Here is a 144,179-nt window from a genome sequence, read left to right as displayed (position 1 = left end):
GTTTGAAACCAAATCACGGCACTAAGTGTTCTATCCGATGTCTTTTTTGTGACACATGCTAAGAAATTAATTGTATTACCTTCAAATTCCGCTCTCTTACATCTCTGCGTTTCATATATCAGGATTCAAACACACCCGTTGTCAGAGATTCCGGTCCTTCCCATGATCATTAAACCTCCTTTCTGTCCCTCCTCCCATTTCTATGAGGCAATGCACAACATATCACCCTCTTTCACATTCATACTGTTCTGTCTGTGCTGCTGCTCCGGTTCCTGTTGTTGGGTGAATGTGCCCCAATCCCACCATCGGGACCTTCAAACAAGTCGATCCATTTGGATACCGCAGCTGTGAAATCAATCCCAATGTCGCAGCTTTTACTGACTTAGTTCAGAGACAATTGGAGCGTCAGGCTCATGGAAAATACCCAGGGCAGTTTGGGGGAAAAGACATTTTATTGGAAAAGATCAGCTTTTGTGGCTTTCTGCGTTGGTCTTGTGATAATTTCATAGGACAGATAGTCCAGAGACCCAGGTAATAGTCTGGGTACTCGGGCTTGAATCCTACCATGCCATGATCGTCAAATTTGGATTCAACAAATATCTGCAATGAAGAATCTAATGACAACTATAGATCCATTGACAATTGTTGAAAAAAGTCTGTTTCATTGATGTCATTTCGGGATGGAATTTGCTATCCTTACTTGGTCTGGGCTGCATGTGACTTCAGACTCATAGCAATATGGTTGAGTCTCAACTGCCCTCTGGGCAATTCGAAATGGGTCATAAATTCTGCTTAGCCAGGATCGCCCTCATACTAATTCAGAAATTTAAAACAAATGCTCATTAGACTCTAGCAAGAGAGTTGTGTGCAGTTTTGCAAGTCACATTATAGCAGGGATGTGATCACACTGAGAAAATTGCAGGAGATATTTACTGGGATATTGTTGGGGCTGAGAAGTTTCAGTTAGGAAGAAAGACAGGACAGTGTGGAGTGTTTCTCGCATGGCAAAAGAGATGTAGAGAAGACACGATTGAGTTAGGGTATGGACAGGATTGACTGAACGAGTTTCCCATTGATGGAGTGATCGATCAGCAGAGGCCAGAGATTTAAGGAGAAAGGGCTGAATAGTTTGAGAAGATGTGCGGAAAAGCTTAATCAGGGTGGTTGGAATTTGGAATACACTATCTGTATTGTTCAGTAAGGCAGAAACCCTATTGACATGAATAAATATTCAGATGTGAATTTGTGATGCCAAAAACATATAAGGCTGTGGGATAAACATAGTGAAATGGGATTCAGTTCATTCGGCAGTTGTTTCTGACAAGTGTTGCCACATATGGTTGAAGGGCCTCCTTTGACACTCTTGTCGTAGGTAGTATAATGTTTAGTGTCCCCATCTGTCCCAGGGCTCAATTCTCCGCTGGGTCCAGTGTAAATATTTTAAAACTGTCGCTCCATTCCCAAGTGCGGGTATTGATACCTGTCCTTCGATTCTCGATGGGGCATGTCACAGGAAGGACATTGCTGCCTGAATCAAGGTGGGGAAGGGCTGAAGCTCTCAGGGAGGCAGAGTGTCAGTGAACGTGCAAACATGTGACTTCTGTAAGCTGCATCTTGTGACTGTGTTGAATGAAAATCATTTGACAGACTTGTTCTGCATTGAAGTGTTTACTGGAAGCACGAAGGTGAGGAATAAACAGGGTAAAAGCATTCAAATATGAGTGCAGAAACACTTCCCGCAGCACGAATGAAATTGTAAAGTAGAGGGTAGTGTTTCGATACATTGAATTTGGGTTGATTTGCATTGATGAGGCTGAGTTACCCGGGTATAAAGCCATTAAAAAAATGATACAGCATTTGCTCACTATGATGGAACATTGACTCAGTAATTCGCACTGCAGTTCGCTCGTAGGGTTAGGTTGATTGGCAAAGTTAAATTGCCCTCTCGTGTCCAGGGACTGAATGAAGCATGTTAAGAGTGAATTAACAATGGGTTACGCGGGGACAAGGTCAGAAGTCACAGAACGCCAGGTTATAGTCCAATAGGTTTATTTGAAATCGTAAGGGAGACGGCTGCCCCTTCTTCAGGTGAAATATGCGGGAATAGGGAGGAGAACAAGGTCTGGGTGAGATGCTCTTCAGAAAGTCGACACTGGCTCGATTGACTTAAATGCCCTTTCTGCACTGTAGGATTCTGTGATTCTATCGGAAAGGGCAATGGCAGTGATTACTGGGTGGTAAAGCCATTAGAGACGATGCTAACGGGGTGTACCAAGGATGAGATTTTATTTACTTGTTGCCTTGGAAAATTTGCAACAGTTATCCCTGTACTAAGGAAGACGTAATGGGGCCTTTTCAGGTTATGAAATGTTTGGACAGAGTAGATAGGTGGAAAATTCCCTCTTTCAAGTAAGTAAATATCTCGACGTCAGGCATTCAAAGAATTTGATAAAATCTTTGAAGGACAAAGAAATGATGAGAACAGAATCGCTGTCACTCCGATAATCTGTTTTTGAAAATATTTGGAAAGGCACATTTGGTGACATACAAGGAATAAATTTCACAAGGACAGAGACAGGGTGTGGCTAGATAAAGGTGTTGGGGTGGGATGTAGACGGTCGGAAGTTGCAGGGAAATAATGCCGAAGTTGGTTGACTTTAAATGTAAAGACATTTCATGAACGCGTGCAGCTGAATATGATGCGGTTCCAAAAACTCTGAATTTTGAAAGATTTGTCATAATACTCCACCTAAACCATTGTAAATGGAACTGAGTGGAATTTTCTTATTGTGAAGGGAAGATATTACATAATGAATAGGAAATGATCAGTTGCTTGGAGATCTACTTCCTGCTTTAATTATATGCGTTAACGATGTGAGGACAAACACCATGATGTTTGGTCCATTTTATACTCGGTGAAATCTGCCAAAGCAACGAGCAACAAAACTGGTGGGTTTTCTTTTGCATTTTAACCCTCTGTTTTTCTAAGCAGTATTTTCCTTAAGCTGAAATAAAGTCAGACCAAATTTCAATACAACATTTATCATTCCAATGAGATAAATCTAATTCACTTCCGATTATTACAATGAACATTGTGAGGTTGCAGCAAAATTAAAATTAAACTAACAAAACAGTGTTTCTTGCGATTTAATTTAATTCAGGGTCAGCCATATCAGAAAGGCCATTGAGCGACAAGATCACCTTTATTTCCCTCTCCATGGCTGCTTCTTCAAGTGAGAGAGAAAGAGACTGAAGAAATTATGAGTCAAATGTAGATGTAAATATGACGGAAAATTCTTGTTCTACGTTTCACTCTGACACAGTTCTGACTCAGAATATACCAATGACAGCTATTCCTACTGTGAACATGGCTATTTATTGGTATTTGTTCTTATTATAATTCTGGTGAAAGCAGAAACACAATGACGGTGATGGAGTAGGTGAGAGGGGATCAGGGTGAAGATGATGGAGTGAGTGAGAGTTGCTCAGGGTGAGAGTGATGGAGTGAATGTGAGGAGGATCAGGGTGACGGTGATGAAGGGAGTGTGAGGGGGTCAGTGTGATGGTGATTGAGTGAGTGAGAGGGGATCAGGGTGAAGATGATGGAGTGAGTGTGAATTGCTCAGGGTGAGAGTGATGGAGTGAATGTGAGGGGGGTCAGGGTGACGGTGATGATTTGAGTGTGAGGGGGTCAGTGTGATAGTGATGGAGTGAGTGTGAGGGTATCAGGGTGACGGTGATGGAGTGTGTGTGAAGGGTTCAGGGTGACTGTGATGGAGTGAGTGTCAGGGGGTCAATGTGATGGTGATGGAGTGAGTGACAGGGGATCAGGGTGTTGGTGATAGTGTGTGTGAGGGGTTCAGGGTGAATGTGATTGAGCGAGTGTGAGGGGTTTAGGGTGAGGGTGATGGAATGAGTGTGAGGGTTCAGGAGGACAGTGATGGAGTAAGTGTGGGCGTTCAGGGTGAATGTGACAGAGCGAGTGTGAGGGGTTCAGGGTGAGGGTGATGGAGTGAGTGTGAGGGTTCAGGGTGAATGTTATTGAGCGAGTGTGAGGGGTTCAGGGTGAGGGTGATGGAGTGAGTGTGTGGGTTCAGGAGGACGGTGATGGAGTGAGTGTGAGGGTTCAGGGTGAATGTGATTGAGCGAGTGTGAGGGGGTCAGGGTGATGGTAATGGAGTGAATGTGAGTGTATCAGTGTGACTGCGATGAAGTGAGTGAGAGGGAGTCACTGTGACGGTGATGGAGTGAGTGTGAGAGAGTCAGGGTGACAGTGATGGAGCAAGTGTGAATGGATCAGTGTGACTGTGAGGGAGTGAGTGTGAGGGGGTCATGGATAGGGTGATGGAGTGAGTGGGGGGTTAGGATGACGGTGATGGAGTGAGTGTGAGGGTGTCAGTGTGTCTGTGATGGAGTGAGTGTGACGTGTTCAGGGGACAGTGATTTAGCGAGTGTGAGGATGTCACGAAGAGGGTGAGGGAGGGAGTGTGTGGGTGTCAGGGTGACGGTGAAGGAGTGAATGTGAGGGTGTCAGGGAGACTGTGATGGAGTGCGTGGGAGGGGTCAGTGTGAATGTGATGGAGTGAGTGTGAGGGGGTCAGTGTGACGGTGATGGCGTGAATGTGAGGGTGTCAGGGAGACTGTGATGGAGTGAGTATGAGCTGGTCAGTGTGACCGTGATGGAGTGAGTGTGAGGGGGTCGCTGTGACGGTGATAGAGTGATTGTGAGCTGGTTAGGATGCCAGTGATTGTGTGATTGTGAGAGGGTCAGTGTGACAGTGATGGAGTGAGTGTGAGGGTGATCAGGTGACGGTGATGGAGTTTGTGTGAGGGGGTCAGTGTGATTATGACGGTTTGAGTGTGAGGGAGTAAGAGTGATAGTGATGGAGTGAGTGTGACGGGGTCAGCGTGACAGAAATGAAGTGAGAGCCAGGGGGTCAGTGTGATAGTGATGGTGTGAGTGTGAAGGGGTTAGGATGGCAGTGATGGAGTCAGTGTGAGGCGTCAGCGTGACAGTGTTGGAGTGAGTGTGAGGGGGTCAGTGTGATGGTCATGGAGTGAGTGTCAGGGGGTCAGTGTGATGGTGATGGAGTGAGTGACAAGGGATCAGGGTGTTGGTGATAGTGTGTGTGAGGGGTTCAGGGTGAATATGATTGAGCGAGTGTGAGGGGTTAAGGGTGAGTGTGATGGAGTGAATGTGAGGGGGGGTCAGTGTGTCTGTGATGAAGTGAGTGTGAGTAGATCAGGGTGACAGTGATGGAGGGAGTGTGTGGGTGTCAGGGTGACGGTGAAGGAGTGAGATTGAGGGGATCAGGGTGAAAGTGATGGAGAGAGTGTGAGGTTGTCAGGGTGACGGTGACGGAGTGAGTGTGAGGGATCCAGGGTGACGGTGAAGGAGTGAATTGAGGGGTTCAGGGTGATGGGGATGGAGTGAGTGTGAGGGGGTCAGGTTGATTGTGATGGAGTGAATGTGAGGGGGGGTCAGTGTGTCTGTGATGGAGTGAATGTGAGGAGGGTCAGTGTGTCTGTGATGAATTGAGTGTGAGTAGATCAGGGTGACAGTGACGGAGTGAGAGTGAGGGGGTCAGGGTGATGGTGATGGAGTGAGTGTGAAGTGTTCAGTGTGACTCTGATAGAGAGAGTGGGAGTGGATCAGGGTGATTGTGATGGAGTGAGTGTAAGCGGGTCGGGGCGACAGTGATGGTGTGAGTGGGAGGGGGTCAGTGTGAATGTGATGGGGTGAGTGTAAAGGGGTCAGTGTGACCGTTATGGAGTGAATGTGAGGGGGTCAGGGAGACTGTGATGGAGTGAGTGTGAGGGGGTCGCTGTGATGGTGATAGAGTGATTGTGAGGGGGTAAGGATGCCAGTGATGGAGTGAGTGTGATGGTGATGGAGTTAGTGAGAGGGGATCAGGGTGACAGTGATAGTGTGTGTGAGGGGTTCAGGGTGAATGTGATTGAGCGAGTGTGAGGGGTTCAGGGTGAGGGTGATGGAGTGAGTGTGAGGGTTCAGGGTGAAAGTGATTGAAAAGTGTGAGGGGGTCAGAGTGATGGTAAAGGAGTGAATGTGAGTGGATCAGTGTGACTGCGATGAAGTGAGTGAGAGGGAGTCACTGTGACGGTGATGGAGTGAGTGTGAGGGAGTCAGGGTGACGGTGATGGAGTGAGTGTGAGGGAGTCAGGGTGACGGTGATGGAGCAAGTGTGAATGGATCAGTGTGACTGTGAGGGAGTGAGTGTGAGGGGGTCATGGAGAGGGTGATGGAGCAAGTGTGAATGGATCAGTGTGACTGTGATGGAGTGAGTGTGACGTGTTCAGGGGACAGTGATTTAGCGAGTGTGAGGATGTCACGATGAGGGTGAGGGAGGGAGTGTGTGGGTGTCAGTGTGGCGGTAAAGGAGTGAGTGTGAGTGAGTCAGTGTGACGGTGATGGAGTGAGATTGAGGGGATCAGGGTGAAAGTGATGGAGTGAGTGTGAGGTTGTCAGGGTGACGGTGACGGAGTGAGTGTGAGGGATCCAGGGTGATGGTGAAGGAGTGAGTTGAGGGGTTCAGGGTGATGGGGATGGAGTGAGTGTGAGGGGGTCAGGTTGATTGTGATGGAGTGAATGTGAGGGGGGGTCAGTGTGTCTGTGATGGAGTGAATGTGAGGGGGGTCAGTGTGTCTGTGATGAAGTGAGTGTGAGTAGATCAGGGTGACAGTGACGGAGTGAGAGTGAGGGGGTCAGGGTGATGGTGATGGAGTGAGTGTGAATGGATCAGTGTGACTATGATAGAGAGAGTGGGAGTGGATCAGGGTGATTGTGATGGAGTGAGTGTAAGCGGGTCAGGGCGACAGTGATGGTGTGAGTGGGAGGGGGTCAGTGTGAATGTGATGGGGTGAGTGTAAAGGGGTCAGTATGACGGTGATGGAGTGAATGTGAGGGGGTCAGGGAGACTGTGATGGAGTGAGTGTGAGGGGGTCGCTGTGATGGTGATAGAGTGAGTGTGAGGGTGTTAGGATGCCAGTGATGGAGTGAGTGTGATGGTGATGGAGTTAGTGAGAGGGGATCAGGGTGACAGTGATAGTGTGTGTGAGGGGTTCAGGGTGAATGTGATTGAGCGAGTGTGAGGGGTTCAGGGTGAGGGTGATGGAGTGAGTGTGAGGGTTCAGGGTGACGGTGATGGAGTGAGTGTGAGGGAGTCAGGGTGACGGTGATGGAGCAAGTGTGAATGGATCAGTGTGACTGTGAGGGAGTGAGTGTGAGGGGGTCATGGAGAGGGTGATGGAGTGAGTGAGGGGGTTAGAATGACGGTGATGGAGTGAGTGTGAGGGTGTCAATGTGTCTGTGATGGAGTGACTGTGACGTGTTCAGGGGTGACAGTGATTTAGCGAGTGTGAGGTTGTCAGGATGAGGGTGAGGGAAGGAGTGTGTGGGTGTCAGGGTGACGGTGATGGAGTGCGTGTGAGTGCGTCAGTGTGACGGTGAAGGAGTGAGTGTGAGTGAGTCAGTGTGACGGTGATGGAGTGAGATTGAGGGGATCAGGGTGAAAGTGATGGAGTGAATGTGAGGTTGTCAGGGTGACGGTGGCGGAGTGGATGTGAGGGAGCCAGGGTGACGGTAATGGAGAGAGTGTGAGGGGATTAGGATGACAGTGATGGAATGAGTGTGAGGGAACCAGGGTGACGATGAAGCAGTGAATGTGAGGGGGGTCAGTGTGTCTATGATGAAGCGAGTGTGAGTAGATCAGGGTGACAGTGACGGAGTGAGAGTGAGGGGGTCAGTGTGACGATGATGGAGTGAGTGTGAAGTGTTCAGTGTGACTGTGATAGAGAGAGTGGGAGTGGATCAGGGTGATTGTGATGGAGTGAGTGTAAGCGGGTCGGGGCGACAGTGATGTTGTGAGTGGGAGGGGGTCAGTGTGAATGTGATGGAGTGAGTGTGAGTGGGTCAGTATGATGGTGATGGAGTGAATGTGACGGGTTCAGGGAGACTGTGATGGAGTGGGTATGAGTTGTTCAGTGTGACGGTGATAGAGTGATTGTGAGGGGGTTAGGATGCCAGTGATTGTGTGAATGTGAGAGGGTCAGTGTGACAGTGATGGAGTGAGTGTGAGGGTGTTCAGTTGACGGTGATGGAGTTTGTGTGAGGGGGTCACTGTGATTATGACGGTTTGAGTGTGAGGGGGTAAGAGTGATATTGATGGAGTGAGTTTGACGGGGTCAGCGTGACAGTAATGAAGTGAGAGCGAGGGGGTCAGTGTGATGGTGATGGTGTGAGTGTGAAGGGGTTAGGATGGCAGTGATGGAGTCAGTGTGAGGCGTCAGTGTGACAGTGTTGGAGTGAGTGTGAGGGGGTCAGGCTGACAGTGATGGAGTGAGTGTGAGGGGGTCAGTGTGATGGTCATGGAGTGAGTGTGAGGGGGTCAGGGTGACAGTGATGGAGTGAGTGTGAGGGGGTCGGTGTGATGGTGATGGAGTGTTTGTGAGGTGTTCAGTGTGACGATAAATGGGTGAGTGTGAGGGTTCAGTGTGACAGTGATGGAGTGAGTGTGAGGGGAGCAGGTTGTGGGCATTGGAGTGAGTGTGTGGGCGTCAGGGTGACAGTGATGGAGTGAGTGTGAGGGGGTCAGTGTGATGGTCATGGAGTGAGTGTGAGGGGGTCAGGGTGAACGTGATGGAGTGAGTGTGAGTGGGTCACTGTGACAGTGATGGAGTGAGTGTGAGGGGGTGAGTGTGACGGCGATGAATTCCGTGTGAGGGGGTCAGGGTGACAATGATGGAGTTAGTGGGAGGGGGACAAGGTAACAGTGATGGAGTGAATGTGAGGGGGTCAGGCTGATAGTGATGGAGTGTGTGAGGGGGTCAGTGTGACGGTGTTGTAGTGAGTGTGAGGGGGCCATTGTGAGTGTGAAGGAGTGAGTGTGAGGGGGTTAGTGTGAGTGTGAATGAGTAAGTATGAGGGCGACAGGGCGACGCTGATGGAGTGAATTTAAGTATTTTAAGGTGACAGTGATGGAGTGAGCGAGAGGGGGTCAGTGTGATGGTGATGGGGTCCATATGAGGGGTTCAGGGTTACGGTGATGGAGTGAATTTAAGTGTTTTAAGGTGACAGTGATGGAGTGAGCGAGAGGGGGTCAGTATGATGGTGATGGAGTCCATGCGAGGGAGTCAGGGTGACGGTGATGGAGTGCGTGTGAGTGCGTCAGTTTGACGGTGAAGGAATGAGTGTGAGTGAGTCAGTGTGACGGTGATGGAGTGAGATGGCGGGGATCAGGGTGAAAGTGATGGAGTGAGTGTGAGGTTGTGGGTGACGGTGACGGAGTGGATGTGAGGGAGCCAGGGTGACAGTGATGGAGCGAGTGTGAGAGGATTAGGATGACAGTGATGGAGTGAGTTTGAGGATGTTCAGGTGACGGTGATGGAGTTTGTGTGAGGGGATCAGTGTGATTGTGATGGTTTGAGTGTGAGGGGGTAAGAGTGATAGTGATGCAGTGAGTGTAACGGGGTCAGCGTGACAGTAATGAAGTGAGAGCGAGGGGGTCAGTGTGATGGTGATGGTGTGACTGTGCAGGGGTTAGGATGGCAGTGATGGAGTCAGTGTGAGGCGTCAGCGTGACAGTGATGGAGTGAGTGTGAGGGCGTTAGGGTGTCAGTGATGGAGTGAGTGTGAGGGGATCAGTCTGATGGTCATGGAGTGTTTGTGAGGTGTTCAGTGTGATGATAAATGGGTGAGTGTGAGGGGTCAGTGTGACAGTGATGGAGTGAGTGTGAGGGGAGCAGGTTGTGGGCATTGGAGTGAGTGTGTGGGCGTCAGGGTGACAGTGATGGAGTGAATGCGAGGGGGTCAGGGTGAACGTTTGGAGTGAGTGCGAGTGGGTCACTGTGACAGTGATGGAGTGAGTGTGAGGGGGTGAGTGTGACGGCGAAGGATTCAGTGTGAGGGGGTCAGGGTGACAATCATGGAGTTAGTGGGAGGGGGACAAGGTAACAGTGATGGAGTGAATATGAGGGGGTCAGTGTGACGGTGTTGTAGTGAGTGTGAGGGGGTCATTGTGAGTGTGAAGGTGTGAGTGTGAGGGGGTTAGTGTGAGCGTGAAACAGTAAGTGTGAGGGGGACAGGGCGACGCTGATGGAGTGAATTTAAGTGTTTCAAGGTGACAGTGATGGAGTGACCGAGAGGGGGTCAGTGTGATGGTGATGGGGTCCATACGAGGGGTTCAGGGTGATGGTGATGGAGTAAGTGTGAGGGGGTTAAGGTGATGATGAAGGAGTAAGTGTGAGGGGCTCAGTGTCAAGGTGATGGAGTGAGTGTAAGGGTGTCAGTGTGATGGTGAAGGAGTGAGTGTGAGGGGGTCATCGTGAGTGAAGGAGTGAGTGTGAGGGGTTAGTGTGAGTGTGAAGGAGTATGTGTGAGGGGGTCAGGGCGACGATGATGCAGTGAATTTAAATGTGTTAAGGTGACAGTGATGGAGTGAGTGTGAGGGGGTCAGTGTGACGGTGATGGAGTGAGTGTGAGGTGGTCAGGGTGACGGTGATGGAGAGAGTGTGAGGGGTTCAGCGTGATGGTGATGGAGTGAGTGTAAGCGTGTTCGGTTGATGTGGATGGAGTGAGTGTGAGGGGGTCAGAGTGACGTTGATGGACTGAGTGTGAGTGGGGTCACTGTGACAGTGATGGAGTGAGTGCAAGGGAGTCAGGGTGATGGTGATTGAGTGAGTGTGAGGGTGTCAGTGTGATGGTGATGGAGTGAGTGTGAGGGGTTGAATGTGACGGTGATGCAGTCATTGAGAGGGGGTCAGTGTGATGGTGATGGAGTGAGTGGGAGGGTGGTGAGTGTGACGGTGATGGAGTAAGTGTTAAAGGGTCAGCGTGACGGTGATGGAGTGAGTGTGAATGGGTCAGGGTGATGGTGATGGAGAGCGTGTGAGGGGTCAGGTGGAGAGTGATGGATTGAGTGTGAGGGGTTCAGGGTAATGGTTATGGGGTGAGTGTGAGGGGTTCAAGGTGATGATGATGATGGAGAGAGTGTGAGGGGTTCAGGGTGCAGTGATGTAGTGAGTGTGAGGGGCAGTGTGACCGTGATGAACTGAGTGTGAGGGGGTCAGAGTGACAGTGATGGAGTGATTGTGAGGGGTTCAGGATGACAGTGATGGAGTGAGTGTGAGGGGGTCAGAGTGACAGTGATGGAGTGAGTGTGAGGGTGTTCGGGTGACGGTGATGGAGTGATTGTGAGGGGTTCAATGTGATTGTGACAGTTTGAGTGTGAGGGGGTAAGAGTGATAGTGACGGAGTGAGTGTGACGGGGTCAGCGTGACAGTAATAAAGTGAGAGCGAGGGTGTCAATGTGATGGTGATGGTGTGAATATGAAGGAGTTAGGAAGGCAGTAATGGAGTCAGTGTGAGGGGTCAGGGTGACAGTGATGGAGTGAGTGTGAGGGGGTCAGTGTGATGGTCATGGAGTGTTTGTGAGGTCTTCAGTGTGAGGATAAATGGGTGAGTGTGAGGGGTCAGTGTGACAGTGATGGAGTGAGTGTGAGGGGAGCAGGTTGAGGGCATTGGAGTAAGTGTGTGGGTGTCAGGGTGACAGTGATGGAGTGAGTGTGAGGGGGTCAGTCTGATGGTCATGGAGTGTTTGTGAGGTGTTCAGTGTGAGGATAAATGGGTGAGTGTGAGGGGTCAGTGTGACAGTGATGGAGTGAGTGTGAGGGGAGCAGGTTGAGGGCATTGGAGTAAGTGTGTGGGTGTCAGGGTGACAGTGATGGAGTGAGTGTGAGGGGGTCAGTCTGATGGTCATGGAGTGTTTGTGAGGTGTTCAGTGTGAGGATAAATGGGTGAGTGTGAGGGGTCAGTGTGACAGTGATGGAGTGAGTGTGAGGGGAGCAGGTTGAGGGCATTGGAGTAAGTGTGTGGGTGTCAGGGTGACAGTGATGGAGTGAATGCGAGGGGCGCATGGTGCAGTGATGGAGTGAGTGTGAGGGGGTCAGGGTGAACGTGATGGAGTGAGTGCGAGTGGGTCACTGTGACAGTGATGGAGTGAGTATGAGGGGGTGAGTGTGACGGCGATGGATTCAGTGTGAGGGGGTCAGGGTGCCGGTGATGGAGTGACTGTGAGGGGTTCAGCATGACAATGATGGAGTTAGTGGGAGGAGGACAAGGTAACAGTTATGGAGTGAGTGTGAGGGGGTCAGGGTGATGGTGATGGAGTGTGTGAGGGGGTCAGTGTGACGGTCCTGTAGTGAGTGTGGGGGGGTCATCATGAGTGTGAAGGAGTGAGTGTGAGGGGGGTTAGTGTGAGTGTGAAGGGGTAAGTGTGAGGGGGTCAGGGCGACGCTGATCGAATGAATTTAAGTGTGTTAAGGTGACAGTGATGGAGTGAGCGAGAGGGGATCAGTGTGATGGTGATGGAGTCCATATGAGGGGTTCAGGGTGATGGTGATGGAGTAAGTGTGAGGGGGTTAAGGTGATGATGAAGGAATAAGTGTGAGGGGATCAGTGTCAAGGTGATGGAGTGAGTGTAAGGGTGTCAGTGTGATGGTGATGGAGTGAGTGTGAGGGGGTCATCGTGAGTGAAGGAGTGAGTGTGAGGGGATTAGTGTGAGTGTGAAGGAGCATGAGTGAGGGGGTCAGGGTGACGCTGATGGAGTGATTTTAAGTGTGTTAAGGTGGCAGTGATGGAGTGAGTGTAAGGGGGTCAGTGTGACGGTGATGGAGTGAGTGTAAGCGTGTTCGGGTGACGTGGATGGAGTGAGTGCGAAGTGGTCAGGGTGACGTTGATGGTCTGAGTGTGAGGGGGGTCTTTGTGACAGTGATGGAGTGAGTGCGAGGGTGTCAGGGTGATGGTGATGGGGTGAGTGTGAGGGGGTCAGTGTGATGGTGATGGAGTGAGTGTGAGGGTGGTGAGTGTGACGGTGATGGAGTAAGTGTGAGGGGGTCAGTGTGATGGTAATGGAGTGAGTGTCAATGGGTCAGGGTGATGGTGATGGAGAGCGTGTGAGGGGTCAGGCTGAGAGTGATGGATTGAGTGTAAGGGGTTCAGGGTGATGGTTATGGGGTGAGTGTGAGGGGTTCAAGGTGATGATGATGGAGAGAGTGTGAGGGGGTCAGGGTGCAGTGATGCACTGAGTCTGAGGCGGCAGTGTGAGTGTGATGAACTGAGTGTGAGTGGATCAGTGTGACAGTGATGGAGTGTTTGTGAGGGGTTCAGGATGACAGTGATGGAGTGAGTGTGAGGTGGTCAGAGTGACAGTGATGGAGTGAGTGTGAGGGTGTTCGGGTGACGGTGATGGAGTGAGTGTGAGGGTGTTTGGGTGATGGTGATGGAGTGATTGTGAGGGGTTCAGGATGACAGTGATGGAGTGAGTGTGAGGGGGTCAGAGTGACAGTGATGGAGTGAGTGTGAGGGGGTTAGGGTGATGGTGAAGGAGTGAGCGGGAGGGGATCAGTGTGATGGTGATGGAGTCCATGCGAGGGGTTCAGGGTGATAGTGATGGAGTAAGTGTGAGGGGGTTAAGGTGATAATGAAGGAGTAAGTGTGCGGGGGTCAGTGTCAAGGTGATGGAGTGAGTGTAAGGGTGTCAGTGTGATGGTGATTGAGTGATTGTAAGGGTGTCAGTGTGATGGTGATGGAGTGTGTGTGGGGGGTCCAGGTGACGGTGATGGTGGGAGTGTGAGTGGGACAGGGTGCTGTGATGGAATGAGTGTGAGGGGTTCAGGATGACAGTGATGGAGTGAGTGTGAGGGGGTCAGGGTGACAGTGATTGAGTGAGTATGAGGGGTTCAGGATGACAGTGATGGAGTGTGTGTGAAGGGGTCAGGGTGACACTGATGGAGTGAATGTGAGGGAGTCAGGGTGAGGGAGATGGAGTGAGTGTGAGGGGGTCAGTGTGTCGCTGATGGAGTGAGTGTGAGGGTGTTCAGGTGACGGTGATAGAGAGAGTGTGAGGAGGTTGGGGTGACAGTGATGGAGTTACCGTGAGGGGGTCAGTGTGATGGTTATGGAGTGAGTGTGAGGGGGTCACTGTGATGGTTATGGAGTGAGTGTGAGGGGGTCAGTGTGATGGTTATGGAGTCAGTGTGGGGGTCAGTGTGATGGTGATGGAGTGAGTGTGAGGGGGACAAGGTGACAGTGATGGAGTGAGTGTGAGTGGGTCAGGGTGACGGTGATGGAGTGTGTGAGAGGCGGTCAGTGTGATGGTGATGGACTGAGTGTGAGGGGGTCAGTGTGACGGTTATGGAGTGAGTGTGAGAGTGTGAGTGTGACAGTGATGGAGTCAGTGTGAGGGGGTCAGAGTGACAATGATGGAATTAGTGTGAGGGGGTCAGTGTGACAGAGATGGAGTGTTAGCGAGGGGTTCAGTGTGACGGTGATGGGTTGAGTGTGAGGGTGTTCGGGTGACGGTGATGGAGTGAGTGTGAGGGGTTCAGTATAACAGTGATGGAGATAGTGTGAGGGCGTCAGGGTGATGGTGATGGAGTGAGTGTGAGGGGGTCAGGGTGACGTTGATGGAGAAAGTGTGAGCGGGTCAGTGAAACGGTAATGAAGTCGGTGAGAGAGGTTCAGTGAGAGTGTGGTGGAGTGAGTGTGAGGGGTCAGTGTAACAGTGATGCAGTGAGTGTGAGGGGGTCAGTTTGATGGTAATGGAGTGAGTGTGAAGGGGTTAGAGTGGCAGGGATGGAGTGAGTGTGAGGAGTCAGGGTGAGGATGATGGAGTGAGTGTGAGAGGGTCAGGGTGACCTTGATGGAGTGACTGAGGGGGTCAGGGTGACAGTGATGGAGTGAGTGTGAAGGGGCTAGGGTGGCAATGATGGAGTGAGTGTGAGGGGTCTGGGTGAGGTTGATGGATTGAGTGTGAGGGGGTCAGGGTGACGGTGATGGAGTGAGTGTGAGGGGGTCAGGGTGAAAGGGATGGAGTTAGTGTGAGCGGGTCAATGAAACGGTAATGAAGTCGGTGAGAGGGGGTCAGTGTGTCGTTCATGGATTTAGTGTGAGGGGACAGTGTGACAGTGATGGAGTGAATGTGAGGGGCCAGATTGACGTTGATGGCATGAGTGAGAGGGCGTCAGTGTGACCGTGATTGAGGGAGTGTGAGGGGCTCTGTGTGATGGTGATTGGGGCGAGTGTGATGGTGTCAGGATGATACTGAAGGAGTGAGTGTGAGGATGTTCGGGTGACGGTGATGGTGTTAGTGTGAGGGGGTCAGTGTGATGGTAATAGAGTGACTGTGAGGGGGTGAGTGTGACGGTGATGGAGTCAGTGCGAGGAGACCAGCATAATAGTGATGAATAGAGTATGAGGGGTTCTCTGTGATGGTGATGGAGTGGTTGTGAGGGGGTCAGTGTGAGTGTGATGGAGTGAGTGTGAGGCGGTCAGTGTGATAGTGATGGAGTGAGTGTGTGGGGGTCAGTGCGATGGTGATAGAGTGAGTGACAGGTGATCAGGGTGATGGTGTTGGAGTGATTATGAGTGGATAAGTGTGACTGTGATGTAGTGAGTGTGAGGCGGACAGGGTGACAGTGATGGAGTGAGTGTGACGGGTCAGTGTGACAGTGATGGAGTGAGTGTGCAGGGGTCAGTGCGATGGTGATGGAGTGAGTGTCAGGTGGTCAGGGTGATGGTGTTGGAGTGAGTAAGAGTGGATAAGTGTGACTGTGATGGAGTGAGTGTGAGGTGGTCAGGGTGATGGTGATGGAGTGAGTATGAGTGGATAAGTGTGACTGTGATGGAGTGAGTGTGAGGGGGTCAGGGTGACGGTGATGGAGTGAGTGTGAGGGCTCAGCAGAACGGTGACGGATAGGGTGTGAAGGGATTATGGTGACAATGATGGAGTGAGTGTGAGGTGGTCCGGGTGAGGGTGATTGAGTGAATGTGAGGGGGTCAGTGTGATGGTGATGTAGTGAGTGTGAGGGGATCAGTGTGAGTGTGAAGGAGTGAGTGTGAGGGGGTCAGTGTGATGGTGGTGGAGTGAGTGTGAGGTGTCAGGATGACAGTGATGGAGTGAGTGTGAGAGAATCAGGGTGAGGGTGATGGAGTGAGGGTGAGTGGGTGGGGGAGACAATGACGGAGAGATATTGAGTGAGCCAGTGTGACCATGATGGAGTGAGTGTGAGGGGGTCACTGTGATGTTGTTAGAGTGAGGGGGTCAGGATGGCTGCGATACAATGAGTGTGAGAGGGTAGTGTGACATTGATTGAGAGAGTGTGAGGGGGTCAGTGTGGCGGTGATGGAGTGACTGTGATGGGGTCAGTGTGATGATGATGGAGTGCGTGTGAGAGGGTCAGTGTGAGTGTGATGGAGTGAGTGTGAGGTGAGTGAGTGTGACGGACATGGAGTGAATGTGAAGGGTTCAGTGTTACAGTGATGATGTGAGTGTGAGGGGATCAGTATGACGGTAATGGAGAGAGTGTGCAGGTGCTAGAGGGGCAGTGTTGGAGTGAGTGTGAGGAGTCTGGGAGAGGGTGATGGAGTGAGAGTGAGCAGGTCAGGGTGACGGTGATCTGGTGACTGTGAGGGGGGTCCGGGTGAAAGTGATGGAGTGAGTGTGACGGTGTCAGGGTGACCATGATTGAGGGAGTGTGAGGAATTCAGTGTGATGGTGATTGGGGTGAGTGTGATGGTGTCAGGATGATGCTGATGGAGTGACTGTCAGGGTGGTTGGGTGACGGTGATGTAGTGAGTGTGAGGGGGTCAGTGTGACAGAGATGGAGTGAGTGCGAGGGAGTCAGTGTCACGGTGGTGGAGTGAGTGTGAGGGGGTCAGTGTGACCGTGATTGAGGGAGTGTAAGGAATTCAGTGTGACGGTGATTGTGGTGAGTGTGATGGTGTCAGGGTGATGCTGATGGAGTGAGTGTGAGGGTGTGAGGGTGACGGTGACAGAGTGAGTATGAGGGGGTCAGGGTGACAGTGATGGAGTTAATGTGAGGGCGTCAGGGTGATGGTGATGGAGTGAGTGTGAGGTTGTCAGTGTGATGGTGATGGAGTGAGTGTGAGGGGGTGAGTGTGACGGTGACGGAGTCATTGCGAGGGGATCAGTGTGATGGTGATTGAGTGAGTGTGAGGGGGCCTGTGTGATGGTGATTGAGTGGGTCTGAGGGGATCAGTGTGAGTGTGATGGAATGAGTATGAGGTGGTCAGGATGACGGTGATGGGGGAGTGAGTGTGAGGGGTCAGTGTGACAGTGATGGAGTAAGTGTGAGGGGGTCAGTGTGATGATGATGGGGTGAGTGTGAGGTGGTCAGGGTGACGGTGTTGGAGTGAGTATGAGTGGATAAGTGTGACAGTGATGGAGTGAGTGTGAGGGGGTCAGGGTGAGGGTGATGGAGTGAATGTGATGGGGTCAGTGTGATGGTGATGTAGTGAGTGTGAGGGAATCAGTGTAAGTGTGATGGAGTGAGTGTCAGCGGGTCAGTGTGACGGAGATGGAGTGAGTGTGATGGGGTCAGGCTGATGGTGATGCAGTGGGTATGAGAGGGTCAGTGTGAGTGTGATGGACTGAGTGTGAGGGGTTAGTGTGTTGTTCATGGAGTTAGTGTGAGGGGACAGTGTGACAATGATGGAGCGAATGTGAGGGGTTCAGTGTTACAGTGATGGAGTGAGAGTGAGGGTGTCAGTGTGACGGTAATTGAGAGAGTGTGAAGGTGTTCGAGTGGCAGTGTTGGAGTGAGTGTGAGGAGTCAGGGTGAGGGTGTTGGAGTGAGTGTGAGTGGGTCAGGGTGATGGTGATGGAGTGAGTGTGAGGAGGTCAGGGTAAAAGTGATGGAGTGCGTGTGAGGGGTTAAGTGTGACGGTGATGATGTGAGTGTGAGGTAGTCAAGGTGATAGTGATTAAGTGAGTGTGAGGGCGTCAGTGTGATTGTGGTGGAGGGAGTGCGAGGGGGTCAGTGTGATGGTGATGGAGTGAGTGTGAGGGGGCCTGTGTGATATTCATGGAGTGGGTGTGAGGGAGTCAGTGTGAGTGTGATGGAGTGAGTGTCAGGCGGTCAGTGTGGCTGTAATACAGTGAGTATGAGGGGCTCGCTGTGATGTAGTTAGAGTGAGCGTGAGGGGTCAGGGTGAAAGGGATGGAGTTAGTTTGAGTGGGTCAATGAAACGGTAATGAAGCCGGTGAGAGGGGGTCATTGTGTCGTTCATGGATTTAGTGTGAGGGGACAGTGTGACAGTGATGGAGTGAATGTGAGGGGGTCAGTGTGACAGTGATGGAGTGAGTGTGAGGGGGTCAGTGTGATGGTCATGGAGTGAGTGTAAGGGGGTCAGTGTTAGAGTGATGGAGTGAGTGTGAGGAGGTCAGTGTGACGGTGATGGAGTGAGTGTAAGGGGGTCAGTGTTAGAGTGATGGAGTGAGTGTGAGGAGGTCAGTGTGACGGTGATGGAGTGAGTGTGAGGGGGTCAGGGTGATGATGATGGACTAAGTGTGAGGGAGACAGGGTGAAGATGGTGGGGTGTGTGTGAGTGGGCCAGGGTGATGATGATGGAGTGAGTGTGATGGAGTCAAGGTGACCGTGATGGAGTGAGTGTGAATGGGACAGCGTGACAGTGATGGAGTGAGTGTGAGTGGCCAGATTGATGTTGATAGCATGAGTGAGAGGGCGTCAGTGTGACCGTGATTGAGGGATTGTGAGGGGCTCTGTGTGATGGTGATTGGGGCGAGTGTGATGGTGTCAGGATGATACTGAAGGAGTGAGTGTGAGGATGTTCGGGTGACGGTGATGGAGTTAGTGTGAGGGGGTCAGTGTGATCGTAATAGAGTGACTGTGAGGGGGTGAGTGTGACGGCGACGGTGTCAGTGCGAGGAGACCAGCATAATCGTGATGAATAGAGTATGAGGGGGTCTCTGTGATGGTGATGGAGTGGGTGTGAGGGGGTCAGTGTGAGTGTGATGGAGTGAGTGTGAGGCAGTCAGGGTGACAGTGATGGAGTGAGTGTGAGGTGGTCAGGATGATGGTGTTGGAGTGAGTATGAGTGGATAAGTGTGACTGTGCTGGAGTGAGTGTGAGGGGGTCAGGGTGATGGTGATGGAGTGAGTGTGAGGGGGTCAGGGTGACAGTGATGGAGTGAGTGTGAGGGCTCAGCAGAACGGTGATGGAGAGGGTGTGAAGGGATTATGGTGACAGTGATGGAGTGAGTGTGAGGTGGTCCGGGTGAGGGTGATTGAGTGAATGTGAGGGGTCAGTGTGATGGTGATGTAGTGAGTGTGAGGGGATCAGTGTGAGTGTGACGGAGTGAGTGTGAGGGGGTCAGTGTGATGGTGGTGGAGTGAGTGTGAGGTGTCAGGATGACAGTGATGGAGTGAGTGTGAGAGAATCAGGGTGAGGGTGATGGAGTGAATGTGAGTGGGTCAGGGAGACAATGACGGAGATATATTGAGTGAGCCAGTGTGACCATGATGGAGTGAGTGTGAGGGGGTCGCTGTGATGTTGTTAGAGTGAGGGGGTCAGGGTGGCTGCGATACAGTGAGTGTGAGAGGGTAGTGTGACATTAATTGAGAGAGTGTGAGGGGGTCAGTGTGGCGGTGATGGAGTGACTGTGATGGGGTCAGTGTGATGATGATGGAGTGGGTGTGAGAGGGTCAGTGTGAGTGTGATGGAGTGAGTGTGAGGTGAGTGAGTGTGACGGACATGGAGTGAATGTGAAGGGTTCAGTGTTACAGTGATGATGTGAATGTGAGAGGATCAGTATGACGGTAACGGAGAGAGTGTGCAGGTGTTAGAGGGGCAGTGTTGGAGTGAGTGTGAGGAGTCTGGGAGAGGGTGATGGAGTGAGAGTGAGCAGGTCAGGGTGACGGTGATCTGGTGAGTGTGAGGTGCGTCCGGGTGAAAGTGATGGAGTGAGTGTGAGGGTGTCAGGGTGACAGTGATGGAGTGAGTGTGAGGCTGTTGTGGTTCTGTTCGCCGAGTTGGGAATTTGTCTTGCAAACGTTTCGTCCCCTGTCTAGGTGACATCCTCAGTGCTTGGGAGCCTCCTGTGAAGCGCTTCTGTGCTGTTTTCTCCGGTATTTATAGTGGCCTGTCTCTGCCGCTTCCGGTTGTCAGTTCGAGCTGTCCACTGCTATTCGAACTGACAACCGGAAGCGGCAGAGACAGGCCACTATAAATACCGGAGAAAACAGCACAGACGCGCTTCACAGGAGGCTCCCAAGCACTGAGGATGTCACCTAGACAGGGGACGAAACGTTTGCAAGACAAATTCCCAGCTCGGCGAACAGAATCCCAACAACGAGCACCCGAGCTAGAAATCTTCTACCAAACTTTGAGTGTGAGGCTGTCAGGGTGACTGACGGAGTGAGTGTGAGTGGGTCACGATGACGGTGATGGATTGAGAGTGAGGGGTCAGGTTGACGGTGATGGAGTGAGTGTGAGGGGGTCAGTGTCACGGTGATGGAGTGAGTGTGAGTGGGTCAGTGTGACCGTGATTGAGGGTGTGTGAGGAATTCAGTGTGATGGTGATTGGGGTGAATGTGATGGTGTCAGGATGATGCTGATGGAGTGAGTGTGAGGGTGTTTGGGTGACGATGATATAGTGAGTGTGAGGGTGGTTGCGTGACAGTGATGTAGTGAGTGTGAGGGGGTCAGAGTGACAGTGATGGAGTGAGTGTGAATGGGACAGCGTGACAGTGATGCAGTGAGCATGAGGGGGGCAGGGTGACGAGGATGGAGTAAGTGTGAGTGGGTCAGTGTGACAGAGATGGAGTGAGTGCGAGGGGGTCAGTGTGACCGTGATTGAGGGAGTGTGAGGAATTCAGTGTGACGGTGATTGGGGTGAGTGTGATGGTGTCAGGGTGACCGTGATGGAGTTAATGTGAGGGTGTCAGGGTGATGGTGATGGAGTGAGTGTGAGGGGGTGAGTGTGAAGGTGACGGAGTCATTGCGAGGGGATCAGTGTGATGGTGATTGAGTGAGTATGAGGGGGTCTGTGTGATGGTGATTGAGTGGGTCTGAGGGGATCAGTGTGAGTGTGATGGAATGAGTATGAGGTGGTGAGGGTGACGGTGATGGGGGAGTGAGTGTGAGGGGTCAGTGTGACAGTGATGGAGTGAGTGTGAGGGGGTCGGTATGATGGTGATGGGGTGAGTGTGAGGCGGTCAGGGTGACGGTGTTGGAGTGAGTATGAGTGGATAAGTGTGACAGTGATGGAGTGAGTGTGAGGGGGTCAGGGTGAGGGTGATGGAGTGAATGTGATGGGGTCAGTGTGATGGTGATGTAGTGAGTGTGAGGGAATCAGTGTAAGTGTGATGGAGTGAGTGTCAGCGGGTCAGTGTGACGGAGATGGAGTGAGTGTGATGGGGTCAGGGTGATGGTGATGAAGTGTGTATGAGAGGGTCAGAGTGAGTGTGATGGACTGAGTGTGAGGGGTTAGTGTGTCGTTCATGGAGTTCGTGTGAGGGGACAGTGTGACAGTGTTGGAGAGAATGTGAGGGGTTCAGTGTTACAGTGATGGAGTGAGAGTGAGGGTGTCAGTGTGACGGTAATTGAGAGAGTGTGAAGGTGTTCGGGTGGCAGTGTTGGAGTGAGTGTGAGGAGTCAGGGTGAGGGTGTTGGAGTGAGTGTGAGTGGGTCAGGGTAAAAGTGATGGAGAGTGTGTGAGGGGTTAAGTGTGACGGTGATGGTGTGAGTGTGAGGTAGTCAGGGTGATAGTGATTAAGTGAGTGTGAGGGCGTCAGTGTGATTGTGGTGGAGGGAGTGTGAGGGTGTCAGGGTGACTGATGGAGTGAGTGTGAGGGGGTCTTGATGACGGTGATGAATTGAGAGTGAGGGGGATAGGGTGACAGTGACAGAGTGAGTGTGAGGGGACAGTGTCACAGTGATGGAGTGAGTGTGAGGGGGTCAGAGTGAACGTGATTGAGGGAGTGTGAGTGGTCATGGTAACAGTGATTGGTTTGAGTGTGATTGTGTCAGGATGTTGCTGATGGAGTGAGTGTGAGGGTGTTCGTGTGATGGAGAAGGAGTGAGTGCGAGGGGGTCAGTGTGATGGTGATGGAGTGAGTGTGAGGGGTGTGTGACAATGACGGAGTCAGTGCGAGGGGATCAGCGTAATAGTGATGGAGTGTGTGTGAGGGGGCCTGTGTGATATTGATGGAGTGGGTGTGAGGAAGTCAGTGTGAGTGTGATGGAGTGAGTGTGAGGCGGTAGGTGTGGCTGTAATACAGTGAGTATGAGGGGGTCGCTGTGATGGAGTTAGAGCGAGTGTGAGGGGGCCAGTGTGGCTGTGATACAGTGAGTGTGAGGGGGTCAGTATGAAGGTGATGGAGTGTGTGAGAGGCGGTCAGTGTGATAGTAATGTGGTGAGATTAAGGGGACAAGGTGACGTTGATGGAGTGAGTGTGATGGATCTGTGTGACTATGATGGAGTGAGTGTGAGGTGGTCAGGCTGAGGGTGATAGAGTGAATGGGAGTGGATCAGGGTGACGGTGATGGGGTGAGTGTGAAGGGATTAGGGTGACAGTGATGGAATAAGTGTGAGGTGGTCAGAGTGAGGGTGAGGGAGTAAATGTGACTGGGTCAGTGTGACGGTGATGGAGTGTGTGCGAGGGGGTCAGTGTAACGTTCATGGAATGGTTGTGATGGGGTCAGCTTGGCGGTGATAGAGTGAGTGTAAGAGGGTGAGGGTATTGGTGATGGAGTGAGAGTGAGGGCGTCGGGGTGACGGTCATGGAGTGTGTGTGAGTAGTCAGTGTGACAGTGATGGAGTGAGTGTGAGGGTGTCAGGCTGACGGTGATGGAGTGAGTGTGAGGGGTCAAGGTAACAGTGATGGCTGAAGTGTGAGGGGTCAGGGAGACGGTGATATCATGAGTGTGAGGGGTGAGAGTGTTGGTGATGGAGTGAGTGTAAGGGGGATCACTGTGACAGTGATGTAGTGAGTGCGATGTGTCATAATGGTGGTGACGGTGTGAGTGTGAGGGGTGAGGGTGTCGGTAATTGAATGAGTGTGAGTGGTTCAGTGTGATGGTGATGGAGTGATTGTGAGGGGGGTCAGTGTGATGGTGATGGAGTGAGGGCGAGGGGGTGAGGGTGACGATGATGGAGTGTGTCTGAGGGTATCAGGTTGACGGTGATGGAGTGAGTGTGAAGGGATTAGGGTGACAGTGATGGAGTGAGTGTGAGGTGGTCAGGGTGAGGTTGAGGGAGTGAATGTGACTGGGTCAGGGTGACGGTGATGGAGTGTGTGCGAAGGGGTGAGTGTGACCGTGATTGAGGGAGTATGAGGAATTCAGAGTGACGGTGATTGGGGTCAGGATGATGCTGGTGAAGTAGGTGTGAGGGTGTTTGGGTGACAGTGATGGAGTGAGTGTGAGGGGGCCAGGGTGACGTTGTTCGACTGTGTGTGATGGAGTCAGAGTGACAGTGATGGAGTGAGTGTGAATGGGACAGCGTGACAGTGATGCAGTGAGCGTGAGGGGTCAGGGTGACAGTGAAGGAGTGAGTGTGAGCGGGTCAGGGTGACGGTGATGGAGTGAGTGTGAGGGGGGTCAGTGTGACGCTGATGGAGTGCGTGTGAGGGGTGAGACTGATGGTGATGTAGTGATTGTGAGGTGGTGAGGGTGACGCTGATGGAGTGAGTGTGAGGGGGTCAGAGTGACGGTGATGGAGTGAGTGTGATGGGATCAGTGTGACGGTGATTGAGTGAGTGTGGGGGGGTCGGTGTGACGGTGATGGAGTGAGCGTGAGGGGGTCCGGGTGACGGTGATGGAGTGTGTGTGAGGGGGTCGGAGTGACGGTGATGGAGTGAGTGTAAGGGGGTGAGGGTATCGGTGATGGAGTGAGAGTGAGTGGGTCGCGGTGACGGTGATGGAGTGTGTGTGAGTAGTCAGTGTGACAGTGATGGAGTGAGTGTGAGGGTGTCAGTGTGACGGTGATGGAGTGTGTGTGAGTTGGTGAGGGTGACGGTGATTGATTGAGTGTGGTGGGGTCAGTGTGACGGTGATGGAGTGAGTGTGAGGGGGTCAGGTTGGCGGCGATAGTGTGAGCGTAAGGGGGTGAGGGTGTCGTGATGGAGTGAGAGTGAGGGGGTCCGGGTGATGGTGATGGAGTGTGTGTGAGTAGTCAGTGTGACAGTGATGGAGTGAGTGTGAGGAGGTCGGGGTGATGGTGTTGGAGCGTGTGTGTGGGGGTCAGTGTGAAAATGATGGAATGAGTGTGAGTGTGTCAGGCTGACGGTGATGGAGTGAGTGTGTGGGGGTCAGGCTGACATGAATGGAGTGCGTGTGAGGGGGTCAGAATGACAGTGATGCAGTGTGTGTGAATGGGTCAGGTTGACAGCGATGGAGTGAGTGTGAGCGGGTCAGGTTGACGGTGATGGAGTGAGTGTGAGGAGGTGAGAGTGACGATGATGTAGTGATTGTGAGGGGTCCAGGGTGACGGTGATGGAGTGAGTGTGAGGGGGCCAGGGTGACGGCGATGGAGTGACTGCGAGTGGCCCAGTGTAACGTTCATGGAATGAGTGTGATGGGGTCAGGTTGGCGGTGATAGAGTGAGTGTAAGTGGGTGAGGGTATCGGTGATGAAGTGAGAGTGAGGGGGTCGGGGTGACGGTGATGGAGTGAGTGTAAGCGGGTGAGGGTATCGGTGATGGAGTGAGAGTGAGTGGGTCGCGGTGACGGTGATGGAGTGTGTGTGAGTAGTCAGTGTGACAGTGATGGAGTGAGTGTGAGGGTGTCAGTGTGACGGTGATGGAGTGTGTGTGAGGGTGTCAGGGTGACGGTGATGGAGTGTGTGTGAGTAGTCAGTCTGACAGTGATGGAGTGAGTGTCAGGGTGTCAGGCTGACGGTGATGGAGTGAGTGTGAGGGGGTGGCGGTGACGGTGATGGAGTGTGTGTGAGTAGTCAGTGTGACAGTGATGGAGTGAGTGTGAGGGTGTCAGGCTGACGGTGATGGAGTGAGTGTGAGGCGCAGGGTGGCAGTGATGGAGTGAGTGTGAGGGGTCAAGGTAACAGTGATGGCTGAAGTGTGATGGGGGTCAGGGAGACGGTCATATCGTGAATGTGAGGTGTGAGAGTGTCAGTGATGGACTGAGTGTGAGGGGGTAAGTGTGACGGTGATGGGGTGAGTGTAAGGGGGGCCACTGTGACAGCGATGAGGTGAGTGTGATGTGTCATAATGATGGTGATGGTGTGAGTGTGAGGGGTGAGGATGTCGGTAATTGAATGATTGTGAGGGGTTCAGTATGATGGTGATGGAGTGATTGTGAGGGGGGTCAGTGTGACAGTGATGGAGTGAGTGCGAGGGGGAGAGGCTGACGATGATAGAGTGATTGTGAGGGGGTCACGGAGATGGTGATGGAGTGATTGTGAAGGGGTCAGAGTGACCATGATGGAGTGAGTGTGAGGTGGTGAGGGTGATGATGATGGAGTGAGTGTGAGGGTATCAGGTTGACGTTGATGGAGTGAGTGGGAGAGGATCAGTGTGACTATGATGGAGTGAGTGTGAGGTGGTCAGGCTGAGGGTGATTGACTGAATTGGAGTGGATCAGGGTGACGGTGATGGAGTGAGTGTGAAGGGATTAGGGTGACAGTGATGGAGTAAGTGTGAGGTCGTCAGGGTGAGGGTGAGGGAGTGAATGTGACTAGGTCAGTGTGATGGTGATGGAGTGTGCGCTAGGGGGTCAGTGAGACCATGATTAAGGGAGTGTGAGGAATTCAGTGTGACGGTGATTGGGGTCAGGATGATGCTGGTAGAGTGAGTGTGAGGGTGTTTGGGTGACAGTGATGGAGTGAGTGTGAGGGGGCCAGGGTGACGGTGATGGAGTATGTGTGATGGAGTCAGAGTGACAGTTATGGAGTAAGTGTGAATGGGACAGCGTGACAGTGATGGAGTGAGCGTGAGGGGAGTCAGTGTGACGGTGATGGAGTGAGTGTGAGGAGGTGAGAGTGACGATGATGTAGTGATTGTGAGGGGGCCAGGGTGACGGTGATGGAGTGAGTGTGAGGGGGCCAGGGTGGCGGTGATGGAGTGACTGCGAGTGGCCCAGTGTAACGTTCATGGAATGAGTGTGATGGGGTCAGGTTGGCGGTGATAGAGTGAGTGTAAGTGGGTGAGGGTATCGGTGATGAAGTGAGAGTGAGGGGGTCGGGGTGACGGTGATGGAGTGAGTGTAAGCGGGTGAGGGTATCGGTGATGGAGTGAGAGTGAGTGGGTCGCGGTGACGATGATGGAGTGTGTGTGAGTAGTCAGTGTGACAGTGATGGAGTGAGTGTGAGGGTGTCAGTGTGACGGTGATGGAGTGTGTGTGAGGGGGTCAGGGTGACGGTGATGGAGTGTGTGTGAGTAGTCAGTCTGACAGTGGTGGAGTGAGTGTGAGGGTGTCAGTCTGACGGTGATGGAGTGAGTGTGAGGGGGTTGTGGTGACGGTGATGGAGTGTGTGTGAGTAGTCAGTGTGACAGTGATGGAGTGAGTGTGAGGGTGTCAGGCTGACGGTGATGGAGTGAGTGTGAGGCGCAGGGTGGCAGTGATGGAGTGAGTGTGAGGGGTCAAGGTAACAGTGATGGCTGAAGTGTGATGGGGGTCAGGGAGACGGTCATATCGTGAATGTGAGGTGTGAGAGTGTCAGTGATGGACTGAGTGTGAGGGGGTAAGTGTGACGGTGATGGGGTGAGTGTAAGGGGGGCCACTGTGACAGCGATGAGGTGAGTGTGATGTGTCATAATGATGGTGATGGTGTGAGTGTGAGGGGTGAGGGTGTCGGTAATTGAATGATTGTGAGGGGTTCAGTATGACGGTGATGGAGTGATTGTGAGTGGGGTCAGTGTGACAGTGATGGAGTGAGTGCGAGGGGGAGAGGCTGACGATGATAGAGTGATTGTGAGGGGGTCACGGAGACGGTGATGGAGTGATTGTGAAGGGGTCAGAGTGACCATGATGGAGTGAGTGTGAGGGGGTGAGGGTGATGATGATGGAGTGAGTGTGAGGGTATCAGGTTGACGTTGATGGAGTGAGTGGGAGAGGATCAGTGTGACTATGATGGAGTGAGTGTGAGGTGGTCAGGCTGAGGGTGATAGAGTGAATTGGAGTGGATCAGGGTGACGGTGATGGAGTGAGTGTGAAGGGATTAGGGTGACAGTGATGGAGTAAGTGTGAGGTGGTCAGGGTGAGGGTGAGGGAGTGAATGTGACTAAGTCAGTGTGACGGTGATGGAGTGTGCGCTAGTGGGTCAGTGAGACGATGATTGAGGGAGTGTGAGGAATTCAGTGTGACGGTGATTGGGGTCAGGATGATGCTGGTGGAGTGAGTGTGAGGGTGTTTGGGTGACAGTGATGGAGTGAGTGTGAGGGGGCCAGGGTGACGGTGATGGAGTATGTGTGAATGGGACAGCGTGACAGTGATGGAGTGAGCGTGAGGGGGGCTGGGTGACAATGATGGAGTAAGTGCGAGGGGGTCAGGGTGACAGTGATGGAATGAGTGTGAGGGGTCAGGGTGACAGTGAAGGAGCGAGTGTGAGTGGGTCAGGGTGATGGTGATGGAGGGAGTGTGAGGGGGGTCAGTGTGACGGTGATGGAGTGCGTGTGAGGGGGTGAAACTGATGGTGATGTAGTTATTGTGATGTGGTGAGGGTGACGCTGATGGAGTGAGTGTGAGGGAGTCAGAGTGACGGTGATGGAGTGAGTGTGACGGTGTCAGGTTGGTGGCGATAGTGTGAGTGTAAGGGGGTGAGGGTGTCGGTGATGGAGTGAGAGTGAGGGGGTCCGGGTGATGGTGATGGAGTGTGTGTGAGTAGTCAGTGTGACAGTGATGGAGTGAGTGTGAGGGTGTCAGGCTGACGGTGATGGAGTGAGTGTGTGAGGGTCCGGGTTACGGTGCTGGAGTGAGTGTGAGGGGGTCAGTTTGATGTTGATGGAGTGAGTGTGAGGCGGAAAGTGATGGTGATGGAGTGATTGTGAGTTGGTCAAGTTTACGCTGATGGAGTGATTGTGAGAGGGTCAGTGTGACGGTGATGGAGTGAGTGTGAGGGGGTCAGAGTGACTGTGATGGAGTGAGAGTGAGGGGATCAGTGTGACGGTGATGGTGTGTGTCTGAGGGAGTCAATGTGACGGTGATGGAGTGAGAGTGAGGGGGTGAGGGTGACGGTGATGGAGTGAGTGTGAGGGTGACGGTGATAGCGTCAGTGTGAGGGTGTCAGGGTTTCGGTAATGGAGTGAAAGTGAGGGGGTCATTTTTACGGTGATGGAGTGAGTGTGGCGGGGTCACTGTGACAGCGATGAAGTGAGTGTGATGTGTCATAATGATGGTGACAGTGTGAGTGTGAGGGGTGAGGGTAATGCAATGAGTATGAGGGGGGTCAGTGCGACAGTGATGGAGTGAGTTTGAGGGGGTCAGGTTGACGGTGATATAGTGAGTGTGAGTGGTTCAGTGTGATGGTGATGGAGTGAGTGCAAGTGGTAGAGGGTGATGGTGACAGAGTGATTGTGAGGGGGTCACGGAGTCGGTGATGGAGTGATTGTGAAGGGGTCAGAGTAACGGTGATGGAGTGAGTGTGAGGGGGTGAGGGTGACGGTGATGGAGTGAGCATGAGAGCGTCAGGGTGACATGAATGGAGTGCGTGTGAGGTGGTCAGGATGACAGTTATGGAGTGAGTGTGAGGGGATCAGGTTGACGTTGCTGGAGTGAGTGTGAGAGGGTCAGGGTTACGATGATGGAGTGAGAGTCAGGGGGTCAGGGTGACTGTGATGGAGTGAGTGTGATGTGGTCAGTGTGACTCGTGATGAAGTGATTGTGAGGGGGCCAGTGTGACGGTCATGGAGTGAGAGTGAGTGTTTCAGGGTGACGGCGATGGTGTGAGTCTGAGGGGGTCAATGTGACGGTGATGAAGTGAGTGTGAGGGTGTAAGAGTGACGGTGATTTTTTGAGTGTGGGGGGTGAGGGTGAAGGTGATGGAGTGCGTGTGAGGAGGTCAGGGTGACAGGGATGGAGTGAGTGTGAGGGGGCAAGTTGATGGTGATATCGTGAGTGTGAGGGGTGAGGGTGTCAGTGATGGAGTGAGTGTGAGGGGGTCAGTGTGACAGTGATGGAGTGATTGTGAGGGCGGTCAGTGTGACAGTGATGGAGTGAGTGCACGTGGGTGATGGTGACGGTGATGGAGTGAGTGTTAGGGGGTCAGGGTGACATGAATGGAGTGCGTGCGAGGTGGTCAGGATGACAGTTATGGAGTGAGTGTGAAGGGATCAGGTTGACGTTGCTGGAGTGAGTGTGAGATGGTCAGGGTTACGGGGATGGAGTGAGTGTGAAGGGGTCAGAGCGACTGTGATGGAGTGAGTGTGAGGTGGTCAGTGTGACCCGTGATGGAGTCATTGGGAGGGGGCCAGTGTGATGGTCATTGTGTGAGTCTGAGGGGGTCAATGTGACAGTGATGGAGTGAGTGTGAGGGTGTAAGCGTGACGGTGATGGTGTGAGTGTGAGGGGTTCAGGCTGACAGGGATGGAGTGAGTGTGAGGGGACAGTTTGACGGTGATATAGTGAGTGTGAGGGGGTGAGGGAGTCGGTGATGGAGTGAGTGTGAGGGGGTGGCGGTGACGGTGATGGAGTGTGTGTGAGTAGTCAGTGTGACAGTAATGGAGTGAGTGTGAGGGTGTCAGGCTGATGGTGATGGAGTGAGATTGAGTCACAGGGTGACAGTGATGGAGTGAGTGTGAGGGGTCAAGGTAACAGTGATGGATGAAATGTGAGGGGGTCAGGGAGACGGTGATCTCGTGAGTGTGAGGTGTGAGAGTGTCGGTGATGGAGTGAGAGTGAGGGGGTAAGTGTGACGGTGATGAAGTGAGTGTGATGTGTAATAATGATGGTGACAGTGTGAATGTGATGGGTGAGAGTGTTGGTAATGAATGATTGTGAGGGGTTCAGTGTGATGGTGATGGAGTGATTGTGAGGGGGGTCAGTGTGACAGTGATGGAGTGAGTGCGAGGGGGAGAGGCTGACAATGATAGAGTGATTGTGAGGGGGTCACGGAGACGGTGATGGAGTGATTGTGAAGGGGTCAGAGTGACAGTGATGGAGTGAGTGTGAGGGGGTGAGGGTGATGGTGATGGAGTGAGTGTGAGGGGGTCAGGGTGAAATGAATGGAGTGCATGTGAGGTGGTCAGGATGACAGTTATGGAGTGAGTGTGAGGGGATCAGGTTGATGTTGATGGAGTGAGTGTGAGAGGGTCAGGGTTACGATGATGGAGTGAGTGAGAGGGGGTCAGTGTGACATTGATTGAGTGAGGGTGAGGGGGGAAAGTGACGGTGATGGAGTGATTGTGAGTTGGTCAAGGTCACGCTGATGGAGTGATTGTGAGAGGGTCAGTGTGATGGTGATGGAGTGAGTGTGAGGGGGTCAGTGTGACGGTGATGGAGTGAGTGTGAGGGGTCAGGGTGACTTTGATGGAGTGAGTGTGATGTGGTCAGTGTGACCCGTGATGGAGTGATTGTGAGGGGGCCAGTGTGACGGTGATGGTGTGAGTCTGAGGGGATCAGTGTGACGGTCATGGAGTGAGAGTGAGGGGGTCAGTGTGATGGTGATGGAGTGAGTGTGATGGTTTCAGGGTGACGGCGATGGTGTGAGTCTGAGGGGGTCAGGGTTACAGTGGTGGTGTGAGTGTGACGGGGTAAGTGTGACGTTGATGGAGTGAGTGTGAGGGGGAAGAGTGACGGTGATGGAGTGATTGTGAGTTGGTCAGGGTCACGCTGATGGAGTGATTGTGAGGGGGTTGGTGTGACGGTGATGGAGTGATTGTGAGGTCGCCAGTGTGACGGTCATGGATTGAGTGTGAGGGTTTCAGGGTGACGGCGATGGTGTGAGTCTGAGGGGGTCCGGGATACAGTGATGGTGTGAGTGTGAGTGGGTCAATGTGACGGTGATGGAGTGAGTGTGAGGGTGTAAGAGTGACAGTGATGGTGTGAGTGTGAGGGGATGAGGGTGAAGGTGATAGAGTGTGTGTGAGGGGGTCAGGGTGACATGAATGGAGTGCGTGTGAGGTGGTCAGCATGACAGTTATGGAGTAAGTGTGAGGGGGTGAGGTTGACGATGGAGTGAGTGTGAGAGTGTCAGGGTAATGATGATGGAGTGAGTGTGAGGGGGTCAGGGTGACGGTGATGGAGTGAGTGTGAGGGTGTCAGTGTGATGGTAATGGAGTGAGTGCGAGGGGGTCAGAGTGATGGTGATGGAGTGAGTGTGAGGAGTTGAGGGTGACGGTGATGGGGTGAGAGTGAGGGGGTCGGGGTGACTGGGATGGAGTGCGTGTGAGGGTGTCAGGGTGACAGTGATGGTGTGTGTGTGAGGAGGTCAGGTTAACGGTTATGGAGTGAGTGTGATGGGGGTCAGTGTGACGGAAAGGGAGTGATTGTGAGGGGGTGAGGGTGACGGTGATGGAGTGAGTGTGAGGGGGTCAGGGTGACGGTGATGGTGTGAGTATGAGGGGGTCAGGATGACAGGGAAGGAGAGTGTGTGGGCGGTCAGTTTGACTGTGATGGAGTGATTGTGAGGAGTTGAGGGTGATGGTGATAGAGTACGTGTGAGGGGGTCAGGGTTACTGGAATGGAGTGAGTGTCAGGGGGTCAGGGTGACGATGATGGAATGTGTGTGAGGGTGTCTGGGTGACAATCATGGAGTGTGTGTAAGGGGGTCAGCGTGACAGCGATGGAGTGAGTGTGAGGGGGTCAGGGTGACGGTGATGGAGTGAGTGTGAGGGGGTCAGGGTGACGATGATGTAGTGAGTGTGAGGAGGTCAGTGTGACAGTGATGAAGTGAGTGTGATGTGTCATGGTGATGGTGATGGTGTGAGTGTGAGGGGGTGAGGGTGACGGTAATTGGAATGAGTGTGAGGGGTCCAGTGTGATGGTGGTGGAGTGAGTGTGAGGGTGTCATGGTGACAGTGATGGAGTGAGTTTGAGGGGGTTGGGCAAGTGTGATGGCGTGTGTGTGAGTGTCACGGTGAGGGTGATGGTTTGAGTGTGAGAAGGCAGGTTGACAGTGATGGAAGGATTGTGAGGTGTCACGGTGATGGTGACGGAGTGAATGTGTTTGGGTCAGGATGAGGGTGATGGAGTGAGTGTGAAGGTATTAGGGTGATGGTGATGGAGTGAGTGTGAGGGTGTCAGTGTGAGGGTGGTGGAGTAAGTGTGAGGGTGTCAGGGAGACAGTGATGGAGTGACAGTGAGGGGGTCAGGATGACGTTGATGGAGTGTGTGAGGGGGCAGGCTGACAGTGATGGAGTGAGTGTGAAGGGGTCAGGATGACGGTGAAGTAGTGTATGTGAGCGCGTCAGGGTGGCGGTGATGGAGTGAGTGTGAGGTGGTCAGGGTGACGGTGATGGAGTGAGCGTGAGTGGTCAGTGTGACAGTGATGGAGTGAGTGTGAGGGGGTGAGGGTGACAGTGATGGAGTGAATGTGAGGGGGTTAGTGTGACTGTAATGGAGTGAGTGTGAGTGGGACAGAGTGATGGTGATGGAGTGCATGTGCGAGGGTCAGGGTAACTGTGATGTAGTGAGTGTGAGGGGCTCAGGGTGACAGTCATGAAGTGAGTGTGAGGGGGTCCGGTGACGGAGATGGTGTGAGAGTTAGGGGGTCAAAGTTACAGTGATGGTGTGTGTGTGAGAGGGTCAGTGTGACGGTGATGGATTGAGTGTGAGGGGGTCAGTGTGACGGTGATGGACTGATTGTGAGAGGGTGAGGGCGACGGTGATGGAGTGATTGTGAGGGGGTCAGGGTGACAGTGATGGAGTGAGTGTGAGGGGGTCAGTGTGACGGTGATGGAATGATTGTGAGAGGGTGAGGGTGACGGTGATGGATTGATTGTGAAAGTGTGCGGGTGACGGTGATGGAGTGTTTGTGAGGGGTGAGGGTGACAGTGATGGAGTGAGTGTGAGGGGTGAGGGTGACGGTGATGGAGTGAGTGTGAGGGGGTCAGTGTGACAGTGATGGAGTGATTGTGAGAGGGTGAGGGTGACGGTGATGGAGTGATTGTGACGGGGTCAGGGTGATAGTGATGGAGTGAGTGTGAGTGTGTCAGGGTGAAGATGATGGAATGTGTGTGAGTGTGTCAGGGTGACGATGATGGAGTGATTGTTAGGAGTTCAATGTGATGGAGAATGTGTGTGTGTGAGGTGGTCAGTGTGACGGTGATAGTGACTGTGAAGGCGACAGGGTGAGTGTGATGGAGTGTGTGTGAGTGTAACGGTGAGGGTGATGGCTTGAGTGTGAGAGGGCCAGGTTGACAGTGATGGCATGAGTGTGAGGTGTCACGGTGATAGCGACGTTGTGAATGTGATGGGGTCAGGATGAGGATGGAGAGAGTGTGAAGGGGTTAGAGTGACGGCGATGGAGTGAGTGTGATGGGTTCAGGGAGACGGTGATGGAGTGAGAGTGAGGGGGGTCAGTGTGACGGTGATGGAGTGAGAGTGAGGGGGGGTCAGTGTGACGGTGATGGAGTGACAGTGAGGGGGTCAGGGTGACGTTGACGGAGTGAGAGTGAGGGGGGTGAGGGTGACGGTGATGGAGTGACAGTGAGGGGGTCAGGGTGATGGTGATGGAGTGACAGTGAGGGGGTCATGGTGACGTTGATAGAGTGAGAGTGAGGGGAGTCAGTGTGACGGTGATGGAGTGAGAGAGAGGGGGGTCAGTGTGAAGGTGAAGGAGTGAGTATGAGGGGGGTCAGTGTGACGGTGATGAAGTGAGTGTGAGGGTGTTAGGGTGACTGTGATGGAGTGAGTGTGAGGGGATCAAGGTGATGTTGATGGAGTGAGTGTGAGGGGGTCAGGGTGACGGTGATGGTGTGAGTGTGAGGGGGTCAGGTTGACAGGGAAGGAGTGTGTGTGAGGATGATGGAGTGACTGTGAAGGTGTCAGGGTGAGTGTGATGGAGTGTGTGTGAGTGTCGCGGTGAGGGTGATGGCTTGAGTGTGAGAGGGCCAGGTTGACAGTGATGGAATGAGTATGAGGTGTCACGGTGATGGTGACGGAGTGAATGTGATGGCGTCAGGATGAGGGTGTTCGAGAGATTGTGAAGGAGTTAGGGTGATGGTGATGGAGTGAGTGTGATGGGTTCAGGGAGTTGATGATGGAGTGACAGTGAGGGGGTCAGATTGACGTTGAAGGAGTGTGTGAGGGTGTCAGGGTGTCTGTGATGGAGTGAGTGTGAGGGGGTCAGGATGACAGTGAAGGAGTGTGTGTGAGTGGGTCAGAGTGACGGTGATGGAGTGAGTGTGAGGGGGCCAGTGTGACGGTGAGGGAGTGAGTGTGAGGGCGTGAGGGTGACTGTGATGGAGTGGGTATTAGGGGGTCAGATTGATGGTGATGGAGTGAGTGTAAGTGGTCAGGGTGACAGTGATGGAGTGAGTGTGAGTGGTCAGTGTGAGAGTGATGGAGTGAGTGTGAGGCAGTGAGGATGACAGTCATTGAGTGAATGTGAGGGGGTCAGTGTGACCATAATGGTGTGAGTGTGTGGAGGTCAGTGTGATGGTGATGGAGTGAGTATGAGGGGGTCAGGGAGACAGTGATGGCGTGAGTGTGATGGGGTCAGTGTGACGTTGATGGAGTATGTGAGTGGGCAGGGTGACATTTATGGAGTGTGGGTGAGGGGCTCTGGATGCCGGTGATGGAGTGTGTGTGAGAGCGTCAGGGTGGCGGTGATGGAGTGAGTGTGAGGTGGGCAGGGTGACGGTGATGCAGTGCGTGTTAGTGGTCAGTGTGTTAGTGATGGAGTGAGTGTGACGTTGTGAGGGTGACAGTGATGGAGTGAATGTGAGGGGGACAGTGTGATGGTGATGGTGTGACTATGAGGGGGTGATGGTGACGGTGATGGAGTGAGTGTGAGGGGTCAGGGTGACTGTGATGGAGTGAGTGTGAAATGGTCAGGATGACAGTGATGGAGTGTGTGTGAGTAGGTCAGGTTGACGGTGATGGAGTGAGTGTGGAGAAGTCAGTGTGACGGTAATGTATTGAGTGTGAGGGGGTGAGGGTGACAGTGATGGAGTGTGTGAGAGGGGGTCAGTTTTATGGTGATGGTGTGATTGTGAGTGGTTCAGTTGGACGGCGATGGAGTGATTGTTAGGAGTTCAATGTGATGGAGAGTGTGTGTGTGTGAGGGGGTCAGTGTGACGGTGATAGTGACTGTGAAGGCGACAGGGTGAGTGTGATGGAGTGTGTGTGAGTGTAACGGTGAGGGTGATGGCTTGAGTGTGAGAGGGCCAGGTTGACAGTGATGGCATGAGTGTGAGGTGTCACGGTGATGGCGACGTTGTGAATGTGATGGGGTCAGGATGAGGATGGAGAGAGTGTGAAGGGGTTAGAGTGACGGCGATGGAGTGAGTGTGATGGGTTCAGGGAGACGGTGATGGAGTGAGAGTGAGGGGGGTCAGTGTGACGGTGATGGAGTGAGAGTGAGGGGGGTCAGTGTGACGGTGATGGAGTGACAGTGAGGGGGTCAGGGTGACGTTGACGGAGTGAGAGTGATGGGGGTGAGGGTGACGGTGATGGAGTGACAGTGAGGGGGTCAGGGTGATGGTGATGGAGTGACAGTGAGGGGGTCATGGTGACGTTGATAGAGTGAGAGTGAGGGGGGTCAGTGTGACGGTGATGGAGTGAGAGAGAGGGGGGTCAGTGTGAAGGTGAAGGAGTGAGTGTGAGGGTGTTAGGGTGACTGTGATGGAGTGAGTGTGAGGGGATCAAGGTGATGTTGATGGAGTGAGTGTGAGGGGGTCAGGGTGACGGTGATGGTGTGAGTGTGAGGGGGTCAGGTTGACAGGGAAGGAGTGTGTGTGAGGATGATGGAGTGACTGTGAAGGTGTCAGGGTGAGTGTGATGGAGTGTGTGTGAGTGTCACGGTGAGGGTAATGGCTTGAGTGTGAGAGGGCCAGGTTGACAGTGATGGAATGAGTATGAGGTGTCACGGTGATGGTGACGGAGTGAATGTGATGGCGTCAGGATGAGGGTGTTCGAGAGATTGTGAAGGGGTTAGGGTGATGGTGATGGAGTGAGTGTGATGGGTTCAGGGAGTTGATGATGGAGTGACAGTGAGGGGGTCAGATTGACGTTGAAGGAGTGTGTGAGGGTGTCAGGGTGTCTGTGATGGAGTGAGTGTGAGGGGGTCAGGATGACAGTGAAGGAGTGTGTGTGAGTGGGTCAGAGTGACGGTGATGGAGTGAGTGTGAGGGGGCCAGTGTGACGGTGAGGGAGTGAGTGTGAGGGCGTGAGGGTGACTGTGATGGAGTGGGTATTGGGGGGTCAGATTGATGGTGATAGAGTGAGTGTAAGTGGTCAGGGTGACAGTGATGGAGTGAGTGTGAGTGGTCAGTGTGAGAGTGATGGAGTGAGTGTGAGGCAGTGAGGATGACAGTCATTGAGTGAATGTGAGGGGGTCAGTGTGACCATAATGGTGTGAGTGTGTGGAGGTCAATGTGATGGTGATGGAGTGAGTATGAGGGGGTCAGGGAGACAGTGATGGCGTGAGTGTGATGGGGTCAGTGTGACGTTGATGTAGTATGTGAGTGGGCAGGGTGACATTTATGGAGTGTGTGTGAGGGGCTCTGGATGCCGATGATGGAGTGTGTGTGAGAGCGTCAGGGTGGCGGTGATGGAGTGAGTGTGAGGTGGGCAGGGTGACGGTGATGCAGTGCGTGTTAGTGGTCAGTGTGTTAGTGATGGAGTGAGTGTGACGTTGTGAGGGTGACAGTGATGGAGTGAATGTGAGGGGGACAGTGTGATGGTGATGGTGTGACTATGAGGGGGTGATGGTGACGGTGATGGAGTGAGTGTGAGGGGTCAGGGTGACTGTGATGGAGTGAGTGTGAAATTGTCAGGATGACAGTGATGGAGTGTGTGTGAGTAGGTCAGGTTGACGGTGATGGAGTGAGTGTGGAGAGGTCAGTGTGACGGTAATATAGTGAGTGTGAGGGGGTGAGGGTGACAGTGATGGAGTGTGTGAGAGGGGGTCAGTTTTATGGTGATGGTGTGATTGTGAGTGGTTCAGTTGGACGGCGATGGAGTGATTGTTAGGAGTTCAATGTGATGGAGAGTGTGTGTGTGTGAGGGGGTCAGTGTGACGGTGATAGTGACTGTGAAGGCGACAGGGTGAGTGTGATGGAGTGTGTGTGAGTGTAACGGTGAGGGTGATGGCTTGAGTGTGAGAGGGCCAGGTTGACAGTGATGGCATGAGTGTGAGGTGTCACGGTGATGGCGACATTGTGAATGTGATGGGGTCAGGATGAGGATGGAGAGAGTGTGAAGGGGTTAGAGTGACGGCGATGGAGTGAGTGTGATGGGTTCAGGGAGACGGTGATGGAGTGAGAGTGAGGGGGGTCAGTGTGACGGTGATGGAGTGAGAGTGAGGGGGGTCAGTGTGACGGTGATGGAGTGACAGTGAGGGGGTCAGGGTGACGTTGACGGAGTGAGAGTGATGGGGGTGAGGGTGACGGTGATGGAGTGACAGTGAGGGGGTCAGGGTGATGGTGATGGAGTGACAGTGAGGGGGTCATGGTGACGTTGATAGAGTGAGAGTGAGGGGGGTCAGTGTGACGGTGATGGAGTGAGAGAGAGGGGGGTCAGTGTGAAGGTGAAGGAGTGAGTGTGAGGGTGTTAGGGTGACTGTGATGGAGTGAGTGTGAGGGGATCAAGGTGATGTTGATGGAGTGAGTGTGAGGGGGTCAGGGTGACGGTGATGGTGTGAGTGTGAGGGGGTCAGGTTGACAGGGAAGGAGTGTGTGTGAGGATGATGGAGTGACTGTGAAGGTGTCAGGGTGAGTGTGATGGAGTGTGTGTGAGTGTCACGGTGAGGGTAATGGCTTGAGTGTGAGAGGGCCAGGTTGACAGTGATGGAATGAGTATGAGGTGTCACGGTGATGGTGACGGAGTGAATGTGATGGCGTCAGGATGAGGGTGTTCGAGAGATTGTGAAGGGGTTAGGGTGATGGTGATGGAGTGAGTGTGATGGGTTCAGGGAGTTGATGATGGAGTGACAGTGAGGGGGTCAGATTGACGTTGAAGGAGTGTGTGAGGGTGTCAGGGTGTCTGTGATGGAGTGAGTGTGAGGGGGTCAGGATGACAGTGAAGGAGTGTGTGTGAGTGGGTCAGAGTGACGGTGATGGAGTGAGTGTGAGGGGGCCAGTGTGACGGTGAGGGAGTGAGTGTGAGGGCGTGAGGGTGACTGTGATGGAGTGGGTATTAGGGGGGTCAGATTGATGGTGATAGAGTGAGTGTAAGTGGTCAGGGTGACAGTGATGGAGTGAGTGTGAGTGGTCAGTGTGAGAGTGATGGAGTGAGTGTGAGGCAGTGAGGATGACAGTCATTGAGTGAATGTGAGGGGGTCAGTGTGACCATAATGGTGTGAGTGTGTGGAGGTCAGTGTGATGGTGATGGAGTGAGTATGAGGGGGTCAGGGAGACAGTGATGGCGTGAGTGTGATGGGGTCAGTGTGACGTTGATGTAGTATGTGAGTGGGCAGGGTGACATTTATGGAGTGTGTGTGAGGGGCTCTGGATGCCGATGATGGAGTGTGTGTGAGAGCGTCAGGGTGGCGGTGATGGAGTGAGTGTGAGGTGGGCAGGGTGACGGTGATGCAGTGCGTGTTAGTGGTCAGTGTGTTAGTGATGGAGTGAGTGTGACGTTGTGAGGGTGACAGTGATGGAGTGAATGTGAGGGGGATAGTGTGATGGTGATGGTGTGACTATGAGGGGGTGATGGTGACGGTGATGGAGTGAGTGTGAGGGGTCAGGGTGACTGTGATGGAGTGAGTGTGAAATGGTCAGGATGACAGTGATGGAGTGTGTGTGAGTAGGTCAGGTTGACGGTGATGGAGTGAGTGTGGAGAGGTCAGTGTGACGGTAATATAGTGAGTGTGAGGGGGTGAGGGTGACAATGATGGAGTGTGTGAGAGGGGGTCAGTTTTATGGTGATGGTGTGATTGTGAGTGGTTCAGTTGGACGGCGATGGAGTGATTGTTAGGAGTTCAATGTGATGGAGAGTGTGTGTGTGTGAGGGGGTCAGTGTGACGGTGATAGTGACTGTGAAGGCGACAGGGTGAGTGTGATGGAGTGTGTGTGAGTGTAACGGTGAGGGTGATGGCTTGAGTGTGAGAGGGCCAGGTTGACAGTGATGGCATGAGTGTGAGGTGTCACGGTGATGGCGACGTTGTGAATGTGATGGGGTCAGGATGAGGATGGAGAGAGTGTGAAGGGGTTAGAGTGACGGCGATGGAGTGAGTGTGATGGGTTCAGGGAGACGGTGATGGAGTGAGAGTGAGGGGGGTCAGTGTGACGGTGATGGAGTGAGAGTGAGGGGGGTCAGTGTGACGGTGATAGAGTGACAGTGAGGGGGTCAGGGTGACGTTGACGGAGTGAGAGTGATGGGGGTGAGGGTGACGGTGATGGAGTGACAGTGAGGGGGTCAGGGTGATGGTGATGGAGTGACAGTGAGGGGGTCATGGTGACGTTGATAGAGTGAGAGTGAGGGGGGTCAGTGTGACGGTGATGGAGTGAGAGAGAGGGGGGTCAGTGTGAAGGTGAAGGAGTGAGTGTGAGGGTGTTAGGGTGACTGTGATGGAGTGAGTGTGAGGGGATCAAGGTGATGTTGATGGAGTGAGTGTGAGGGGGTCAGGGTGACGGTGATGGTGTGAGTGTGAGGGGGTCAGGTTGACAGGGAAGGAGTGTGTGTGAGGATGATGGAGTGACTGTGAAGGTGTCAGGGTGAGTGTGATGGAGTGTGTGTGAATGTCACGGTGAGGGTGATGGCTTGAGTGTGAGAGGGCCAGGTTGACAGTGATGGAATGAGTATGAGGTGTCACGGTGATGGTGACGGAGTGAATGTGATGGCGTCAGGATGAGGGTGTTCGAGAGATTGTGAAGGGGTTAGGGTGATGGTGATGGAGTGAGTGTGATGGGTTCAGGGAGTTGATGATGGAGTGACAGTGAGGGGGTCAGATTGACGTTGAAGGAGTGTGTGAGGGTGTCAGGGTGTCTGTGATGGAGTGAGTGTGAGGGGGTCAGGATGACAGTGAAGGAGTGTGTGTGAGTGGGTCAGAGTGACGGTGATGGAGTGAGTGTGAGGGGGCCAGTGTGACGGTGAGGGAGTGAGTGTGAGGGCGTGAGGGTGACTGTGATGGAGTGGGTATTAGGGGGTCAGATTGATGGTGATGGAGTGAGTGTAAGTGGTCAGGGTGACAGTGATGGAGTGAGTGTGAGTGGTCAGTGTGAGAGTGATGGAGTGAGTGTGAGGCAGTGAGGATGACAGTCATTGAGTGAATGTGAGGGGGTCAGTGTGACCATAATGGTGTGAGTGTGTGGAGGTCAGTGTGATGGTGATGGAGTGAGTATGAGGGGGTCAGGGAGACAGTGATGACGTGAGTGTGATGGGGTCAGTGTGACGTTGATGTAGTATGTGAGTGGGCAGGGTGACATTTATGGAGTGTGTGTGAGGGGCTCTGGATGCCGATGATGGAGTGTGTGTGAGAGCGTCAGGGTGGCGGTGATGGAGTGAGTGTGATGTGGGCAGGGTGACGGTGATGCAGTGCGTGTTAGTGGTCAGTGTGTTAGTGATGGAGTGAGTGTGACGTTGTGAGGGTGACAGTGATGGAGTGAATGTGAGGGGGACAGTGTGATGGTGATGGTGTGACTATGAGGGGGTGATGGTGACGGTGATGGAGTGAGTGTGAGGGGTCAGGGTGACTGTGATGGAGTGAGTGTGAAATGGTCAGGATGACAGTGATGGAGTGTGTGTGAGTAGGTCAGGTTGACAGTGATGGAGTGAGTGTGGAGAGGTCAGTGTGACGGTAATGTAGTGAGTGTGAGGGGGTGAGGGTGACAGTGATGGAGTGTGTGAGAGTGGGTCAGTTTTATGGTGATGGTGTGAGTGTGAGGGGGTGAGGGTGACAGTGATGGAGTGTGTGTGAGGGGGTGAGGGTGACGGTGATGGCGTGAGTGTGAGGGGCTGAGGGTGACAATGATGGAGTGTGTGTGAGTGGGTGAGGGTGACGGTGATGGCGTGAGTGTGAGGGGTTCAGGTTGACGGTGATGGAGTGAGTGTGAGGGGGTCTGGGTTACAGTGATGAAGTGTGTGAGGGGGGGTCATCATGACAGTGATGGACTGAGTTTGAGGGGTGCAGGGTGATGGTGATGGAGTGAGTGTGAGGGAGTCAGAGTGACGGTGATGGATTGAGTGTGAGAGGGTCAGGGTGACGGTGATGGAGTGTGTGTGAGGGGGTCAGAGTGACAGTGATGGAGTGAGTGTGAGAGGGTCAGGGTGCCGGTGATGGAGTGAGTGTGAGGGGGTCAAGGTGACTGATGGAGTGAGTGTGAGGGGGTCAGAGTGACAGTGATGGAGTGAGTGTGAGAGGGTCAGGGTGACAGTCATGGAGTGAGTGTGAGGGGTCCGGGTGATGGAGATGTTGTGAGTGTGAGGGTGTCCGGATGACAGTGATGGAGTGTGTGTGAGGGGGTCAGGTTGACGGTGATGGAGTGAGTGTGAGGGGGGTTATTTTGACGATGATGGAATGAGTGTGAGGGGGTGAGGGTGACAGTGATAGAGTGATTCTGAGGTGGTCAGGGTGACGGTGATGGAGTGATTGTGAGGGGGTCAGGTGACGGTGATGGAGTGAGTGTGAGGGGGTCAGTGTGACGGTGATGGAGGGAATGTGAGGGAGTCAGTGTGACACTGATGGAGTAATTGTGTGGGGGTCAGTGTGACGGAGATTGTGTGTGTATGTGAGGGCGTCAGTGTGACGGTGATGAATTGACTGTGAAGGGGTCAGGGTGAGTGTGATGGAGTGTGTGTGAGTATCACAGTGAGGGTGATGGTTTGAGTGTGAGAGGGCCAGGTTGACAGAAATGGAATCAGTGTGAGGTGTCACGGTGTTGGTGACGGAGTGAATGTGATGGGGTTCAGATGAGAGTGATGGAGTGAGTGTGAAGGGGTTAGGGTGATGGTGCTGGAGTGAGTATGAGGGGTTAGGGTGACGGTGATGGAGTGACTGTGAACGGGACAGGGTGTCAGTGACAGATTGAGTGTGAGGTGTCACGGTGATGGTGACAGAGTGAGTGTGAGGGGGTCAGGATCATGGTGATGGAGTGAGTTTGTGGTGGTCAGGGAGAATTTGATGGAGTGAGTGTGAGGGGGTCAGAGTGAAGATGATGGAGTGATTGTTAGGGGTTCAGAGTGACGTTGAGGGATTTGGTGTGAGGCGTCACTGTGATAGTAATGGAGTGAATGTGAGGGGGTCAGGATGAGGGTGATAGAGTGCGTGCATGGTGTTCAGGGTGAGTTTCATGGATTGAGTGAGAGGGGATCAGAGTGAGGATGATGGATTGATTGTGAGGGAGTCAGGGTGAAGATGATGGAGTGATTGTGTGGGGGTCAGAGCGATCGTGATGGAGTGAGTGTAATGTGTCATGGTGATGGTGACAGAGTGAGTGTGAGGGAGTCGGCGTGAGTTTGATGGAGTGAGTGGGGGTTCAGGGTGACGGTGATGGAGTCAGTGTGAGGGGGTCTGGTTGATGATGATCGAGTGAGTGTGAGGGAAACGGTGACAGTGATGGAGTGAGTGTGAGGGGGTCAGGTTGACGGTGATGGACTGAGTGTCAGGGGGTCAGTGTGATGGTGAAGGAGTGAGTGTCAGTGGGTGATTGTAATGGTGATGGCGTGAGCGTGCGTTTGTCAGGGTAGTTTGATGGAGTGTGAGGGTTCAGGGTGACGGTGATGGAGTGAGTGTGAAGGTGTCGGGGTGACGGTGATGGAGTGATTGTGAGGGTGTCGGGGTGACGGTGATGGAGTGAGTGTGAGGGTGTCGGGGTGACGGTGATGGAGTGAATGTGAGGGTGTCGGGGTGACGGTGATGGAGTGAGTGTGAGGGTGTCGGGGTGACGGTGATGGAGTGAGTGTGAGGGTGTCGGGGTGATGGAGATGGAGTGAGATGGTCAGAGTGACAGTGACGGAGTGAGAGTGAGCGGCACAGGTGATGGAGGGAGAGTGAGGGGGACAGGTTGATGTTGATGGGGTTAGTGTGACAGCATCAGGGTGACGGTGATGGAGTGAGTGGGTGGGGATCAGGGTGACGGTGATGGAGTGAGTGTGAGGGGGTCAATGTGACAGGGATGGAGTGAGTGTGAGGGGGGTCAATGTGACAGGGATGGAGTGAGTGTGAGGGGGTGAGGGTGACGTTGATGGAGTGAGTGTGAGGGGGTGAGGGTGACGTTGATGGAGTGCGTGTGAGGGGGTCATGATGACAGTGATGGAGTGAGTGTGAGGGGGTGAGGGTAACGGTGATGGAGTGAGTGTGAGTGGGTCGGGGTGATGGGGACGGAGTGAGTGTGAGGGGTTCAGGTGATGTAGATGTAGTGAATGGGTCAGGGTGATAGTGATGGAGGGAGTGTAAGAGTAAGTGTGTGGGTGATGGAGTGAGTGTGAGGGAGTCAGCGTGATGGTGACGGGGTGAATGTGAGGTGATCAGTGTGATGGTGAAGGAGTAAAACTGAGGGTGTCAGGGTGTGGATGATGGAGTGAGTGTGATGGGGTCAGGTTCAGTGTGTTGGACTGAGTGTGAGGAGTCAGGGTGACAGTGATGGAGTGAGTGTGAGGGGATCAGGTTGACGGTGATGGAGTGATTATGAGGCGGTCAGGGTGAGGGTGATGGAGTGAGTGTGAGGGGGTTAGGGTGACAGTAATGGAGTGGCGTGAGCGGTTCAGGGTGACAGTGATGGAGTGAGAGTGAGAGTGTCAAAGTGATGGTGACAGAGTGAGTGTGAGGCAGTCAGGGTGAGGGTGACAGAGTTAGTGGGTCAGTGTGACGGTGATGGAGTGAGTATGAGGGAGTCAGGGTGATAGTGACGGAGTGAGAGTGAGGGGTACAGGGTGACGGTGACGGAGTGTGCATGATGGGGTCAGGGTGATAGTGATGGTGTGAGTGTGAGGGGGTCAGTGTGACTGTGATGGTGTGAGTGAGTGGGTCAGAGTGACTGCGATGGAGTAATTGTGAGGGTGTCAGGGTGACAGTGATGGAGTGAGTGCTAGGGGTTCAGGGTTATGGTGATGGAGTGAGTGTGCAGGGGCTCAGGGTGACAGTGATGGAGTGAGTGTGAGGGGTTCAAGCTGATGGTGTTGTAGTGAGTGTGAGGGGCTCAGGATGACAATGTTGTAGTGAGTGTGAGGGGGTCAGGGTGACAATGATGGAGTGAGTGTGAGGGGGCCAGGATGAGGGTGATGGAGTGCGTGCGTGGTGTTCAGGGTGAATTTGATGGATTGATTGAGAGGGGAGTCAGGGTGAAGATGATGGAGTGATTGTGAGGGGTCAGAGTAATGGTGATGGAGTGAGTGTAATGTGTCACGGTGATGGACACAGAATGATGTGAGGGGTCAGGGTGATGGTGACAGTTTGAGTGTGAGGGAGTCGGGGTGAGTTTGATGGAGTGAGTGAGGAGGGTGAGGGTGACGGTGATGGAGTCAGTGTGAGGGGGTCTGTTTGACGATGATGGAGTGAGTGTGAGAGAAACAGGGTGACGGTGATGGAGTGAATGTGAGGGGGTCAGGTTGACAGTGATGGACTGAGTGTCAGGGGGTCAGTGTAATGGTAAAGGAGTGAATGTAAGCGGGTCATTGTAATAGTGATGATGTGAGTGTGAATGTGTCAGGGTGAGTTTGATGGAGTGTGAGGGTTCAGGGTGACAGTGATCGAGTGAGTGTAAGGGTGTCAGGGTGACGGTGATGGAGTGAGTGTGAGGGTGTCGGGGTAATGGAGATGGAGTGAGTTGGTCAGGGTGACAGTGATGGAGTGAGAGTGAGCGGTACAGGGTGACAGCGATGGAGGGAGAGTGAGGGGGACAGGTTGATGTTGACGGGGTGAGTGTGACAGCATCAGGGTAAGGGTGATGGAGTGAGTGGTTGGGGATCAGGGTGACGGTGATGGAGTGAGTGTGAGGGGGTCAATGTGACAGGGATGGAGTGCGTGTGAGTGGGTCAGGATGACAGTGACGTAATGAATGCGAGGGGGTGAGGGTGACGGTGATGGAGTGAGTGTGAGGGTAAGTGTGGGTGAGAGAGTGAGTGTGAGGGAGTCAGGGTGAGTGTGAGGGAGTGAGTGTGAGGAGTCAGGGTGACAGTGATGGAGTGAGTGTGAGGGGATCAGGGTGACGGTGATGGAGTGAGTGTGAGGGGGTCAATGTGACAGGGATTGAGTGCGTGTGAGTGGGTCAGGATGACAGTGACGGAATGAATGCGAGGGGGTGAGGGTGACGGTGATGGAGTGAGTGTGAGGGTAAGTGTGGGTGAGGGAGTGAGTGTGAGGGAGTCAGGGTGAGTGTGAGGGAGTGAGTGTGAGGAGTCAGGGTGACAGTGATGGAGTGAGTGTGAGGGGATCAGGGTGAGGGTGATGGGGTGAGTGTGAGGCAGTTAGGGTGAGGGTGATGGAGTGAGTGGGTCAGTGTGACGGTGATGGAGTGAGTATGAGGGAGTCAGGGTGACGGTGACGGTGTGTGCATGATGGGGTCAGGGTGATAGTGATGGTGTGAGTGTGAGGGGGTCAGGGTGACTGTGATGGAGTAATTGTGAGAGTGTAGGGGTGACAGTGATGGAGTGAGTGCGAGGGGTTCAGGGTGATGGTGATGGGGTGATTGTGCAGGGGCTCAGGGTGACAGTGATGGAGTGTGAGGGGCTCAGGGTGATGGTGATCGAGTGAGTGAGAGGGGGTCAGGGTGAGGGTGATCTAGTGATTGTTAGGGGGTCAGGGTGACAGTGATGGAGTGACTGTGAGGGGTTCAGCATGACGGCGATGTAATGAGTATTAGGGGTTCCGGGTGATGGTAATGTAGTGAGTGTGAGGGGGTCAGCGTGACTGTGATGGAGTGAGTGTGAGTGGACAGAGTGATGGTAACGGAGTGAGTGCGAGTGGGTGAGGGTGACAGTGACGGTGTGAGTGTGAGGGGGTCAGGGTGTCTGTGATGGAGTGAGTGTGAGGTGGTCAGTGTGATGCTGATGGAGTGAGCGTGAGTGTGTCAGAGTTACTGTGATGGAGTGAGTGAGAGAGGATCAGGAGTGATGGAGGGAGTGTGAGGGGGTAAGTGTGAGTGTCATTGAGTGAGTGGGTAAGTGTGACTGTGATGGAGTGAGTGTGAGGGGGTCAGGGTGACGGTGATGTAGTGAGTGTGATTGGGTCAGGGTGATGGTGATGGGGTGAGTGTGAGTGGGTTATGGTGACTGTGATGGAGTCAGTGTGAGGGGGTCAGGATGACTGCGATGGAGTGAACGTGAGGTGTCAGGGTGACAGTGATTTAATGAGTGTGAGGGGGTCAGCGTGACAGTGTTGGAGTGAGTGTGATGGGGTCAGGGTGACTGTGACAGTTTGAGTATGAGGGAGTCAGTGTGACGTTGATGTAGTGGGTCTGAGGGGGTCAGGGTGACGGAGATGGAGTGAGTGAGATGGGGTAAGCGTGACAGTGACGGAGTGAGTCTGAGAGGGTCAGGGTGACGGTGATGTTGTGAGTGTGACAGGGTCAGGGTCATGGTGATGGAGTGAGTGTGCGGGGTTCAGTGTGACGGTGATGGAGTGAGTGTGAGGAGGTCAGGGTAACGGAGATGGAGTGAGTTTGAGGGGGTCATTGTGACTGTAATGGAGAGCGTGAGTGGGTCAGTGTGACAACGATGGATTGATTGTGAGGGCCTCAGTGTGATGGTGATGGGGGTGAGTGTGTGGGGGCAGGGTAATGGTGATGGAGTGATTGTGAGGGGGTCAGCGTGATGATGTTGGAGTACGTGTGAGGGGATCAGGGTATCTGTGATGGAGTGAGTGTGAGGTGGTCAGTGTGAGGATGATGGAGTGAGTGTGAGGGGGTCAGAGTGATGCTGATAGAGTGAGCGTGAGTGTGTTAGAGTGACTGTGATGGAGTGAGTGAGAGAGGATCAGGAGTGATGGAGTGAGTGTGAGACGGTCAGGATCAGGGTGATGGAGTGAGTGTGATGGGTTCAGGGTGATGGTGATGGAGTGAGTGTGAGGGGGTCAGCGTGATGGTGTTGGAGTGAGTGTGATGTGTTCAGGGTGACTGTGATGGAGCGAGTGTGAGGGGCTCAGTGTGACTGTGATGAAGTGAGTTTGAGGGGATCAGGGTGATGGTGAGATGGTGATGGAGTGAGTTTGAGGGGGTCAGGATGACGGTGAAGGTGTGAGCGTGAGGGGGTCAGGATGCTGGTGATGGAGTGAGTGTGGTGGGCTCAGGGTGACGGTGATGGTGAGAGTGTGGTGGGCTCAGGGTGATGGTGATGGAGTGAATGTGGGCCACTCAGAGTGACAATAATGGGGTGAGTGTGAGGTGGTCTGGGTAACGGTGACGGTGTGAATGCAAGGGGGTCAGTGTGACGGCAATAGTGTGTGTGGGGGCAGTTCGGGATGACGGTGATGGAGTGAGTGTGAGGGGGTCAGGTTGACCGTGATGGAATGAGTGTGAGGGGGTCAGGGTGACGGTTATGGAGTGAATATGAGGGGGTCAGGATGACGGTGATGGAGTTAATGTGATGGGTTCAGGGTGACAGCGACGGAGTGAGTGTGAGGGTGTCTGGGTCAGAGTGACACATCAATGTCAGGGGGTCAGGCTGATCGTGAAGGGGGATCAAGGTGATAGTGACAGATTAATTGTGTGGGGGTCAGGGTGACAGTGATGCAGTAAGTGTGAGGGTTTCACGGTGACAGTGACACAGTAGGTGTAAGAGGGAAAGGCTGATAGTGACACAGCAAGTACGATTATGTTCAGGGTGGCAGTGACGCAGTAAGTGTGAGGGTGTCAGGGTGACAGTGATGCTGTAAGTGTGAGGGGGTCAGGGTGACAGTGACGCAAAGTGTGAGTGGGTCCAGATCATAGTGACATAATAAGTATGAGTGGGTCAGGGTGGTACTGACGGAATAATTGTGAGGGGTCAGGACAATGACACGGTTATTGTGTGGGAGTCTGGCTCATAGTGATGCAGAAATATAAGGGGGTCAGGCTGATCGTGAAGGGGGATCAAGGTGATAGTGACAGATTAATTGCGCAGTGTTCAGGCTGACAGTGACGCAGTTAATGTGAGGGGGTCAAGGTGACAGTGACACAGTAAGTGGAAGGTGGCCACGGTGACAGGGACGCAGTTATGGTGTGAGTGTCAGGGTGACAATGACACAGTAACTGGGAGGGTATCACGGTGATTGTGACGCAGTACATGTGAAGGGTCACAGTGACAGTAACACAGCAAGTGTGAGAGGGAGAGGCTGGTGGTGAAGCAGTAAGTACGATGGGGTCATGATGGGAGCGATGCAGTAAGTGTGAGGGGATCAGGGTGATAGTGATGCAGTAAGTGTGATGGGGTCCAGCTGGCAGTGATGCAGTAAGTGTGAGGGGGTCAGGGTGATATTAATGCTGTAAGTGTGATGGGGTCAGGGTGATAATGACGCAGTAAGTGTGATGGTGTCAAGGTGATATTAACACAGTTAGTGTGGGGGGTCAGGATGATAATGACGCAGTAAGTGTGAGAAGGTCAGGGTGATAGTGATGCAGTAGATTTGAGGGGGTCAGGGTGATAGTAATGCAACATGAGTGAGGGGTTCAGGGTGATAGTGACGCAGTAAGTGTGATGGGGTCAGGATGGCAGTGACGCAGTAAGTGTGAGGGGGTCAGCGTGACAGTGATGCAGTAAGTGTGAGGTGGTCAGGGTGATAGTGATGCAGTAAGTGTGAGTGGGTTAGGGTGATGTTGTCGGGATAATTGTGAGGGATCAGGTTGACAGTGATGCAGTAAGTGTGAGGGTGTCACAGTGACAGTGACGCAGTAAGTGTAAGAGAGAGAGGCTGGTAGTGACACAGCAATTATGATTGGGTTCAGGGTGTCAATGATGCAGTAAGTGTGAGGGGGTCAGGGTGACAGTAACGCAGTATGTGTGAGGGGGTCCGGCTCATAGTGACATAATAAGTGAGCGGGTCAGGGTGCTATTGACGGAATAATTGTGAGGGTTCAGGGTGACAATAACACGGTTATTGTGAGGGAGTCTGGCTCATAGTGACGCAGCAATATAAGGGGGATCAAGGTGATAGTGACAGATTAATTGTGGAGGGTTCAGGGTGACAGTGATGCAGTAACTGTGAAGATGTCACAGTGACAGTGACGCATTAAGTTTGAGGGGGTCAGGGTGACAGTGATAAAGTAAGTGGGAGGGGATCACGGTGACAGGGACGCAGTTATGTTGAGAGTGTCAGGGTGACATGACACAGTAACTGGGAGGGTATCACGGTGATAGTGACGCAGTACGTGTGAGGGGTCACAGTGACAGTAACACAGTACGTGTGAGAGGGAGAGGCTGGTAGTGACACAGTAAGTACGATGGGGTCAGGGTGACAGTGACGCAGTAAGTGTGAGTGGGTCAGGGTGATAGTGATGCAGTAAGTGTGAGGGGGTCAGGGTGATGGTGATGCAGTAAGCGTGAGGGGGTCAGGGTGACAGTGATGCAGAAATTGTGAGTGGGTCTGGGTGATGGTGTAATTGTGATGGGGTCAGTCTGACAGTGACACAGTAAGTGTGAGGCGGTCAGGGTGACAGTGACATAATAAGTGTGAGGGGTTGAGGATGATAGTGTCGCGGGAACTGTGAGGGGGTCACGGTGACATTGTCGCAGAACGTCTGAGGGGTACAGGGTGATTGTGATGCATTAACTAGGGTCAGGGTGATAGTGACGCAGTAAGTGTGAGGGGGTCAGTGTAACAGTGACACAGTAAGTCTGAGGGGTAAGGGTGACAGAGACACAGTGAGTTTGAGGGAGTCAGGCTGGTGGTGATGCAATAAGTGTGAATGTGCCAGGGTGATAGCTTCGCACTGAATGTGAGGGGTTCAGGGTGATTGCAATTCAGTAAGTGTGAGGTGAAGAGGCTAGTAGTGACACAGTAAGTGTGATGAGGCCAGGGTGATAGAGATGTAGTAAGTGTGAGGAGGTCAGGGTGATAGTGATGCAGCAAGTGTGAGGGAGTCAGGGTGATAGTGACGTAGAAATTGTGAGGGGTCAGGGTGATAGTGACGCAGTGAATGTGAGGCGGTCAGGATGACTGTGATGCAGTCAGTGTGAGTGGGTCAGGGTGACAGTGATGCAGTAAGCGTGAGTGGGTCAGGGTAACAGTGACACAGTCAGTGTGAGGGGGTCATGGTGACAGTGACGCAGTCAATGTGAGGGGAGTCTGGGTAACAGTAATGCAGTAATTGTGAGGGGGTCAGTCGATAGTGACACAGTAAGAGTGAATGGGTCAGGGTGATAGTGATGCAGTAAGTGTGAGGGGGTCGGGGTGATGGTGAGGCAGTAATTGTGAGGAGGTCAGGGTGACAGTGATGCAGAAATTGTGAGTGGGTCAGGGTGAAATTAATGCTGTAATTGTGAGGGGGTCAGGGTGACAGTGACATAATAAGTGTGAGGGGTTGAGGATGATAGTGACGCTGGAACTGTGAGGGGGTCATGGTGATAGTGTCGCAGAAAGTCTGAGGGGTTCAGGGTGATTGTCACGCATTAACTAGTGTCAGGGTGATAGCGACGCAGTAAGTGTGAGGGGGTCAGTGTGACAGTGACACAGTAAGTCTGAGGGGTAAGGGTGACAGAGACACAGTGAGTTTGAGGTTGTCAGGTTGGTAGTGATGCAATAAGTGTGAATGTGCCAGGGTGATAGCGTCGCACTGAATGTGAGGGGGGTCAGTGTGACAGTGATTTAGTAAGCGTGAGGGGGTCAGGGTGACTGTAATTCAGTAAGTGTGAGGTGAAGAGGCTAGTAGTGACACAGTAAGTGTGATGGGGTCAGGGTGATAGAGATGCAGTAAGTGTGAGAGGGTCAGAGTGATAGTGAGCAGTAAGTATGAGGGGTCATGGTGACAGTGACGTAGTAATTGTGAGGGTTCAGGGTGATAGTGACGCAGTGAATGTGAGTGTGTCAGGGTGACAGTGACGCAGTAAGTGTGAGGGGATCAGGGTGATAGTGATGCAATAAGTGCGAGGGGGTCAGGGTGACAGTGATGCAGAAAGTGAGAGACGGTGAGGGTGACAGTGAAGCAGTAAGTGTGAGGGGGTCAGAGTAATTGTGATGCTGGAAGTGTGAGGGTGACAGTGACGTAGTAAGTGTGAGGTTGTCAGGGTGAGAGCGACACGGTAAGTGTGAGGGGGTCAGGTTGCCAGGGACACAGTAAGTTTGAGGGAGTTAGGCTGTTAGTGACAAAGTAAGTGTGATTGTGCCAGGAGGATAGTGACACAGTGAATGTGAGGGGGTCGGGGTGACAGTGACGCAGTAAGTGTGAGTGGGTCAGGGTGATAGTGATGCAGTAACTGTGAGGGGTTCAGGGTGACAGTGAGACAGTAAGTGTGAGGTGGTCAGCGTGACAGTGATGCAGTCAGTGTGAGGGGGTCAGTGTGACAGTGACACAGTAGGTGTGATTGGGTCAGCGTGACAGTGAAACAGTAAGTGTAAGGGTGTCAGGATGATTGTGATGCAGTAAGTGTGACAGGTTCAGGGTGGCAGTGACACAGTAAGTGTGAGGGGCTCAGGGTGATAGTGATGCAGTAAGTGTGAGGGGGTCAGGGTGACAGTGACACAATAAGTGTGAGGGGTTGAGGATGATAGTGACGCCGGAACTGTGAGGGTGTCAGAGTGATAGTGTGGCAGAAAGTGTGAGGGGTTCAGGGTTATTGTGACGCATTATCTGGGGTCAGGGTGATAGCAATACACTAAGTGTGAGGGGTTCATGGTGTCAGTGACACAGTACGTCTGAGGGGTAAGGGTGACAAGAATTTGAAGGAGTCAGGCTAGTAGTGATGCAGTCAGTGTGAATTTGCCAGGGTGATAGCGTCGCACTGAATGTGAGGGGGTCAGTGTCGCAGTGATGCAGTAAGCATGAGGGGGTCAGCGTGATTGTGATTCAGTAAGTGTGCGTTGAAGAGGCTAGTAGTGACACAGTAAGTGTGATCGGGCCAGGGTGATAGTGATGCAGTAAGTATGAGGGGGTCAGGCTGGTATTGACACAGTAAATGTGAGCGGATCAGGATGATAGTGATGCAGTAAGTGTGAGGGGGTCAGGGTGACAGTGACGCAATAAGTGTGAGGGGGTCAGTGTGACAGTGTCGCAGTAAGTGTCGGGATGTTACGGCGACAGTTATGCAGAAGGAGTGAGGGGGTCGGGGGACAGTGACACAGTAAGTGTGATTGTGCCAGAATGATAGTGACACAGTAAGCGTGAGGGGGTCAGAGTGATAGTGATGCAGTAATTGTGATGAGGTCAGGGTGACAATGATGCAGTAAGTGTGAGGGAACGAGGCTAGTAGTGATGCAGTAGGTGTAAGGGGCTCAGTCTGATAGTGACGCAGTAAGTGTGAGTGTATCCAGCTCATATTGAAGCTGTATGTGTGAGGGGTCATTAAAGATAGTGATGCAGTAACTCTGAGGTTTCAGGCTGACAATGATGCAATTGAGAGTCAGTCAGTATGATAGTGTCGCAGGAACTGTGAGGGGGTCAGAATGATAGTGACGCAGGAACTGTGAGGGGGTCAGGATGACAGTGATGCAGTAAGTGTGACAGGGTCAGGGTGACAGTGACACAGTAATTGTGAGGGGGTCAGGGTGAAAGCGACACAGTAAGTTTGAGGGAGTCAGGCTGTTTGTGACAAAGTAAGTATGATTGTGCCTGGATGATAGTGACGCAGTGAATGTGAGGTGGTCAGGGTGACAGTGTCGCAGTAAGTGTGAGGGGGTCAGGGTGGTAGTGATGCAGTAAGTGTGAGGGGGTCAGGGTGATAATGATGCAATAAGTGTGAGGGGGTCAGGGTGACAGTGGCAAAGTAAGTGTGAGGGGGTCAGGGTGACAGTGATGCAGTCAATGTGAGTGGGTCAGTGTGACAGTGACACAGTAGGTGTGATTGGGTCAGGGTGACAGTGAAACAGTAAGTGTGAAGGGGGTCAGGATGATAGTGATGCAGGAACCATAGAGGGGGTCAGGATGATGGTGACTCAGGAACAGTGAGCGGGTCAGGATGATAGTAATGCAGTAAGTGTGACAGGGTCAGGGTGACAGTGACAAAGTAATTGGGAGGGGGTCAGAGTGATAGTGTCGCAGTAACTGTGAGGGGCTAAGTGTGATAGTGACGCAGTAAGGGTGAGGGGTTCAGGGTGATAGTGACACAGTAAGTGATGGGGCGAGCGTGATAGTGATACAGTAAGTGTGAGGAGGTCAGGCTGGTATTGACACAGTAAGTGTGAGTGTGTCAGGGTGTGAGAGACGCAGTAAGTGTGAGTGGGTCAGGGTGACAGTGACAAAGTAATGGTGGGGGGTCAGGATGATAGTGATGTAGTAATTGTGAGGGAGTCAGGGTTATAGTGATGCAGGAGGTGTGAGGGGGTCAGTGTGATAGTGAGCAGTAAGTGTGAGGGGTCATGGTGACAGTGACGTAGTAATTGTGAGGGTTCAGAGTGATAGTGACGCAGTGAATTTGAGGGGTTCAGGGTGACAGTGACGCAGTAAGTGTGAGGGGATCAGGGTGATAGTGACGCAATAAGTGCGAGGTGGTCAGAGTAATTGTGATGCAGGAAGTGTGAGGGTGACAGTGACGCAGTAAGTGTGAGGTTGTCAGGGTGAGAGCGACACAGTAAGTGTGAGGGGGTCAGGTTGCCAGGGACAAAGTAAGTTTGAGGAGGTCAGGCTGGTAGTGACAAAGTAAGTGTGATTGTGCCAGCATGATAGTGACACAGTGAATGTGAGGGTCTAAGTATGATAGCGACGCAGTGATTTTGAGGGGGTCAGAGTGACAGTGACGCAGTAACTGTGAGGGGCTCAGGGTGATAGTGACGCCGTAAGTGTGAGTGGCTCTTGGTGATAGTGACGCCGTAAGTGTGAGGGGGTCAGGCTGGTTTTGACACAGTAAGTGTTAGTGTGTCAGGGTGACAGTGATATACTAATGGTGAGGGGGTCAGGATGATAGTGACGTAGTAATTGTGAGGGAGTCAGGATGATAGTGATGCAGTAAGTGTGAGGATGTCAGGGTGATGTTGAGCAGTAAGTGTGAGGGGCCATGGTGACAGTGTCGTAGTAATTGTGAGGGTTCAGGATGATAGTGACGCAATGAATGTGGGGGGGGGGGTCAGGGTGACAGTGATGCAGTAAGTGTGAGTGGGCCAGTGTGACAGTGACGCAGTAAGTGTGAGTGGGTCAGGGTGACAGTGAATCAGCAAGTGCGAGGGGGTCAGGGTGACATTGACGCAGTAAATGTGATGGGATCAGGTTGACAGTGAAACTGGAAGTGCGAGGGGGTCAGGATGACAGTGACGCAGTCAGTGTGAGTGGCTCAGGGTGGCAGTGACACAGTAAGTGTGAAGGGCTCAGGGGGACAGTGACGCAGTAAGTGTTGGGGGTTCAGGCTGGTATTGACACAGTAAGTCTGAGGGGGTTAGGGTGACAGTGACATAGTTAGTGTGAGGTGTTCAGGGTGACAGTGACGCAGTCAGTGTGATTGTGCCAGGTTGATAGTGATGCAATATGTGTTGGTGGAGGGGCTGGTAGTGATGCAGTAAGTGTAATGGGCTCTATCTGATAGTGACGCAGTAGGTGTGAGTGTGTCCAGTTCATAGTGAAGCTGTAAGTGTGAGGTGGTCAGGGTGATAATGATGCAGCAAGTGTGAGGGGGCCAGAATGACAGTGACGCAGTAAGTGTGAGGGGGTCAGGGTGACAGTGGCACAGTAAGTGTGAGGGGTTCAGACTGGTTTTGACACAGTAAGTGTGAGGGGGTCAGGGTGACAGTGATGTAGTTTGTGTGAGGGGGTCAGAGTAACAGTGACGCGGTCAGTGTGATTGTGCCAGGATGATAGTGAAGCAGTAAGTGTGAGGGGTAGAGGCTGGTAGTGATACAGTAAGTGTAAGGGGCTCTATCTGATAATGATGCAGTAGGTGTGAGTGTGTCCAGCATGTAGTGAAGCTCGAACTATGAGGAGGTCAGTGTGACAGTTACGCAGTAAGTGTGATGGGGGCCAGGGTGACAGTGGCGCAGTAAGTGTGAGGGGTTCAGGGTGATAGTGACGCAGTAAGTGTGAGGGGGTCAGGGTGACAGTGACGTAGTTTGTGTGAGGGGATCAGGGTGACAGTGACACAATCAGTGTAATTGTGCCAGCGTAATAGTGATGCAGTAAGTGTGAAGGGGAGAGGCTGGTAATGATGTAGTATGTGTAAGGGGCTCTATATGATCGTGATACAGTAGGTGCGAGTGTGTCCAGCTTGTAGTGAAGTTGTAGGTGTGAGGGAGTCAGGGTGATATTGTTGCAGACAGTGTGGGTGTGTAAGGGGACAGTGACGTAGTAATTGTGAGGAGGCAGAATGATGTTGGTGCAGTAAGTGTGAGGGTGTATGGGTGATAGTGATGCAGGAACTCAGGGATCAGGCTGATGGTGACACAATAAGTGTGATAGTGTCAGGGTGATAGTGGCCCAATAAGTGTGAGGGGGTCCTATTGATAGTAAAGCTGTAAGTCTTAGGTTTCTCTCTGACTGAATATCTCTCCCTCCTGTCCCTCCCTACCTCTCTGACACACTCTGTCTCCCTGGTCCTTCCATCTCCCTCTGACCCAGAGACTGGGGGTGGGGTTCATGGTGAGGCTGCATGTGGGGGGGTTGGGGTGAGATGTGGGAGGAAGGGAAAATGGGGTAGAGACTGAATTGTGGGAGGGAGACAGCGATGGCAGGACAGTGAGAGTGAGAGTGAGCGGGGGGAGAGGAAAGTGTGGAGGCAAGTGGAGAAACCAGGGTTGGGGGTGTGTGTGAGAGGGGGAGCGATGAAAATTGAAAGGAAGAGATGGTGAGAAAGAGTGAGTCCGCAGAGAGAGAGGGAAAGAAACGTGGAGAAAGAGTGGGGGAGAGGAAATGGGGAGTCCAGGTTGGAGTGGGGGAACAGAGGGAGTTAAACCCAGCTCCTGAGCTCAGGGCGTGGTGCCTTCCCATTCCCTGAGGACCAGGACGTGGGGCTGAGCCTGTCTCTCTTCAGCTCAGCTTCTCCAACTCAAAGACACACAACAACATCAGTCACTTTGCTGTTTGGTACGCTTTAATGAACATTTTTATTGTTTACAAATGGAAGTGATGGATACAGTCAGTGGGATGGTGCCTTTTCTCACTGGCCACTGAATTGTGAGAAACATTGAAATGTTTCCCTGTTACAAACCTGTGGGATAAGGATGGACAAACCAGCGCTACCCTCAGTCTGTTACCATAGCGACAGGCTACTCCATCACTGAAACACTGAACTGACATGAGAAAATCCAGGATGGATTGATTAATGAGGGAATTTGATTGATGGATGGATTTGGGTGAAGGGATATTTCAGCACATTCTTCAGCTGCTGCCTGAACTTAGTCTGGGTCACGGCATAAATCGTGGTGTTTGTGCAGCAACTGAGGAGCTGCAGCATGAAGCCCAATTCCTTCACAAAGGGATGGAGATACACAGAGTAATACCCAACATCCATCATCCGGGCCCATATAGAATATAGCATGAACGTTGACCATAACAGGATGAAATTGGCCGAGATCACAAACAGCAAAATGATGGATTTTTTTCGGTTTCTCATTTCAGTGTCAGACTGAGCGTCCCCATCGGTGTGAGCGTGGAGCCTCCTGCGGGCTCTGCTGGTCACTAAAATGTGTCTGACGGTGAGAACATTGAGCAGCAGAATCAGGAGAAATGGGACACACGGGGTTAGAATGTAGTGGAGGAGCTCGATTGTGACCCAGACAATGGAGGATTCAACAGCGTCTGTTACATCACAAAACCAGGGGACGTTCCGCAGCCGATACTGAGCCATGACCATAAAATACCAGGAAATGTTCTTTAAACAGCACAGCACAGTCACTGCTCCCAGAACCACAGCCGCCGTTTTCTCACTGCAAAATTTACTTTTCAGCTTCTGGCAACAAATGGCTACAAACCGATCAAAGGTGAAAGTGACGGTGAACCAGACAGAGCAGTCAGTGGCTGCATAAACCAGGACGGCGTGGATATTACACACGGGGACGGAGTACCTCAGGAAATAAAACTTTTCCCGAAAAACAATGGGAATGTGTCTCAGGATCAGGTCGAGGATAATGACAAGGAGATCTGCTGCTGCCATGGCCCCCAGGTAACGTCTGACACATGGAGACAATCCACAATCTTTATAAAGCAGGACGTAGATGGTCACTACATTAACTGTGAGGAAGGAAAACAAACCCATTATCCATCAGCCTGGAGGCAAAGGGACCCGTTTGATCAGGGACCCAGTGAGATTTCCAAATGTGTCCCTGTATTCAGGGATTTATTAAAATAATTGTAGCTGGAATAAAAAATGGGAAGGTCGGAATTACTGATAAAAATGTGACATAAACCACAAGAAACCCTTCTCCCCCCAAAAAAGAGACACATCCATAAGGACAGTTTGTTTCTAGAACATTCCCACACACTCACTCACTCGAGAGCAGACATAGGTCACTCCTTCCCAGTTCCTAATACGGAGGGTGGAAACGTTGCTGTCCTGAAGGATTCTCTCCCAGTTTCCTGAAGACAAACGGAGTTTTAGAATTTCTGCAGTTTGGTCTAAATTGTGGTCGATCCTGTGTCGTGGAGAAATGTAAACGCAGGGAAAATGTATTCACCCCTTTAACTCCCTGAGGGGCCTTCGGAACAGTGTCTCATTCTCCCTGGAACGGGATCTCTTCCCTCGGGATCTTATCGTTTGTTCAATTCACTGACGTCCGGCCGTTCACAAACAATGTCAGGGACAGAACCTTCCGGGAAATGTCAGTTATAGAATGTCAAGGACAGAACGTTCCGGGGAATGGCAGTTATAGAATGTCAGGGACAGAATGTTCCGGGGAATGGCAGTTATAGAATGTTGGGGACAGAACGTTCCGGGGAATGTCAGTTATAGAATGTCGGGGACAGAACATTCCGGAGAATGGCAGTTATGGAATGTCAGGGACAGAACGTTCCTGGGAACTCCTTGACCTTCCATGACCTTCCCCCATCCTCTCTGACCTATCACCTCTCCCCCACCTCCGTCTCCCGATCACATTCCCAGCTCCCTTACCCCAGCCCCACCTCCTGCACCAGCCCCAGCCCCCTCCCATTTATCTCTCAGCTCCCCGGCCCACAAGCCTCATTCCTGATGAAGGGATTACGCCTGAACCATTCATTCCCCTGCTCCCCGGATGCAGCCTGACCTGCTGTGCTTTTCCAGCACCACACTCCCATTCAGGAAACAGTCCGACCCCGTTATACTCACAAACTCAGGCCTGATGGGTAATTTAGATTAGATTAGATTACCTACAGTGTGGAAACAGGCCCTTCAGCCCAACAAGTCCACACTGACCCGCTGAAGTGCAACTCACCTAGACCCATTCCCCCTACATTTACCCCTTCACCGAACACTACGAACAATTTCCCATAGCCAGTTCACCTAACCTGCATATCTTTGGACTGTGGGAGGAAACCGGAGCACCTAGACGAAACCCACGCAGACACGGGGATAATGTGCAAACTCCACACAATCAGTCGCCCGAGGCTGGAATTGAACCCGGGTCTCTGGCGCTGTGAGGCAACAGTGCTAACCACTGAACCACCGTGCTCACCCATAATGTTTCATGAAGCCCCATCACCATCCCTGAGTATATCCTGTCCCACCACCTGGACAGACTCTCCCGTGGTGGGGACACCCTGGGATACAGTCAGGGAAGGAGTTACCCTGCAAATCCCCAACATTGATTCCAGAACCCAGGAAATCTCAAGGTAACAGATCATGGTCAAGGAAATCGCCTGAGGATGGTTATCTCCTGCCCCCCACCACTCCTCTTGGAAACAAATCAGAGGAAGCACTGAGGGTGATAAGGACTCAGACCATCCTCTGTGTGTGGGACTTCAATGTCCATCACTAAGAGTATCCCCACAGGCCAACTGCTGCCTGAGCAGGGACAGGCTTCAACACACAACAGCCAGACTCGGGGAAACGTTCTCACCAAACTCCATGTCCTAGATGGATCTGTCCCTGACAGTATCTGTAGGAGCAGCCAGCACACAGTCCTGGTGGAGGCACAGTGTCAGCCTCATATTTGACACTCTCATGATTAGTGTGTTCCTGGAAAAGCACAGCAGATCAGGAAGCATCCCAGGGGCAGGAAAATCACCGTTTCGGGCAGCAGACCTTCATCACGAATGAGACTGCGAGCCTCCGGGATGGTGAGATAAATCATATTCGACGTACTGCTCACTGTGTGATGTGGCACACCCTCCTGTGAAGGAGGACATACTTCTAAAGGACTGAGCACATGGAAACTGGCCATCCATGAGGCACTGTGGGATAGTAACAGCTGCAGTATCAATGGCCTTCCCTCCATCATAAAGTCAGAAGGGGCCTATTCACTGATGGTTTCAAAATATTCAGCACCATTCACAACTGCACCGATACTGAAGCAGGCTATTCAGACCAACAAGAGTTTTAAACAGGAACAGAATGAGGTCATTCAGCCATTGAAGGCTGTTACTCAGCGATTGGAAAAGAACTTTTAATCTCTCATACCAGTTCCACAGGAAATGGAATGGAACATTCAGCATTTCAAAGCTGATACACGGGAATACGGGGAGCTGTGCAGACCACAGCAGTGCATTGATCTATAAACCCAGACTAGATATCTGTCCAGCACCGGAAGCAGTGCAGAATTCCGCAGTGCACTAATGTGTGAACCTGAAAAAAATATCCTTCCAGTATGTGGAGCTTCACGGACACTGTCTATAAACCTCAACTAGTTAGTCTGAACAGCACAGGGAACAGTACAGTAATCACCGTGAATTAATCTGTAAAAGAGGAGTATTTACTCTCACCGCATGTACGACTGTGAACACCACCCTAGTACATTGATCTGTAAACCAGGAGCAGTTACCCTCCCAGCATGTAGGACTTTGTACACCACCCCAGTGCATTGATCTGTAAACCAGGAGCAGTCACCCTCCCAGCATGTAGGACTTTGTACACCACCCCAGTGCATTGATCTGTAACCCAGGAGCAGTTACCCTCCCAGCATGTAGGACTGTGTACACCACCCCAGTGCATTGCTCTGTAACACTGTGTTAGATCCCTGCCCAGTGTGGGGAAACTTGCAGCCCATGCTGGAAGTGACAGGATGTGCAGCTCCCACCCATTTACAGATCCATATCTCCATTGGGCCATGAAGAGGGGATGCTGTGAGTGTGAACATCATTGCCAGAGAGAGATGGCGAGGGAGTCAGTTTAAACAATAACAAATAAGAGGGGTTTGGGAAATAGACAGAGAGGGGGAGACTGAGAGACAATGTTATGGAAGGATGTGTTCCCAGGTTTCAGAATGCTGAAATGAAAACATTTTAACAGCATCCTGTAACATAAGCCAGTGTTTCCAGGAATGGTAGGTGAACAGGATATCGGTGGGTGTACAGATGATGCAGAGTTTTGGATGAGTATTTGTTCTGCAGCTTTGTATCTGGGTGTAGGGTCAGCAGAGTCTTTGACTCATTGGGCTAAATCTAACAATAATTTGTCTCAGTGCCATTTTCATTGACTGTGACAGAGAGATCATCCACACTAGGCCGAGCTAGTTTCCTGGTGCTATCATATCGAACTCACCTCATCCCATGGTGTCCCTCTCATTCAATACCAGCCCGGTTCTTCCACCCATCATGACTGGAGGTACTCTGTCTATCTCTGTCTCTCTGTCTCTCTCCCCCTCCCTCCGCTTTACCTCCCCTAAACTAATAACATTGCATGGATACAACACTGTGGACTGACTCCCCTCAGACCCCTCACCATGACCATGTCCCCCGCCTCTTCCAACACTAACAGCAGGACCACACACCCCGACCCTCCCTCCCTCCCCTTCTCCCATTCCAGGAGAAACAGCCTGAAATAGGACAGAAAGGGCCTATCCGGGTGATGGAGTGTCCGATATCCGTTCCCTCACACGCCCCTCCCCCCGCCATGTGGGGAGGACCCTGGTACGAGTCGGAGAGGACAGGGAACCTCGTGTGGAGATTCTGAAACATCCACGTCCCACCGACCGAGTAAGGAGCAATGTTCACTGAAGGGCAATTCTCACTTTAAACCCACTGGCAGCTCCGTTCCCCCTGGCACAACTTAGAAGCCGTGGCCCTGATGCCATCTCCCTTTTGTGTCGAGCTGGTACAAATGGAATCCCCACGGTCTCGGTGGGCAGGAGGGTGGGCTCACAACACATCGTCACCACTACCTCCCAGGAAGGGAGCACCGAGACTGCCTCCTACACCTCCCCCTATAAACAGCTCAGATACTGAAACTGATCTGTGATAGTTACTGATCTTCTCACTTGCCCTGACATCTTCAACAAACTATGATCATATACACCCAGCGCTCTCTGCTCGTGAACTCCCTTTATAACGGTGTGACCTGTATTAAACTGCCTTTCATTGTCTTTCCTACCACAGTCCATCACCTCACACTGCTCTGCACTGATCCCCATCTGCCTTACACCTGAACACTACTCCAACGTGTGATTGTGATTGTCCTGTTAGAGTTCCACACTGACCTCCATAGACTTCAGAGTTCTTCCAGTTTCGGTGCCACCTACAAACATTGAGATTGTTATAGCGTCACAGTCCCCATGAAAGAACTGAAATCCTGCCACACTCAAGAGTGTGAGCATGTTAACTACTGATATGTTCCCACGGACATAGTCGAATAATGACATACTGTCAATGGAGCAACAAAACTCCTGACACATACAAGACAGAGTAGATGAAATATTGACAAACCACAGAGCAAGAGAAATCGGATAGGTTCCAGTTATCTATATTCATCAGAGTATAATGTGATGAAGTTGAAAGTGTGGACTGTACCTTTAAGAGAGGGTGAATGCTTTTCTGAACTGAGAGCTTACAAGCACCTGTGATATGAGAGGATGGCAGACCCAGAAACAATATATTGCTATAGAGCTGGAGTCGGGTAATAAGCAGTTAAGAGAAAGAGAGTCCCACAGTTGTGAATAGTTAATGTAAAATGTTCACTTTCAGCATGAAAAAATAAATTGATGTTATTATTTAAATAGTAGAATTTGGTCGGTCTGTCACTCATATTTTAACAGTTTACGAGGCGAACTTATGTTTAGTTTAAATTACCAGATGAGCTTCATGCAGTGTCCTAACAATTCCCGTGTGTGAATCTGGCAGTCTCTGTGGTGCTTAAAGTGATGCAATGCCACCCTCTGCTGGCCTCCCCACGCCACTGCACAGGCATTGGCAGAGGGTGAAAACCAACAAGGATTCATTCAGAGATTGGGAGGGAGAGGGCAGCTGCTCACAGCACCATCCAAACTGAAGTCTTATCCATGTACTGATCTAAATGTCCTTTAAACGTTGTAACTGTCCCTGCTTTCATCACTTCCTCTGGAAGTTCATTCCACACACAAGACAGACTCTGTCTAAAATAATTACCTCTCATGACATTTGTGAATCATTTTTTCTCGCATCTTCCTCAGTTTTGAATCCCCAACTCTAGGGAAAAGACATCAGCCCTTCTGCTTATCTGTACCCCTCACGATTTTGTAAACTTCTGTGAAGTTACCCCTTAATCTCATACTCTCCAGTGAAAAAAAGTCCCATCCTATCCAGCCTCTCCTTATAGCTCACTCCCTCCATTCCCAGCAACATCCAGGTTAATCTCTTCTGAACCCTCTCCAGCTTAATAATATCAAGGTCAATAATATCAAAGTGAATAATCAAGGTGTTTTCTAAGGGCACTGGGGTCCAAAACTAGAGGACATAGGTTTAAGGTGAGAGGGGAAACATTTAAAAGTGACCTAAGGGGCAACTTTTTCACCCAGAGGGTGGTGTTCCTATGGAATGAGCGGGCAGGATGACCAGACTGGACACAGTATTCCAGAAGGGGTCTCACCAATGTCCTGTACAACGACAACATGACATCCCAATTCCGATACTCAAAGGTCTGACCAATGAGGAGAAGTGTGTTAAACACTTTCTTAACCACAAGATCTATATGAAGTGCAAATTTTAAAGAATTATACCTGACGGCCTAGGTTTCTGCAATACAGCACTGCCAAAGGCTCTACTTTTAATTGTATAGGTCTTTCTGTTGTTTGATTTACCAAATCCAATTGCTCGCATTAATCCAAACTAAACTCCACCTGCCACCCCTCAGCCCAGTGTGTGATATTAATGCCACCTCACTATCCCCCTTCAATTTTAAAGTGCCCATCCCTCTCCAGGAGGCCTGCACACTCCGGCCTTGAGTTTCACAAAGACCCTGAGCTTGGGTAGCCTTTTGTGGATTGGGGGAGGAGGGACGAATTGCAGACATAGTCAGTGGGGAGGAGAGTCTGGACAGTTATCACTGGCCTGGTATCATTTCATGGTTTTAAGAAGTGGGCAGTCGCATGTTAGAGGTGGGTAATACCGCTCGGTGCTTTGGGGCCAGAAATTAAGCTCTTCCTTCGTCTCTGGTGTTCAGTAATAAATATCCATTTGAGACCCTTCATTGGGCAGAGTGTGTCTGCAGGATTTCCTTCCCTAATATTGCAGACGACAGATCATAGCAATTAAAGCTGTTCATAGTTAATTTCGATGGCACAGCACGTGCACTCAATATACTAGTTAAGACAAATATTTTGCATTTGTTTAACAATACAAGGTGTTTTCTTGTAACTCAGTCATGGCAACCTCAATATAATAAATAGGAGAAAGTGAGGATGGCAGATGCTGGAGATCAGAGCTGAAAAATGTGTTGCTGGAAAAGCGCAGCAGGTCAGGCAGCATCCAAGGAGCAGGAGAATCGACGTTTCGAGCATAAGCCCGTCTTCAGGAATGAGGCTGGTGTGCCAAGCAGGCTAAGAGAAAAGGTAGGGAGGAGGGACTTGGGGGAGCGGCATTGGGAATGTGATAGCTGGAAGGAGGTCAAGGTGAGGGTATTAGGCCAGACATTGGCCTATCACAGCTACACTGGCACCACCCCCCACCTTTTCCTCCGCTACATCGATAACTGTATCGGCGCTACCTCGTGCTCCCACGAGGCGGTTGAACAGTTCATCCACTTTACTCACACCTTCCACCTCAAATTCACCTGGACCGTCTCAGAATCCTCCCTCCCCTTCCTAGACCTCTCCATTTCTATCTCAGGCGACTGATTCAACACGGACATTTTCTATAAACTGACCAACTGTCACAGCTACCTAGATTACACCTCCTCCCACCCTGGCCCCTGTAAAAACGCCATCCCATATTCCTAATTCCTTCGCCTGTGCTGCAACTGCTCCCAGGAGGACCAATACCGAACAACCCAGATGGCTCCTTCTTCAAAGACCGCAACTTCCCCTCAGCCATGGTTGACGATGCTCTCCACCACATCTCCTCCACTTCCCACTCCTCCGCCCTTGAGCCCCGCCCCTCCAATCACCACCAGAACAGAACCCCATTGGTCCTCACTTACCACCCCACCAACCACCGGATCATCCTTCGTCATTTCCGCCATCTCCAACAGACCCCACCACCAAGGATATATTTCCTTCCCCACCCCTATCAGCGTTCCGGAAAGACCACTCCCTCCGCCACTCCCTCGTCAGGTCCACACTCCCCACCAACCCAACCTCCACTCCCGGCACCATCCCCTGCAAACACAAGAAATGCAAAATTTGCGCCCACACTTCCCCCCTCACTTCCCTCCAAGACCCCAAGGGATCCTTCCATATCTGCCACAAATGCACCTGCACCACCACACACATCATTTACTGCATCCACTATACCCGATGTGGCCTCCTCTATGTTGGGGAGACAGGTCGCCTACTTGAGGAACGTTTCAGAGAACACCTCTGGGACACCCGGACTAACCAAACCAACCGCCCCGCGGCTGAACACTTCAACTCCCCCTCCCACTCCACCAAGGACATGCAGGTCCTTGGACTCCTTCATCGCCAGACCATGGCAAGAAGACGCCTGTAGGAAGAGCACCTCATCTTCCGCCTCAGAACCCTCCAACCACAAGGGATGAATGCAGATTTCTCCAGCTTCCTCATTTCTCCTCCACCCACCTTATCTCAATCCCAACCCTCAGATTCACCACCACCTTCTTGACCTGCAATCTTCTTCCCGACCTCTCCACCCCCAACCCCTCTCCGCCCTATCACCCTTACCTTAACCTCCTACCACCTATCACATTCCCAGCGCCCCTCACCAAGTCCCTCCTCCCTACCTGTTATCTTAGCCTGCTTGGCACACCAGCCTCATTCCTGAAGAAGGGCTTATGCAGGAAACGTCGATTCTCCTGCTCCTTGGATGCTGCCTGACCTGCTGTGCTTCACCAGCAACACATTTTTCAGTTCTGATTATAATAAATCCACACCGAGCTGAAAGCGGGCACTAAAATATGTCCCAAAATCTGGGTATGGTAGTGTAGTGGGTAGTGTCCCTGCCTCTCAGTCAATGCTCTGAATTTAATCCAATTCCTGAACTTGTGTGGTAGTGTTCCTAGCTCTGGACGAGAAGGCCTGGATTCAAGTCCTGCCTATTCCAGAGCTATGTCACATCATGTCAGAACAGGCTGATGAGCAAACACACAGGAGAATAATGTAACAGCTTTATGGGTGTTGCTGAGTGATGCTAGCGTCCCTACCTCCGGGCACAAAGGTCTAGGTGTAAAGCCCACAGAAGTGTCTCAGGATACATCTGAACAAACGGATTAAAATGGATTTAGAATTGTGACTTGATGGAGAAGGAAGAGGTGTCAGTATTGAATTTCAGAATTTAGGCCCAGGATGACTGAAAGTACAACCATTCGTGTTGATTGAAGTTACATTTCGCAGCAGTAAAGGTTTATAAAATCAAAATGGTCATGGATAGGGTGAGTAGTCAGGGTGTTTTTTCCCCAGGTTCGGGGTGTCAAGAACGATAGAGGATTGGTTGAAAGTGAGAGGGGAAAAGTTTTGATGAGGCCTAAAGGGCATCATTTCACACAGAGGGTGGTGTGTGTATGGAATGAGCTGCCAGAGGAAGTGGTGGAAGCTGGTACAACTACAGCATGTAAAAGGCATCTGGATGCTGACAGACCTGGCGAGCTTTTCCAGCAATTTCTGTATTTCTTTTAAAAATGCATTCATTTTAACACAGGTATTTTGAATAAATTAAACATTTTATTTTTTAATGACGCAGGGCCATGTAAACATATTTCAAATCAAAAGAGACCATTTTCTGCTAAGGGTATGGCTCTGTGTATGACAGCAACAATGATTCACCTACATGGAACAGGGAAAGTGATGGAGACATAGTTTTGACAATATACAAAGAGACCTCATATGGTCCAGTTTGGGAGAGGATGACATTACTGTGTGATTCAACTCAGAGAGGTAGAAAATGCAATCTGCCTGAGAAGGAATGGCCTATTGCACTCTCTCTCCTTCAGTGTTCCTCATCACAGCAATGTGTGCGAGCTAAAAAAACCCTCCACAGTCATCGTTACCATTCTTATTTTTATGGAATCCCTGCAGTGTTGACACAGGCCCTTCGACCCAACAAGTCCATACCAACCTTCCCAACCCATTTCCTTGTATTTACCCCTGACTAATTCACCTAACCTAGAAATTCCTGAACACTACAGACAATTTAGCATGACCAATCCTCCGAACCTACACAGTTTGTGGTAGGAAACTGGTCCACCCATTAGAAGCTCACACAGAAAAGTGGAGAATGTGCAAACTCCACACATGCAGTCACCCAAGGCTGGAATCGACCCCAAGTCCCTGGTGCTGTGAGGCAGCAGTGCTCACCACTGTGCTGCCCTTTGGTTGATCACTGACCAGAATTCACTGGAATCTCCTCTCTGCCTAAAGCAAAGGGAATTAAGCCAAATCCAACTGTCCCAGGATGGAATCCCATTGCTAGCAGCTGTGTGAGTACAATATCTTCAGAAACAGAATAGCGTTTTGGACAATCTCACAATTTTCCCTTTCATCATGAGTTCCAATAATATCTGAACAGAGTTCTTTCAAGTTAAAAGTGTGTGTGTGTGTGTGTGTGTGTGTGTGTGTGCAATACCCAAACGTTTACCATTCATCTTTCCATCATAGTTTGAGTAACATTGCTCTGGATCATAAATGTGCTATTTGAGCAGATGAAAGAAACTAGCCTGACTTGTTTCTAAAACTGACCCTGACCCAGTCTGAGACCGATATGATCAGCCATATCACAAACCTGGTGACATTAAACATTTGTTGGGAGCAGTGCAGGAGTGGGACTAGAAAAGGAAACAGTGACCCAAAAACCCGTGAACTACAGACCGGTGAGCCTGATGTCAGCGGTGGGAAAGTTGTTGGAGGGGATTCTGAGGGATAGCATTTACATACATTTGGGAAGGCAAGGGCTGATCGGGGTAGACAACGTGGCTTTCTGCATGGGAAATCATGTCTCATTAATTTGGTTGAGTTTTTTGAAGAGATAACAAAGAAGATTGATGAAGACAGTTTGGTGGACATTGTCTATATGGACTTCAGCAATGTGATCATTTAAAGAACAAAGAGCAAAGAAAATCTACAGCCCAGAAACAGGCCCTTCGCCCTCCAAGCCTGAGCCGATCCAAATGTACTGTCTAAACCTGTCGCCCAATTCCTAAGTATCTGCATCCCTCTGCTCCCCACCTACTCATGCATCTGTCCAGACGCATCTTAAATGAATCGACCGTGCCTGCCTCTACCACCTCTGCTCGCAACGTCTTCCAAACGCCCACCACCCTCTATGTGAAGTACTTACCGCGTGTATCCTCCTTAAACATTCCACTTGTCACATTGAAAGCACGACCTCTCGCTATTGAATCCTTCAACCTGGGAAAAAGTTTGTCTCGATCCACACTGATTCCTGAAGAAGGGCTTATGCCCGAAACGTTGATTCTCTTGCTCATCGGATTCTGCCTGGCCTGCTGTGTTTTTCCAGCACCACATTTTTCAATTCTGTCCACCCTGTCTATACCCTTCATGATTTTGCAAACCTCAATCAGGTCCCCCCTCAATGTCCTTTTTTCTAGTGAAAGTAAACCTAACCTACTCAGCCTCACTTCATAGCGAGTATTTCATTTTGATTGGTAGACAGATGAGTAAGGTTCGGTCACATGGGATACAGAGGAAGCTAGTCACAATTGGCTTGAAGGAAGAGGGGTATTTTTCAGACTAGAGGCTTGTGAGCAGCAGTGTGCTGTAAGAATCAGTACTGAGTTCACTGCATTTCATCATTTATGTCAGGGTTTTAGATGTGAATATTGGGGCCATAGTTAGTAAATTTACAGATTACATCGGAAAGGTGGTGTAGGAGATTATCTCAGAGTATAACGAGACCACAATTAAATGGAACAAAGGGGCAAGGAGTGACAGATGAAGTTTAATTTAGATAAATACGAGGTTTTGCAGTTTGGGAAGGCAAATCATGTCAGAAATTATACACTAATGTTAAGGTCCTGGAGAGTGTTGTGGAACAAAGGGACAGAGGACTGCAGGTACATTGTTCCTTGAAAGTGGAGTCGCAGGTGGACAATGTGGGACAGAACACATTTGGCACATTTGCCTTAATCAATCGGAGCATTGAGTATAGGGGTTGTGGTTACATGTTGTATCTGTACAGGATGTTGGTGAGGCAACTTTAAGAATACTACATACAACTCATTGTCTGCAGAAATGATTTCGACACCGATGTTCCAGGACTGGAAGTTTGAGCTTCGTGGAGAGGTTAATTAGGTTGAGGTGCTTTCTCCTGGAGTGTCAGAGGCTAAGGGGTGATTTTTTAGAGGTTCACAAAACCAGCAGTGGCATGGATATTCTAAACAGCCACGTTCTTCTCCCCAGGGTAGGGGAATCTAGAACAAGAGGGCATAGGTTGGAGGAGAAAGGGCGAATGATTTCGAAGGGACCTGAAGATAAATGTTTCACACAGAAAGCGGTGTGTACAGAAAGTGCAGTCAGAGGAAGTGGTGAAGGCGGTTACAATCGCACATTTAAAAAGTATCTGAAAGAAGAGGGATATTGGTCAAATGCTGGCAAATGGGACTGGATCAGATTTGATATCTGATCGGAGTGAACAGGTTGGACTAACGGGTCTGTTTCCGTTCTGCATGATTCTCTGAATCAATAAGTAGGATGACGAATAATTCTGAAAGGCCCTTTCAAGTCGGAATCCTCTTCACTGGAAGTTTATCGTGCCTCTATGTTCACATTGATTGAAAGCTGCATTAGTTAAATATTTGACAGAAGTGTGAGTCATGCATAATGGGATATAGACAGGGAAGTGGGGCTGAGACCCCAACCTGATCAGCCAAATCTTAGTGCCTGGTGGAGAAGGCTCAAAGTATCTAATGACCCACTCCTACTCCGCAGTCCCATGTTTCTGTGATCCATTCAGCCCATCAAACCTGCTAGACAGGAGAACTTAGATGCTACTTACTGCTATAAACTGGTGCACAGAAACACAGACAATTCAGCCCTTCAAAACTGTCCCACACGCTTTGAGGTGATTTGGGAAGTGTAATTGGAAAATCCAGGCACGGGTATGAAAGAGGCCCCTCACCTCTCTTTACAGAGCTTCCCCTCTCTGCAACTTGTGCTTCATTTGTTGGTCATGTTTCGACCCAAGTTCACTGAAAATACAAGCCCCATACCTCACCCAGAGATGGCTCACAGTATCCTCTGGTCTCCCTGACTGCAATATTCAATAACAGTACATCCATGAAAAAAACACCCAATAAAATTCCAATAACAGAATGTGAGAACATCAGAAACAGGGGCAGGTCGCTCACTCCCCAAGCCTGCCTTGCCCTTCACTAAGATCATGACTGATCTGCTCTTGGTCTCAAATCCTCTTTCATACCCAATTCTTCATAGCCCTCAACTCTCCGAAAAGTCAATATCCATCTAGCTCCTCTTCAAATACTTTCAGTCATCGAGCTCCCCAACACTCTTGAGAAGAGAAATCCTGACATTCGATACCACCTGTTTGAAGAAAACACTTGCTGCTCCTATATCATGGCTTATTGATGTGAACAAAAGAGGTTGAGACAAGGGTTCAGGTATAAATGATTGAACCTGATATCAAGGCAGTGGTTAACTTCTGTTGACGTAAAGGAGCTGAACTTAATGGGAATCAGAGTAAACTCTCCAGTGTTTGGTGTCAAACATGGCACAAAGGAAGATGTTCATCATCTCAGTCCTGGGTCAGCTCTGTGGGAGATCCTCAGGGTAGCTTCGTCTCCACAAACATCTTCAACTGCTTCATCAATGTCTCCCCTCCCCACCATATGATCAGAAGTGGGGATGGTCACTGAAGATTCCACAATGTTCAGAACATTTTGTCCCCCCTCAGCTCCTGAACTGGTCTGTGTCCATGTGCAGCAAGATCCAGACAACACTCAGGCTTGTGCTGTGAATGTGTCGGTAACATTCATGTAACAGCACTGCCTGACACTGCACATTGCCACAGTAAAACAAGAGTTCATTCAGCACCTCACGCTAGCTTCACAGGAATATGAGGATGCCATTCAGCACATTGATATTATTGGAGTAGAACAGGGACAGCCCACTCAGTACCTCCGGTCTATTACTCAGGAAGAGAAGGAGTCTAATGTGATGGACGACCAGAGCCCCTCGAAAATATTTGAAGGCAGTAGCGTAGACTGTAATGTTTTCTTATTTTAAAGGGAATGTAAAGTGTGTATTCCAGGTGCAATGTGACAGCATCAAGAGAAAATTCAGAGAGAGGAGCAGTCAGGAGACATTCCTCAAAGCTTCCAACTCTGTGGAGACCCCAATAGTTTCTGATATTACTGAGAAACCAAAACCTAGAGATCCTAATCTGTGAGAGCTGGCCACACCCATTCAGGCTGCATTAAAATTAACCTAAGGCCTCCCTCGCTGTTTACTCAAGTGTCTTAACTAACCAGCTTGGACTATCCAGGACAAAATAACCTCTTATAGCTACATCATCATCAGACTTGTCAGTACATCGACCTGACAAACAGGAACCAGGGGTAACCCAGTCAGCCCATGGCCTTGTCCCATCGGACGAGGAAGATGCCAATCAGCCCCTTGACTGACTTACACAGGAACAGCAGGAGGCCATTCCCACCTCAATGCACTTACACGGGGGCAGAATGTGGTAATTGATGCTGATTCCTGATGAATGTCGATTCTCCTGCTTCTCCGATGCTGCCTGACCTGCTGTGTTTTTCCAGCAATCAACGCTCTACTCTGATCTCCAGCATCGGCAGTCTTAAGTGTCTCCTAAATGATGCTCTAACATGATGAACAATTGGAGCAGAGGCTGCACAGACAGATTGCTCCACGTTGTTCCTCCTGGCTCCGTTTCTCATGATACACATGTAGGACTTTAACATGGTGAGGAGGGAAGCCATATGTCTTGTGTGAAGTCTCAAGAAGGCACCTTCCATCTCCGAGAAGCCAGCCTGGTGTTCTCTATGTAGGGTGGAAGCTGGTTGGAATGGCTACCTGTTTCAGACGGAAGGTATTGTGGCTGCTGTTGGGGATTGTGAGCAACCTGATGTTCAGTACAGGGTTCACATGCCGACTGCACAATAACGTGGGGAGAGTTAGTAAAGGCATGTTAGATTGATGAATGGACTCTCTAAGTTCAAATAATGGTGATCTTGTTCATGTTGACCTTGTCTAGTGCACGTCCTGTGCAGTGTAACCTGTATGCCTTACTCTTCCAAGTCTATTTCCACCCTATGATCTGTCTGGCCATGCTTAATATGACCTGCCCCCACTGCTCATAAATAAAGTGTTTCCCTGTACTGAGGTACACGTGACAATAAATCAAACCAATCAATCCTGGGTATCGTATGGAATTTCTCTCACTACCAACGTTCGACAATATATTCTGATTCCTTTTCTGTGTGTGTGCATGTGTATGTGTGTGTAAGTGTGTGTGTATATATCTGTTGTAAGTCTATTAGCCTTTCAGGACTAAACACCTCTGCCTGACCCTCTGCCTGTTCAGGTTTTTCCTGCACCATGACATCAAACAGGGTGTCAGTTCACTGCAGATCAACTCCTTTGGCTTTTTATTACGGTTTTCCTTCCTGCTCTAACTTATGACAGTGGAATCTTGTCACTACACAGTCTGGAAGAAATCCTGGGTATTTTTCTTTTAACTCCCCAATTCCCTAGTTTCCCTTTTGCCTTCTCCAATACAAGGGGTGCCACTCCCACCTTGGATCCTGTTAAATCGTTCACAAGAATAAACTGTATTTCTGGAAATGACGCTCTGTTACTCACTGTCACTGTTACTTCCCCAACCTTGATTTGGCATTCCATCCTGATGTTACACAAGGGAATACTTAATTTCTAACCCCATTCCACAAATTGTTACGATCTTGATTAATATGTCAGAAAGAGTGAAATACTTTCATCTCTCACGATTAGAGGCCGAGAGAAAGTGAGGGCTGCAGATGCTGGAGATGAGAGTTGAAAAGTGTGAGGCTGGAAAAGCATAGCCAACCAGGCAGCATCTGAGGGGCAGAAGAGTTGACGTTTCAGGCATATATTCTTCATCATGAAAGTGGGAGGTGGGGTAAGGGAGGGGGAAGGGGCCGAGAAATAAATAGGAGAGTGGGAGTGGAGCTGGGTGTAAGATAGTTTGGAAGGCAATAGGTAGACGCAGGTGGGGTGTGATGGTGATAGGTCGGAGAGGAGGGTGTTGTGGATAGGTCGTTGGACAACTAGAACCCTCAAACTAGAACCATCATCAACGTTGACTTCACCAAATTCCAAATCTCCCCTCCCCCAACCTCTGCCAGTTTGAACCATTCAATCTAGCACTGCCCTCTTGAACTGCCCGAACTGGCCAGCTTCCTTCCCACCTACCGACTCCACCCTCCAAACCGACATATCACTATTACTCCCACCTACATCTTCTTATCGCCTTCCCAGTGACCCTCCCACCAGCCCAGCTACTACCCTCGTATTTATCTTTCAGCCCCATTGTCCCCCCACCACACTCCTGACAATCGGTTTCTGACTGATATTCGAGTGTCCTGCTGTTTGGATGCTGCCAGATCTTTTGTGCTTTTCCGGCATCTCACTTCTCAACTATTAGAGACTGAGCAGATCCCATATCTCACAAAATTATAACTTCTTGTCCTTCTCCCCCGATCTTTCTAAGTAAACTTTATTTACTGAGGCGATTTCTTTCAGAGATCAGGTACCGACTCCATACCCAGACCCTGCCTAGGCTGTGCACTCTCCTGCAGTTCCTTGGCTCCACTTGGGGTCTCCTTTACCAGTTTCACTAATGCCACTGGCTTAGCCTCTTCTACCGCATCTTTCCCCAAAGTGCCTTCCTTCAACGCCCATCACAGTGTGTCCCAGCTTACTTCAATGAAAACACCTTTTCCCAGTGCCCTTCTTAAACCATCAGCACTGTCATTTTATGTGTTCCACTCCCTTATACTGAGAACACCTGAGGCCTTTCACCTCCTTTCAAACCCATTGGGCTTCTTTTTTCACCTGTGGTAAACTATTGTGCGCTACTGTTCGCTTTGTAATGTGTGATCTTCCCTTCTCCCAATTTCTATTCCTCATAGCATGAAAATACTCCTGGAAGCTAAATTTCATCTCATGCACCAATGCATATTTACCTGCCATTTCTGCCGCGCTTCTCACTTCTTGAAATTTCTGTTCGTGCAAATGAATTCTTACGGTCTCTGGAAGTGAGTCTTTCAACTTCTCCAGCATAATAATCTCCCTTCGAGCCTCACAGGTCTTTTCTATTTTTAAGTCCAGCACCCATCTATCAAAATGACTGTAGTTAATTCTTTCAAACTTAACGTAAGTCTGACCTGGTTCCGTCTCTATTTTTATGAACCTCTGTCTATATGCTTCTGGTACCAATTCATAACCAATCAAAATAACCAATTTAACATCTTGATAATCTCTTGATCCCTCATCTGACAGCGCTGCACATGCCTCACCAGCTGTGCCCACCAGCTTAGTCTGAACGAGCATTACCCACAAGTTCATTGGACACGTCATCTGCCGAGTCATTTTTTTTCAAATGAAATAAAAAATGTTTTGACATTTTTCTCACCGAAATATGGCAAGGCACTAACATAGTTGTGTACATCCTGACGTTCTCCCTTCATCTCCATCCTGTTAATTTAACTTTCTTGTCTAATTCCCAACTTCTGAATCTCAAATTCTCTTTCTCTTTCTTTTTCCTCTCCTTCACTTTTTTTCTCTCTCTGTTTCCGTCTCTTTTTTTATCTTCTAACTTCAGTTGCCATAGTTGCAATTTAAGTTTTATCTAACTCGACTGCACTTGCCTGTTTCTCTAATACATCAAAGTGCTTTACCAACTCCATTACAATTTCAGCTTTCCTTTTGTCCCTGGTTAAACCCAGTTCCAACCCATTTGCTAATTCTAAAAAATGTCCTCCTTTTGTCTTTCTAAACTTTCTTGGCAAATTTGGGAACCTCTTTAGTAATGTTAAAAGCCTTTTCCCTCACTTTTAATTTAAACAACCACCAGTAAACAAAATTAAGCAGATTTTCCGACCGGTTTTATTTGAAGATCTAGGTCACTAATTGCAATGTGTTGGAATTTGCTGGGACATTTTGTACCCGGAATCTGTTCAAATCTGTCCAAGTCCCATACGGCAGGGCCCCAAACTGTGAAGACATCTATGTCGAGCACTTCTGTTAATTAAAACCACAAACCCAAAACGCTCACCTCACCTCGTAATCTGTTAATACATGAGTGACAAACAACTCCCAAATTCCACTAATAAAAGAAGAATAACAGTTTGTGTGTATGCAAGTATGCTCGCTGTGCTTGAAGGTTTGTTTTCTGATGATTCGACACTATGACTAGGTAACATCATCAGTGAGAGTCTCTGCTGAAGTGCTGGTGGTATGTTGCGCCTCTCTATTTATAGGTCTTGGGTTCTTAAGATGGGTGATGTCATTTCCAGTTCTTTTGTTTTACAAGGGAAGGTAGATAGGATCTAAATTGATGTGTTTATTGACAGACATCTGGTCAGAATGCCATTCCTCTAAGAACGTCCTTGCGTGTCTGATTATGTGTGTGTGTTGTCCCAATTAAAGTGGTGCCCTTCTTTGCCTGTATGTATGGAACATAGTGATAATGGGTCATGTCTTTTGGTGGCCAGCTGGTGTTCATGTATCCTGGTAACACAACAACAGGACCAATTCAATGGCAGAAGAATGATTTTATATACGCTGTTTAAATAATGTGTGTGTGCAGATAAGTAACATTTTTCATATATGCACAACACATTCTAAATGAACAACGGAGACACAGTTGACAAAAAGTGATGCATATGATGTATAAAATTTATAAAACATTAAAACATCATTTGATTCTCATCTAAAATGATATGTTCCCCTTCCCTCAACGTTCCCTGTTTTTCTGGAATTCTCCACTCCAATCTCTAATTCTTATCAGGATGTGTTCTAAATTCTTGCTTCTGGTCCCAACTTATTTCAGTTAATCACCTTTCTACCAGAATTCAATATATTGGCCTATTGGATACTTTCCAAAGCTAGTGTCTGTCATATTATTGGAGATCAAACTTCTGGCATCAGAGCCAGCATTTGAACACATTGCTCTGTTGTCCATGCCCTATACAAAGGACCACAGTACACACGAATTGCCAAAACATTGAGGGATGTGCATCTACTTCTTTCGATGATCTAGTTTTCTCATTTTTCACATTTCCTCATCTATGTTGTCTCGCTCTTTCTCTTTGTATCTAGTTAAGAAATTTACCAATTATTCTTTGCGTCTCCTCTCTCAAAGCTCCTTCTTTCGGTTTATATCTATTGGTCTCTTCTTGATGTAGTGTGATTGTAATTGAACAATGTAACTACAATGACATGTGGGAGGAGCTGGCCAGAGTTAATTGGAAGGGGAGCCGAGCAGGGCAGACCATGGAACAGCAAAAGCAGGAATTTCTGGGGATATTTCGGAGGATATCAGAAATTCTCCCAAAGGTGATGAAACATTCTCATGGCAGGACAAGGCAACCAATAGTAATAAGGCATCAAACCAAAAGAGAAAACATACAATGTGGTGAAGATGATTGGGAATACAGAGAATTCATTGGCTCGGAAACTACATAAGGCTGGCATCACTGTCACTGCAGAGCTCTTAATCATGGTCAGGGAGAGAAACAGAGGAAACCCATTCACTTTAAACACAGAAAATGGTATTACTCAAGGAAAAAGATTCAGATATGAAACAATTGATTAAAAACAGTTAACTGGTTTTGCAGAATGTGTCAGATTGAAAGCATGACCCGGGAAGAGACCCTCAGCAGAATGACAGTATGAAAATGGAAGTATTTCCATATCAGAAACCACAGTAGGTCACTGAGTAGATGACTGATGGGTGAATGGGTCTCGATGTGAACTAAGGGATAGACAGCAGAATTGCATTTCAGATATTGCAGCTCAAAACTGCGTATTTATGTGGTGCTGTAGACTACAGCAGCAGGAGAAGCAGAACAGCATTCAACCACAACCTGTAACTTTTGGCCTCGAATAATTTCCTCAGTCTGCCATTACCATCAATACGATCTATGTTTCAGTAATGACTGTGAGTGAACATGACTGGGTCAGAACCACGTGAACCTAAACCTGATGCTAACCCATTAATGCTACCACACTTGACCAACAGATCTGATTGAAACTTCGCAATCCTATCACATTCAGTCATAAATGGTGATGGATGATTAAACAAATGACGGAGGAAAGGGCTCCACGAATATCCCCATCCTAAATAATTGAACAGTCCTGTACATCAGTGTAAAAGACCAGGATGTGGTATCTGCACCACCCTCAGCCAGAAGTGTAGAGTTAATGATCCACCTCACCCTCGCCATGATAGTCACAGAATCACAGATGCCCGTCTTCAACCAATTCGATTTGCTGTTCGTGACATGAAGAAACAGCTGAACACAGTACGTACGAAAAAGGCAATTGTCCCTGACCCCATTCCTGTAATAGGACTGAAGACTTGTGCTGCACAACAAGCCGTGTCCCTGGGGAAGCTCTTTCATTCCAGATCCAACTCTGACATCTCCCTGGTAATGTGGAAAATTACTCAACTATGTCCAATTCATAAAAGGATTATAATTACAATCTGGCCAGTTACCTCCGCCTCAGTCCCACCTCGACAGTCAAACTGGTGGGAGTTCTTTATGACAGAAATAACCCGCTCAGTATGATTTCAGATAGGTCCCCATGTAGAGATGGTGCTGCTGTGGAAAGGTCACTGGATTACTAATCCAGACCAGGCTAATGCTCTGGCAGCTGGTGTAAGTTAAACACAATTGACAAAATATTAGGATGCAAAATCTGGTGTCCGTAAATAGTGACCTTCAAGCCAATGTCGATTGTACACACCAATTTGCTTCACAAATGTCCTTTCAGAAAGTGAATCTCCCGTGCATTCCTGGTCTGGCCTAAACGTGACTTCAGACACACAGACATGTGATACACTTTGCAATGGTCTCTGAATCCGCCAAACAAGACATTCTATTGTATCAAACTGTTCCAAGGTCTAAAGGATAAAACCAGACAGGACACCCGGCCCCAGCCTCAGTATCGGAAAAAGGGAATGAGAAACACAGTCCTGTTGACCCTGCAGAGACCTCCTTCCTAATATCTGAGAGCTTGTGACGAACCTTGGGAAGCTATAAAGTAGGAAGTGCAGTAGTCCATTTGGTCTGTCGAGTTTGCTACCCAATTCAATATAATGATAACTGGCTCTATATTTCAATATCGTCCTCCTCCTCTCCCACCATTACTTTACTGTCTCTAAATCCTTATTTATATTCAGTGTCTTAGCTTCCAGCTTCGAGTGCATTCCCCAGGTTCACCAGTCTCTGAGAGCAGACATTTATTGTCATCTCATTGCAGAATGGCCTGTCTGTACCTAATACTGTTGACCCTTGTTTTAGACACCACAGCCAGGGGAATTATTATCCCTGCTTCCAATCCGTCTCAACCTGTCAGAGCTTTATATATCTCACTGAGATCTCCAAACATTTTCCTAAACCCCATGGAATACAGGCCCAGTCGCCCCAAACTCTGCTCCCACAACAAGCCTGTCATCACAAAGATCGGTCTGGTCATCCTTCACTGCTCCCCCTCAATGTCAGGTTTGTCCTTTATTATGTACTGAGACCAAAGCTGCAGATTACTGCACAGTGTTTGAGATAGGGTCTCACCAAAGCTCTCTACAGCTGCAGTAAGACACGCTTATTCCTGGACTCAAATCCCCCTGAAATGAAGGTCAGCACATCATTGATCTTCCTATCTGGTTTTTGCTCCTGCAATATTGCTTTCACTGACTGGTCTACAGGGAGATCCAGATCCATTGCAATGTTAGCTGCTCCCCACTTGGTAGGTCTATGTACACTGGGCAGCGTGTGAATGCCATTCCCAGTATTGCCTTGTGGGTTCAGACCTCACTGTGCTGCAGGGACCTCAGAGGGCCGCGCAGAAGGAAACAACAAAAAGGCCCATACGTCGCTTTTCAGATAAACATGTTTCAAACAATCCCTTTTCAAACGAAAAGCTATCAATCTCTTGTTCCCACCAATGGGCACACTGTCACCTCAACCCACCTTGATCTCCATCTGCCACGTATTTGCCCATTCACTCCACTTGTCTTAGTCACCTTGAAGCTTTTTTACAACCTCCTCACCCACTCGCAATCCAACATCCTTTAGTTCTATCAGCAGGTTGGGATATATTGTATTTGATTCCTGCAACCAAATGTTTAATGGGTATTGTGAACAGCTGGGGCCTGAGCACCGATCTCTGTGATATCCCAGAAACCTTCCTCTATTATTTTTTTAAAATAATATTTATTTCCTGAATCTGGGTGTGACTGGCTGGGCCAGCATTTGTTGCCTGTCCCTGGTTGCCCGTTGAGAAGGTGGTGGTGAGCTGCCTTGTTGAACCGCTGCAGCCCACTGTGGATTCAGTGACAGTAACACCATTGAATGCCAAGGGGCAGGTTGGATTGTATTTTAGTGGTGATGTTCACAGTCTGGCATTTGTGTGAGTGACTATTACTTGCCACTTGTCAGCCTGGATACTGTCCAGATCTTGTTGTATTTGAACATGGACTGCTTCAGTATCTGAGGAGCCACAAATGTTACTGAATATTGTGCAATCATTGGCAAACATCTCCGCTTCTGACCTTAAAATAGAGGGAAGGTCATTGATGAAGCAGCCCTGAAGATGTATGGGCCTAGGCCACTGCCCGAGGGACTCCTACAGATTTATCCTGGTGCTGAGTTGACTGACCTTTATCAACCATGACCATCTTCCCACGTGTCAGGTATGATTCTAACCAGCGGGGAGTTTGCCCCTGATACCCATTGATTCCAGTTTTGCTAAGGCCCCTTGATAACACACTTGGGTGAAGGCAGTCTTGATTCAAAGGGCTATCACTCTCACCCCACCTCTGGAATTCAGCTCTTTTGTCCGTGTTTGAACTACGGTAATGAGGCCAGGAGCTGAGTGGCCTTGGTGGAGCCCAAACTGGGCGACATTGACCAGGTTATTGCTGAGCAAGTGCTGCTTAAACGCACTGACACCTTCCACCACTTTACTGATGATCGAGAGTAGACTGATGAAGTGGTATTGGCCGGATTGAATTTGGTCTGCTCTTTATATATAGGAGATACCTGGGGTAATTTTCCATTAATTTTCTGTTAATTTCCAACTTGCCTTATGTTTTGTGAGTTTTATAAGTTCACAGTGACCCACCGCTGATTCATTGAAACTCGAGAGAACATAGGCCGAGTTTCCTTATCACGCAATCTCGCCATCTGAGGGATTTATCTGGATAATGTCCAATACACTTCCTCTGTGGTCAGTATATTCTTTCTTAGATTTGGTCACCAAAACTGTTCTCAATACTCCAGGTACAGTCTCACCAACACTCTGTAAAACTGCTTCAACGTGTCTTTACATCTATATTCTGACTCCCTTAAAGGAAGGCAAACCAAACTTTAAGTTTCCACTTACATATATTCCTCCAAATACCCTTCACATCACTGTGTGAGTTCTTTTAGAAAGCCTTCTGATCATCTAAAATATACCAATTCTACTGGATCCCCATTATCTATGCTGTAAGAATCAACTTCAAACAATTACAAAGTTTTTCAAGTATGATTTCCCTTTCAGAAATGCATACTGAGTATCTCAAATTTTGCTGTTAATGTCTAAGTATCCAATATCACATCCTATATAATAGATTCCAACAGTTTCCCGACAAATGTCAAGTTAATTTGTCAGCAGTTCTCCACACTGTCTCTTCTTCCCTTTGTAGATGCTTGGATTCCTACCATTCATCTATAGTGCTTGGATCACGTTTACTAATGTTCATTTATCTACACCAGCTTCCAGACTCTGCAGAATGTACAGGAAAATAGAACGCAGTCATCGACAATGCAATCAATACTTCTATTTGTGATTTATTTCTGAAGATTTTGGTATGAAGTACATCTGTTTTTTTCAAGGTTAGTAATGCTCAATCCAGCTGCATGTTCAATATTGCCTTGTTACTGATATGAATTGACTTTATGTCTTTACTTCCACAAGTCCTATACGATCACTTCGTATTTCTGGGTGATTTTCTGGATCTTACTCCATTAAGACAGATGTAAAATAACTGGTCATTTGCTTTGCAATTTACCTGTTATCCACCATAAACTCGTCTCTCCCGATTGCAAATTTCCACATTTGACTATGTTTATTTTCTTTTGAAATATAGATCATAGATTTTTGCAGTCTTTGTGTTCCTGTTTGTTTGCATGCATGTTCGCTTTTTGATTTCCTGATCAGTTTCATGGCCCTCCTTTTCTGGATTGCAATTTTCTGAGATTTCTTAGGATTCCACAATGTCTGGAATTCTTCTGAAGTCACTTCCTGTGATTAACACATTCTTTAATTTGTTATGTTAATCATTATTGATTCACTTACTCACTCTTTGGTGTTTTCACCTGAAATAAGTAGACATATCTTTCAGACTATGCAGTATTTCTAAAAGTCTCCTGGTCCTGACCAGATATATTCAGGAACACTGCAGGAAGACAGAGAAGTAATAGTGGGGGCCCTGGTTGGTACGTTTGTATCATCAGTAGCCAACGGGTGAGGTCGCGGAGGACTGGAGGGTAGTGAATGCTGTGCCCTTATTCAAGAAGAGCTACAAAGAAAAACCTGGGAATTATAGACCAGTAAACCTAACATCTCTAGTAGCTAAGTTTCTTGAGAAGACTCTGAGACAGACGATATACACTCATTTGGCAAGTCAGAGTGTGATTATGTGTATGGGGGAATCATGGCTCAAACATTTGTGAGACTGCTATGGTGAAATGACCAGTAACATTGACAAGTGCATGGTGGTGTACATAGTGTATATGGATTTCAGTAAAGCCTTCCATAAGGTTCCACATGGTAGGCTGCTCTGGAAGTTTAGATCATATGGAATTGAGGGGGAGCTGGTAAATCAGATCCAAAATTTGCTTGATGGTAGGAAACATAGAGTAATAGTGGAAGCATGCTTATCGGACTGAAGGCCTGTGATGAGTGGAATGCCTCAGGAGTTGGTTCTGGGACCATTAATGTTGGTTTTATGCATGTATATTGTATATATATTTACATATTACACACATCTATGATTTAGATGATAATGTACAGGCATGAATTATAAGTTTCAAGGTGACACTAAAATAGGCGGTATCGTGGACAGTGAGGAAGATTATCAGAAATTTCAGAAATTACAGCAGTGCTTTGATCAGGTGGGGAATTGGGCCGAGAAATAGCAAATGGAGATTAATACAGATAAGTGTCAGCTCTTGCATTTTAGAAAGTCAAATCAAGGTAGGAGTTTCATGGTGAATGACAGGGTCTTAAGGAGTGTATTGAGACAAAGGGACCTTTGAATTCAGGGTCAAGGTTCTCTGAAAGTGGAGTCATGTGAATGGACATTTTGTTTGGAATGGACCAGTTTGGGCTGAAGGGCCTTTCTCCATGCTGCCAGACTCTATGACGCTCACAATCATTGCTTCTCCCATTGAATGTTATATTATACTTCCCCAATTCATTGGAGCGAACTTGACCCTCTAGCCTCCGGGTTTCCATGATGTTTGACCAGAATGTTCAAACATTCGATATTGTGTTCAGATGCCGTGTAAAAATGCAACATATTGATATCACTATTCCTCCAAAGCAGCTTCGGAGCAAGGTTATTAATTAGTCCTCCTGACAACACAACACCAAATCTGAAATAACCTGCTCTCTAGTTTGGTTCACAATATACTGTTCAACCTACCTAATAGACATTTACGGAAGTTATTCTTCACAGTATTAGTAGTCACTGCAGTTTCGGTGCAACTTGAGACCATCCATTATTACTGCAGCACCCACGAATATTTGTTACTCATTCACAGGATGAGGGTGTCGCTGGATAACCAGTATTTATTGCCCATGCCAGAGGGCAGTTAACAGTCGGTAGTGTTGTCTTGAGTCTGTAGTCACATGCAGGCCACACCAGGTAAGGACAGCAGTATCCTTCCCTCAAAGACATCAGTGAACCAGATGAGGTTTTCCAACAATCGACAATGGATTCCTGATCATCATAAACCCTTGATTCCAGATACTTATTGAATTCAAATTCCACCATCTGCCATGGCAGGATTTGAATTCATGTCCCCAGAATATTATCTGGGTCTCTGGTTTAAGAGATCAGTGATAATATCACTGTGTCATTGCTCCCCCTTGCATATACTTGCATACCTAATTTCCAGAACATATCTTGTAAAGTATTTACGTGACAGATTTGGTTTTGATACATAACACACTAATGTTTGCTTCACCTTGCTATTTGTAAGATCCACCCAAACTGATTCTGTGGGAAGTGATGGAAAGAGTCTGTGGCGTTATTACCGATAGACTTGGACAAGACATTCAGGGAGACTCACTTCAACGCTGAGATGATCTGAAGAATTGGTCAGCAATACAGGACAAGCATCATTATTCTTTCCCCCCACTTTGCCAGGATAAGTGTCACCATATTCTTCTGCTCCCCCACACTCACTGTATATCTGTTATAAATCCTACCCCCGAACGAGGCTCACACTCTATCTCCAAATAAGGCTCAAGCACGACCACACTCACTGTTGAATTCAGTACCTTCCTTCCCCCACTTTTTCTGTCACTGACGCAATAGCCCCGCACACTAATACCACTGCATGGATACAACACTGTGGTCAGATTCCCTCCGGACATCTCACCCTTGTCCCTTCCCCTTTCCCAGCATTAACAGCAGGGACACCCACTCCCACCCTCACTCCGTCCCTCCTCTTCTCCCATTGCAGGAGAAACATCCTGGAAAAGGACATAAAGGGCTAAGACGAGTGTTAGAGTGCCCGACATCCGTTCCCTGACTCTCCATCTCGACATGTGGGGAGGATCCTGGAAAGAGCCAGAGAGGACCAGGACACCTTGTGTGGAGATTCTGAAACATCAATGTCCCACCTACCAAGTAAGCAGCAATGTTCAGTAAAGAGGAATTTTCAATTTAAACTCGCTGGGAGTTCCAATCTCATCTCTCTCACTTTTCAGGCTTAGTTAAAAGCATTAATGAAAGACTAAAAATAAAAAATAATGTTTATTCTCTTCAGTAAAAATGTTAAAAAGAAAAAATAAACGATATAAGTTCATTAAGAAAAAATCTAAAACATGATGTTCATTCAAAATGATGGGCAATCCTCACAAGAACTCGACATCATATCTCTCACTAAATATTCTTACGAGTATTCAAGCACCTGCTTCTTTAATTTCAACGGAATATCGTGCCCTGCTATCAGATGCTCATAGTAAATGTCCCTTCCTCTCTGAACTTTTCGTAAACTGTCAATATATTTCCAAACAACTGGACGTTCCACTCCAAGTTCGCATTGTCTTCTCCTGTGGGCAGCTTCTGCATTATTGTCTGTTTTGTCCTCATTGATTAAAGTTCTTTCATATAAATTTCACATTCCAACTGGAAAAAGCGGTGGACGCTGACCATTTCCTCTGCGTGATCTTCTACTTCCACAGTTATCCTCGAACCAGTCCAGCAGCGGTTGCAGTTCATCTGGAAGCGCATCAGACAAATGTTCAATAGCTTCATGAATGTTTTCAATGTGAATAAATACAAGACCAATTATTATTTTAGCTCTGAAAGTAAACTCTGAGTCAATGTTACACTTACTCAAGTGTCTTTTTAACATTTTTACTGATGGGAATAAACATTATTTACGTTTTTATTGCTTTGATTCATGCTTTTATCGAAGCCTGAAAAGGAATAAATATGCGCTGCACTGAAATTTGTTCTGCGCCTAAATGGGTCTGCGGCAAAATGGGCTGCACCAAACAGGCCGCACCAAACAGAATGAAGTACTCAGTAAATTACACAGCACATGAGGACGCCATATAACCATCCCAGGCTGTTATGCAGAAGCAGGGACACCCTGGGTAGCTGTCAGGAAATACAGAGTATAGATCATTACTCATTTTGTCTTTGGAAAGCTGTAACGAGTCAAATTCTTCAGGGATCTGTATGAAGTCATCAACAAATTACAATCTATTGTAATGAACCGGATGAAGGAGATGGGGCTCAGTTTGCTCATGCACCAGGATTGTCATTCAATAAGATGTCAAATGGAGACAGAGCATCTGCAATGGGATACAGACAGGGGGAGGGTAGAACGTCTACAAAGGAATACATCCAGGGGGGAGGGCAGAGCATCTGAAATGGGATACAGACAGTGGAGGAAGACTGACTGCAGTGGGATACAGACGGGGGAGAGCAGAGCGTCTGCAATGGTACAGATGGGGATGGCAGGGCATCTGCAATGGGATTCAGACAGAGGGTGGACATTGCGTCTGCAATGGGATAGGGACAGGAGGAGGGCAGAGCGTCTGCAATGGGAGACAGACAGGGGAGGGGAGAGCATCTACAATGTGATACAGACAGGAGGAGGTCAGAGCGTCTGCAATGGGATACAGACAGGGAGAGGGTCTGTATCCCATTGCAGAGAATAAATGAGATTAATGGATAGAATTGAGGAATTGAAGAGGAGAGGGCATCAGTTTAAGCTGAGAGGGGAATGAATAAAAGGGAAACTGATGGAAAATGTTTTACACAGAGAGTGGTACACAAAGGGAATGAGCTGCCAACGGAAGTGGTTGAAGCATTTATATTAACGATATTTAACCGGCATTTGGGCAAGTACATGGATAGGAAAGGACGAGAATGCTATGGGCTAAGTGCTGGGAAATGAGGTTAGTGTCGTTGGATATTTGGGTCAGCATGGACGAGTTTGGGCCAAAGGGCCTCTCTGCCTCTCTCCGTGCTGTAGGACTTGATGACCCTACAAATAGAACAGTATTTGGGTCAAACTCTCATCTTTCCTTTGGTCATGAGTTCGAATCATATTTGGACAATGTTCTTTCAAGTTAACTTTGCAGATATTTTGCTTTTCAGTTTGCTATGAACAATACGTGTGTGTGTGTGTGTGTGTGTGTGTGTGCGCGCGCGCGTGCGTTTCTCAGTATTTTTCAAAGGGAAATATCAATGTACATATTTGCAATATCCTCTGGTCATTCTCTTTCCATCATAGTTTGAGCAATTTTGTTTTGGTCATAAACGTGTTGGTTTAGTAGGTTAAAGAAATCTGCTTAACTTGTTCCTAACACTGATCCTGACACACTCTGAGAACTATATCATTGGCCATATGACCAACCTAGTTATAAATATTTTTTTTGGCCAGTGGAAGATTGGGGCTAGAAAAGGGACCAGTAAGCCAAAAAATCACAGGGAGTTATCGACTCAATCAGCCAGTGTCAGTGTCGAGGAGTTCGTTGGAGGGGATTCTGAGGGATAGGATTTACATCTATTTAGAAAGACAAGGACTGATTAGGATCAGTCAATATGGATTTGTATGATGGAAATCATGTCTAATTAATGTGATTGAGTATTATGAAGAGGGGACAAAGAAGATTGAAGAAGACACTGTGGTATACATTGTCTATACAGACTCCAGCAAGGCATTTAATACGGTACCTCATCGTAGATAGATTACTAAGATTAGGTTATATGTAATCTAGGAAAACCTAACCAATTGGATACAAAATTGGATTGAAGGTAATAGATTGTTTTCCAGACTGGAGACCTATGGCCAGCGGTGTGCTGAAAGAATCAGTGCTGAGCTCACTGCTTTTCTTCATGGATATGAACAAATTTGATGTGATTATCAGAGGCATGGTTAGTAAGTTTACAAATAACATCACCAACGTGGTTCAGTGGACAGTGAAGAAGATTATCTCAGAATGTAACGGGATCCTTGACCAACAATGAGCCAAGGACTGGCAGATGGAGTTCAATTTAGATATTTGTGAGGTTTGGCATTTTGGTAAGTTAATGCAGGGCAGTTTCCTGGGGAATGTTGCTGAACAAAGAGATCTACGTGTGAAGATTCATAGTTACTTGAAAGTAGAGTTTAGTTCGGTAGAGTGGTGAGGAACGTAGTTGGCATGCTTGCCTTCATCGGTCAGAACATTGAGTATAGGAGTAGGGGTAGCGAGTTGTGCTTGTATGTAGGTGAGCCACTTTAAGAATACTGCATACATGTCAGTTGCCTCTGCTAGAAGATGAATGTTGCTAAGCTTGAAAGGGTGCAGAAAAGATTTACAAGGATTTTCTGGAAGCTGAGGGTTTGAGCTACAGGGAAATAATGAACAGGTTGAGGCTTTTCCCCCTGGACTGTCAGAGGCTGAATGGTGACATGACAGAGGTTTAAAAAAGTCCCGAGGGACATGGATAGTCTGAATGGGCAAGATCGTTTTCCCAGTGTAGGGGCACCCAGAACTAGACGGCATAGTGTGAAGGTGACAGGGCAAAGACTTAAAAGGGACCTGAGGGGAAACTATTTCATACGGAGGCTGGTGGGTGTACTGTCAGAGGAACTGGTGAAAGGGTGTACAATTACACATTTAAAATGTATCTGGATAGGTACATAAATAGGAATGGTTAAGACGGATGTATGGCAAATGCTGGCAAGTGGGAAGAGATCTGTTTAAGATGCCAGATTGGCGTGGACAATTTGGACAAAAGGATCTGTTTCCACTCTGTATGACTCTTTTTCTCACAGTGGGATGAGGAAAAATTCTAAAAGGGCCATTCGAATGGGAATTCTCTTCCTCGGAAGTTTGTGGTGCCTCTCTGATCACAAGTATTCACAGCTGAGTTAGTTAAAGATTTGACAGAGAAGTGAGTCACAGATAATGGGACACAGGAAAATGCGGCTGAGACCACAATCTGATCAGCCACAATCTTAATGCCTGGTGGAGAAGGCTCAAATTCTCTAATGACCCACTCCTGCTCCTCAGTCCCATGTTTCTGTGTTCCATTCAACCCCTCAAACCTGCTAGACAGGAGCAGTTGGAGTCTATTTACTGTTATAGCATGGTGCACAGAAACAGAGGAGACCATTTCGTCCCTCAGGACTGTCCCACTCGGTTTGGGAGATTAGGAAAATGTAATTGGAAGACCTAGGCTAGATAGGAAAGAGGTCGGTCATCTCTCTTTACAGAGCTTCCCTTCTCTGTAACTTGTGCTTCATTTGTTGAACATGTTGTCGACCCAGATTCAGTGTGAATACAGCCCCCAAATCTCATCCAGCGATGGCTCACAAAAATCAGCTGGTCTCCCTGATTGCAACATTCCATAAAAAGACCTTCCAGAAAAATAACACCTGCCATCTTTCCAATAACAGAATGGGAGAACGTCAGAAACAGGGGCAGGTCATTCACATCCCAAGCCTGCCTTGCCCTTCACTAAGATCAAGGCTGACCTGTTCCAAGTCTCAAATCCTCCTTAGTATCCAAGTCTTCTTGAGCACTTCCATAGAATACAGAACAAAGAACAGTACTGATGTGGAGATGCTGGTGTTGGACTGGGGTGTACAAAGTTAAAAATCACACAACGCCAGGTTATAGTCCAACAGGTTTAATTGGATGCACACTAGCTTTCGGAGCGTCGCTCATTCATCAGGTGATAGTGGAGGGCTCAATCCTCACACAGAATTTATAGCAGAAATTTACAGTGTGATGTAACTAAAATTATACATTGAAAAATTGATTGTTAAGCCTTTTATCTGTTAGAATACAGTGATAGTTTCACTTCTTTCATCTGTAAATCACAAAACCTTTTTTTAAAAGTTGCATTCTCAGGTTAGCTGTAAACAATGGTGATAGCTAGACAATTTTTTGAAGGTGTTGGCCCCCTGTGTTCTCTGTCTATGCCATGATGTTTAGTTTGATTCTAATCTAAAAAGTTAGATAACGGAGTTTTATATGAATTCATGCAGTTTTTGAGCTCAGAATTCTACATGCATGCACTTAGGACCTTCAGCCCTCGACGTTGTGCTGTTTATCCTACTCTAAGATCAGACTAACCTACATGCTTCCATTCACCTTGTTCCTTTTGCCTATCCATGAGTGTCTTAAAGGGTATGGGTGGGTTGCATTTCGGCGAGTCGTTGTGGACTTGTTGGGCCGAAGGGCCTGTTTCCACACTTTAAGTAATCTAAATCTAAATATTTGACTCTACTACCACTGCTGGCTGTGCATTCGATACACCCACCACCCTTTGTGTAAAGCATCTACCCCGATATTTCCCCTAAACCTTCCTCCAATTAACATAAAATTATGCCACCTACTGATAGACATTTCTGCCCTGGGAAAATGTTTCTGGCTGTCACTCTCTCTATGCCTCTCATCATGTTTAAAACCTCTAGTGAGAAAAGCCCTCACTCCCTCATGGTTTCTTCATAAGACCTGCTCTCCAGTCCAGGTAGCATCCTGTTAAATCTCCTCTTTACCCTCTCTAAAGCTTTCTTATCCTTCTTATAATGAGGAGACCAGAACTGAACACAATATTCCCTGTGCGGTCTGAGCAGGGCTCTATCGAGCTGCAGCATAACCTCACGGCTCTTAAACTCAATGCCCCTGCAACTGATAGCCAACACACATACGCTTTATTAACAACCCGATCAACTTGGGTCGCAACTTTGTGGGACCTGTGGACACGGATCCCAAGATACTTCTGTTCCTCCACACTGCCAAGAATCCTTCCTTTTACCATGTATTCTACAATCACATTCGAGCTTGCAAGGTGAATCATTTCAGTTTGAACTCCATCTGCCGCTTTTCAGCCAAGCTCTGCATTATATCGATGTCCCGTTGCAACCTACAATAGCCCTCCACATTCTGTACCACTCCAACCACCTTTGCGTTATCGGCAGACTTACTAGCCCACTCTTCAACACCCGTATCCAAGTCATTTATAAAGGTAACAAAGATCAGAAGTCCCAGAACTGATCCCTGCCGGACACCACTGGTCTCTCTCCGTGATGTAGCTCTCTGTGTAAGAGAATTCCTGACTTTCACTACCCTCTGTTTGAAGAAAACGTTCTCTGCTTCAGCACCATGACCTATTGATATGAACAAAAGAGGTAACGCAGGGGCTCAGGTAAGAGAGACTGGCCCTGAACTCAAGGCAGTATTTGACTGAGAATGATATCAAGGAACCTGAACAAGATCGCACTTAATGAGAATTAATTATGATGTCTACACTTTTTGGAGTCATTCACGGCACAAGGGAAGATGATTATCATTGGTGGGCATCAATCATCTCAGCCGTGGGACACAATCTGCAGGAGATCCTCAGCGTAGGTTACTCAGCCCAAGTATCTCCAGTTTGTCATCATAGAATCCCTACAGTGTGTGGAAGGAGACTATTAAGCCCATTGAGTCCAAACTGAGCAGTTTCGATTCCCTACAGTGTGGAAACAGACACTCCGGCCCAACTAGTCCACACCGACCCTCCGAAGAGTAATCCACCCAGACACATTTCCCTCTGACTAATGCACCTAACATAATGGACAATTTAGCATGGCTAATTCACCTGGCGTGCACATCTTTGGATGATGGGAGGAAACCGGAGCACCCAGAAGAAACTCATGCAGACAAGTGAGGAATGTGCAAACTCCACACAGACAGTTTCCCAAGGCTGGAATCGAACCTGGGACCCTGGTGCTGTGAGGCAGCAGTGTTAGCTACTGAGCCACCGTGCCAGCAGAAGAGGGGGCATTCACTGAAGTCTACAAAATTTTCAGAACAAATTGTCCCTCTTCAGGTCTTGAAACCATGTGCAGCAAGACTTGGACAACATTCAAGATCGCGCTGTTAAAGTCTGGGTAACATTTATGTAACAGAACTGTACATTTCCACAGTAAAAGGAGTTCATTCAGCACCTCAATCTGGTTTCAAAAGAAAGTGATGAAGCCATTCATCCCATCAAAACTACTGGGCAAGAAGAAGGATAGACCATTCAGCCCCTCCTGCCTGTTGCACAGGAACGTGGAAGTCTGCTCTCTCCCAAATGTCACGTACATGGGAACAGAAAGAACCATTTCACACCCGGAGTCACTTACAAAGGAACAGGAAGAGGTTATTCAGCTTGTCAAGCCACTAACGCAGGAACAGGAAAGTGTCAGAGATGCTCCAACGCCACAAACAAATGGAGCAGGTGCTGTACAGACAGACTGCTCCAAATTGATCCACATGACTTAATTACTCATGGTACATATGTGTTACTTATCATGGTTTTCTTGGCAGTCGGAATGAAGCCAACATTTTTTAGCCATTCTCCAAGTTACCTGCCATCTCCAAGAAGTCAGACCCATGGTCTCCGTGGAGGTCAGAAGCCGTTGGGGAATAACTAACTGTTTCAGAATGAAGGTATTGTGGCTACTGACAGGATTGTGTACAAAGTGTCACACAGTAACTGTGCATACAAGTTTTCAGAGTTCATTCAGAGCCTGTACCTCTCTGTCAACCGACATGGGGGCTCTGCAGATGCGTGTAAACTGTCGTGAATCAAACATTTAATGAAAAATATGAAATTTTCACCCTATTCAGCTGTTTGGGAAATAATGAGTTTCTGTCCATGCCCATCAAACTTCTTCTCTCACAGCGCTACTGATTAAGCACATAGTTACTGTACTCTCTCCTCATGGTAACATCATGCCAGTGTTTAGTCTGGTCAAACTATTTTGCACTCTCTCAGTGACAAAGAGATCATTGATTATAAAGCAGACCAAATCTTTACGCAATGCACCAAATACTCTCTCAACAAAACACAATCAGTGGGAAAGATATTCTAATTTTTATACTTCAATCATTTTGCATGAAGAGCCACATATCATTTAATTCCTGTCCCTGTATGAATTCTGTCAGTGACTTATGACCAAGGACATCCAGGTCTTTTTCAACAAAAGCACTCGCCAACCTCTCTACCACTTAATAAATATAAATGTAGATGATGATATTTGTTGTTCACAACTGAACCATTTTTATACCTTATGAACAGCTATTGCCCAAACACGGCTCCTGCCGCCACCCATCGATCATTCAGTCCAGAGAAAAACACTATTCTTCTCGTATCTCCATTACCCAATTTTTAATCCATGTAGTATATATTCCACCCCTACCTACCCATGGACTCGAACATTCCCCTTTCTCCTGTATTCAAACATGTCAAGCGTCTTCCAAGATTACAAATACTCCACTCCCATTGGTTCTCAACTGTCGATGTCACAACGGATCATCTCCACAAACAGGTTTATCAAAGATCATTTCCCTTTCCTGAATCTAGGCCGAATGTACCAAATCACGTCATTATTCTCCAACTGTGCAGTTGTTACGTTCTTTATAAAAGGTTCCAAAATTTTTTCTCACAGCTGACATCAAACTATTTATTTTTCTGTTTTCCCTCTCCATCCTGTTTCAAATATTTAGGTTGAGAATAGCTGCTTTCCAGCCTGCAGGATCCTTTCCAGAATTTCACTAGCTTTGAAGAATAATCAGTAATTCTTTCACTAGCTCTTTTCTCATCTCAATCGCTCTGGGATGTAGCTCATCAGATGCAGCAACTTATAAAACTTCAAATCAATTAGATTTTCAATGACTTACTCTTCGTTAATTTTGATTTCCTGCAGTTTCCAATTTTTACCAGTCACTCTGTTCTGGAAATTGGTTTCTGTACCTTCCCCTGTGGAGATGGAACCAATCCTTTCCTCTCAGCAGGCAGATGGTTTCAGTCAGCTTGTGAATACATTGGAGGACTGCACTTCAGAGATGGTGGATATATTACCCACTGCTGCCTGCATAGTTCCAGAATCAATCCAGTTTAATTCATCTTGAGTGTCAGCATAGTCCTGTCCCTGGTGTGAGGCAACAGGTTATACTGAAGGAGGGGATACAGCTCAGTGCCCACCTCAATTTTGAGACAAGCTGGTTTTACACTTTACACCTGAATGGGTGCAGCTTAGACAAATGTTCCTGGAAATCCCAGAAAGAAAAATACAGTGCCTCGCGTCTCTCAGTTTACACAGCTTCCCTTTTTGTAGTCTCAGCTCCATTTGTTTATCATGGGCCAAGACACACTGTAAATGCAGTATTCAGAGTGGGGTCCCCAGAACCTCGGGGCTCCCTGAATGAACCCAGTAGCTGACATTACAATCCTGAGAACACCATCCACAGAACCTCCACTGACTTTCTAGATGACAGCAGCAAGTCAATTCCCCACACCCACAGTGCATTCACTCAGTGTCGAAAATGCCTTGGTCTCCTCAGTTTCTCTTCCTGGCTGAGAAAGCTCTTACATATCTACACAGTCGCACAGTAACAGTTCCTCTCTCCAAAGAAGCAGTTGACAATGGAACATTACATTTCTCTACATCTCAGCGACTATACGAATTGCTGATGGAGTTGATCACCACACTCAGAGACGAGAGATAGAGGGAACATAACTCACGGTAAGCAAGGACATCCCGTAATAAATATGATATTCAGGAATATGTGAAAAGGTAGAACAACTTCCCATTCTGTTTTCCTTTCAGTCCATCATAAGCAATCTCTTTGCTTGCTTTTCCTTTCTCAGTCTCTTTCTCTCTCTCTCTCTCTCCCTCTCTCTCTCCCTCTCTCTCTCTTTCTCTGTCACTATCTCTCTCTCTTGCTGGATATCACCCACTCAACACAAACCTCCCGCTCACCCTACCATCCATCCCTGATATAATAATATTATTTCTCAGTTGCATTCAGTTTTGATAGGTTCACTGAACTAGAAATATTATTTGTGTTTTTTTTTCGACAGACTGCCATACCAGCTGAGATTCTCCAACATTCTTTCAGACGGTGGAGAATTTTATTTCAGATCACCAACATTCACATTTCCTTGGTTATTTCACCTTTAATGTTGTTGTTTTGCGGGATGCCAGCATCACTGGCAAGACTAGCATTTGCTGTCCATTCTAACTGCCCTTGACCATTCGGCCATTTGTCAAGGCAAATGGAGGCAACCACATTGTTGTGGAACTGAGGTGACACTTAGTTCAGACAGGGCACTCATGTTAGGTTTCTTTACCAAAGGTTATCAATAAAATAAGAAAATAAATCCTGATGGTTTATGGGTGCCATGCGTGAAATTAGGCTTCATTCCAATTTTTGGTATTGGAGTTTAAATTTAATCATTGGCTGTGGTAGGATTTCAGACAATGCTTTTAGATTCATAACCTGTGCCTCTGAATTACACAGTCAGTTACATTATTACTCTGTTTAAGAGTCCCTGTTATGAAGTTACTGTAGAGACAAGAACAAGTTTGTGGTCAAACTATTTGTAATTGGAAGAGAGGTCAGAAGAGAACTGGAACCATATAATCTGTTGTTAACGAAGGGGTAGGTGATGGCGAAGTCAGCAACAGAACTCAGGTGGAGTTGGAGATTGGAGATATTGTGTAGGTGGGTGTCGGTAGGTTTGATCACAGAGAGAATATGGAGGCATAAAACAGTTCACGGTAGAAAGGAGACTCAAGGTTCTGAACTGTCTTATTCCTTCTCAGATATTTATGATTATGTATTTTGGAAATGCATGAGAAGGAAGTGGCATTGGTGACTGAAAGTTTATGTAGTTGTTAAATATAATCAACCAAAATAGCAATAACATTCAGCATCATTTATAGAATTGACAGAGATAGACTTACCAGGAACACCAATAATAGCGAGGATGGGATAGCACCCAGCTTGAATTATCATCAGTACGGCTAGTATCCGCAACTGTAACCGTGGCCAATCCTGAGAAAGCCAGTAAAGACTCCAAGATAAACCCCTGTCCATTGTTGTGACATTCAAGTCTAATGTTCTCAGATTCGGATCCATTGTTGGAACATTCTAATGTACTCAGATTCTGATTCCTCTCTCTTCCTCTGTAGCTACTGATCACAATCTTGTTGAGGTTGACGCTGCGCCGAATACTATGGCATAACAAGTTGAAAGAAGTCTCTAATTATGGAAGAGGAAAATCCTCTCGTGACCAAGTTAGATCCAGGAAGACTGATATTAATCACAGTCACTGAACAAACAGCTCCAGTTAACCCCATTTCACGGCAACTCTGATATATCATAATAATACTTGGTGTGGGTGGGATTTTGATATCGATGATTATTGGGTTAATGGCACATCTCCAGTTGTAAACATAGAGGTGAGGAAGCGAGATAATTCTTTCTCTTCACAAGCTCGATGCTTATGCTGTGTTTTGGCAGTATAGGAATTGCTGGGCTCCCGATGCCGTCTGTGTCTGATCACCAGGCCCGCTGCATCTTTTCATTTTATTTATTTATGTTTAACTTTGACTTCTGTCTGTCCAGCATTTAACGGCTTAGGTGGGTTTAGGCATTTTTGAGAGACACCTACAGAGCCATAGACGATGTAGATACAGTCCATTCCTTATGTTCTTGCAGCCGCGGCCTGGTACTGTGGAGTGATGGTCAAACTCTTACAGAACCAGGATTCTTAATTTTACCTTTTGCCAGTTATTTCTGGGGTCTAAGCAGGGTTGGAAGGCAGTAAATCTCTCCCGGGTGCTACACATTGTCTCTGTGATTTCTCTCGGAACTGTCTTTTGATGTTCTTTCCTCCCGGATTGGAGAACTGCATGTCAGCTAATCTGTTTCCTGCATTTGTTTTTTGACATTTGTGTGTTTATTGGATGATACCATATTGAAGCAATTACTGTATAGTAGATAAATAAACTATTATTCTGCTAAGTGTACCGACAGAATTAAGTTATTGCAAGTTCCTCTTCCTTTTGTTGTCTTTTATTGACAGTCTTCAAATAAATTGTGTTTGGCTTAATGTCGAATATTTTGACAAAGTAAATTCTATCTCAAACACCGTATCTCACATGTATCAGCGGAATGGACTGAGCTGGAGGAGTGATAATGTTGTCAGGAATTATATCGGATACTCAATCCACCTCTCAGATCCAGCCCGGACACGCATTAGCCCAGTTGATGTACCTGCTCAGCATGAAGCACTGCGTAGACCAGGCTACTGCACCGCTCAGCAATCCGTCCAGGATCGAATACTGTTTAGGGCTCACAAGTTCACTACTTATGAGTCCAACAGTGCAGTGATTTATAAACTTGGACTAGATGATCTGTTCAGCACAGGGTGCTGTGAAGAACACACAAAGGCATTGCTCGATACACACAGACTGGATATCTGTGCAGCATGGGGAGCTGTGCAGTGAATAGCAGTGAATTTATCTATTAATTTGGAGCAGTTACCATCCCAGCATACGCAGCTGTGTACACCAATCGCTGCATTGCTGTGTAACACTGTGTTAAATCACTGTCCAGCGTGGGGAAACTTGTAGCTCATGCTGGAAGTGACAGGATGTGCAGCACCTCTTCAGTTATAGCTCCATATCTCCACTCTTGCATGACATAGGAGTGATGTGGGAGTGAAACTCACTGCCAGAGAGAGATGGCGGGGGAATCGGTTTAAATATCAACAAATGGGAGGAGGTTGGTGAAAAGAGAGGGGGAGATTGAAAGAGAATTTCAGAGAAGGATCTGATAGTCGGTTTAAAAATTGTGAAATGAAACCATTTCGATAGCATCTTGCAATATAAGCCACTGTTTCTAGGAATGATGAGGGAGCAGGATATTGGTGTAAGTTAAGATGATTGAGAGTCTTGGATAAGCAGTTATCCTGCAGCATTGTAACTGGGAGTAGGATCAGCAGAATCTTCGACTCATTGGGCTGAATCGAACAATAATTTGTCTCAGTGCCATTTTCATTGAATGTCACAGAAGGAATGTCTGCACTAGGCAGAGCTAGTTTCCTGGTGTTGTCTTATCGAACTCACCTCATTAACTACCCACCGCACCCAATGGTCTCCCTGTCATTCAACGCCAGCCTGATTTTCCCACCCATCATGGCTGGAGGTGCTCACCATCACCCAGATGCCCCTGGATATTCAGTGATCCCTAGTACTGCTGCCATCATTAAAAGGCCAGTGGGCACACGGTTGAGTTTCTCAGTTTGGAGTTGCCCTGCATAGTTTTCCCGATGTTGTGGTTCTGTAAGCCAACATGGGAATTTGTGTTGCAGACGTTTCGTCCCCTGTCTAGGTGACATTCTCAGTCCTTGGGAGCCTCCTGTGAAGCGCTTCTGTGATGTTTCCTCCGGCATGGCAGTTTACCCGAGCATGGCAGATAAGGGTAAATTACACCACAGCTTGTCGACAGGGGCACGGAGGTCCTGGAGAATAGTCTAGTACAGAGGGGCACCATTCTTTTTCCAGAGCATGGTCTGAGCACACCACCCAGCTCAGCGTAGTATCTGTGGTCCGACGAAAAGTCCAGCAATACAGGAAAAGCATCAATATCCTTCTCCACTTTGTCAGGATAAGGGTCACCGTATTCTCTCTACTCTCTCACACTCACGCTCTCACCACTGCAATGCAGCACCTTCTCTCTGTCTCTCTCTCTCTCTCTGTCTCTCTCTCTCTCTCACCGACGCAATACCCCCACATGGTTATAAAATGTTCTTATGAGTGCAGTTTCTAGAATACTCTGGATGATGTCGTTTGTACAATGTTCCAGATAATTTTCAAAATAATTCAACTTCAGCAAAATGTTCATCCCCCAGTATGTAACGAATCAGAGGAAGGAGCAGAGTTTACTTTTTTAAAAATCACTCAGGATGAAAGTGCATCATGAGGCTATTAAGCGTCTCAAATATGCTCCACGATTCAGACAAAGGGAGCACCTAAACACTTGAACTCACTCTCTTCTTAAAGACAGGCGCCACTTTGGAGTTTCGCCAGTTTCACTGGAACACTCCTGTAATCCCGAGAGTGATGGAATATTTCACACAGTGTCACCAGTCACTCTGTAACCACTCCTATTAAAACAAGCTGTGAATTGCTGATGAGTTGTTTACCCTTGGACTTTTCTGTTTGCTTTGTTCGAGACAGGGCAAAACTTTCATCTGACTACAATTTTGTTTATAATATTGAAACTCTTCGTGCGTTCCCCTGCGAGGAACGATGTAAAATACTGTTTTAAATTCTCTGCCTCTTTCTTGAAACCAGTTCCCCAGTCACATCCTCCAGTGAGTTGTCCCAAGTATTCTTTCCTGCCTTCCTTCCAAGGGTCACACACACATCATAAACGATTTTTATTCAATATGGGAAAACACCTGTGGTTAGTTTCTTTTCATATTTCTTGCCAGTTTTGGAATGTTTTTCTTTGTATTTTGGTTTATGCAATCTGCTTCTTGTTCCAAAAGTAAACTTCCCAAATGTGGCCAACGCTACAGCTCACTAATCTGAATTCTTTAGTTTGTGATTGATTAGCATACTTCACAGCCTTTGTGCACCATGGGTGGTTCATCTTCACATCTTCATATCATCTTCTTTTTCACCAGAGCCAAACATTACTGAGAATTGTTAATCAGTACCTGCTTAAATGACTCCTCCCCCCAACACACACACACACACACACACACACACACACACACACACATCTGCTGACCTTCATCTGTGTCTATTTTCACGCTCCAGATATATGACATAAATCTGCATTTGAAATGCCTGGCTCTTTTCAATCATTCAAGGGGAACCTACGTATGTGGTTGAACACATGATCAGCTGAGGATGACTCCACTCTCCCAGTTTCCCTGGCTCTGTCATTTCTGTTTGACAATGCCACATTCCTTTGAGAAGCTTCCTACATGACATCCTTTTCTCTCAAACCAGAAATCCCCTCACTCTGATGTACTGAGCCTTCAGCTGTGTGTGTCCCATGTCCCTCGTGTTTGCCCTCACTCCGTCCCCTCCTTCCCAGAACAATGATAGATCTCCCCTTGTCCTCACTTCCTACTGCACTAGAATCTGCATTCAGAGAATCATCCTCCCCCACTTCCACCACCTCCAGCAGGACCACACCATCAAACACGACTTTCTCTCCATCCAACTGTCAAATATTCACAGAGACCACTCCTTCTGTGGCACGCTCCATTACCCCGAACACTTCCCCACACCCCCATGGCACCTTCCCATGTAAATGCAGAAGCTGGAGCATTTGCTCATTCATCTCTTCCCTCTTCAGTGTCAAGGCTCTAAACACACCTTCCAGGTGAAGCAATATTTCACTTGTACACTTTCAATCCATCTCCTGTCATTGCTGCTCACAATGCAGTCTCCTTTACATTAGTGTGCGAAATAGAAACTGCTTTGAGGAACATCTCCACTCTGTCTGTTGGAATGACCCTGACCTTCTTATTGCTCCCCATTTTAATAACCTACATTGCTCTCAAGATAATGAGAATTATTTGAGGAGGTAAGGAAGGGTTGGACCAAAGACAGTTACCTATTTCAACTTCCAGAAGGCCTCTGATATGGTACCGCACAGGAGGCTGCAGAGTAAGATAAGGACTCATGGTGTCAGAGGACAGGTACTAGCATGGATAAAAGGTTGGGTCTCTTACAGGATGCAGAGTGAGGATAAAATTGTCCCTCTAATGATGGTAGCCGGTGACTAGCAGTGTTCCACAAGAGTCAGTGTTGGGGACCACATTTCACTTTATAGGTTAATGATCTGAGTGGCGGGACAGAAGGCATTCTTGCTACGTTTGCAGATGAAGCAATGACAGGTGGAGAGGCATGTAATATTGAGGAGGCAGGGAGTCTGCAGAAAGATTTCGACAGTTAGTTTGGGAGAGTGGGAAATGGTTTCAGGAGATGGAATATAATGTGGGAGAGTGTGAGGTCATGCACTTTGGTAAGAAGAATACAGGCATGGACTATTTACTAAATGGGTAAAAAATCAGAAATCTGAGTAACAAATGGACTTGGGATTCCAAGCGCAGGATTCACCTTAGATAAACTTGCTGGTTGAGTCAGTAGTTAAGAATGCAGGTACAATGTTGTCATTCATCTTGAGAGGAGGATATAATGCTGGGGATTCTGAGGCTTTCTAAGGCTCTGGTCAGAAGACATTTCCAGTATTTTGTGCCTCATACCTCAGGAAGGATGTATTAGCCTTGGTGTGTGTCAAGAGAAGGTTCACCAATGAAAGGTTTAACACATGAGGAACGCTGGAGAGCTCTGGGTTTATATTCGATAGAGATTAGAAGGATCAGGGTTGATCCAATTGAAGTTTACAGAATACTAAATGACCTGGATACAGACAAAACTGGGAGGCCGTTTGCACTAGCAGGAGGACACAGGCTTAGAGCAAAAGAAAAATCCATTAGAACGGGGATACGATGAAACGACTTTAGCCAGAGAGTGGTGAAATTGTGGAATTCCTTACCACAGAAGGCTGTGGAAACCAGATCATTTGGCTCCAATGATATAGCCAGGAAAGGGACTGTGGATCTGAAAAGTGACTACAGAGAGTTAGTTTGGAAGCTGAAGGGTAGGACGAGTAGAGTAGTTATTTCAGGTTTGCTACCAGTGGCATGAGCTCGTGAGATGAGGAACAGTCAGCGAATGCAGCTTTACACTTGGCTGCGAGGCTGGTGCAGGGGGGATGGCTTCAGATACCTAGACCATCGGGATACATTCTGGGTAAGGTGGGACCTGTACATGAAGGATGGGTTGCACCTGAATTGAAGGGGCACAAATGACCTGTTTGGGAGGTTTGCTCGTGTGATTCGGGCGGGTTTAAACTAGTTTGACAGCGGGGTAGGAATCAGACCACATGTCTGAGAGGGGGTTAGTTGCAGACGGGACAGTGACAGGGATATATTGAATCTATCAGGAAGGTTTCTCACGCGATGAAACAAAGGGATAATTTAAAGTGCGTCTGCTTTAATGCAAGGAATGTCCGAAATAAGAGTGACAAACTTAGAGCATGTATCAGTACTTGGGGCTACGATGTTGTGGCAATAACAGAGACATGGGTTTCACAGGAGCAGGGATGGTTGCTTGATGCTCCAGGGTTTAGAAAGTTTAAAAATCTTTCGGGGCGGCGCGGTGGCGCAGTGCTTAGCACTGCTGCCTCACAGCGCCAGAGATCCACGTTCAATTCCCACCTCAGGAAACTGTCTGTGTGGAGTTTGCAAATTTTCCCCTTGTGTTTCCTCCGGGGGGTCCGGTTTCCCTCCATAATCCAAAAATGTGCAGGTTAGGTGAATTGACCATGCTAAATTGTTAAAAGGAGGGGTAAATGTAGGGGAATGGTTCTGGGTGGGTTGCTCTATGGAGTGTTGGTGTGGACTTGTTGGGCCGAAGGGCCTGTTTCCACACTATAAGTAATCTAAAAAAGAACAGGGTGGATGCAAAACGAGGAGGGGGTAGTAGCATTGCTAATCAGAGAGTGCGTCACAGCTACAGAAATGAAGGTTGTTGAGGAAGGCTTGTCCACTGAGTCAGTACGGGTGGTAGATAGGAACAGCAAGAGAACAGTCACCGCATTGGAGGTTTTCTACAGACCACCTCATAGCAGTAGCGAGATTGAAGATCTCATAGGCGGGCAGATTCTGGAAAAATGCAAAAGTAGCAGGGTTATTGCTATGGATGATTTTAACTTTTCCAATATCGACTGGAACCTCCTCAGTGCAGATGGTGTGAATGAATCCGTTTTTGTCAGATGTTTTCAAGAGGGTTTCCTTGCTCAGTATGTAAACAGACCGACGAGGGGAGAGGCTATTTTGGATTTGGTGCTCGGCAACGAGCCAGGATAGGTGTCAGAACTCACGTTGGGAGAGCACTTTGGTGAAAGTGATCACAAATGCCTCACATGTAGCATAGTCTGTGAGAGTGAAAGGAGCAGTTTCCCAGGGAAGATATTTAATTGTGGAAAAGGAAATGATGATGCTATCAGACAGGAGTTGGGAAGTCCAGACTGGGAGCAATTGTTCCAGAGAAAGGGCACAGCAGGAGACTTGTTAAGGAGCAGTTTTGCGAGTGATACACAAATTTGTTCCTCTGAGACGGTAAGAAAGGGTAAGATTAAGGAACCTTGGATGACAAGAACAGAGGAACGTCTCGTAAAAAGGAAGCAGGCAGCTTACTTAAAATGGAGGAAGCAAGGATCTAGCACAGCTTTAGAGGATTACAGGCTTGCGAGAAAGGAGCTCATAAATGGACTGAGGAGAGCTATGATCGGGCACAAAAATAGGCTTGGCAAGAAGGATTAGGGAGAATCCAAATGCATTTTTCTCATACGTAAGGAATAAGAGAATAATCGGGGAGAAGTTAGGGCCGATCAAGGATAGCGTAGGGAACTTATGCATGGAGTCTGAGCAGAGAGGGGAAGTCCTAAATGAGTTTTTTGCTTCGATTTTCACCAAGCAAAGGAAACTTGTTGCAAATGAAAACGTAGAGGAGTTGGGCCAGATCAGTCTTGACCAGATCAAGATTGCTGAAGTTGATGTGCTAGCAATTTTGGAAAACATTAAGATTGATAAGTCACCAGGGCTAGACCAGATTTATCCAAGGCTGCAACGGGAAGCGAGAAAGGCGGTTGCTAAGCCGCTGGCGAGGATATTTGCCTCCTCACTCTCCATAGGAGTCGTACCAGAGGATTGGAAGGAGGCGAATGCTCTTCCTTCTTTCAAGAATGGTAATAGGGACATCCCTGGCAATTAGAGACCAGCCAGTCTTACGTCTGTTGCCAGCAGCGTTTGGAAAAAGTTCCGAGGAATCGGATTTATGATTATTTGGCAAAGCATTGTGTGATTATAGCAGTCAGCGTGGCTTTGTAAGGGGCAGGTCATGCCTCACAAATCTTATTGATTTCTTTGAGGAGGTGTCAAGACAGGTCGACGACGGTCGAGCAGTGGATGTGGTGCATGTGGACTTCAGTAAGGCATTTGAGAGGGTTCCCCATTGATGGCTCATTCATAAAGTCAGGAAGTATTGGATACAGGGAGATGTGGGTATCTGGATTCAGAATTGGCTGGCTGGCTGAAGGCAGGCAGTAGTTGTAGATGGAAAGTATTCTGCTTGGAGGACAGTGTTGAGAGAGATCCACAGGGCTGTGTTCTTGAGCCTCTGCTCTTTGTAGTTTTTATAAATGACTTGGATGAGGAGGTTATGGGTGGGTTAGTAACTTTGCTGATGACACAATGGTTGGAGGTGCCGTCGATAGTATTGAGGGCTTGTGTAGGCTGCAGCGCGAAATAGACAGGATGCAGAGCTGGGCTAAAAAATGGCAGATGTAGTTCAAACTGGATAAATGCGAAGCGATGCATTTTGGAAGGTTAAATTCGAATCCTGAATATAACATTAAATACAGGATTCTTGGCAGTGTGGAGGAACAGAGGGACCTGGGTGCGCAAATGCACAGATCCCTCAAAGTTGCCACCCACGTGGATAGGGTGTCAAGAAAGTATATGGTGTTTTGGTTTTCATTAACAAGGGTATCAAGTTTAAGAGCCACGAAGTTTTGCTGCAGCTCGACAAGTCCCTGGTGAGACCACACTTGGAATATTGTGTCCAGTTGTGGTCGCCCTACGATAGGAAAGATACAGAGGCTTGAGAGAGGGTGCAAAGAAGGTTTACCAGGATGCTGCCTGGACTGGAGGGCTTGCTTTATGAAGAAAGGTTGAACGAGCTTGGACCTTTCTTTCTGGAGACAAGGAGGAGAGAGGAGATCTGATCGAGGTGTACTAAATAATGAGAGGAATAGATAGAGTCAATACCCAGAGACGTTTGCCCCAGGGCAGGATTGACTAGTACGAGAAGTCATAGTTTGAAGATATGAGGAGGAAGGTAAAAGGGAGACGTCAGAGGTAGGTTCTTTATGCAGAGAGTTGTGAATGTATGGAATGCATTGCCAGCTCTGGTGGTGGAAGCAGAGTCATTGGGGACATTTAAGTGACTGCTGGACATACACGTGGATAGCATTTCAAATCTTCCCTCTTTCACCTTAAAGCTATGCTTTCTCTGGTTGAACTCCCCCATCCCGTGGAAAAGACTTTGACTGGTCACTCTATTCATACATCTCATGATTTTATAATCTTCTGCAATGTCATCCTTCAACCTCTTGCACATTATCTGACACGAACTTCACGAACGAGCACTTAAAGATAAGCACTGCAAATTTGAAACAGTATTCAAATGACAGGTAAATAACACTCAGCCCAAGCTTCATACTGAGATTTGTCTTTCTCCATGTTACAATACTAAGGCAGCAGGAAACTGTTACGAGTACCAGTAAGAGGTCAAACACCTGAATTGCTTTGTCCAAATCGTGTGATGATCTCTACAGTGAAAGCGCATCTCTGGCCTGAACTATATAAGAAGGGGAATTCTTGTACCACACGGTCAGCGTCTACCTTTAGCAGAGTGAGATGAAGGCTGAGTATACTTCTTGAAATTTGGATCACAGTGTGAATTCAGTGCAAAGAGGGAGAGGTGTTTTCAATAAGGTTTACGCCAGGAAACTTTCCGGGGTGAGATGTGAGTGGGAGGAGTAAAACAGCTTGAATGAAGAAGCCGAGCCACACTGAGACCAGAGCAAAGTGGTAGCACGAAACGCAGCTTGATGCTACAGCAGAGTAGGTATACCTTATCAAAGAGTTTCAGGTGAAGTGGGGAGGGATCATAATGTGAGAAAATGTGCTCTGTAATTTGAGAGGAAGGACCTGGAATCAGGAAGGGGAGACGAGCAGGGAAGAGGATGGAGCAGAAATGGCAGTGTTTTCTGGGGGTTAAATCAGGAAGCACCGCTGAAATTCATGCCTCACATCAACTTATGGCCCTGAAATAAACATTATAAATCTGGCCATCAAGAGTATCCTTGAGAGCTTTTGTCAACCATGTGTGGTTCCTCTGCTTACCGAGTTCTTCTTCTGAACAGAAACAATAATTACTGAGCGGTTTGGGATATCTGCTTGAATGTTTGCTCATGTATACTCACTGACCTTCCTCTGGGTCTGTTTTCACATTCCGCTTCAGACCAGATTTGAGGCAGAAATCCTCAAATTAGATGCCTGGTTCTTTTCAATCATTCGGGGGCAACTTCTGCATGTGGCTGAACACATGATCAGCGGAGGCTGACTCCATTCTCCAAGTTTCTACATCTCTATTATTTCTGTTTGATGATGCCACATTCCTGTGAATTGCGTCTAACGTGACCTCCTTTTCAATCAAACCAGAAAACCCGAACTCTTGTGGACAGGGCCTTCAGCTATGACTGTCCCATCTCCCACAGTGTTGCCCTCAATCCGCCCACTCTGTCCCAGAACAGTGATAGATTCCTCCTTGTCCACACTTCTTCCTGCACTAGAATGCACATTCACATAATCATCTTACGCCATTTCCACCATCTCCAGCAGGACAGCACCATCAAACACATCTTCCCCTCCCGCCCACTGTCAGTATTTCGCAGGAACCATTCCCTCTCTGTCACCTCCATCACCTAGAACACTTCCCCCATTCTACCTTCCCATGCAATTGCAGAAGCTGCAACACTTGCTCATTCACCTCTTCACTCCTCACTGTCCAAGGAACCAAGCATACCTTCCACGTGAAGCAAACTTTCACTTGTAAACTTTCAATCTGGTCTCCTATCGTTGCTGCTCACAATGCAGTCTCCCTATATTGGCGAGAGCAAACAGATTGCTTTGTGGAACACTCCCACTCTGTCTGTGGAAATAATCTTGATCTTCTCATTGCTTCCCATTTCAATAACCTACCTTGCTCTCATGCTAACATTTCGGCCATGGGCTGCTGCAATGTTCCAAGGAAGCACAACCCAAGCTTGAGTAACAACTCACTTTACACTTTTGTATGTTATATCCTGTAGGAGCTAATGTACAATTTCACAACTTCACAGTCTGACCCCATTATAACTGTTCTGCAGTTTCCGTACATTCTCCCTCCTGGCCTCCCTTTGACCTTGTGTGGTTGAATCTTCTTTATCGTTCACTCAATACAGAGAACCCCTTTTCCCCATTCACATTTTAATTATTAGGCTACTTCACATGATCTTCTCGTTCTTCACGACTAAAACCATGTTTGTGTTTTGCCACACTCTCTTTTACCCGTCAACCCACTCCCCACATCTGTCAATGGATTATAAAGCTCATTTTTCAATCCTTTTCAGTTCTGAAGAAGTGTCATACTGGACTTGAAACGCTAACTCTGTTTCTCTGTCTCTGCAGATGATACCAGACCTGTTGAGTCTCTCTAGAAATGAATAGGCTCAGAACAAGTTTTCAATTAAACAAATGACTATGGATACTGGAAATGAAAATGCAAAAATGGCTGGCGAAAATGGGAGCTTTGTGGGCTGCACGGTGGCACAGTGGTTAGCACTGCTGCCTCACAGCACCAGAGACCTGTGTTCAATTCCTGCCTCAGGCGACTGACTGTGTGGAGTTTGCACATTCTTCCTGTGTCTGCGTGGGTTTCCCCAGGGTGCTCCAGGTTCCTCCCACAGTCCAAAAATGTGCAAGTTAGGTGAATTGGCCGAGCTAAATTGCTCGTAGTGTTAGGTGTAGGGTAAATGTAGGAGAATGGGGTCTGGGTGGGTTGTTCTTCGGCGGGTCAGTGTGGACTTGTTGTGCCGAAGGGACTGTTTCCACACTGTAAGTAATCTAACCTAATGTAGAAGGTTCACTGGCCCCTGAAAGATTAACTCTGCATTCACTCCACAAGATGCTGACAGACCTGCTGAGTTTCGTCAGCAATATCTGTTTTTGAACAAGTTCCACAGACGTGTGTTAAAGCTGCTCAAACGCCCTGTCCAGCATGGAGCGCCGTGCACTGGGAAGAGACTGACAATGCAAGATGCACAAATTTCTTGGTCTGAAACTACATAAGGCTGGCATCTCTGACACTGCAGGGCTCTTAATCATGGTCAGGGAGAGAAACAGAGGGGAAGACATTCACATCAAACACAGAAGATGGCAATGGGGGAATGAAAAAGATTCAGATGCAAATGTCAAGGGGTTTGAGTAAAGTAGCAAATTGGAGGCGTGACACCAGGGAGAGCAGAATGAGAATAGGAAAATGGAAGTGTTACCACATCAGAAACCAGGTTAAGACACTGAGTACATGACTGATGGATGAATGGGTCTTGGTGTGAACTGGGGGATAGTCAGTAGAATTGAATTGAACATATTGGAGCTCAAAGTGGGCATTCATGTGGTGCGGTAGAATCACAGCAGCATCAGAATTGTAATCAACTACAATCCGTAACATTTTCCCCAGGATAATCCCTTAGCCTACCATTACCATCAAGCTGATCTATGGTTCAGTGATGAGTGTGGGTGAACATGATAGGGTCGGAACCATGTGTACCTAAACCTGATAACAATCCATTAAAGCTACCGCACTTGACTGGTTACATTCAAAACAGCAGGACTAACATCTGATACAGAGGGCGAAATGATCCCAAGACTAACAGATCAGACCGAAATTGTGCAGTGCTGCCACATCCAGACATAAATGTCGATGGACTTTTAAACAACTCACTGGAGGAGAGGACTCCATAAATATCGCCATCCTATATCACGGGACAGCCCTGTACATTAGTGTAAAATACATGGTTGTATTATCTGCATCGTACACAGCCAGAAGTGTTGAGTTGATGATCCACCTCACCCTCGCCATGCTGCCCGCAGAATCACAGATGCCAGTCTGTAATCGATCTGATTCACAGTATGTGACATGAAGAAACAGCTGAACACAGTAAAAACGAGAAAGGCAATGGACCCTGACCCCATTCCTGCAATAGGACTGAAGACTTGTGCTGCACAACAAGCCGTGTCCCTGGAGAAGCTGTTTCATTCCAGGTCCAACTCTGACATCTCCCTGGTAATGTGGAAAATTACTCAGCTATGTCCAATTCCATAACAAGGGAATAACTACAGTCTGACCATTTAGCACACCCTGAGTCCCGTCACGATAGTCACGTTGGTGGGAGTTCTTTATGACTGAGCTGTCAAGCAGCACAGAAATAACCAGCTCAGTGTGGTCCCCATGTGGAGATGGTGTTGTTGTGGAAAAGTCACTGGATTACTAATCCAGACCAGGCTAACGCTCTTGCAGCTGGTGGAGGTTATAATTAATAAAATATCGAGAAGTAAAACCTGGAGTCATTAACAGTGACCTCGAAGCCAATGTCGATTGTAAACACCAATTTCCTTCCTCAATGTCCTTTCAGGAAGTGAATCTCCTGCTTTCCTGGTCTGGCCTAAACGTGACTCCAGACACACAGACATGTGATAAACTCTTCAATGGTCCCGGAAACGGACAAGCAAGACACTCTATTGTATCAAACTGTTCCAGGGTCTTAAAGGATAAAACTGTACAGATCACCTGGCACCAGCGTCAGTATTGGAACAGGAAATACTACTGTTGACCCTGCAGAGATTTCTTTCCTAGCATCTGAGAGCAGGTGGCAGGATTTACAGAGCTTTCCCACAGACTGCACAGAAACATCGGGAAAGGAATAGGTCATTCAACACACTGAGCATCCTCCATTCTAGTTCATGGTGAAAATCTTCTCAATTCAGTTTTCCCCAGACAGTGTTCGTATTCTTTAGTATGGTTAAACATCGGAAAATATAAAATAGGAACTACTGTATTCGCTTTGCTCCATCAATTTTGATCCTTCATTCAATATACAGGCAGTTATCCAGTAAAGGTGTGTTTATTAAACGCAATTTCGCTGCAACACAATTAGTGAATTGTGCCCCTTTCTTTATAAAGCGACCTCCCGTTCATCGTTATGGGAGTCCGTCCCTGGCACCAGCTGAACAGTAAATCCCAGCCTCAGGATTCCTCTGTCTGCCAAATGCACCCTCATTTTGTTCAGCTAAAGCAGGAATATAATCCGCTCTGCAAGCCTTGAAACTGTGCCTGAATGTGGGGTTTGTAGTCTACATTTAGAAGGAAATTAATTTCAAACCGGGAGGCGAATATCTTGGAGAGAACTGGAATCCTGCATCGCCATGACGTGGTCAGTCAGCTCGTGCGCTTTCTGAAGATCTTGGTGAGAGGTGCAGGGCTGTAGTCAGTGACTGTAGTGTTAAAGTGTGATATGTACTCTAAAAATTCATTGCAATATACTGTTTAAAGACTTATGCAGCCTCTGTTTGGATGGAATGGATGAGGGTTGCTGAGGGATAGACTAAAAATCTTTTAATCTTTTTAATCTGTCTTCGCTGTATGTGGGAGTATTGTCGGAACACTGCACTGTTGTTTATGTTTCACCCTCTTTATAAAAGGAGGCAGGAATAAAATAACAGACGGGCTGCATAAAATGTTTGGTGGAGACGTTTCTAGATACCTTTGTGTAATGCTGCTCCAAGTTTGAAATTCCCTGTTATCAAGTCCTTTCTTAACCTTGTGACATCATTCAGAACATTCAAACTGCTGCTCAGGAACAGGGAGAAACAGGAGTTAGTCACTCAACTTCTCGATTCTGAGACACAGGGACAGGAGACAGTCTTTCAACTGTTCGAGATTGGGACGCAGGAACAGGAGGTAGTCACCCAACTGCTCGATACAGGGACACAGGAACAGGAGGTAGTCACTCAACTGCTCGATACAGGGACACAGGAACAGGAGGTAGTCACTCAACTGCTTGAGACTGGGATACAGGGAAATCTGAAGACTAGTGAGGCCCCAGATTTGTGTTTCCCAGGAAGAGGAGGAGGTGACTCACTACCCACACGTCTGGGGAGAAAAAGGAAATCGGCTTGTTACTAAAAGAAATATCTGAATAAGTTGTATGAGCGAGCCATTGAATTCTCCTCCAACATTCTTCAAAACCATGGCTGATCTGATTGTGATTCCCTCATTCCATTTTACAGAGATTCCCCTCTCTGCAGCCTCTGCTCCATTTGTTGGTCATGTTGCAGATCCAGATACTGTAACTACAGTCACCTTGTTTCATCCAGAGTTGGGTCAACAAAGCCTCTGGTCGTCCTGAATTTCCGCAGCAGCTTAAAACACAGCCTCCAGGAAACCATCCCCAGCACTTCCACGAACGTACTATTGTTAAGTCAAACGTCAGTGAAATGCAAGTGAGAAGCCTGGTCTGAATCACTAACAGTTGTGGGGATTCCTCATGTTACTGAGCACATGAGCAGCAGAGAATGATTAACACAGGCGTTCAATGGATAGGCACAGACCAAGTTACAAAGATGTGCCTCAAAACTGCTAAAACCTCACTCTCCAACATGGAGCGCAGGGCAGGACACTGGGTAACACACAGAGACAATACATGCACACAGACCCACACGGCCACACAGGCACATTAGCATCTTTAGGATATAACTAGATAAGTTATACTTAATGATGGGATCAAGGCTTGTTGTGAGAAGGCAGGAGAATTGGCTTGAAAAGCATGTCAGCCATGATCAGTAGCTCAGTAGACTGGATGAGCCAAATGGCCTTTTATTCTGCTCTAATTATTTACGGTCATAAATAATTACGGTCCATCATAATTATATATGGTCTATGGGACATGCATTTGTCTGTGTTTGTGCGCATACTTCTGTGTGTGCCCATGTTTTTGTGTCTGTGTTTTTGTGTGTTTGAGTGTGTCTGTGTGTACATGTCTGTGTGTGTGTGTGTTTGAGTGTGCTTGTCTGTGTATGTATCTGTGTGTGTGTGTCTGTGCATGTTTGTGCTCCTCAGTATTTTCAGAAACAGAAATATCAATGTACATTTTTTAAAATTTCTATTCAGTTTGACATTCATCTTTCTATCATAATTTGAGGAACTTTGTTTTCATCATGAATTTGTTATTTTAACAAATGAAGGAAATCAACCTGACCTCTTCCGAGGATGACCCTGACCCAATGTGAGACCTATAACATTGGCCATATCATCAACCTGGTTACACCGATAATTTGCTGTGACCAATGGAAGAGTGGCAGTAGAAAATAAAACAGTTACCCAACAACCCAAGGAACTCTGGAATAGTGAGTCTGACATCAGTGGTGGGTGAGTTGTTGGAGGGGATTCTGAGGGATAGCCAATTGCATGCATTTTCAAAGGCAAGGATTGATTGGGGATAGTCAACATGGCTTTTTGCATGAGAAATCGTGTTGTACGAATTTGACTGAGTTTGTTAAAGAGATGACAAAGCAGATTGATGAAGTCAGTATTGTAGATGTTTTCCATACTGACTGGAACAAGTTGTTCGACAAGCTTCTGCATAATAGGCAAGTTAGTAAGGTTAGGTTGCATGGGCACCAGCACACCAAAGCCAATTGAATACAAAATTAAATTGAAGGGAGGAGACAGAGGTTGGTAGAGGATTGCTTTTCAGACTGGAGTCCCGTTTTAAGGTACAAGGGGAAATATTTTAGAGGGAGCTTAGACGCAATGTTTTCATACAGAGGGAAGTGTCCATATGGAATTATCTCCCAAAGGAAGTGGTGGAGTCTGGCATCTTGATGGGTATTTGAATAAGGAGGTTTAGAGGAATATGAGCCAAATACTCTCAAATCAGGCTCGATCATAATGGGATATCTGGTCAGGACTTACATATTTGCATGCTTTATAACTCGATAAGAGGGATGAGCAAAAATTCTAAACAGGCATTTCAAGTGGGAATTCTCTTCCCCACAAGTTTGACATGTCTCTTTGTTTATACTTATTCAACACTGAGTTAGTTAAATATTGGACAGAGAAGTGATTCTTGGATAAAAGCACACAGACAGGAAAGTGGAGCTGAGACCACAACTTGATCAGCCACAATCTTAGTCCCTGGTAGAGAAGGCTCGAAGTGTCCAATGACCCACTCCTGCTCCTCAGTCCCATGTTTCTGTGTTCCATTCAGCCCATCAAACCTGCTATCCAGGAGCAATTAGAGGCTATTTACTCCTTTCACAGAAACAAAGGAGACCATTCAGCCCCTCAAAACTGTCCAACTCAGTTTGGGATGGTTTTGAAAGTGTAATTGGAAATCTCTGACAGGGTCCTCATCACTTCTAACTGAGCTTCCCCTTTCTGCAACCTGTGCTTCGTTTGTTGGTCAAGTTGTAGACCAATTTCACTGTGAGTACAGCCCCCATTCCTCACCCAGAGATGGTCCAGACAATCTGGTAATATTCAATAACAGAGTTTCCAGGAAAATAACAGCCTCTACTTCCCAAAAATAGAACGTGAGAAGGCCACAAAAAGGGATATGTCATTCATCCACAGGCCACCCACCTCCCCCAACCCCACCCACAAGCAGGTCTTCTCCCACAATGAGCGAATAAGGTCCAATATCCTCTTTCGTGTCCAATTCGTGTCTGAGCCCTCAACTCTGACTGGTCAAAAAGCACTCCCTGACCCACACTGTGGCCTAATGATATGTGGAAAAGACGTGAACACAAGGGCTCAGGGAAGAGTGACCGGCCCTGACATCAAGGCATCATTTAACTAAGGAGAGTCTCAAGGAGCCTGAGCAGGATCGCACTTAATGGGAATGAGTTGTAAACTTCCCTGGTTAGAGTGATTTAAAGCATAAAGCTCAATGATTGTGGTTTCTGTACAAAAATCCATGCAGTCCTGGACATGTCCGCAAAAAGATCCTCAAGGTAGCTTCCTCAGCACAAACTTCTTCAGCTGCTTCATAAATGTCTTGCTCACACCATAAGATTAGAAGTGGGGGTGTTCACTGAAGATCACACAATATTCAGGAAAAAATGTCCCTTCAGCTCGTGAACTAGTCTGTGTCCATGTGCAGCAAGACCTGGACAACATTCAGGCTTGTGTTGTTGAAAGTATCGGTAACATTCATGTAATAGTGCTGCTGGACTCGGCACATTTCCACTGTTAAAACGAGGAGATTATTCAGCGCCTCATGCTAGCTTCACAGGAATATGAGGAAGTCATTCAGCTCAATGATATTATTGGAGAAGTGTAGAGATAGCCCATTTAATGCCTCCAACCAATTACACAAGAAGAGAAGGAGTCACGTGTTATGGACGACAGCAGAGCTCCTCAAAAATATTTGAAGGCGTTGCCTTAGACTCTTCTAATAATGAAGTGTTCTGATACAGTAATATCCCATCAACATATACTTGGCAGAAGGGAAAGATCAGACACAGATTCTCAGATGCAGATCTCCAATTGAGGAGGGAAAACAAATCAAGAGAAAATTTAGACAGAGTTGCAGCCAGGAGATTTCCACTGAAGCTTCCAACTCTGTGGAGACCCCAATAGCTTCTGATGTTACTGAGAAACCCAAACACTTCCTGTAATGTGGCTGCTAGACTGCACACAGTATTCTATCTATGGCCTAACTAATGGCATGTTTAACTCAAATTATGTCGCCTCGAAGAATGAACACTATGCCTACAGTCCCGTGTGATTTCTTAACTGCTATTACACTGTCCAGTCACATTCAGTGATGTGTGGAGAAAACCCTCTGACCTCCCTAGTGTTCTGCTATTCATTGAAATCTCCCCTGTCTGGTTCCTTCTTCCAAAGTGCATCACCTCATATTTATCAGGGTTCCATTCCATCTGTCATTGATTTGACCATCTGACACTTCTACCAGTATCTTCCTGGAACATAAGGTCTTCCTCCTCACTGCCGACCACCTGGCCAATCTTTGTGTCAAACACGAAATTACATATTACGCTCAGCCCCCACCCCCCACCACCCCCTCCACATTCACATTTACATCATTTATGAATACCACAAATAATTTAATACACTGCATTGCTCGCTGTTGGACTGCTCGGTAAGTAACTTGGGACCACATAGCTGTTCTCCAGTCCTCTAGCACCTCCCTTGTGTGGTCAGATTCGACTGAAACATTTAGGTCAGGACATTTCCTCTCTTGTCTCCAACAACATCCTGCGTTACAACTCATCTGGACTTTACATCATCCAAAACCATCAATCCTAACTTGCATCTTATATCAAACTGTTCGAGAGCTTCCCAGTCCATCTTCTTGAATTCTCTACCTGCATCTTACTTATCCTAACTAAAACAGATGTGAAGCTCTCATGTCACAGTCTATCAATGTTCCCCAGTTTCACATACTGATTACCCCCTTGGTTTCGAAATGGGTCCTAATTTTTTCCTGGTTATTATGTTCAGTATGATGTTTTTTGTAGAACATCTTGGGTTCCCCCTAATTTTCCCTGCTGCACTTCTCCATGCCGTTGTATTAGTTAGTCTGCTGTGGGTGAATTTTCTAAGTTTCCCTCACATCACCTCTTATTCTTTGAAACAGTACAGAACACAAATATAATCTAATCCACACTGCATGCAATCTGTGAAACTCCAGCATGTTATAGAAAATAGGTGCTGGAAGCTTCTCGAGCTCTGCGGAAGGATCCATAAGCTCTGATCTACAAAGGATCTAAGACCTTTCTACGGCTGTGATCCGCAAGAGGCAAGCCTTTGGTAAGGCAAAAAGGAGGCTGAGGGATTTGAATATTCTGTACTTGGTAAGATATCCAGCAACATTACGTTTCTGCCATGGAGGGTCTGTGATTACTTTTCACTCACTAGAAAACGCAACGGACTTCCTGTACACATTAATATAGATTGCTGGTTCAAATAATATGGACAAATGTGTTCTTTTCGTTTTCTCTGGGCTTTGCCTGGTTTACCTCATTTTGGGTTTTTTTTTAGTATGTGGAGGTCCCATTTTTCCTTTTTCACACTCTCCTCCTTTCTTCCTCCCCTCCCATTATCCTTTGTTTTTTTGATTATTTGCTTTTCCTTTCTCTCTCTTAGTATGGAATAGGAAAGGGGGTTGGGGAGGTGGGGTGGTTACATTTTGTTTCATCTGGACGGCCTCGGGTGAAGATATGGATGGGACGGGGTTGAATGCCCACTTTGAATTTTCTTGTTGTAAGACCCGTGTAACGTTTTTCAACTTTGTTTTGTCTTGGTTGGGAGCGGCTTCCGCTAGGAGGAGCCATGGGGGATTAGTGGTAGTATGAGCGTCCCCTGTGGGCAAGGGGGAAAGTCTCTGCTTATTTTTGTTCCATGTTGGTTCTTTGTAGAAGTCGTGGTTAGAGGTTTTGATTTGGTTGTTTTTGTCGTTATATTTTCATGCTTATACGAACTGTTTACAGCATTCACTCGGCGTGCTATAAATGCGGTTCTTCTCCCAGTGGGTCATGGGCTGCTTCGGATGGTTATGGATAACTGCTCGTTTTAATGGTGCACCTGGAATGTTAAAGGGAGCCATTCACTGATTAAGAGAAAAAATATAGAAGTAAATGAAATGGCTGATGTCGCCTTGCTGCAGGAAACACATCTCACCGATAAGGAGCATTTAACGTACCAGCAGGGAAGGTTCAGACGGGTGTTTTTTATCCTTTAATTCAACAAGTTGAGGAGTAGCTATAGTCATTCATAAGAACCTTCCACTTCAGTTGTTTGACCAAATTAAGAATGAATGTGGGTGATCTCCGATCCTTAAAGCTTTCATACATCGAGAGGAATACCGGACCTTGAATAATATTGCCCCCAGCACACCCCCTCAAATTTCACTTAGATGCCCTCACAAGGTCATACAATTAAGGGGAGACTTTCATTGACGTATAGACCCCGAGGTGGATAGGATGTCGAGGGGTCTCGCAGGTATTTCCCCGCCACCCAGGCAGCTGGTGGACCTGAACAGGTGGATGGGTTGGTGGATGTGTGAGATGTCTTCACCCTGAAGATAGGGACTTCACCTTTTTTTTCTAAACCACATAAATGCTATACTAGGATTGACATGTTGTATGCCCCATTGGTCTTTTTAAATTCGGTGCTGTCCTGTAGAATTGGGAACGTAACCATTTCTGATCATGTGGCAGTGTACATGGAGGTCAAAGATGGTGGCGATGGGACAGGCTAACGGCACTGGCACGAGTATCCTTTCCTCCTGAAGGATAGCAAATTCATTGAGTATTTTTCGGGGGAACTTGAATGTTTTTGGAACATTAACTTGTGTACAGCCAGTAATCCGATGGTGCTATGGGAGACTGCCAAAGCCTATACGAGGGATTTGATTATTTCTTATTCGGCGACTCAGTAACGGTAGAAGGGAGAGCAGCAGGGTATGCTTGAGGCTCTGCTGAAGAGAGCTCAGACACCATATTTTGTCAGACCGTCTGTAACTTAATTGCAGTAGGTTACAGCCCTCCGGACTGCTCTGAATTCTGCACTCCCCCAGACAACAAAGAGAGAGATTTTGTTTGCGAAACAGAAGGTATTCGAGCATGGTGATAACCAGGCAGATATTAGGCATACTTGGCCAGAAAGAAGATTGCTGCTATTATCACCCGCAATCACAAAAAAAATTAATGCAGCGTTCAGGAAGTTCTACTCTGGGTTGTTCCAGTCAGCGGGCTGGGAGGACAGATTGGCGATGATGGAGTCCTTTATTAAGACCTTGGACCTCCCAGGTGTAAGTTCAGAGCAGGTGTCTCTTTACATTTCCCCTCTGACAATCCGAAAGATGCAGGAGACAGTGAGGCAGCTCCGGAGTGGTAAAGCCCCGGCCCAGATGGATTTTCGAAGTGAGATTTAGAAGGAGTTCATAGACATGCTGGCTGGGCAAATGTTGGTTATGTACAATTATTCGTACAGTCAGGACTGCCTCTCATCCTCTCTGAGAGAAGGAAATATTTATCTTATTCTCAAGAGAGGGAAAGTCCCAGAGGATTGCACTTTGTATATGTCTATATCATTATTAAATGTGGACTTTAACATTTTGTCGAAAATGCTGGCTTTGAAGATCCATTGTGAAAGAGCTGAAAATGTGTTGCTGGAAAAATGTGGCAGGTCAGGCAGCATCCAAGGAGTAGGAGAAGGGCTCATGCCTGAAACGTCGATTCTCTTGCTCCTTGGATGCTGCCTGACCTGCTGCGCTTTTCCAGCAACACATTTTCAGCTCTGATCTCCAGCATCTGCAGTCCTCACTTTCTCCATTGTGAAAGAGGACCACCCTTTAAGCAGATGGCGTTCCTCTCTTTCGAACAAACCCAATGATATCTGTGTCCTGTTTAATATGAATGATTAATTTATTTCGATCTTTCTTAGGTATTAAATAAATTTTATGAAATCAGAGGCCATTCCTGTTGGGGGTCTTATTGGAGTACCCGACCTTGTGTTGGAATCTGATTCCCTTCCAGACAAGAGGTTTAGGTATTGTTATTATCCAAGCCTTTGATCAATTACATAAAGCTAACTTCGTGCAGTTGCTAGAGAAGATAAGACAGAATCTTCCAAAATCCTGTTTGGGTTAGCTCTGGTTACAATGAATGTCCTTCCTTGTTAATGATACCCCCAGCCAATGCTCCCTTTGACGCTACCCAGACAGGCGCTGTGGAGGCTTAACAGTTGGCTTTGATCTCTCATCTGGTGTCACAGATGGCCTCTTATTAAGCTGGGCAAATTGCAGCTTCCACAGTGAATGGAGGCGTGTTGATTTTCCCGATGTTAAGAAATACCAACGAAGTTCCTTGCTATCCGATGTGGCTGATTGGGCTTGTCAGGACCCATGGTCAATTTGGCTGGACATTGAGGCCTTCCAGGCAAAACGTCCCCTCATTAATCTGTTGTTCATGGACAATGTGAGGACTGTTATGGAGAATTACAGAAACCGATTGTCCTTAACACAGTGAAAGCATGGAGAATGATGTGACAAGTTGAGGGCAATTTACAAAACAAAAACTTTAAGCTTTCACTCCCATTGTAGGATTTGTAGGATTCCAGCTGGGATTGATGCATTCTGGCTTTCGGCTCTGGGAGTCCAGATGAGTTTCCTGTTTGGGAGAACTTTTTGACGGGGAGGTCATGATTAATTTTGAGCAGCTGAGCCAGGAATATGAGGTATCTGAGAGGGACCTCTTTTGTTACTTTCAGCTTCAGGACTTTATACAGAAAAAGTCTATATTAATGGTTCGTCTCTGTACATCAGATGTGGAGACGAGAGTGCTTCAGAGTACGGGCACTCTCTCGGTCAGCGCCTTCTGTCATTTATTAGGAGGTGGTGTCTCGAAGGATATTGACCCTGTTACACCAGAACAGGAAGAGGCTACTCAGCCCCCTGGAGCATATATACAGTTACGGGAGGAGGCCAGTCAGCTCCTAGAGTCGATAACACTGGGCCCAGAGTAGGCCATGCAGCACCAGTGCCCTGTTATGCAGCAATAGGATCAGTCTATTCAGCCTCCTCAAGTCTGTAACATAGGAACTGGAAGAGGGACTGGAGATTGGTGCACTGGGATACCAGGAGGATATTCAGTCCCATCGAACCTGTTGCACGGGAATTGGAGAAGGATGCAACCTATAAGATTTCTTATTGGAAAGGAGAAAGAAGTTTACCTCACGTGTCTCGTGTATGGGAATAGAAGAAGGCCAATCATTCCCTCATTCCTATATCAGGGATGGAGGAGAGACCGTTCAGTATCTCCAGCCTGTGATGGAGGGATATGAGGAGTTTTTTTTCAGCCCCTCAAACTGTGACACTGCAACAGGAACATTGCATACGCCCTCACGACTCTTATGCATCAACAGGAGGAGGACAGGCAGACCATCGAGATGGTGATGTGGAACACCAGAAAGACATCAGCCCACCGACCTTGAGCACAAGGAAGAGAATGAGTCCATTCAGTGACTCCGACCTCTTACAGAGCAATCAGGGCAGGTCATTTCACGTCATGTGCCAATTTTCCAGGATTGGAGCGAACAAAGAGATGATATAGAGAGTTAAGAATTTAGAATGATCACCTTCGTGATGGACTATATAGTAGTGAGAATACTGTTGAAATTTAAGGAATATTGTTAAAGCCGATCATTAAGGAATTAATGACAAGAAATTTGCAAAGTCAAACCACAAATCATCAGAATCAACATGATTTGAATCTTGGGGATCTTAGAGATGAAATATTTGCACTTCCAGAAGGCATTGAATTGCTCTGCACAAATGATTAATCTGCAGAATAAGATCGTTTATGATTAAAAGTAATTTATCAACTTGGATACAGGCTTAGTGAAGCAACAAAATACAGTGAGATGGAAAAAATATGGGTCATTTTCTGTTTGGCAAAATTCAACTTTTAGGAAACCATATGTCTTGGTCTCCAGGCCCCAACTATTTACAATCTATAGTCTTACGTACTTGAGAGGATAGAACATGTTACAACCAAATTAACAGATGACTCTAACTCAGGTGTGAAATTGCAATGAAGACGGAAGAAGTTAGTAAATATATATGGATAGGTTGGGGTAACATTTGACAGAAGAAACTGAACAACGAAAAGTACGAGTGCATCCGTTTGGATCAGTGCAGCAGAAAGGCAAATTATTATCCAAATGGAGAGAGACTTCAGAATGATTAGGTACAGAGGGATCTGGCTGTCCGCGTCCATACTACAGAATACTCCGATGTAGGTACAGCAGATAATGAGAAAGGCAAGTGCAACTTTGGCATTTATTTCGAAAACAATGGATTATAAAGGGAGGGAGGTGTGAAATCGCAACTGAGTACTGTGTGCAGTCGTGGTGTCCTGACTGTAGGAGGGATGTATTTGCAATGGAGGCAGTTCAGAAATGGTTTACTCGATTTACTCCAGAGATGAGGAGATTGTCCTCTGAAGAGAGATTGAGCAGTTCAGGCCAACACTGCCTGGAGTATAGAAAAATGAGAGGAGATGTCGGAGGTCTGGACGATGTTAAAGGTGATTTGAAATGTAGATGTGAAGTGGATATTTCCTCATGTGGGACAATCTCGAACGATCCTAAAACCATAGTTTTAGGATGAGGTGGGGGAGAAATGAAACAGAGGTGAGGAGAAAATACTTCTATCACAGGGTTGGGAATCTGTGTAATTCACCTCCCCAGAGTGCAGTAGGTGCTGGTATATTGAGTAAGTGAAGGAATATGGAGAGCGGACAGGAACGTGGAACTGAGGCCGCAATGACATCAGCTAAGATTGTATTCAATGTTGGAAGAGGACTGAGGGGCTGGATTGCTGAACTGATGCTCCTCGTTCTTATTCAGCGCTTTGAATGTGTTACACATAAATGGGGGAGGGCTGGTTATCGGACGGGAAGCAGGCACTCCGGATAAATCAGTTTGACAGAACGTCACCAGTGGAGTCACACAGTGACCAGTGCTGGGTCCACAGCTCTTTACAATCTGTATCAATGATCAGGAGGAGTGGAACAAATGTACTGTAACTATGCATGCCTATTAAACTAAGATAAACAGGAAACTAAATTATCAAGGGAAGGTGGAGAGTCTGTAATTGGATATGGACAGGTGAAGTCAATGGATAAAAGTTTAGCAAATTGGATTTAAGATAATATATAGTCTGTCATTTCTTTAGGAAGAATGGTATGTTACTGAAGAATGGTATGTTACTGAAACAGAAAAATACTACAGGACTTAGTGATGCAGTGTGTACTGGAGGGTTCATTCTGACCCGATCAGACATGGGAAATGTTGCTCCATCTTGCTGATGTTCCCAGGGATCCCATTGCTCTCAACCACCATATATATCCTCCGTCTCCAAATGGTGATGTTGACGTCGGCATACTGGGAGATGATGGATCTGTCACCCACTCCTGCCTGGAAAGTTGGGATTCATAGAAGCTGAGTGAAACAGTGACCCCGGCAGCACCGTCCTCCCCCTGGTGTGAAGATGCATGTCGTGTGAAAGGAAGTGACACCGCTCTGTGACCAGCTCCTTGTTCAATCAGGGTCCCCTCACACTCTGCTCCTGTGTTAAATGTAACTTGGGAAGCTGTTCCTGGAAAACCCGGTGTGGATACAGCACATCCCTTTCCCCAAGGACACTCACTCCGTGGTTTCAGATCTTCCTCTCTGTGCAGGCTCTGCTCCATTTGGTGTTCATCTTACAGACGCAGGTGTTGTAACCACAGTCCCCATGGTCCATCCAGAGTTGGGTCACCAAATTCTCAGGTCTCCCTGAATGTCTGAGGCAGCTCACAGCGCAACCTCTTGCAAACCATCCCCAGCACCTCCACTAACGTTTCAATAATAGGAGTCAGTCAGAAGCCCCTCAGCTACAAGTTGGAGACCTGCTCTTTTACAATAATACTCGAGAGGTTTCCTCGTGTTACCGACTACACAATCATCTGAGAGGGACAAGCACAGGGGTTCAGTGGACACGCACAGACCAAGGTTCAAAGACATGCCTAAAGGTGCTGGAACCCCTGTCCAACATGGGGCACACCGGGAAGTGAACAGCAGCCAAACACACACACACACCTGTCCAACATGGAGCACTTCATGGGGCACACTGGGAAGTGAACAATAGCCCATCACACACACACCCCTGTCCAATGATCGCCACATGGGCACAACGGGAAGTGAGTTATCTTACCTCACTGCAGGATTTATTGAAGGCTCCAGATCTCCCTGCCCTTTGTCTCTCTGGCTGACCAAACATCTTCAATGTGGTGATGGACGGAACACCCAGCAGCTGGGACTTCCACTGAGTCAGTAACTTCCTGAGTACCTATAGGATACTGAAAGATAGATAGAATAGGAAATTAGACAGAAGCAGTGAGGGTTACACAGGGAGAATGATACTGTGTCCCACAGAGATCTGGAAAATTCCAGTCTCCATCCCTGGCCTGAGCTGCTGTATCCCTCTGGAGTGGACAATTCTGTTGGCTCAGGATGTGGAGTTGCTGCAAGAGTGAGAGATGCTGACAGAGGCAGCAATTAGATCCACACAGTGAGGGATACCACATAGAGAGAGACTGAGTGATATCTCCAGAATTCAGGATGATTTTAGGATCAAACAAGTGTGTAGGAAGAACGGGTTTAGCTTCATGATGTATCAGTGCTCAGGGTTGAGCAACCTGTGAGCAGGTGAAGTGCTGGCCTGGTATTATTGCTAGAGCATGTATGCCAAACCTCAGCGAATGTTCTGTGTAGGCAGGTTTAAATCCCACCATCAGAAATGGAAAAATTTGAAATCAATAACTAAAACAAATGGGAATTAACAATCCATAAATACGTATGAAAACATTGCTGATGTACAAAAAAAAGCCCAAACACTTCTCTTTTAGAGAAGGACATCTGCCCATCCTCATGTGGTCTGCAAGACATACGCACAGCAAAGTGTTTGCCTCTCAATGACCCTCTGAAATGGCCGAGCAAGTTACTCAGCTCAAGGGCAGCTCGGACTGAGCAAGAAAGGCTGGTCAGCCAGAGACACCCACATCCAATACCTGATTTAAAATAATCCATTAGGATGGTCCAACTGGAACCGTGCTGGGACCAGGGTCCTGGCCGATCATGGCAGTAGGTTTATGGACAGGCCTTCAAACTGACAGAGAGGATGCTGGGACAGGGTTCAGGTGAAAGGAGCTTTCCAAATCCAAAGAGAAAAGGTGAAGTATGGGAGTAGCATGGGAATGTGACTGAAGACAAGCAGAAAGGAACAGGATGGGACAGAGTTTAACTAAAACTACATCAGGGAATCGGTTTGTGATAGGAAATTGTGGGAAAGAGTAAATTATGTTTTTTGTTGGAATGGATAATGTCTCTACAATAAGGTAGATTAATTTGTGACACAGAGATAAAAGAGACACCAGAGAGATGTGGTTACAGGGCGAACAAAAGGTCATAAATACTCAAAGGATCACAAACTTGCGGAAACTCAGGCAAAATGGGTAACGCTAACAATAATGGATAACAAAAGCATTACAGAGAAAGCATTTGACCTCAGATCATGTAGGAGAGACTGTCTGAATGTAAATTCTGACTCCTTCTTGCCAAGGACACAAGCAGCAGAACAGTTTTAGCCACCGAACAGCATTTCATTGCTCATCACTGTATTAAACAGGAAGTCATTGGAATTTTTTAACAAACACATTGTGATAATTTTGGGAAACTTCAATAATCCCATAATCTGGGACAGTCACACTGACAACAGTGATATTGGAAGAGGAGTTCAGGGAACTTTTTTCAGTGTTGCTTTGAATAACAAATTGTGCAACTGGCGAGGGACATAACTATCTCAAAACGATCGTTGTGTGATGAAACCTAGTGAATAAGTAATATCACCTGGAGAGATCCTCTGGGAAATTGTGATGAAGTGCAGGTTAAAGAAATATCAAGTTTTAAAGTGAATCACAGAAAGGACACGCTTCAACTAGAAACAAAACAGCCAATTACATGGGTTTGAGAGGAGAACGGACTAAGGTAAACAGGCTAAACAGACTTAAATGTGTGCCTGTAAATGAACAGTGGAAATTATTTGAAGGAACAGTGTAAATCACTCAACGAAAGAACATTCCATTGAAGGAGACAGCACGAAATTCACTCAGGAAAAAATGTATCACATTACATTATCAGGCTGAGAAGATCATTACAAAGTACTTAAAATCTTAAAATGAGAGCGTGTTGAAGGAGTAAGTGTTAAAGGGATTGTAAAGGGTCTGCTAGCAGGGGAAGGCAATGGGAAGGGGATTCTTTGTCAGGGTTTATTGTCACAAAAGGAACAGGGAGAGGTGAAGGTGCTGGAGGTGGTAAGAGTGTTACAGAGAGTGGTCAGGGCATGAACGGTGTTACAAAGCCAGTACGGATTGCTGCAGCTGGAGGGGTTTGCAGAGGTAGGGAGGGACATATGTATTTTTATTTATTCATTCATGGGATGTGGGTGTCACTGATAATTACCCAGTGGACAGCTCAGAGTCAGCTATATTGCAGTGGGTCTGGAGTCACATGTTAGCCAGACCAGGTTAGAATGTTCGATGTCTTCCCGAAAGGAGGTCAGTGAACCAGAATGAGTTCTTCCCACTGATCAACAATGTTTTAATAGTGGCCTGACCAATATCTTGTACAGATACAACATGACGTCCCAACTCCTACTCTTAATGCTCTGCCCAATGAAGGAAACCATCCCAACTGCCTGTTTCACCAGCCTGTCTACCTGTGACATCACTTTCAAAGAACTGTGTACCTGCATTCCTGGGTCACTGATTTACAACACTGCCCAGGGCCCGAACATTAACTGTACAAGTCCCACCCTGGTTTGTTTCACCAAAATGGAGCACTTCACCTTTATCTAATTAAACTCCATCTGCTATTCTTCAGCCCTCTATCCCAGCAATACTGTTAATCCTGTTGTATCACAGATAACCTTCATCACTGTCCACTTTACCAGCAATTCCAGTGTCACACAAAAAACTTAGTTAACGGGAAAACAATATTACTATCCAAACCATTTATCCAAATAACAAACAACAGTGGACCCACTTCACTGCTGGTCACATGCCTCCTGTCAGAAAAACAATATGTCTCCCATCGCCCTCTGTCTCCTACCATCATGCCCAATTTTCTGTCCAGTTGACTAGCTTATCCAGAACGCCATATCCTTTTACACTGATTTGAGCTTATTACCCAGTTTAGGATACTACAGGTAGAATACAGAACAGTTCAGAACAAGACACTTCGGCCATGGTGACATGCCAATCCTTTATCCGACAGTAAGATTAAAAAAGAGTGGCAGATAAAATTTAATTCAGATAAATGCGAGGTGCTCCATTTTAGGAAAGTACATCTTAACAGGACTCAAACACTGAATGGTAAGGTCCTAGGGAGTGTTGCTGAACAAAGAGACCTTGGGGTGCAGGTTCACAGCACCTTGAAAGTGGAATCGCAAGCAGATAGAATAGTGAAGAAGGCGTTTTGTATGCTTTCCTTTATTGGTCAGAGTACCGTGTACAGGAGTTGGGAGGTCATGTTGCGACTGTACAGCACATTAGTTCGGCCATTGTTGGAATATTGCGTGCAATTTTGGTCTCCTTACTATCAGAAATGTATTGGGAAACTTGAAAGGGTTCAGAAAAGATTTGCAAGAATGTTGCCAGGGTTAAAGGATTTGAGCTACAGGGAGAGTGTCAGAGGCTGAGGGGTGACCTTATAGAGGTTTACAAATTTATGAGGGGCATGGATAGGGTAAATAAACAAAGACTTTTCCATGGGGGGGGGGGGAGTCTAGAACTGGAGGGTATAGGTTTAGGGTGAGAGGGGAAAGATATGAAAGAGACCTAAGGGGCAACTTTTTCACGCAGAGGGCGGTACATGTATGGAATGAGCTGCCAGAAGTAGTGGTGGAGGCTGCTACAATGTCAACATTTAAGAGGTATTTGGATGTGTATCTGAATTGGAGGGGTTTGGAGAGATATGGGCCGAGTGCTGGCAGGTGGGACTAGATTGGGTTGGGATATTGGGTCAGCATGGCCGGGTTGGAGCGAAGGGTCTGTTTCCATGCTGTACATCTCTATTACTCTAACTTCCATACCCTTCATTTTATTATCATCCATGTTTCTATCCAGAAGTATATTAAATGTCCCTCATTTATCTAATTTTACTGCCACCGCTGGCAGTGCATTCCACATACACCACTCTATATGTAACGAACCTACCTCTGAAATCACCCCTAAACCGTCCGCTAATCACCCGAAGATTATACCCCTTGTAATAGCTATTTATGTCAGTGTAAAAAAATCTCTCTCTATTCTCTCTATCTATGACTCTCATCACCTTGTTCACCTCTGTCAAGTCACCCATCACCCGTCTTCACTCCATTGAGAAAAGCCTGAGCTCCCTCAACCTTTCTTCATAAGACATACTCTCCAGTACAGGCAGCAACCTGGTAAATCTCCTCTTTACCCTCTCTAAAGCTTTCACATCCTTCCTGTAATGAAGGGACCAGAACTGAACACAATATTCCAAGTGGGGTCTAACCAGGGCTCTATAGAGCTGCAGCATAACCTCACAGCTTTAAAACTCAATTCTGAAACTCATGAAATCCAACACAATCTATTCCTTCTTAACAAGCCTATCAGCCTGGGTGGCAGCCTTGAGGGATCTATGGACTTGGAACCCAAGATCTCTCTGCTCCTCCTCACTGCCAAGGATCCTACCTTTAACCCTGTATCCTGCATTCAAATTCAATCTTCAAAATGAATGACTCCCCACTTTTCCAGATTGAACTCCATCTGCCACTTCTCAGCCCAGCTCTACATCCTGTCAATACCCCATTGCAACCTACAACAGCCCTCCACACTATCCACCACTCCACCAACCTTCGTGTCATTGGCAAACTTACTAACCAACTCTTCCACTCACACATCCAACTTATTCATAAAATCACAAAGAGCAAAGGTCCTGTAACAACTGCCTGCAGAAAACCACAGGTCACTCAGCTCCAGGATGAATTGTTTCTATCTATCATCACCCTCTGTCTTGTGAGGGCCAGTAATCCCGTATCCAGACAGACAGGTTCCCCTGTATCGCATGTCTCCATACTTTCTGAATGAGCCATAAAGGTGTTTCATCACATTCTCAAAAGATTCAATAAGACTTGTAAGGCATGACCTAGCCCTGATAAAACCATGTGACTACCTCTAATCAAACTATGGTTTTGCAAGGAATAATAAATCCTGTCTCTCAGAGTCCTCTCCAATAATCTGCACACCACAGACATAAGACTGACAAGTGTGCAATTCCCACGATTATCCTTATTCCCTTTCCTGAACAAGGGACTAATATTTTCCTGCCTCCAATCATCTGGTAAGACTCCAGTGGACAGTGAGGGCGCAAAGGTCATCACTAGGTGCGCAGCAATCCAATCCCTCGCTTCGTGTACTAACTTTGGACGCATCTCGTCTGCGTCAGAGACGTATCTATCCTTATCTTTTACGAAATTCTCAGCATATCGTCCTTCTTAACATCCACCTGTTCACGTACATCAGCCCATTTCACGCTGTCCTCACAAATGACAAGACCCTTCTCAGCATTGAATACTGAGACATAGTATTCATTAAGGACCTCTCATTAAGGAGCTTCTTTCTCTCAGAATCTCCTCAAACAACTTCCCCATCACTGGGCTCACGGGGCTGTAATTTCCTGACTTTTCCCTGCAGCCCTTAAGTGACGGAACAGCATTAGCAACCCTCCAGTCTTCCGACACCTCACTGTGTCCATTGATAATATAAATATCTCTGTTAGGGATACGGCAATCTCTTCCCGAGTTTCCCACAATATTCTAGCACAGACCTAATGAGCTCCTGAGGATTGATCTACCTTTATTTGTTTTAAGATTCCAACACTTTCTCTTCTCTGGTGAGGATTCTTTCCAAGACATCACTATTTATTTCCCCAAGTTCCCGAGCTTCCATGTCTTTCTCCACAGTAAATACTGACAAGGCTGTTTTGTCTAATATCTCACCCAGCTCTTCTGGTTCCACACTTGGGTGACCTTATTGATCTATAAGGGGCCCTATTCTCTACTAAATTACTCTTTAGCCCTTATTGAAACTTGTGTAAAGGTTTCTGATCATTCAAATACACCATATCCCCTATAACACGACACCCCTCTACACACTTATAATTCTGCCATTTGTATTCACACCAACAAATTAAATCCAACAGGCTCAAAAACAAATTCTCTTTTTTCAAATGTGTTTCTAAGTGGCCAGTTATTGTATATTGACATATCCTTTCTAACTATTTCAGCATGCTGTGTCAGATGCTGGGAAGTTAGAAAACTTAACAGTGCAGCACAGAAACAGACAATTCGGCCCACCACGTCGATGCTGTCTAAGATACTATTCTAACTCATACCATCTGCCTGCACATGGTCCATATCCCTCTATTCTCATGTTCATGTTTCTGTCTAAATCCCACTTGAAACCTTTCCTCACATTTCTGCTTCTACGACCTCCCTCAGTACCATCCACTCTACACAAAAAAAACTTGCTTCACACATCTCGTTTAAACTTCCTCTTTCTCACCTTAAACCTATGCGCTCTAGTATTTGAAACTTACACACTGGAAAAGAGATTCTGATTATCTACGTTATCTAACCCTGTTCCACATGTTATATTCCTGTACCTGGTCACCTGTCAGCCTCTTATACTCTCATTAAACCATCCAACTTTGTTTAATTTCCTCTTACACCAAACACACTCTTAATAAACCCTAACACAGACAACGTGCTGATAAACCCCTTTTGTCCCCTCTCCAAAGCCTCTACATCCTTCCTATTGTGTGGAGATGAGACCTGCACACAGTACTCCAAATGTGGACAAACAAGAATTTGATACAATTACAACATCAGATGCAAACCACTATACCCAACGTTGTGACCGATGAGGTTCAGTGCTCCATTTGCTTTCTATCCCATCTGAAACACTTCTGTTGCCATTTTCTGGGAGTTACTGACTTGCACCAAGATCCTTCTGTATATCAATATCCCTCAGTATGACAACTTTCTACTTGAATTTGTCATCATCTCACACTTGTCAAAATTAACCTCAATTTGCCATTTCTGTCTCTCTCTCCAACTGTTCTGTAACCTCCTGCAGATGTTAATGAATCAGCGAAACAAGGGTTTTGTGGAAAAGGCAGGAAAGTAGAGTTGAACAACCATGATTTGATTGAAGGACAGAGCATACTCAATGGACCAAATGGACTTATTCCCCTCCTAAATCTCATGGTCTGACCAAAAACTCAAAATGTCCTGCATAATATTATGTGGCTCTGCTCACAAAACTCCTTTATCTCGGGATTCTTGGATATTTATTAGTACACAGCATTTGATCTACAAATATGATATGATGTTATAGAAAACTCTCACATACAACCCAGGATTCTATCTGTTACAGCACTGATACCCATTGCTGTATGAGTCGGCATGGAGACCACTGTCACACACAGTTACTGTACTGCCCTTGCTGCCAGTACATTCAGTATCCTGACTGTAACTATATTGATATTCCCATCACTGTCTGGTGCCTACAAAATAATTCATGCTAACGGTTGCTGCTGCTTGCTTATTCTCAGCTCCACTTTTGATATTCAGATCCACATGACTGTCTCATTAATGCATTAACCTCATCCTTCCTTCACTACTTGTTGGCTTTTTGCCTAGTCTGCATATTGGGACGAGATTGGGTTGGAATATCTGCTCAGCATGGATGGGTTGGAGCGAAGAGTCGGTTTCCATGCTGTACATCTCTCTGACTCTATCCCAACAACCCTTCAGTATTCACTTCCCAGCGATGGTCATTATGCAGTTAAACCACCGGAATGACAGTTCCATCATATCTGTTCACTATCATTCCTTCTCCCTTATGGCGAAATCAGGGAGTCATTCCTCGGTAGTGGGAAGTTGAACATATGCGTAGAGGTTACAGAGATAGGGAGGCTTACAGGACTCGAGGATGTTAGAGTTAAACAGAGTTACATCTGGTCAAGAATGTCAGAGGGACAAAGGGGTTTGGGGATTGGAGGAATTTTCAGAGATAGAGGGAGCTGGATTAGATTCTGGAGATAAGGATACGGATGGAGAAAAGAAGAGGTAGGCAGACGAAGAGGCACAGACATGGGGCTGTTTCATCACGGAGATTATTGTGTATACTAACAGAGATATGGAAGGTTGTCCTGACTGAAGACGTTTACAGATATAAGAAGGCTTCTAGGCTCTGAAGGTTACATAGATAGGAAGGCAATGGAGAATGCCAGGTTACTGGGTCGGAGACAGTTACACAAATGTGGAGGGTTGCACAAACTGAAATTGGTTCCTGTGGTCGTGAGGGGTATGGTGTCGGGAATGAGGGTGAAATTTAACAAGATAAAGATCAAAGAATTGGAGAAGGATAAGGAGATTACAAATTTTTCACAGCTAAGGAAGGGTTGTAGGAGCTGGAGAAGATTACATAGATAGGGACCGATGGAGAGGTTAAAGACAAATACATTGACATGGAAGGTGCTATTGATATGAGGAGCTTACAAGGATAGACAAGGCTGTCAGTTTTTACAGGGATGAAGGAATTTAGTATCTACTGGAGAAGTTTAGGAATTAGGGTGTTCGGGACTGGAGAACCTGACAGAGACAAAGACAGAGGTGTGGTGTGGACTAGAGGAGATTCCAAACCAAGGAAGGATTATCGGGACTGGAGGATATTACTGAGATCACGAATACAGCATGGATCAGGATTGCACCCGCACCGTACCACAGCACAGTCTCCATCAATGCACCCACACCGTACCACAGCCTACGATCCCCTGTGCTGTCGCATTGTTGACCAGTACAGCAGAGGTGAAAGCAGGACCCTCACAAGATGGTTAGAATGAAGCCTAGAATGTTGCTTGCTCAGCTCTGTATCGATGTCCTCTCTTCCAGGTCTGAATACAGAAGTCTACTACCTCCACTCTGTGCTGTTTACTGTGAGTGATCTTACCGGCTGTATGATTTGCTGAAGGCTCCAGATCTCCCTCTCTCTGGCTGACCAACCAGCTTCAATGAGGTGATGGATGAGACAGAAGTTAGGAACATCCTGATTACCTGTATGAGACTGGATGGGAAATTAGACTGATGCAATAAGGATAACACATGCAGAGTGGCTCTGAGTCCAGCAGAGATCTTAAAAATCCCAGTGTCCATCCCTTGCCCATGCTGCTGCGTCTCTCTGGAGTGGACAATTCTGTTGATCCAGGATCTCAGACCATCTGTAAGAGGGAGAAATGCTGACAGAGGCAGCAAATAGACCGACACATCGAGGGATACCACATGGAGAGATACTGAGTGATATCACATTATTTGACACTGTATTAACAGGGAATTGTTTGAATTTGTAACAAAGGCACTGGGATAATTGTGAGGGGATTCAACCTTCCTATCACATGACAGAAGAGGCTGACTATCTCCCACTCTGGGTGGCGGGGTGGGAGGCTGGAGTTGGCTATACAAACCGATGTGGCCTTCCACAGACTCTGTTACACTGGTGGCAGAAGGTGGACATGAGAAGGGGGTGGGTTGGGCATTGGTGTGACAGCGCGCTCCTTGTGTTTTTTTTCTCCTGGATTCCCATTTTCCCCACACCAAATCTCGAAGTGTTCGACACCTTCCCAATGCTCATTCCCCACTTCAGACGGTCTTGGCCCAGGACTTAACAGATTTGATTAAGAAATGAAAACAAATGATCAATTCTGAAGAAGCCAACGTTTAGAAATGCGGACACATTTGTTAAAGAGATCGCTAGGGAGTCTCCGAGCAGGAGGAGTGCAGTAGGAAGAGGAATCATTGTCAGCGTTTAATCAGATGATCAGTACAGGGAGAATTGAAGGTGCTGGAGTTGGTGAGAGTGTTACAGAGAGGGGCAAAGGCCTGAACAATGTTATAAAGCCAGTACGAATTGCTGCAGCTAGAGCTGTTTGCAGAGGTAGGGAAAGACATACGTATTTTCATTGATTCATTCATGGCCTGAGGATGTCACCGAATGGACCAGCATACATTGGCCCACTGCTAATTGCCTAGAAGCAGCTCAGAGTCAGCCATATTGCTGTGTGACTGGAGTCACATGTGAGCCAGACCAGGTAAGAATGTCAGATATCCCTCCCTAAAGGACATACGTGAACAAGTTGCTTTTTTCCAGATAATCAACAATGCTTATACAGTGGCCTCACTAATATCCTGTACAGATACACCATGACATCCCAACTCCTACTCTCAATGCTCTGCCCAATGAAGGGTAACCCTCCCAAATGTCTGCTTCACCAGTCTGTCTACCCGTGACGCTACTTTCAAAAGACTGTGTACCTGAATCCCTGGGTCACTGATTGACAACACGACCCAGGGTCCGAACATTAATTGTACAAGTCCAGTCTGGTCTGCTTTACCACAATACAACATCTGGCATTTCTCCACCAGTTATTCCGAACCTCACTGACCCAGCATCGAACCCTATAGCACACCATTGGTCACAGGCCTGCAGTTTGAGCAGTAACCCTCTATGAACATGCTCTGTCTCCTAAAATCAATCTGTTTTGTATCTAGTTAGTGAGCGCTCCCTGGTTATGTGTGATCTAAACTTACTATCCAGTCTGCCATGCAGATCCTTGTCAAAGACCTTGATAAAGTTCATGTGGACATCGTGTTCTGCTCTGCTTTGATCTCTCACTTGTCTATCTCCACACTCACATTTGAGGCATGATTTCCCATGCACAAAGGCATGCTGACAATCGTTAATCTGTCCTTACCTTTCCAAAGGCATGATGATCGTTTCTCTCAGAATCTCCTCCAACAATTTACCACCCCTGCCATCAGTCTCACTGGTCTGTAGTGGCTGTTGATGATGCAAATATCTCTGGGAGGGCTCTGCAATTTTCTCCCTCGCTTCTCACAAGGCGCTGGGATACATCTGATCATGTCCCAAGGTTTTATCTAACTTTTTGCATTTTAAGACATCCAGCACCTCCTGTTCTCCAATGTGAATTCTTTTCAAGACATCACTATGTATTTTCCAAACTTCCCGAGCTTCCATGTCTTTCTCCACAGTAAATCCGAACACAAAATATGTGTTCAGTATCTCACCCATCAGCAGTGATTCCACACAGACAGCCTCATTGACCTTTCAGGGGCCCTATTCTCTCACGAGCTAATTTTTAGCCCTTGTTAAAACTTGTCAAAATGCTTCTGAAATTTCAAATATCCCTCTGCCGCAATGAGCCTCCCCCACCCTTATCTATTCTGCCATTTATGGTCACACCAAAATATAGAATCCAACAGATTTTAAAATATTCCCCTTTTATAAAATCATACAGCTCCCATTGTTTCTAAACATCCAGTTATCATTTATTGTCATATCCTTTAAAACACATTCCAGCACGTTCCCAACTTACTGTCAGGCTAACACCGTTTGGTTTCAGACTGACTGCACAAAGGATTTGGGGAATCCTTGTGTATCAATCTGAAACAGGTAGCTGACAGGATTACCAGGTCATAGAGAAGGCAAATCAAATGTTGCTATTTATTACAAAGGGAATGGAGTCTAAAATTCGGATGGTCTTGCTAAAACGATGCAAGGTACAAGTCAGAAAACACATCGATTAGAATGAACAGTATGAGTGCCCTAAGGAAAGACATTCTTGTGTTAGAGGCAGGCCAGGGAAGGTTCACTCGGCTGATCCTGGAGATGGGAGGATTTTCCAAAGAGAAGAAGTGGAGTAGATTGCCCTTGAACCTATTGGGGTTTTGAAGAATGGCAGATAAATTGCATGAAACATCCAGGATTCGGAGGGGCTTTGACAGGTTAGATGTCGTTCAGTTAGAAAATGGAACAGTACAGCAGAGTAATAGGCCCTTCGGCCCATCATGGCTGTGCTAACCATGATGCTATTCTAAACTAATCCCATCTGCCTGCACATGGCGATATCTCTCTATTCTCTGCCTGTTCATGTTTCTGTCGAAATGCCCTTCAAATGTTTGCTCTTGTTGCCACCTCTCCCACCTCCTGAGCAGCTTCTACCCTCTCGGTAAAGACAACTGGCCTCATTCATCTCACTTAAAACTTCTCACTCTCACCTTAAACCGATGCACCCTAGTCTTTGATATTTCTACATTGGCAGGAGGATTCCAGCTATCCACACTATTCATGCCTCTCCGAATGATATATACCTGTACCAGGTCACCTCTCAGTCTCCGATATTCTCACAAGACAATCCAACTGCGTCCAACCTCCTTACAGTAAACACATTCTCATCCAGGCAATATTCTGCCAACCCTCATTTACACCATCCCCAAAACCTCCACATCCTTCCTGTGGTGTGTCGATGAGAACGACACGCAACCTTCCAAACATGGCCGAACGAAGTTTCATTCAGTCACAACATGACATGCAAACGTCTGTACTCAATACTGTGCCCAATAAAGGTAAGCTAACCATACTCCCCCTCTACCACCACATCCTGTTGTGTTGTTATTTTGAGGGAGCTATGGATTTGCTTCCAATGTCTCTCTGTTTATCAATGTTTCCAACTAGTCAATAAGTGTACTTCTCTCCTTCATTTGACTTTATAAATTCATCACTTCATACCTGTCCCGATGAAAGTCAATTTGCCACATCTCTGCCCAACGTTCCAGCTGATCTACATAGTGCTGCAACCTTGAACACTCTTCCTCACTGTCCAAAATTCCCCTAACTATCCCTAATCATTACATGCCTTTCCAAATGTCGTCTGCAAAATTCCCACTCAAACTGCTGACCTTTTCATCTGAATCACAGATATAAATTACACACAGACATTGCAGCACTGATCCTTGTGAAACATCATTGACCACAGACGTCCAATCAGAAATTCACCACTCCACATACCTCTGTCTACTATCACCAAGAAAATATTGCATCCAACTTAAAAATGAGCATGGATTGTGATTTGATCTTCCACATCCCCCTTGCTATTTGGAAGCTGTCCATTCAAAATGACTCTATATTTTGATTCCCAGATTAAATTGGCTGTCTCACTAATGCACTGACTGCGTCCTTCACAACAAAACGGGACCTTGTTTGGTTTTTTGCTGATCCTGCCTAAATCCCTACAACCCCTCAATAATCACATTGCTGTCATGATCATTCTGCAGCCACACCTCCACAATAACAGTTCGATCATATCTGTTCCCTTCAGTTTATGCTGTCATTCCGTCTGCCCTGTTGCAAATGCATGGCGCGTCTCACCAAGCAGGGCCTTTGAGGGATGGTTAGAGGTCACAGAGTGGGAGAGATGTTTGGGGGCGCGACAATGTTGCAGGGTTAAACATAGTTACAGTTGTGACAGAATGTTCGCAGGAGAAAATATTTTATTGTTTGGAGGAAGATAGAGAGATAAAGCGTCTTTGATTAGATTCCAGAGAAAGGGAAGTGTATAGGGTTGTGGATCGTTATATGGACTATGTTGATCAGGCCGTAGAAACATTCACATATTCCAGGATGTTGTACATTTAACAAGTTGTGGGATCTAGAGAATATCACAGTGATGGGGGGGAGGGGGGTTATGGACTGGAGAATATTACAGGGAAAGGGTGGGTAGTATGGCCTGGAGAATGTTGCAAGCATATGGAAGATAATATAAGCTGGAGAATGCTGCAGCAATAGAGAGGAGTATATGGACTGGAGGATGTTGTACGGACAGGGATGAAGTTGTAGACTGGATACAGTTAGAAGGAGAGATGAATTTATGCACTGGAAGGTATGTCAGAGAGAGTGAGTGGTGTGCATGCTGCAAGATACGACAGGGATAGGAAAGCTTTTAGAGACTGGAGGAGAGAGTGATAGAGCGTCTTGTGAGAGACTAGATTCACTTATGAGCATAGGATGTGCTACAGTGAGTAGAGCCTTTTGCAGATATAAATGAGGATACAATGGCCACAAAGCAGGCACACCTGTACATAGGTATATAGGAACTGAAGGAATTGAAGAGATTACACAGGCTAGGAGTGTTGTATGCAGTGGAGGAGATTAACCTGATAGGGAAGCTTTTAGAGACTCAACAATGTTAGGAAATAATGTGAGTTGCAATGGTGAGAGCAGGTTTGAACAATTCGGAGGATATAGACCTGAAGGAGCTTTGACAGATAGCGATGGTACAGTAAAGGGAATTGTAGTGGCTTCCCTTTCATAAGCAATCCATAAGCATTCAAAACAGCCTGTTTGACATGTGCATTATCTCTCGACCATTCATCAGACAGCGCTGCAAATATTTCACTGGCTCTGCCTACCAGCTTAGACTGAACTAGCATTACCCAGAAGACCTCTGGCCACTCTACCTGTCTATGCAATTATTCAAATGAAATACAGAGTTCCTTGACAGTGGAGTCACAGGTAGTTAGGATAGCGAAGAAGGCGCTTGGTATACATTCCTTTATTGGTCAGAGTATTGAGGACAGGAGTTGGGAGGTCATATTGCAGCTGTACAAGACAGTGGTTAAGCCACTTTTGGAATGCTGCATGCAACTCTGTTCTACTTCCGATCAGAAGGATTTTGTGAAACTTGAAAGGCTCCAGAAAGGATTTACAACAACGTTCCCAGGGATGAGCTATAGGGAGAGTTTGAACAGGTGATGGTTGTTTTTCCTGGAGAATCAGAGGCCGAGGGTGACCTTATAGAGGTTTATAAAATCAAGAGCGGAATGGATAGGGTAAGTAGACAAAGTCTTTCTCCTGGGGTGTGCGAGTCCAGAATTATAGGGCGAGGTTTAGTGTGAGAGTAGAAAGATATAAAAGATAAAAAGGGGCAACTTTTTTCACGCAGAGGATCGTACATATATGGAATGAGCTGCCAGAGGAAGTGGTGGAGGCTAGTACAACTACAACAGTTAAAAGCCATCTGGATGGGGATATGAATAGGAAGGGTTTCGAGGGAGATGGGCCGGGTGCTCGCAGGTGGGACTACATTGGGTTGGGATATCTGATCTGCAGAATGGGACCATGAATGGGTTGTGGAACCTGGAGGATGTTATGATTTGAACCACAGGTAATGTTTGATTGGATCTTTCAGCCAATCTTACAGATGGTACAATTGCAACATTTAAGAAGCATTTGGTTGGGTTGGAATGAAGGGTCTGTTTCCATGCTGTACATCTCTATGACTGTAAGATCGGCTGAATGGTCCAATCAAAAATTACCTGTGGTTCAAAACATAATATCCTCCAGGTTCCACAAGCCATCCCCTGTCCCATCCTGCAGGTTCTTGAATCCTGGAACGTCTAACCTTCTGCAAGTCCCACGTCCCTTCTGACATTTGTACCATCCTCCATGTTCTGCAACCCTTCATACCTCGTAACATGGCCCAGACTCTCCAACTCTTCCTTCCTCTGCAATGTTCCCCAGAAGGGCACTGGAGGATGGTGGGGGTTACAGAGATATGGAGGGACATCAGGACCCGAGGATTTTGCAGACATTAGGAATATATGGACTTGAGAAGGTTTCACAGTTTATGAGTGTTGTAGGGCCTGGAGGAACTTACAAAGGTAGGGATAGTTTTAGATTGGAGGATTCTGCAGAAAACCTTTACGTGGTTAAAGGCAGGATTCTTAGCCGCGTGCCGGAACAAAGGGATCCTGTGTCCCTCAGGTTACCACCCAATTTGACAGGCTGTTAAGAAGGCGAATGGTGTGTTGGCTTTCATTAGCAGGGGGATTGAATTTAAGAGATGTAGATTTTGCTGCAGCCTCTACAGAACCCCAGTTAGACCACACTTCGAATATTGTGAACAGATCTGTTCACTTCATTATAGGGAGGACGTTGAAGCTTTAAAGACAGTGCAGAGGAGATTTAGCAGGATGCTGCCTGGACTGGAGGGCATGCCCATATAAGGTAGGTTGTGGAAGCTCGGGCTTTTCTGATCACAGCGAAGGAGGAAGAATGGTGACTTGATAGAGGTATACAAGGGAATGAGAGGCATAGATAGAGTGGATAACCAGAGACTACTTCCCATGGTAAAATGGCTATCACAAGGGGACCTACGTTTAAGGTAATTGGCAGAAGGTTTAGCTTAGTTATCCGAGGGATATGGGCCAAGTGCTGGCAGGTAGGACTAGATTGGGTTGGGATATCCTGTCGGCATGGAAGGGACTGGTACGTTATTTACACAGAGTATGGTGGGCGCATGGAATGGACTGCCAGCCGTGATAGTAGATTCAGACACATTACAGACATCTGAGCAACTCTTGGATAGGCACACCAATGATTGTAAAATGTAAGGTATTAGGTTCGTTTCATCTTTAGAGTAGGCTAAAAGGTCAGCACAATATTGAGGGCTTAAGGGCTTGTTCTGGAATGTGCTATTCCATGTTCTAAATAGCAAGGGTTATGATGGCAGCAAGAGATTTCGGGAAGCAGGAGAGGATGCGATCTGAATGAAGTGACACAAATAGGAGGCGTTGCTCAAGTTGTATGAGGTAACAGAGACTGCAATGGTCTGATCTGGAGCAGATGACCCAGACTGCGAGAATTGTGGGGATTGGAGGTGCTTTCACAGGGAGGGAGGAGCATAGAGCCACAGGACGTTACACAAATGTGGAGAGCTGTCCGGCTACAGGAGTTCATGGAGATGGGGAGGTTGGGAGGAATGGAGCAGTTTACAGGGATATGGATGTTGGTAGGATGGGGTGTTTTACACAGGCAGGAATGTTTCAGGTGAATGGAGCTGAGTACAGACATAAAGTGGGTTGTACTGATTGGAAAAACAAATAGACGTATGGAGGGTAGTCGTGACTGAAGATGTTTAGAAACACAGGAAGGCTTAGGTTCTGCAGATTATTTAGATAAAGGGAGTGTGGAATCAGACAGATTCTCCAAGTGATAAAGACAGCAATTTCGTTTGGAGACAGTTTCACAGATTAGGGAGCATTAGTAACATCCTCCAGTTTGGTCAGAGTGGGAAGGGTTGTAGGGGAGGGTGATGTTTACACATGGAAGAGCTGGAGAAGATTGTGGAAATGAGTAGATGGATGGAGACACTGGAGGAGCTTACATTGGTGGGTGCTGGCAATGAAAAGATATCACATCGATAGTGGGTCTTGTAGGAACTGTATTGAAAGAGTCACAGGCATTGGAATGACTTCGGCAGATTGGGAGTGTTACAGGGACTGAGAGGATTGCAGGGTCTCCACAGAATGATCGTGTCTTTAAGAATAGAAGAGTTTATGTAGATATGGATAGCTTAAACCAATGCATGCAGTCTTCATGTCAAGACCAGAGCCCTTTTATCCCTCATCAGCCAAGGATCCCTAACACTACCAGCTTTTCCCTTTATCCCAATGGGGCAGACTGGTCCTGGATTCTTGAGATCACACTTTGAAAAGCCTCCCATTTGCCAGTTGTTCCTTTTCCTTCAAACAGACTCACCCAATCGATTAGAATCATAATGTGGAGGTGCTGGTGTCGGACTGGGGATGGACAAAGTTAAAAATCACCCGACGCTCGGTTCCAGTCCAACCAGTTTATATGAAAGCACTAACTTTCAGAACACTGCTTCTTCATCAGGTGGTTTGGGAGCACAATCCTAAGGTACAGAATTTATAGCAAAAGGATGGCAGTGTCATGGAATATAATATCAAACAAATATAGTTTCAGCCTTTCATCTGTTACAGTGATCACCAGCGCTTCCACAGTGAGTTGGATTATAACTGGGCATTGTGCAATTTTAAATTCACAGCATTGACGCTGGCCAGATCCTGCAGAATGGCCCCAAATCTGGCCCTGTTCCAGTTTCCTCTTCAATCTGTGGACCTGCTGATCTTTTTCCATAACTATGTTAAAACGAAGACAGTTGTGGGCACTGGACCCATAGTGCTCTCTGAATGACACTTCAGTCACTTGTCCGACCTCGTTTTCTGAGGGGAGGTCCGGTGGTGCACCTACCTGAGTAGAGTAGGACCCTCTGCATATTGATTTAGGAACCTTCCTTGGACACATTTGAAAAATTGCCCTCCGTCCAGTTTTTTTTTATACTCGAGGTGGCCCAGTCAGTACAGGGAATATTAAAATCTCCAGCCTGCACTTCTCTATTATTCCTATAGTTATCTGAAATCTCTCTACACAGCTGCTCCTCTGGTATCTGTTGGGTCTACAACAGTCTACAATACAGTCCCAACAAAGTGACCACCCCACTTCTTTCTAACTTCTAACCATGTGGAATTTTAAATGAATATATGTTTTAAAAATTGGAATTAACAATCCATAAATAAGTATTGATAAAAATCCAAACACTTGACCTTCAGAGAAAGACAACAGTTCACTCTCATGTGGTCTGCACGACATACCCACAGCAAAGTGTTTGCCTCTCAATTACCCTGTGAAATGGGTGAGCCAGCTGCTTAGCTCAAGGGCAGCAAGGGATGGGCAATAAAGGCTAGTCAGCCAGAGACACCCACATCCCATACCTGAATTTGTTTAAAAATCCATTCAGATTGGTCCCAGCACAGTTCCAGTGGAACAATGTCCTGGCCAATCACGTTGATAGATTTATGGACAGGACTTTAAACTGACAGAGAGGATGCAGGGACAGGCTTCAGGTGAAAGGAGCTTTCCAAATCCACAGAGAAAAGGTGAAGCATCAGAGCAGCGTGGGAATGTGACCGAAGACCACAGAAAGGAACAGGATGGGACAAAGTTTAACTAAAACTGTAGATCAGCAAATCCATTTGTGACAGGAAACTGTGGGAACGAGTAAATTATGTTTTTTTATTAATGGACAAAGTCTCTGCAACAAGGTAGATGGATTTGTGACACAGAGATAAAAGAGATTGAGACACCAGAGAGATGTGGTTATAGGGCGAACAAAAGGTGGGCATAAATATTCAATGGTTCACAACCTTTTGCAAATTCAGGCAAAATGGACGACGCTAACAATAATGGGTAAGAGAGGCATTACAGAGAAAGCATTTGGCATCAGATCATGAAGTAGAGTCAGTCTGAATGTAATTTCTGGCTACTACTTGCCAAGGATACGAGCAGCAGAACAGTTTTAGACCACCCACCGAACAGCATTTCATGGCTCGTCACTGCAATAAATAGGAATTTATTAGAATGTTTAATACAGGCATGGTGAACATTTAGTGAACCGTCAATATTCGCAAAGTCTGGGACAATCACACTGACAACAGTGATATTGGAAGGGGAGTTCAGAGAATTTTTTTCAGTGTTCCTTGGAATAACACATTGTGCAACTGGCGAGGGACATAACTGTCTCAGAGCGACTGTTGTGTGATAAAACTTAGTGAATGAGTAATGTCACCTGGAGAGATCCTCTGGGAAATTGTGATAAGTTCATTTTAAATAAATATAAAGTTTTAAAGTGAATCGGAGAAAGGACAACTAGAAACAGAAATCGCCAATTACATGGGTATGAGAGGAGAACTAACCAAGATAAACAGGCTAAACAGACTGAAATATGTGCCTGTAAATGAACAGTGTACCTTCAAATGAACCTTTGAAGGAACAGTGTAAAACACTCAACAAAAGGAATTACCCTGAAATAGACAAAAACTCAGCAAGAAATCCCCACCAGTCCCTCACTCAGGACAAAATGGATCATATTAGATTCTGAGGATGAGAAGATCACCACAAAGTACTTAAAATCCTGAAGTGAGAGAGTGTTTTCGGAGTAAGTTTTAAAAGGGATTGCAATGGGTCTGCTCGCAGGATGAGGGCAGTGGGAAGGGGAATCATTGTCAAGGTTTATTGACACGATACGAACATGGAGAGGTGAAGGTGCTGGAGGTAGTGAGAGTGTTACAGAGTGTGGTCAGGGCCTTAACGGTGTTATAAAGCCAGTACGAATTGCTGCAGCTGGAGGGGTTTGCAGAGGGAGGGAGGGACATATGTATTTTTATTTATTCATTCATGGGATGTGGGTGTCACTGCCTGGACCAGCATTCTTTGACCCCATGCTAATTACCCAGAGATTGTTGGGGCCCTGGTAGATAAATATAATACTTTGCTGGACACAGGTGAAGTGCTGAATGACTGGAGGATCGCTAATGTGGTTCCTTTGTTCAAGAAGGGCAGCAGGGGTAGGCCAGGTAATTACAGACCAGATAGTCTGACAGCAGGGGGAGGGACATTATTGGAAACAATTGTGAGGATGAATCAACACTTGTAAAGGTAAGGATCAACTCGGTTTAGTCATCACGGATTTGGCTGAGGGAGATACTGTCTGAGGAATTCAGTGCAGTTTTTTTGAAATTGTGCTTAAGTATATTGATGAGGGCAGTGCAGATGATGTGGTTTACATGGACTTGAATAAGTACTTTGACAAGATGCCAAATGGAAGGCTGGTCCAAAAGAACTGGGTTCCAAGGCAAATTGGCAAATTGGATGCAAAATTGGTGGATAGAATACTTTCACCACCGGGTGTACCACAGGGATCTGTGCAGGAACCATTGAACATTAATAACTCGGATGTGAAAGCAGAAGGTATCATTAGCCGGTTTGCAAATGATATGAAAGGTGAGGGTGTTGTTCACAGTGAGGGGGATGGTCTCCGTCTGCAGTCCGATGTCGATCGGATGATAATCTAAGCAGAGTTTAGTTCTGATTGAAGTGAGGTAATACTCTGTGGGAGGTAAGATAAGAGAAGGACAGACATAATAAACGGTAGGTCCTTGCGGAGTACTGAGGAATACAGGGACGTTGGTGGACAAGTCCATAGATCCCTGAAGGTGTCAGCACAGGGAGACAGGGTGGGAAAGGCACCTCAACTGGGAGCGAGAGAGGGACCCATATCCTGGTGGGGTGAATTGCTAGAGCTGCTCGAGAGGATATAACCTAGTCTGGCAGGGTGTTGGACCTTAAACAGTCGTAAGGCCAGTAAGAAGATTGAGGCTGGTGCACGAGTTCAAGACAGCAATTTCAGCAGACAAGGCAGGCAAGAACATCGCAGGGAATGGGGAAAACTGATGATTAAACTGCATTTATTTCATTGCAAGGGGCCTGACAGCTAAGGAAGATGAACTCAGGGCATGAATTGGAACATGGGACTGGGATATTATAGTTATTACAGAAACACAGCTGAGGGAGGGACAGGACTGACAGTTCATTGTTTCAAGGTCGAGATGCTAGAGGAAGGGGAGGCAAGAGAGGACGTGTGGTGGTGGGTTTTGATTGCATGAATCATCACAGCAGTACTTACAGAGGATATTCCTGTGGGATCGCCCAGTGAAGCTATGTTAGTGGAACAGAGAAATAAGAATGGGTCATCTCTTTAATACGATCGGACTGCTGACTCTGAATAATCTGTGGCAGACTGAGGAACAAATATGTCGGGACATCTTAAATATCAACCATAATAATAGGGCTGTTATGGTAGGGTTTTTGAACTTTCCAAACCTAGACTGGGACTGCCAGTGTTCAGTGTTTGCAAGGGAGAAATTTGGTAATTGTGTTCCAGAAAACTCCCAAACAATATGTAAATGGCCTGAAAAGAGAAAGGGGCAAAACCTGACCTCCCCTTGGGAAACAAGGTCGGGAAGGGGACTGAGATGTGAGTGGGAAAGCATTTTGTCAAAGTGACCACAGTTCTAGTAGTTTGAAAACAGCTTTGGAAAAGGACAGGCCTGGTCCACAAGTGCAAGTTATAAAATGGAGCCTGACCAATCTTGATCGTATTAGCCAGGAACTTTCAAAATGTTATTGGGGAAGGGAATGATTTACAGGGAAAGGGAAGTTTGGCAAGTGAGAATATTTTAAAAGTGAGATAAACTTATTGATCAGCGCCAGCATGTTCCTGTTTCTGTGCAAGTCAATGCTGACAGCATTCAAAACACTGGCTGTGTATTGAGGGTCTGGTCAAGGAATAGGGGGCACATGTTATGTCTAGCCAGCTGGATCAAGGGAATCCCTGAAGATATACAGGGGCTGTAGGAATGCACTTTGAGTACAAAACAGGAATGGAGAAAGGCTAAATGAAATAGCCTCAGCAGAGAAGCAAAGGAGAATCCAAAAGTGATTTTATCAGAATATTAAGAGTGCACAAGTAACTCAGGACAAAATAGTGTCCATTAAAGATCAATGAGGCCATCGATGTGTGGAACTGCAGGATATTTCCTAAGATCCGAAACAGTTTTTTTCACTTCAGAACTTACTGTGGAGAAAGACTGGGGAACTCAGGGAACAAGAGTAATACATTAGACCACAATTGGAGTACTGTGCAATTCAAGTCTCTCTGCTACAGGAAGGATGTTGTGAAACTTGAAAGGGCTTAGAAAAGATTAACAAGATATTGCCCGGGTTGTTGCTGAATAAGCTGGGGTTAATGTCACTGGAGAATCGGAGACTGAGGGATGACCTTACAGAGGTCGTGATATGAACATGAGCGGTATGCATAGGGTAAGCATTCAAGGCCTTTTCCCAGAAGTTGGGGAGTCCAAAACTAGAGGGCATAAGTTTAAGGTTAGAGGTGAATGGTTTACAGAGGGACTGAAGGGACAGCTTCTTCACACACATGGTGATGGGTGTATGGAATGAGCGGAGAGAGAAAGCAATGGAGACTGATACATTTACAACATTTAAAAGGTATCTGGATGGGCATCTGAATAGTAAGGGTGTAGACGTATATGGGCAAAATGCTGGAAAAGGGAATGGACTTATTTAGATCTTCTGGGAAGCCTGGACGAGTTGGGGACTGAAGGGTCTGTTTCTATGCTGTATATCTCTATGACTTGAAAATAATGCATATTATCGAAGAGGTGGTGCTGGAGGCATTAAAACACAAAGCTATGGCAAGTTCCAGAACCTGATTAAGTGTATCACAGGACGCTGTGGGATGCTAGGGAAGAAATTGTGAATCCCCTGGCAAAGGCATGCGTCCTACTGACAGCCATGTGTGATGGGCTGGCAGGCTGGAGGGTGGCATCATGGACAGTGAAGGAGGTTTTCTGAGATTACAAAGGGATCTTGATGAAGGGAGTGAATGGGCTGAAAAACTAGAGATGGAATTCAATCTGAATAAATACGAGGTGCATTTTGTAAAACAAACAAGGGTAGAGCTTATACAATTTATGTTAAGGCTTCGGTTCTTGTTATAGAGAAGAGGGACCTCCGGGTTCAGGTACATAATTCCTGAAGTTTACATCACAGGATGGATAAGACAGTGCTTGGCATGCCTGACTATTGCTCAGTCCATTGAGTGGAGGATTTTGAACGTCATGTTGAGATTGCACAGACATTTGTGAGGCCTGTTCTGCAATACTCTGTCCAGTTCTGGTCGCCCAGTTATAGGGAGGATATTATTAAGCTGCAGGGCATTCAGAAGAGAGTTAACAGGATATTGCTGGGTATGGAAGGCTTGAGTTCGGAAAAATGGCTGGATAGGCTGAGTCTTTTTTCACTGGAGCCTGGAGGTTGAGACATGATGCTATAAAGGTTTATGAAAAAAAATGAGGTATATAGATCAATTTAATGGTAGTTGCCTTTTCCTCAGGATGGGGGAGTCTCAAGAGGAGTGGCCACATTTTTAAGGTTAGAGGAGAG

The sequence above is a fragment of the Chiloscyllium punctatum genome, chromosome 6 (genome assembly GCF_047496795.1).
Source record: "Chiloscyllium punctatum isolate Juve2018m chromosome 6, sChiPun1.3, whole genome shotgun sequence".
Taxonomy (NCBI): Eukaryota; Metazoa; Chordata; class Chondrichthyes; order Orectolobiformes; family Hemiscylliidae; genus Chiloscyllium; species Chiloscyllium punctatum.
This window is presented reverse-complemented; position numbering follows the sequence as displayed.